The 144,179-nt window shown below is 43.7% G+C and overlaps 1 protein-coding gene across 4 annotated transcripts; it reads left to right on the forward strand.

Annotated features, from left to right (window-relative positions):
* Nucleotides 1-33,599: 33,599 nt before the first annotated feature.
* On the forward strand, nt 33,600-97,926 carry KDM5B (lysine demethylase 5B). 4 transcript variants are annotated; one of them, XM_075853493.1, is made up of 28 exons: nt 33,600-34,459; nt 48,514-48,591; nt 51,658-51,780; nt 51,900-52,070; nt 53,243-53,299; nt 54,530-54,649; nt 54,736-54,832; nt 55,054-55,139; nt 57,041-57,199; nt 64,404-64,523; nt 64,599-64,757; nt 64,843-65,024; nt 65,104-65,266; nt 65,713-65,832; nt 67,899-68,093; nt 69,955-70,136; nt 70,664-70,785; nt 79,772-79,922; nt 80,164-80,278; nt 80,385-80,737; nt 81,467-81,605; nt 81,688-81,867; nt 82,524-82,685; nt 82,764-83,243; nt 83,370-83,481; nt 94,762-94,964; nt 95,298-95,567; nt 96,976-97,926. In XM_075853493.1, the coding sequence occupies exons 1-28, from the start codon at nt 34,325-34,327 to the stop codon at nt 97,111-97,113; spliced, it is 4,572 nt and encodes a 1,523-aa protein (XP_075709608.1). In that variant the 5' UTR covers nt 33,600-34,324; the 3' UTR covers nt 97,114-97,926. The 4 variants fall into 4 exon arrangements, with proteins under 4 accessions (XP_075709608.1, XP_075709612.1, XP_075709611.1 ...); XM_075853496.1 differs by lacking the exon at nt 33,600-34,459 and adding an exon at nt 34,570-34,695; XM_075853495.1 differs by lacking the exon at nt 33,600-34,459 and adding an exon at nt 34,979-35,092.
* Nucleotides 97,927-144,179: the final 46,253 nt, after the last annotated feature.

Raw genomic sequence — 144,179 nt, forward strand, 5'->3', positions numbered from 1 at the left:
GTCCAAGCATGGATTACCTCACTTTTTGGGATTTCAGGATCATGCATTCTGGGAGGGTTTAGAGGCGACACAAATGAAACATTTGAGTACTGGAGATGGACACGCGTTATCAGCAAGGGAGATACAAGATACATTCCAGGTGCCAGAGAGGGATACATTTAGATGTGTACAGCTGCACCACGCTCTCAGGGCCCAATTCAGACACGCTCAGACTTTGATATCTTAGCTACCCCTTATAGGGGTGCTTCGAACACAAGGCCCGCGGGGCCTGATATCAGTAGTCTACACGTTCCTGCTGTCTCAAAGGTTAGCACATGCGGGATGTGCGGTGGAACTCAGATGGAAGGGGCTGATTCCGAACCTGACTGAGGAGGATTGGCTTGATGCAATGTCTTCACATCTTGAGGTTTCACCAGCGGCTAATAATAAAATGACGCAGCTATATATTATCCATAGATGTTATATAACTCCTACCAGGCTATTGCATATGGGCAGATCTTCCTCGGCTAGTTGTAAAAGATGCCAGCATGGTCGGGCAGACTTTGACCATATGGTGTGGCACTGCCCGGTAATAGCTAAATTCTGGAGAGGGGTCACAGACTTTCTCTCATCAGTAACAGGTAAACGAGTCCCCTGTGAGCCTGGGCTATGTTTGTTGGGTCTGCTCCCACCAAACTCCTGGACACACTATGAAGGTATATTTCTACGGGAGACCCTGTTCATGGCCAGGAAGGCTATTGCACTTCGTTGGATGGGAGATCTTCACCCAATGGTTCCACAATGGAAATCACTGCTCAACTCAGTAATACCTTACGCTAATCTAGTATACAAACATCGGGGATGTCCGTATAATTCCTGGAAGTGTGGGGTAGTTGGTGCTCATCGCCTCTTGCATCATTTAATGTAGGTGACCTCAGGTCCTCCCTAAACAGTCTTGGGGTTTAATTGAGTAAGCAGGGACGGGGTAGCGGGCCCCAACTGGGGGGGGGGAGGTTCGATAGGGGGTTGGACGAGATCAGTCCTGGATTGTACAAGTATTTATAACAGGGTTGTATATATTTGCATTGCTTTTGTTCCTATAAATGTAATGGTTATACTCAGTAACATACCGGAAAAGGATGTACCACATCTTATTCTCACTGTGTAACGGAGATCGATGTTGTTGTTTGTATGGTTATGTTACATTGAAATAATGGGTTTCTTGCATGTCACCCAAAATGTTATGTTTATCATACCATGTGCACTGTGTATTTTCAATAAAATGAGTTAAAAAAAAATAATTAAATTCAGCAAGAAAAATGAAATTTGCAAATTTCGCCTCCACTTTGCTTTAATTCCTGTGAAATGCCTAAAGGGTTAAAAAAAGCTTTCTAAATGCTGTTTTGAATACTTTGAGGGGTCTAGTTTTTAAAATGGGGTGTTTTATGGGGATTTCTAATACATAGGCCCCTTAAAGCCACTTCAGAACTCAACAGGTACCTTAAAAATAAGGCTTTTGAAATTTTCTTAAAAATTTTAGAAATTGCTGTTTATGTTCTAAGCCTTGTAACGTCCAAGAAAAATAAAATAATGTTCAAAAAATTATGCAAATCTAAAGTAGACTTATGGGAAATGTGAACTAGTAACTATTTTGGGTGGTATAACCATCTGTTTTACAAGCAGATGCATTTAAATTTAGAAAAATTATATTTTTTCTAAATTTTCTCTAAATTTAGCAATTTTTCACAAATAAACACTGAATAGATCGACCAAATTTTACCACTAACATAAAGCCCAATGTGTCACGAGAAAATAATCTCAGGATCGCTTGGATAGGTTTAAGCATTCCAACGTTATTACCATATAAAGTGAAATATGTCCGATTTAAAAAATGGGCTCTGAGCCTTAAGGTCCAAACTAGGCTGCGTCCTTAAGGGGTTAAGCAGCAAACCGTGAAAGGGTAGGAACACACAGGACAGATGGAAACCGCAGGGAATTCCGTCCAAATAACCGCACCAAATTGTGGTGCTGTTTTGTAGGCGGAGTGTCCGCTGCGGAAATACTGCAGGAAGAAAAATTATTTCTACTTATCACCTGGGTGTTGTCATGGCGACACGTCCCTCTGTTCTGAGCGTAGCCCGGCCTCCTGGGGTGACTCTAGTCCATGTGACCGCTGCAGTATTTGATTGGCTGCAGCAGTCACATAGGATGAAACGTCATCCCAGGAGGCCGGGCTACGCTCAGAACAGAGGGACATGTCGCTGTGACTACACCCAGAGTAAGTATAAGCTTTCTTTATTTTAAATTGTGGTGTAATCCCAGCGTTTCCAGCGCAAATGTCTCAGCAACTCTCGCCACAACTCTTTTTTTGCAGGTTTTACCGCCCTGGGACCCGCACCTATCTCCTGAACGGGACCCCCTAAACCCCCATTCAGCCGCTATGTGATGTGGCTGAATGAGGTGTTTTCCGGCCACAAAAAATGTTATATGGTCGTAAGTTACGTAAACAGCTCAGAGAGTTACGCTGTTTACGTAACTCAAGACCATATAACGTTTTTCACCTCATTCAGCAGCAACACACAGCGGCTGAACGGGGTTTAGGGGGCCCCGTTTTGGAGATAGGTGTGGGTCCCAGAGCATCTATCTGACATGACATATCCTGTGGATGTGTCATATGTCTCTCGTGGGAAAACCCCTTTAAGCCCTGCCTGTAATTTTATGATATACTGTAATACACTAGATCGCTGGTTCAAGTCCCCTAAGTGGACTAGTAAATTTTTTTTTTTTTTTTTAAGTGTTCAAAATAATTCAATTTTCCCCCGAAACCTATGTAAAAAAAAATAATAAAAATTAACGTATTGTCCTGTCAAAGAAAGTCCAAGCTGTTACAATATAACATTATTTAAAGGGTAACTAAACGTTCAACAAACTTCTGGCGTGTCACAGTGACATGTCAGAAGTTTTGAATTGTGGGGGTCCGAGCACTGAGACCCCCAACAATCACTAAAATGAAGAGGCAGAAGGGCTCGTGTGAGCCTCAGCCACTTCGTTTCTATTCTGCTTTTTCTGGAAATCGTTGTAGTTGTGTACGGACTCAGTAGAAATTCTATGAGCCCGTACTCTGCTACATCGATTTCCAGAAAAAGCCAAACAGAGACGAAGCGCTCCCATGAGCACTTCTGCTGATTTCGTTTTAGAGATTGGTGGGGGTCTCAGTGCTCGTACCCCCACCAATCAAAACTTCTGACATGTCACTATGACATGTCAGAAGTTTGTTGAAGGTTTAGTTACCCTTTAACCCAGGGGTCTCAAACTCGGCGGGTAAGTGGGCCACATATAAAAAAAATGGGAAGTTGACGGGCCGCATTACTTTCAAATTTATACAATACAAAATTATTGTTAATCAATTAGTTATTTGAACTACTATAACACTATATTACTATAATAATAATAATACTACATTACTATAATAATACCGCTAGGTTTAAAATTTGAGAGAATTCTCCACGTGCTTATTTCAACAATCCAGTTTTCCAGCTTAAGTGTCGTTAAATGTAGTCCGGCGGCTCAGTTGGCAGCATTTGGCAGACACACATGTGAAGATTGGGCAGCCCCTTTTTAGATAGTGCCACAGTGCCCTCTGTAGATAATGGCACAGTGCCCTCTGTAGATAATGGCACAGTGCCCTCTGTAGATAATGCCACAGTGCCCTCCGTAGATAATGCCACAGTGCCCCCCGTAGATGTTGCCACAGTGCCCCCCATAGATGTTGCCACAGTGCCCCCCGTAGATGTTGCCACAGTGCCCCCCGTAGATGTTGCCACAGTGCCCCCCGTAGATGTTGCCACAGTGCCCCCCGCAGATGCTGCCACAGTGCCCTCCGCAGATGCTGCCACAGTGCTCTCCGTAGATGCTGCCACAGTGCTCTCCGTAGATGCTGCCACAGTGCCCTCTGTAGATGCTGCCACAGTGCCCTCCGTAGATTCTGCCACAGTGCCCTCCGTAGATGTTGCCACAGTGCCCTCCGTAGATGCTGCCACAGTGCCCTCCGTAGATGTTGCCACAGTGCCCTCCGTAGATGCTGCCACAGTGCCCTCCGTAGATGCTGCCACAGTGCCCTCCGCAGATGCTGCCACAGTGCCCTCTGCAGATAATGCCAGACACACGCCAAGTAGATAGCTCCATCGGGGCTCCCTCTAGGACTGGAATCCCCAGCCAGAGCGTTGCCGACGCTTTGGCTGGGGATTCCTCTGCTGTTGGAGCCCCTGATGTCACTGTCCATACACAGTGATGTCAGGGGATCCTCCTGGACCGGAATGTGATATCAGGGGCAACCCCAGAGCTGGTGCCCCGGAGCAGAGCACTAGTATAGGCTCTGCGCCGGAACTCTGGGGAAGCCACTGACATCAGTGTCCATATATGGACCGTGATGTCAGGGGCTTGCCCAGAGCTCGAGTCCCGGAGCAGAGCCGCTTCTAGCACTCTGCCTTGGATTCCAGCTCTGCTCCTGACATCACTGTCCATATATGGACATGGATGTCAGGGGCAATCCCAGAGCTGGAGTCCCGGGCAGAGTGCTAGTAGGCTCTTCCTGGGACTCCAGCTGTGCTCCTGACATCACTGGGACTACTGCTCTGGGGAAGCCCCTGACTTCTAGGGTGTAAACCCAGTCCTTTCGTATGTCTGGAGATATTTGTACATACAATACATGAGGGAACATGCCATGCTTTGTTTTCCTGTCGATTTCATACGAAATACACTAGGAAATAATTAGAGTATGAAATTGGAGGGACAATAGGGGTCTCATTCACCTTTTAGGCCTCCTCCACACAGATTTTTTTTGGCAATTTAAACGGCATCCAACATGTATTTTTTAATGAGCGCCTCCAGCGGAGACAATACTTTCCATGTCTGCATTCCCCACCTAACCTTATACCATATTCTACGCTTCTTTTATGTATTTTGTACTTACATTTTTGAACTGCTGCCTTGTCTGTGCTATAAAAAAGCCCCCATCTTAGATTTCCCCAGCTTTCTCTTCCTCTCTGCTTTGCGATCAATTCCATGATGCTTCAGCACAGCATCACATGACCAGCTAAAGACCATAGCATTTCTGCATGCTAGGGGACACTGATTATCATTCTCTCTATAGTCTCTAAATAAGCTGAGACACCATAAGTATACAGCCCTGGGAGGCTGCACTATATTCTTCTACATGATACCTGTGTGACAGGAACCTGTCTAAGTATCAGTGGTAGCTGATGATCGAAGTTTGTGTCCCCCTCCTGTGCAAAACTAGTGTGGTAAAGGAACTGCTGAAGCCTGTGATGGGTGACACATAGATCTCCATAGACTCAAGTTGATAAAGCGTGTCACCGAGCCTGATTCACGCTGCTGCTAAGCAATCATCCCAGTCTGATATATAGCGATAGAGGCAGGAAGAAAAAAAAACAGGTGGGAGACTGACACATGGAATACCATAATGGTACTTAGTTACATCGTTAGTATGGTTGAAAAAAGACACATGTCCATCAACTTCAACCAAGGGATGGGAAAAGGGAAGGGAAACATTTCTACACATAGGAGCTGATATTTTTTTGTTCTAGGAAATTATCTAAGCCTTTTTAAAGCCATCTACTTACTGTCCCTGCTGTGACCAGCTCCTGTGGTAGACTATTCCATAGACTCACAGTAAAGAAGGCTTGTCGTCTCTGCAGGTTGAACCTTTTTTTTCTCCAGACGGAGGGAGTGCCCCCTTGTTTTTTGAGGGGGTTTTACATGAAACAGGATTTCACCATATTTTTGGTATGTGCCATTCATATATTTATATAAGTTAATCATGTCCCCCCTTAGTCGTCTTTTTTCAAGGCTAAATAGGTTTAGTTCTTTTAATCTTTCCTCATAACTTAGATTCTCCATGCCCCTTATTAGCTTCGTTGCTCTTCTTTGTATTTTTTCCAACTCCAGGGCCTCCTTTCTATGAACTGGAGCCCAGAACTGAACTGCATATTCTAGATGAGGCCTCACTAATGCTTTGTAAAGTGGTAATATTACATCCCTGTCCCGCGAGTTCATGCCTCTTTTAATACATGACAATATCTTGCTGGCCTTTGAAGCAGCTGATTGACATTGCATGCAGTTATTTAGTTTATGAGTTACAAGTACACCCAGATCCTTCTCAATAAGTGACTTTCCCAGTGTAGCTCCTTCTAAGGGTATGTTCACACGCTGAGTCAAAAACGTCTGAAAATACGGAGCTGATTTTCAGACGTTTTTTAAGCCACTCGCGATTTTCGCTGCGTTTTTTTTACGGACCTTTTTGGAGCTATTTTCAATAGAGTCTATGAAAAATGGCTCCAAAAACGTCCAAAGAAGTGACCTGCACTTTTTTTTCGCGGCCATTTTTTTTACTCGGCCGTTTTTCAAAAATGCTTCTGATTTTTCGGCCGTTTACGGCCCGAAAAACAGCCGAAAATAAGCTGTGTGAACATACCCTAAGACATATGATGCATGCAGATTGTTGGTACCCAGATGCATAATAGCTCAATAGCGAGCGCCGCATCTGAGTGGTTTTGGAGAGAAGGAGGGAGCTCCCTCACCCCACCGGCACCCTGAGTAAGATCGCAGGGTCTCGGTGGTTTCTATGGCAGCCGGGGTCCCTAATAAAGGTCCCCAGGTCTGCCACTAGTTATGCCTGCTAGGCCATGCCAGAGGCATGGCCTAGCACAGGGGTCTCAAGCACGCGGCCCGCGGGCCGCATGCGGCCCCTGGGGCTGTAATCTGCGGCCCGCGGGACACAGAGCCGCTAGTATTGGCTCTGCTCTGAGACTCTGGAATTCCCTGACATCGCTGTCCACATATGAACAGCGATGTCTGGGGCTTCCTCAGAGCCGGAGTCCCGGGCAGAGCGCTAGTACAGGCTCTGCTCCGGGACTCTGTGGAATTCCCTGACATCGCTGCCCATATATGGACAGTGTGTCAGGGTCTTGCCCAGAGCGGAGCAGAGCGCTGGTGTCGGCTCTGCTCCTGGACTCTGTGGAATTCCTGACATCGCTGTCCACATATGAACAGCGATGTCTGGGGCTTCCCCAGAGCCGGAGTCCCGAGCAGAACGCTGGGGTCGGCTCTGCTCCGGGACTCTGTGGAATTCCCTGACATATCTGCCCATATATGGACAGTGTGTCAGGGTCTTCCCCAGAGTGGAGTCCCGGGCAGAGCGCTATTATCGGCCCTGCTTCGGGACTCTGGGGAGCCTCTGACATCGCTGTCCATACATCGACAGTGATGTCAGGGGCTTCCCCAGAGCAGGAGTCCCAGTGATGTCAGGAGCACAGCTGGAGTCCCAGGAAGAGCCTACTAGCGCTCTGCCTGGGACTCCAGCTCTGGGGTTGCCCCTGACATCTCTGTCCATATATGGACAGTGATGTCAGGAGCAGAGCTGGAATCCCAGGCAGAGTGCCAGAAGCGGCTCTGCTCCGGGACTCCAGCTCTGGGCAAGCCCCTGACATCACTGTGGCAGCATCTGCAGAGGGCACTGTGGCAGCATCTACAGAGGGCACTGTGGCAGCATCTACAGAGGGCACTGTGGCAGAATGTACAGAGGGCACTGTGGCAGCCTCTACAGAGGGCACTGTGGCAGCCTCTACAGAGGGCACTGTGGCAGCCTCTACAGAGGGCACTGTGGCATTATCTACAAGTGGGTGTGTGGCAGTATCTGAAGAGGACACTGGCATTATCTAGGGGTGTGTTGCATTATCTACAGAGGGCACTGTGGCCTTATCTACAGAGGGCACTGTGGCCTTATCTACAGAGGGCACTGTGGCCTTATCTAGGGGTGTGTTGCATTATCTACAGAGGGCACTGTGGCCTTATCTACAGAGGGCACTGTGGCCTTATCTAGGGGTGTGTTGCATTATCTACAGAGGGCACTGCGGCAGCATACACAGAGGGCACTGCAGCAGCATCCACAGAGGGCACTGCGGCAGCATCCACAGAGGGCACTGCGGCAGCATCCACAGAGGGCACTGCGGCACTATCTAAAAAGGGGCTGCCCAATCTTGACATGTGTGCTAACTGAGCCGCCGGACTGCATTTAGCGACACTTAAACTGGAAAGCTGGATTGTTAAAATAAGCACGTGGAGAAATATCTCAAATTTTAAACCTAGCGCTATTATTATACTAATGTAGTATTATTATTCTAGTAATATAGTGTTATAGTAGTTCAAATAACTAATTGATTAACAATGATTTTGTATTGTATCAAATTTGAAAGTAATGCGGCCCGTCAACTTCACATTTTTTCTATATGCGGCCCACTTACCCGGCCGAGTTTGAGACCCCTGGCCTAGCAGATACCCGTCCGTTTTACACAAGCAAGTAAAAGTATTGCAGTGCATTATAAAAGCGATCGGACTAGTAAGAAAAAAGTTTAAAAAAGTTAATAAATAAATAAAGAAAAACCCACTTTTTTCTCCTACTTTATTAAACAAAACAAAAAAAGTTACACATATTTGGTATCGCCGCGTCCGTAACAACCGAAACTATAAAGTTATTACATTATTTAACCCGCACGGTAAACACCTAGTGTCATAGATAACTATGATGCTAGGAGCCCGGCTCCCTGCAGTGTGTTCGGTCCGGGAAATGCGGCTGACATGCGGACCGTATATCACGGACCGAACACGCTCATGTGAATTAGGCCTGAGGTTGGGTTTCCACAGTGCAGTTTTGCTGCAGATATTGCAGGCGTTTTTTTTTAAGCCAGGAACAGAACCTAAACAGAAGAAATATATAAAGAAAGGCCATATAGGTCTGCTCTCCTGGATTTAATTCTGGTTTCGGCTTGCAAAATCTGCAGCAAATCTGCATTGCGGGAACCCAGCCTTATACTTCTGACTTTGGCCACAAAAAACTGCCATGAAAACGACATGTGTGATAATAGCCTCATGAAAACCACAGGTAAAACGTTTCTTGCGTTTTTGAGTATCATGTTTCTTTTTAACCCCTTCACGCACCAGGACGTCCTAGTGCAGGGGGAGAAGTATTGAGCGTGCTCCATACGGTGCGGGTGTCAGCATTGTATCACAGCTGACACCCGGGACTAAAGGCCAGGAACAGCGACAGCTCATTGCCCCCCACCAGCAACGCGATAGGGGGCAGCGATAGTTGTCATGGCAGCTCAGGGGACTAATGAAGGCCCCCAGGTCTGCCTTCACTCTGCCTCTGTTAAGCCCTGCCTGTGTATTGCAGTGTACAGGGTGGGCCATTTACATGGATACACCTTAATAAAATGGGAATGGTTGGTTATATTCCTGTTTGTGGCACATTAGTATATGGGAGGGGGGAAACTTTTCAAGCTGGGTGTTGACCATGGCGGCCATTTTGAAGTCGGCCATTTTGTATCCAACTTTAGTTTTTTCAATGGGAATAGGGTCATGTGACACATCAAACTTATCGAGAATTTCACAAGAAAAACAATGGTGTGCTTGGTTTTAACGTTACTTTATTCTTTCATGAGTTATTTACAAGTTTCTGACCACTTATAAAATGTGTTCAAAGTGCTGCCCATTGTGTTGGATTGTCAATGCAACCGTCTTCTCCCACTCTTCACACACCCTGATAGCAAAACCGCAGAAGAAATGCTAGCACAGGCTTCCAGTATCCGTAGTTTCAGTTGCTGCACATCTCGTATCTTCACAGCATAGACAATTGCCTTCAGATAACCCCAAAGATAAAAGTCTAAGGGGATCAGATCGGGAGGCATTTCTTCTGCGGTGTTGCTATCAGTGTGTGAAGAGTGGGAGAAGGGGGTTGCATTGACAATCCAACACAATGGGCAGCACTTTGAACACATTTTATAAGTGGTCAGAAACTTGTAAATAACTCATGAAAGAATAAAGTAACGTTAAAACCAAGCACACCATTGATTTTCTTGTGAAATTCTCGATAAGTTTGATGTGTCACATGACCCTCTTCCCATTGAAAAAACTAAAGTTGGATATAAAATGGCCGACTTCAAAATGGCCGCCATGGTCAACACCGAGCTTGAAAAGTTTCCCCCCTCCCATATACTAATGTGCCACAAACAGGAAGTTAATATCACCAACCATTCCCATTTTATTTAGGTGTATCCATATAAATGGCCCACCCTGTATTTTACCAAACAATAGCTGGTTCAAGTCCCCTAGAGGGACTAATAGAATGTGTAAAAAAAATAAATAAATTAAATAAAGTTTTTAGTAGTGAAAAAAAAATGAAACAAAATTGGTAATCGCTGTGTCCGTAAAAGTCTGAACTATTACAATATAGTGTTATTTAATGCGCATGGTGAACGCCGTAAAAAATAAAATATTTAAAACTCTAAAATCGCTGTTTTTTGTTCAACTTAGCTTTAAAAAATTAAAAAATTAAAATAAGTGATCAAAAAGTTGTATGTACCAAAAAATGGTACTGATAAAACCTACAGCTCGTCCCACAACAAATAAGCCCTCAAACCGCTCAATCCACAGAAAAATAAAAAAGTTATGGCTCTCAGAATGTGGTGAAACAAAACAATTTTTTTAACGAAAAGTTTTTTTTTTTTTAAAAGTAGTAAATCCCTATATAAATTTGATATCACTGTAATCGCATTGAGCCACAGGATAAAGTTAAGCTGTCATTTTTACCGCATGGTAAAATCCGTAAAAAACGAAACCCCAAAAACAATGGAGGAGTTGCAGTTTTTTCCAATTTCAGCCCGCAAAGAATTTTTTCCCTGTTTCCCAGTACAATATATGTGTCGTGGAAATCCATCGCTCAAAATATATTAGACTGAAATTTATACGAGTCCCAACAGACTCTCAAGGCCAGACTCCATTAGTCAGAATCCTAATTAGGATATTTCACCGATATATATCGAGAGACGAGAAGAAAACACACAGACACGCTGAAATGTTCAAAATTCTCATCTGAAGGATTTATTACCAAACTCAAACTGTTAAACTGAAATTCAGAAGGGGTGTCGGCTTGAGGTAAACCAATCAGAGACAATGTAACAATATTTGTTAATCAGTAAAAAGCATACAATAAAATACATCATTATAATTCTTCACACATTATGTTTACAGGTTTCTTATCTCTCTTTTGGACAGAATGTCCTCGTGGAGATGGGGGGAGACCTTCCCTCACGCATACTTGCCATCCCCCCCATCTCACTCCCATCTCACTCCCTGTCCATCTTCTCATGGGACCCAAGGTCAAAGATAAAACATACGAAATCAACATTACTTGTATTAAAGGAACAATGACTTTTCTATTCACTACAAAAGAACCAAGATGGGAACTCCAGACAAGATGGCTGCTGCACGAAACTAAATCATTTAAACATTATCATCACTTTCACATAATACATATCTTAGTAATTCGGCATCCTGCTTGATAATTCACAATGTAATTTCATACAGAGAATATAAGCAAATAAATCATCCTTCACAAACCTCCCTTTTTCTCATATTAAATTACAGAAATTATATATATTATGATTATGAAACTCAAACAATATATCAATAGGGCCACAACTAATATGATGCCATCACCAATGTCCGGTTAGGGTGTGGGGTCCCACCAGTGTATTGACAAGTCATGTACATCATCGTCCTCTTCTTCTCCTGTCTTCTGATTAGAACACTTGATACTGCTGTTGGATTCACTCAGGTCTTTGGTCCTTACTTTGATCTTTGCTGATGTCATCAGGACTTGATTTGGTCTTTTTCATCTGTCAGACACCGTCTCTTTTAGTTTACGTCACCGGGCTATACACAACACCTCATGCTGTGAGCCTGGTGTGAGATCCCACGTAGGCGGATTAGTGGGGTGTTATTGTGACCCCACAAACCCTCCGCTCATCTGTCTTCTTATCTTGTCTGGGCGGCTGCTTGGAATTGTGACACTGCCGTCAGTTCATGACAAACGCGTTGTACTGGCTCCGGCTGCGCCTGCCGCACCTCAGTAATGGAGTTCATCGTATTAAAAATCTTTTAGTTCATGTTTACTGGCACTTTCTGGGGAACCCCAACCCTTGTCAATTGTTACTAATCTGGTGATAACATCTACGTACTATAAAAGTTGTTCTAAGTACATACAATAACAATGTCAGGCCCTTAAACTAAATCAAACAAACAAACACCTTTTATATAAGAAAAACTTCTCTGTTCCAATGGACAGGGCACCTAGAAGATGTGTAATTATTGGGTACATTTCATATGCACTTGGTGTCACGCTTTCCAGCAGGATTTGTACGTTGATCTGAGCTGATTGCCTGGAACATTTCCAGCTCACCAAAATATACACAGATTCCACATGTTTATCTGACAAATGTCACAAACCAATTTTTCTTACTCTAATTTGTATTGCATGGGGAGGCCTCTCAAGGTCTGTTCTCTTTGTGGGAGGCGGGTATGATAAGGTTGGCACCGGTCTACCAGGACTGTTCTGTAGGCAAATCAAACAGCTCTAACAGAATTTAGCAGCAACAGCTGTAAAGCCTGGGACATACCAATTAGATCTTACCAAATTGATCCTTGCAGTCTTGGGGCATATGTGAGGTCATACACCATCAATGCAAAAGCCATCAAGAGTGCCTTGGGTCTTACCGGTTCACGTTCCCTTATCCGTCCACATTCTGTTAGAATCTGGTTCTCACGCCTTCCGCTCCCAGTTGGACTCGTCCTATGGAGAACAAGCTTTTTCATTGTATAAACATTAATTGATCTTAATCAAATAATTAATTTGAAGAAAAACATTAACAAATAACATCTTTACATCAAACGTTCACATTGAGCAATAACTAGAAATGATACATGCAAACTCATTTTTCTTCTTTATATATATATATATATATATATATATATACACACACACACACACACACACAAACACTGCACAGAATTTTCCTTTCACAATAACAACGACAAAAAACAAATAACTAAAAATATTTTCAAATGGGAATATTCCACTTCTGTACCTTTTATCTGACGCATGACTCTAATAGTCCAATGCTAAGGCTGATCCAGAACTTTACATAAAACTTAACTTCAGTATTTAATATTCCCACAACACTTCTTAAATACAATTATTAAACAAACTAACTTTGGAATAACATCTGGAGAACTGCTGATATCGTATTGTACAAACATCAGGTCAATACTTGGGATAACACTATTCCCCTGTCACTTACACACAACGTCTGCAGTGGGGAAAATACAGGCCGGGCTTCAGCCCCCCCTGAGAACAGGTCTACACACACGAGCACCGCGTCATACACTTCTACCTTGGGTAGTTGTATGTTCTGCAGTCGCTGGGACTGTTAATCTGGCCGGGCTGCACTTTTCACAGGTACCTTTGCTGTTTTACCTATGTCATGCCATGTGCACATCATGCAGGCTGCTACAAACCTAGTGCTTGCATTATTGTATCCAGGGACAAGCCAATTTACTGACACCTGGCTGCATATACCCTTGTTGTCAGTTCTGTCTTCTCTTGCTCTCTCAATTGGCTTACCCAATGATCCAATAAAGTTCCTACTACCAATGGGCCCATAATTGTGGGCGATGCCAAAAGCGTACCTAGAGTCAGTGTAAATGTCGGCCGTCTTACCTTCTGCCAGGTTACAGCCTCAGCGAGCACCTCCAACTCCGCTCCTTGAGATGAACAAGAAGGTGAGAGTGGTTTCTGGGTAATTTACCTGGTGCCTCGTATCCTGTTCTACACATGCTGTATATGATAAAGTATGTCTACATTACAAATTTACATTGGAAACCCATGTCACATATAGATAGAACATTTCAAAAGGGTGGAGTTTTATTGTTCCACATTTATCTGATGATCCAGAACACTTGTAAATCCCACCCACCAGGTCCTGTAAATACCTGATTAATACAAAAACAAACAAAATATGTTACTGAAATCTGGCATAAAATAAACAATATTCAAACAATTTTTTTTTTGTTTTGCCTTCTCCCCATCTAAATCTGTAAAGACTCATCTGTGAGTGACGTCACCTCACCTCCTGTGTAAATTGGCTGGAGGGGGATCTGGAACCATCTACACAGAAAAACCTCAAAATATAAGTTACTGTCATACACATTTAATCTGGGTTACTCCTTGAAACTCATACACATTTTGTAGATCTCCTAGAACCAAATTCATTAATTCAAAACAAAATAAAACACAAAACAAAACTACCTGATCAGTCCCTTCAACATTCCCTCCTATTTGGACTCTGCGAAAGTAATGTAGCAGGGTTCAAAACTACATATTAACATAATAAGATTAGGCACTCTATCGGGGGAGCACTAGTTTAACCCCCTGTAATACACAACAGCCTGGAACAAAAAAAGATGACTTTCTCCTGACAAAAATACATTTTATCTTTAAAATGACCTGCAACCATTTACCTGTAAAACATCTCACATTTTTAAAAAATAACGTTTAGGCAGCACCATAGCACGTGCCTCATGTGTGAAAACAAAAACAAAACAATTGTAATTAGTTATTCAATAACACAGAAAATAATATATCTGGTAATATTAATTACTGCAAACCAATAAGCTATACATAAAAATAGGGAACAGAGGGGGCACATACATGTTCAAGACCCCGTGTCTCACAATATCTGTAGTTTAATACATTTGAATTAACATTAAAACATTCCAACATTAAATCTTATCACATTATAACACATTAATCTGCAGTATAGCTTTTATCTTTTTACAAACAGATCCAGCCGGCTGTAATATTTTTCTCACTTGGTGTAGTTACAGACGACTGCGCTGCGCGAAAATAAAACACGTTCCATAAAAAAAAGAAAAAAAAAGTAGAACTGATTTTAACCCCATACACAAAACACTAACATTTTTAGACATTACTGCTGTTAAAAATAGGAAACATACAATATAGTTCTGCTTTTATTGTGGCCATTAGTTTCAAACTTCAGACATGTTACATTACACACATCACACAGATGTCTCATCACATCACACATGTTACATTACACACATCACACAGATGTTTCATCACATCACACATGTTCACATTGCACTCCCCCCGTTCTGACCCACGTTAGTCACTGCAATGTACCTGGCTGCTCCATTTTCTTCACTCTTCCAATGAAAATTTACACCTGTATTTAAATTGTTCTTTCTCACATGCAAACATCCTTCTTACGGCTGCCAGCCTTTTCAACAATTTTTTTCAGTGTGTTATTTTGCCTTCACATACTTTATAATTAAAGCCCCAGCTCCTTTTGCTCATTCTAATGTTGGCCGGGACCAGTTCCCCAAAGCATCTTTGTCCAACTTCCTCCTGACCCCATGGTCGGAGAGCAGTAGGGTGATTTCCGGTAAATCCCCCACCTCCAGGCAAACAGGCCACGTTTGCCGACAGATATCTCAGACCAGTCTATCTCCTAGACTGTCTTACCAATACGATATCACAAGTCGTTCCTCCAGACATTCTAGCAGTAGGATCCTCTGATCCCTCACTGGATTGAACATCAAGAACAGACAAAATGCTGCCAATCAACAATTACAAGAGCAAATTCTTCAACACAATCGACATTCATGAAACTCCATTGATTCAAGCAGGAGTTGGTAACACTTCACTTATGCAGAACACTTGCTGCCGGGGTGTGTCTTTCAGTTCATAGAGCCCATGATGTAACATATATCCCAAACTCTTTCCTCTAGCACTTTGCAATGGTTTCACATGCAAATTATATTTGGTAACATATATATATTATCCTCCCCGCTCAGCCGTTCACTCTGTGGGTTGTAGTTTAGGGGGTTGTTATCTATGTTGGTGATAATTTCTTTACGGGCTATGGGTCTGAGCCAATACCAATGTCCTTCACTGTAATTACTACTACGACACAGGTGGCACCTGGGATAAGTGTCAGGGTCATTCAATGAATACAGGATGTTATATTACAACGGTATTCAATCCAGCGGTCTGATGTTATACTACTACAGACTTAATTACTTGGATGTTATTTTACATCAAAGTGTATATGCCGGATTATCATGTGCTAGAAATCAGTCTGTACTGATTCCCACCTTATGCCAGTCTGGCAATGCATACAACTGGTTTATGGAGCCTTACACACAATATCACTGGCTGGCAATGCGTTAGGAAAATATAAATGATTTTCTAATACAGTATTCAAAGTTTTCCCTATTGTACTGGGTAATGGTATTGAGTGCAAATTCAATATAGACACAATTGCTTCTCCTTGCACTGGATTCTACATTATCAGGACTTAACCATTGAAGCCCCTGTGGTACTACAGGATATTACTCACAACTATCTCACCTACAAACAGTCAGTACCTCCCAACTACAATCCCAGACAAACGGGTAACAGAACAACTATTAATCCTCAACAATTTTACACAACTAAATAACAAATGACGCTACAACAAAGCAGCAAGCAGAAGTTTTGTTTTTTCCTCACAGTCCAAAACAACTCTTTGCATTTCAAATACTTCACATGTGAGTTACGACTTCTCTCTGCCATGCGCTATGTCACTGCATTCCAAAGGCTTCTCACAATTTTTCCTGGTTAACTATGTATTTGCTGGTAAAAATTCTCTCATGTCTTTCATATCAACAGTTTAAGATCACGTACACACCTGCAATCCTTCATCACACAAAAAGCTTCAACATACCTTTTTGGATCCATCTTTCAACCCACTGACTAAGGAGTCTCGTCCATAGAAGTGACGTTCTGACAGCTGGATTCCAAGGCTTACGCAATACATGTGTGAATGGTGTAAGAATAAGCTCCTTACCTACCGCGGTTTTTTGTAATTCACAGATGCAAAGCCAGACCTCTCCAGTGACAGCTTATCAGACGTGCAATCTTCCTGGGTTTTATCGGCACCATTACTGTCGTGGAAATCCATCGCTCAAAATATATTAGACTGAAATTTATACGAGTCCCAACAGACTCTCAAGGCCAGACTCCATTAGTCAGAATCCTAATTAGGATATTTCACCGATATATATCGAGAGACGAGAAGAAAACACACAGACACGCTGAAATGTTCAAAATTCTCATCTGAAGGATTTATTACCAAACTCAAACTGTTAAACTGAAATTCAGAAGGGGTGTCGGCTTGAGGTAAACCAATCAGAGACAATGTAACAATATTTGTTATTCAGTAAAAAGCATACAATAAAATACATCATTATAATTCTTCACACATTATGTTTACAGGTTTCTTATCTCTCTTTTGGACAGAATGTCCTCGTGGAGATGGGGGGAGACCTTCCCTCACGCATACTTGCCATCCCCCCCATCTCACTCCCATCTCACTCCCTGTCCATCTTCTCATGGGACCCAAGGTCAAAGATAAAACATACGAAATCAACATTACTTGTATTAAAGGAACAATGACTTTTCTATTCACTACAAAAGAACCAAGATGGGAACTCCAGACAAGATGGCTGCTGCACGAAACTAAATCATTTAAACATTATCATCACTTTCACATAATACATATCTTAGTAATTCGGCATCCTGCTTGATAATTCACAATGTAATTTCATACAGAGAATATAAGCAAATAAATCATCCTTCACATATGGTATTTTAAATGGTACCAATAGAAACTACAGCGTTCCACCGCAAAAAAAACAGGCCCTAATACTACTCTATTGACGGAAAAATAAAGGAGTTATGACTCTTGGAAGGCGGGGAGTGAAAAACAAAAATCAAAAAATGTCTCTGACCTTAAAGGGATTGTGTCGCGAATTAAAACGTTTTTTTTTTAAAGGAAGTTACTTATTTTTATTATATTTTTTGGGGTATTTTTTTTTTGTTCTACTAGGTGTGAAGTACTAAGAATGAAATAATAATTTAACATGTTTTCCTATGTTGGTCACCAGAGGGAGCACTTCCAAGAATTACAGCAAGGTGAATCAGGCAAAGCAACCTGATTTACATCTTCTGTAAGGCTATGTTCACACAGAGTATTTTGACGAGTTTTTGGACGCGGAAACCGCGTCACAAAACTCGTCAAAAACGGCCCGAAAATGCCTGCCATTTATTTCAATGGGAGGCGTCGGCGTCTTTTTCCCGCGAGCAGTAAAACTGCCTCGCGGGAAAAAGAAGCGACATGCCCTATCTTCTGGCGTTTCCGCCTCTGACTTCAATGGGAGGCAGAGAAAGCGTATTTCGCGGTGTTTTATGCCCACGGCGCTCAATGGCCGCCGCGAAAAAAGGCGTGCAGGGAGAGGAAAATCTGCCTCAAACTTCCAAACTGAATTTTGAGGCAGATATTCCTCCTGCAAAATACTCCGTGTGAACATAGCCTAAATGTGGAAGAGAGACTCACCCCCCCCCCCCTCCCTATTTTTGGCTGCAAGCCAGGAAAAGGTGCCTTCAAATTGCTAAGCAGTGTCCTGCTCCCGTATTTGAAGAGATTGTACAAATGGTAGCTACAGGACACCCCAAAAGGCTAATGGTTTGTCCACACATGCTGCTGTCCTAAAAATACGCTGCACAAGTCAATTTCTGCTAGAAATTTTACGCAGCGTGTGGGTGAGATTTGTTAAAGGGTTATTCCCAAGTTGACTCAAAATTTTTTTTTTAGACATTCAAAGAACGAAATTGATTTGAAAACATTTGCTGTTAAAATTTCTTACAAATTAATTCCCTAAGTACCTTTTTTTACACTTGATAACTCAGCAAATGCTGGTTATCTTTTAAAAAAAGGGGCGTGAGCGGCTCGATGTCAATCAAGACGCTCTACTCTGCAGTGTGCGCGCTCCCGACGTTGCTAGATACTGTAGTTCTAGCAACATCGGGAGAATATTCGTCTCAAGCGGGCATGGTAAGCCTGGTTCAGACGAACTGACCCTGAATGTCAACAACACTACACTACACTACATTCACCCCGTTTCGGTAACCAACTTTTCCCTCCCCCACCCTGTCACTAAATGTAATTTTTGTAGCCGCAGCACCGATGCTGCATCAGCACCCGGTGAACAACTAAAAATATATTAACTTGGGAATAACCCTTTAAATCTCACCCACTTTGCTGCTACCGTTTTCTGCTGCGTATTTTCCATCCACAATTCCGGACAAAAAATATGCTGCAATTCCACCACGTGTGGACAAGCCCTAGGAATGATGAAAGTGAAGAGGGAAAGCCCCTGTGGTGAATGACTTTTCAGTTGACAGGTTCAAACGGCGTGTATTTGATGCGTTTTTTTGGCGCATTTTACGTGACGAGTATCACATCAAAAAACGCTTGATTACACTTCTCATTTACATAAATGGAAAAGCACACCGTTAGTACATACAACAAGCTTTTTTACACACTATTTTTAAAAAAACGCATTGTGTAAATAAAGAAGTGTCGAGTCAATTCTCCTGCACGTAAAACACGTCAAATGTTCCAATAGTCAATGGGAGTCCTAATTATGCACCAAAAAACGTGCAAAAAGCACACACAAATTGCATAAAAAAAACACGCGAAAAAAGTTTCAAATGCTTGATTAAGCTTCCCATTTACATCAATAGGAAAGCGAGGCGTTAGTTTTTTACGCAAGCGTTTTTAAAAAATGTGTTGCGTAAAAATAGCGTTTGATAATTTCTTTGGTGCATAAAATGCACCAAATGTTCCCAGAGTCAGTGGGAGTCCGAACTATGCGCCCAAAAACTTGCAAAAAGCGCACACACAAACCACAAAAATACCCCGCAAAAAAACAAAACAACTGAAGTGTGCATGGCCCCATAGATATTAATGGGTCAGTGTGCTATTCCTTAAAAAAAAACCGGATAGCAGACTGAAGCATTTCACTGAAGTTTTTTTGCAGGTTCTGCTGGACCTATTGGACTACGTTGTAGATTCGGTGGACTACTGCGATGATCTACATTTTTTTTTTTAAATAAAATGATTATTGAGGGTCTTGGGGGGGGGGGGGGAGTTTTTATTTCAATAAAAATATTTTCTTAGGTCTTTTTGTTAATACTTTATTAGCGCCTTAGTAATGGCAGTTGTCCGTTTGACAACGTCCATTACTAAGGTGGGGCTTAGTGTTAGGCCGGATTCACGAGAATGTGTTCGCTCCGTGATATACGCTCCGTGATATACGGTCCGTATGTCGGCCGCATTTCCCGGACCGAACACACTGCAGGGAGCTGGGCTCCTAGCATCACAGTTATCTATGACGCTAGGAGTCACTGCCTCGCTGCGGGACAGCTGTCCCGTACTGTAATCATATTTTCAGTACGGTACAGTAGTTCCACGGAGAGGCAGGGATACATCTGCATGGAGTTTGCCTCCCTGGTTTTACGTGGCTTTCATCCCACACTCCACAACAATACAAAAATCTCATGCCCAAAAACGCAGCTTAACGAGTCTCTGTCACCACATTATAAGTGCCCCATCTTGTACATGATGTGATTGGCCATGTAATGTAGATTACAGCAGTATTTATTATTTAGAGAAACAATAATTTTTGACGGAGTTATGACCTATATTAGCTTTATGCTAATGAGTTTCTTAATGAACAACTGGGCGTATTTTACTTTTTGACCAAGTGGGTGTTGTGGAGAGAAGTGTATGACGTTGACCAATCAGCGTCATTCACTTCTCTACATTCATTTACACAGCAGATAGAGTTCTTACTAGATCACTATGTGCAGCCACATACACACACATTAACGTTACTGCAGTGTCCTGACAATGAATGTACATTACCTCCAGCCAGGACAGGATGTGTATTCAGAATCCTGACACTTCTGTAGCGTTTCTGTGAGATTTACAGCAAGGCAAGCGTAATCTCGTGAGATTACGATGTAACCTGTCATTTAAAACGAGATTACACTTGCCTTGCTGTAAATCTCACAGAGACGCTACAGAAGTGTCAGGATTCTGAATAGACATCACGTCCTGGCTGGAGGTAATGTATATCCATTGTCATGACACTGCAGTAATGTTATAGTGTGTTTATGTGGCTGCACATGGCGATATAGCTATATCGCTATGTGCTGTATAAATGAATGGGGAGAAGTATATGATGCTGATTGGTCACCGATAGGTCAGCGTCATACACTCCTCTGTACAACGCCCACTTGGTCATATAGTAAAACACGCCCAGTTGTCCATTAAGAAAGTCATTAGCATAAAGCTAAAATAGGTCATAACTCCGTCAAAAATAATCGTTTTTCTAAATAAAAAACACTGTTGTAATCTACATTACAGCGCCGATCACATTATGTAGAAGATAGTCCACTTATAATGTGGTGACAGAGCCTCTTTAACCCCTTTAGGACGCAGCCTGTTTTGGCCTTGTCGCACAGACGATTTTTTAAAATCTGACATGTGTCACTTTATGTGGTAATAACTCGGGAATGCTTTTACCTATCCAAGCAATTCTGAGATTGTTTTCTCGTGACATATTGTACTTTATGACAGTGGAAAAATTTGGTCGATAAATTCAATATTTATTCATGAAAAAAAACAAAATTTAGAGAAAATTTGCAAAAACTTGCATTTTTCTAAATTTAAATGTATCTGCTTGTAAAGCAGATAGTAATACCACAAAATAGTCAATAGTTACCATTTTCCGTATGTGTATATTTGCATAGTTTTTTGAGCATACTTTTATTCTTCTAGGACGTTACAAGGCTTAGAACTTTATCAGCAATTTCTCACATTTTCAAGAAAATTTCAAAAGGCTATTTTTACAGGGACCAGTTTAGTTCTGAAGTGGTTTTGAGGGCCTTATATATTAGAAACCCCCGATAAGTCACCCCATTTTAAAAACTGCACCCCTCAAAGTATTCAAAACAGCATTCATAAAGTTTCTTAACCCTTTAGGCCTTTCACAGGAAATAAAGAAAAGTAGAGGGGAAATTTACAAATTTCTCTTTTTTTTTTTTTACGAAATTCATTTGTAATAAAAAAAATTGTGGAACACAGAAGGTTCTATCAGAGAAATACAACTTAATATTTATTGCCCAGGTCCTGCAGTTTTTAGGAATATCCCACATGTGGCCCTAGTGCCCTAATGGACCGAAACACGGCCTCAGAAGCAAAGGAGCACCTAGTGGATTTTGGGGCCTGCTTATTTTTAGATTATATTTTAGGCACCATGTCGGGTTTGAAGAGGTTTTGTGGTGCGAAAACAGTGGAAACTCCCCAAAAGTGACTCCATTTTGGAAACTAGACCCCTCAAGGAATTTATCTAGGGGTATAGTTAGCACTTTGACCCCACAGGTATTTTGCTATATTTATTGGAGTTAGTCTGTGAAAATGAAAATCCACTTTTTTTCCGAAAAAACATAGAAATTTTTAATATTTACAAGGAATAAAGAAGAAAATGCACCCCAACATTTGTAAACGCATTTTCTCCCGATTACGGAAATACCCCATATGTGGTAATAAACTGCTGTTTGGACCCACGGCAGCGCTCAGAATTGAAGGAGCGCCAATTGGATTTTGGAGCGCAGACTTTGCTGGATTGGTTTTTAGTGCCATGTCGCGATTGCAACGCCCTGGTGGGAACAAAACAGTGGAAACACCCCAAAAGTGACCCCATTTGGGAAACTACACCCCTCAAGGAATTTTTCTAGGGGTATAGTGAGCATTTATACCACACAGGTTTTTTGTAGAATTAGGCCGTGAAAATGAATATAAACATTTTTGTCCACTAAAATGTTGAATTTTTTCATTTTCACAAGGGGTAAAGGAGAAAAAGTCGCCCTAAATTTGTAACGCAATCTCTCCCGAGTATGACAATACCCCACATGTGGTAATAATTGATTATTTTCGGGTACATGCGTCTTTTTGATCACTTTTTATTCTATATTTTGGGAGGTGTGGTGACCAAAAAAATAGTGATTCTGGCATTGTTTTTAGTTTGGTTTTTTTGCGGCGTTCACCGTGCGGTAAAAATAACATTATAGTTTTACAGATTGGGTCGTTACGAACGCGGTGATACCAAATATGTGTACTGTTTTTTTTTTTTTAAAACATCATTTTTTTATTAACAGTTTTCACATTTTCTTATAAACATTTCACGCAAAGGTTGCGTCATAAGTGCTCAGCACTCAACTTTCATTAAATTAACATTGAATTAAACACAACATAACATAACATACAAATATGGCATAAGTGTCGATCTTCATATAAACAGAAAACATGACTTCCCCCATCCCCGACACGACTTAGGTCATCAATGAGTAGCTACGTTTCATTTATCCCCTGACTAGATCAAAGTTGCAGACCCCCTAAAGTGCCTGCCAAGAGCTGCGTATAATACCACGCTGTGTGCCGGAAAGGCGTAACAATTTCCACTACCTCGGCCGCTGTGCACTGCGATTCTATGAATATTTGCCATTTATCGAATAGCTTCTTGGTTCCCGTTTCCTTCCGGCTTTCCACCTCCACACTCTCAAGAACTAATAACTGCTTCAGGCGAGACACTATCAGGTCTAACCCCGGCGTGTCTGTTTCCAGCCATTTACTCAGGAGGCATCTCAAGGCCACCAGTAAAATCATGTGCACCAGCAGGGGAGGAGACCTCACCCTTCGAGCACCCTCTTCCTCCGGCGGTCGCGCCTGATGGAACAGCAGCGCTTGAGGCGTCATTGGGAGTTTCGTTTTCCAATGATCCGAAATATATTTGTGTACCATCACCCAAAATCGTTTAGTATGAACACACCCCCATATTCCATGCCACAAATTTGTCAGGGGGGTGTTGCATTTGGGACAACACGTAATGCGGTCGGGGAAGGATTGTGAAGGCAAAATATTAAAGCCATATATAGCCGAATGCATCAATTTAAAATAGGTTTCCCTCCAGTTCTCGTTTATAACACTCTTCCGTACCGTCTCCCAACCCCTCAATATGATCTCACCTATACCTGGATCTTGAGTCCATCGTTCCCAGACTTTGAATCTAACCATTGATTGCGGACGAACAAAACCATCCCCCAGTGCTCGATACAACCCTGAAATAGTCGCACGCACAGTCGTTGGACATATGACCTCATCTAGAGTGTGAGAGGTGGCTTCCTTATTCAAATCCCTGAGCCTAGAGGTGCAAAATGATCGTGCCTGTAGAATTTGTAAAAAATTAACCCTACCCTCTAGGGGTCTAAGTTTAGCGGTGATTTCCGCCCCGGTTAACCATCTCCTTTCCTCCATATGCATAAGATCTCCTGCGTTATTAATGCCTACAGTCCCCCAAGAGGCAAATCTATCTCCCTTGCCTACTCCCGGTAGAAATTCCGGGTGTCCGCCCAACGGCATATGTTTCGATAGCAGGTGAGGTAGGTCAAAGTGCTTATGTACCGCTTTCCAAGCTAGGACTGTATCTCTCAATACAATGGAGGTTTTGAGACGGCACGGAAGAGAAGCAACTCTACAATGTAGCAAAGCTTTCAGGTTCCAGGGTGAGGCACACTCCCCCTCCAGATCTAAGTTGGAATAATGGCTCGTTTCGTGAAGCCAATCCACTACATGGCGAAAGAGACATGCCACGTTATAGCCCCTGATATTCGGGAAGTTCAAACCCCCTTCTTGTTTGCCCATCATGAGCTTGGTGAGTGCAATGCGAGGCCTTTTTCCTGCCCATATAACTTTTGTGAATGAGGAAGTCAGTTTAGAGACATCCACATGTTTCAATAGGAGAGGGAGTGTTTGAAAGGGGTATAGCAATCTGGGGAAACTAACCATCTTGATCAGGTGGCATCTCCCCAGAAGGGATAAGGGCAATTGGCACCATCGGGTGAGTTCCGCTTGCATTTTTTTAAATAACGGGGGATAATTTAGGCCATACAGTATGTCTGGCAACTTCCCTATCTTGATGCCCAGATAAGTAATGCAGTGTTCAACCGGGGATATCCCACATCCCAAGGATTGCCAAAAGGTCTTAGGCAATGGTTTGCCCAACTCCAGCAGTTCGCTTTTGAGTTGACTTTATATCCCGAGCATTGCCCAAATTCCTGTAAAAAATGAAAAACCGGCATTAAATGCTCTTGAGGATTTGACATAAAAAGTATAACGTCATCAGCAAACAGGGCTAACTTAACTGCCAGTGATCCCACCTGAATACTTCTGAACATATCGGATTCCTCCAGGAATCTAGCCAAAGGTTCCAGTGCTAGATTGAATAACAGTGGCGACAGGGGACATCCCTGCCGGGTTCCTTTATGCAATTGAAAGGGATCCGACAGAAATCCTGAGGAATGAACGCGGGCCTGGGGATTATTGTAAACACCCTTCAAGAAGACCCGGAAGGCTCCCTGGACATTCATTTTGTCCAGCACCATCCCCAGCCATTCCCACTGTATGTTATCAAAAGCTTTCTCTGCGTCTAGCGCTAAGAGTGCCGGCCGGGTACCTGGCTGGGGATCGTGCCTGACTGTTTCTAGCACCGTCAACACCTTACGTAAATTAGTCACTGCTGCCCTGCCCTTTACAAAGCCTACTTGGGATTTTCCCACCAGTGTGGGTAGATACGTAGCCAGACGATTGGCCAAAACTTTTGTGAGTAATTTCTGGTCTTGGTCTATCAGTGATATAGGACGGTATGACCCCGGGTCAAGAGGATCCTTCCCCTTCTTGGGTAATACCTTTATATGCGCTATTTTGGCCTCTGCTGGGAGAGTACCGGTCCTTAGTAAAATATTATAGTATGCCACCAAGATACGGCTAATTTCTTCTCTCAGGGATTTAAAAAACTCTCCTGTAAATCCATCTGGACCCGGGGCCTTTCCGTTGGATAAGGTCTTAATGGTGCTCTGGATTTCTTCTAAGGTAATCTCTGCGCTCAAGTAGTCGTTCTGCTCCTGGGTGAGCCCTGGCAGCTTTACCTTCTCCAAGAATTCTTTACCTTTTTGGGGGTCTATGGGCGTGTCTGAGTAAAGGGCTTGATAGTATTTACTTAATATAGTGTTAATTTTTTTGGGGTCCGATGTAGGATTTCCGTTGGAGTCGTTAAGTGTTGAAATGTGTGACGGTGCAAACCTTCCCTTCGCTAGTCGCGCTAATAATTTGCCCGCTTTATTGCCGAAATGCATTAGCTCAGCATCAAATTGGGACCGATAAATACTTTCTCTTTTATCTAACCACTGATCAAATTGCCGCTTAGCTTCCCTCCATTTCTCCCCCAAAGATGTTGATGGAGAGTGTAGAAATGCTGTGTATGCACACCCTAATCGGTCACTCGCTGCCTTGTACCCTTCGGTAGTCTTGCGTTTAAGATTAGATATAAATTGCATAATTTTCCATCGTATTACCACTTTGGCTGTACGCCAATACAGTGACGGGTCCGAACGATGCGATGCATTATCCCCATCATATTCCGTTCATCATCCCTTTAGCTTCTGTAGAAAGCCCTCATCCTTTGCCAGAAAGGAGGGGAACCTCCAAATAAAATCCTTTCCCCTAGCTACTGTGTCGGCCAAAGTAATGGTAACCGGGGCATGGTCCGAAATAACAAGATCCTCAATCGCCGCTTCACGTAACCGTCGAGATAAGGCGTCATTAACTAGCAAATAATCAATACGCGACCATGACTGATTGACATGAGAAAAATGCGTGTATTCCCGCGCATCAGGGTGTAGACTCCTCCAAGCATCTGTTAGGGCAATGTGTCTTAAAAAGTCTGGCAAGATCTTATCTCTATTTCTCTGCGAACTAGTCCCTGCGCTCCTATCTTCCCTGGAGGACCTTACAGTGTTAAGGTCTCCTCCTAGAATTAAAAGCCTAGTACGATCCTGCTGGAGTTGGGCTTCCAAGCGACCAAAAAAACCTGTGTTGACCGCATTTGAGCCATACACATTATGAATACTGATAGTTTCCCCTGCATGTTCCACCACTAGATGGATCCAACGGCCCTCCTCATCACGCTCCTGGGACACCAGCGTAAAGGTAACATTTTTGTGTACCAAAATTATAACTCCCGCCTTACCATCCCTTGCCGGCGAGCCGAAAACCTGACCCACCTAGAATTTTTGCAAATACTTAAATTCTGTCTCGGTAAGGTGAGTTTCCTGTAATAGGGCAACATCTGGGTGTAATCGTTTCATGTGTTGCAAAAGTTTGGTCCGTTTCTGTGGGGACCTAAGCCCCTTAACGTTCCATGAGATTATTTCCATGTTATTGGGCAGTGCATAAGATGATGAGCTAAAATGTCTAAAAGTCGTGATAGGTTCGGGAAGTCAGATCCATCTTTTCCCAAAAGCCATGCGTAAACATTAAGAACGTAGCCAAAACCCGGCTTAGAAACCAAAACTAAACTCCATATCAAGGACCTCGGGCCATTATCTAAAAAAAACTAAAAATCACCTGCGGCAAGGGTCATCAGCCCCTTAATACCCATTGGCGTAAGAGACTTCACTTTTTTCTGTTGTGCCAAAACACAGCTTGGAACAGCGCGGTACAGATCTTGCTGAAAGAACGTCTGCGTTTTGCGACCTCCGTAGAATAGTCCTCGAAAAGCAGCACTTTCATGCCCATTATTTCCAAAGGACGCGATCTGCTGCCTTCATAAGTGCCACCTTATCATTGTAATCCAACAGCTTAAAGATTACTTGTCTGGGACGAAGCAAACTGTTGTCATCCGCTGCTGGGAGATTTCTGGGGTCCGGCCCCACCCTGTGTGCCCTCTCCATCCGGCAGGGACGTGGAAGACCTAAAGCTGCTGGCAATGTCCTCTCACATAGTCGCTGTAAATCAGAAGGGATCACCACTTCTTTCAGACCCACCAGTCGTAGGTTGCTCCTCCTGGAGCGGTTTTCCAGATCCTCCACCTTGTCCCCCAACTGCGTAGTAGCAGACAGCACCACTTTAAGTTTGGATTGCAGGCGCTCATTTTCATCCTCCAGCAGCGTCATACGCTGTTCTAATTCATCAGTCCTGGAAGTGACTTGTGCCAGCTCCGCATGCATGCGGTTCAGGGAGTCTTGCACCGTTTTTTCCAGTGCCTTTTGCAGGTCTGGCGCTATCTGCTTGGCCACTTCACGGGCCAGGGCTATATAATCAATAGGTGCAGGATGAGAAGAGGCTATGGGTTCTGCAGGGCTTGAAAGCTGGGACTGAGGCTGCTGCAGCTCATCATCCTGTGTGTATAGCAGGGGAGCAGTGGCGGGAAGCGCCGCCATCTTACCTCCCTTTTCCACGGCCGCGGCTGAGTCTTCCATGGCTGGCTTATGCGCACTTCTGAGGAGGTACCTGTCCATACAGGCACCACCGGGTATGTTCCTGTGTGCAGGGCTGATGGCTTCACAGCTGATTGTCGCCGCCAGAGCGACTGTTGCGGGCAAGCAGGCTAGACGGGAGCGGGAGCTCAGTCACTCGCGTCCTGCATCGCCAGCGCCGGAACCGGAAGTTGTGTACTGTTTTTTTAACGGTTTCATTTTTTCCCTATAATAAGAGACTTATAGGAACAAAAAATCTTTTATTTGTACACTTTTGTAAAACATTTTTATTAACTTTTTTTAAACTTTTCTCTTTACTTTTTACACTTTCTTTTTTTTACCTGCAGCTCTGATCGCTGCTAGAATACATTACACTACCTAGGTAGTGTAACGTATTCCAACTGTCAGTGTGACATCACAGTCACTCTGACAGTTAGGGTATGTGCACACGATAACGTATATTACGGCTGAAATTACGTTTTGCGAGGTGTCAATTACGGACGTAATTTGGAGCTGTTCTTCATTGGATTCAATGAAAAACGGCTCCAATTACGTCCCAAGAAGTGTCCTGCACTTCTTTGACAAGGCTGTTCTATGTAAAATAACAGGTTGTCGGCACAGTACATCGGCAAACCCATTGAAATGAATGGGCAGATGTTTGCCGACGTATTCAAGGCTTTTTTTCAGACGTATTTCGAGGCGTAAAACGCCTCCAATACGTCTGAAAATAGGTTGTGTGAACCCAGCCTTAGTCTACGAGGACCAGCCAGAGGCTGATCCTCATAGGCTTGCATACATGGCAGACCCGGAGGCCGTTGTCTGGCCCTTGGGTGCCATCACAAGCATCAGCAGCCCCCACAATTGCATGGGGGCTGCTGATGTGCTACAAACCCCCTACATGCGGAGATCGCAATCGAGCCCCGCATGTAACGGGTTAATTGCCTAAATCAGCGGCAATGAGCCGCTGATCGGCAACAGTGGAGTGTCAGCTGACCTCCCGGTTCCGGATGCACACTGTCACAGACACTGTCGCCGACAGTGTGCATCGCGAACGGCAGTGACGTCCTGTCACTCTGACAGGAAGTCTATCAGGAGGCTGGTCCTGATAGGCTTCCGTACATGGCAGACACGGAGGCCATTACTTGGCCTCCGATCGCCATGCTAGCCATCTGCAAACCTGACGATTTCATTGTGAGGTGTGCCGATGTGCTAGAAACCCCTTAATGTGGTGATTGCAATCGATCACCGCAATTAAGGGGTTAATTGCCAAAATCAGCGGAAATAAGCCGCTGATCGGCATACAGTGGAGTGTCGCCGACAGTGTGCACCGGGAACCACGCAGTAACTGTACGTCCCCGTGCGCTAAGACTCTGGCCACATGGACGTACAGTTGCGTCGTGGTGCGCCTAGGAGTTAAACATTAATAAATCAACCAGCGGTGCAGAATTTATATCCGCAGCGTGTCAATCTATACTGCGTTTTTGTTGCTTTTATGTTGCGGGTTTTCACCATTGAATTCAATGGGGATGAAAACCCCACAACAAAAAGCCAAGTGTTGCGACATTTGCGGTGGAATCGCAGCGATGCCACCGCAAAAATCGCAAGTAAGAAAAAAATTAATAAATCATACGTACCCAGAACTCCCTGCAGTCTGGCCTTCGGGCATGATGTTTCATGCCATGTGACCACTGCAGCAGTCACATGGCCTGCAAAGTTATCTTAGGAGGCTGGACTACGGACAGAAGAGAGAGTAAATACAAATGTTTTTGTTTTTTTCTATGCCGCTTTCCGCAGCGGAAATTCCAGTCGAAAAACTGCACGACAATGTGGTGCGGTTTCTCGGACGGAATGTGCTGCGTGTTCCAGGTCGGATACGCTGTACGGTTTTTACACATATAAAGTATGGATATTTAAAAATAGCTGGTGTGAATTACTCCATTGACTTTAGCTTCCTATTCAGGGCTGTTTCAATATTGAACTAACGGCCGTATGAGAGGCCAAAGGCTATGTTCACACCTTGGCTTTAAAGGGAATGTGTTGCCAGAAAAACATGTTTTGTTTTTTTTAATTAAACATTTAGTGTGTAGGTGATTAAACATTGTTCAAATTTTTTTTATTTTTTTCACGAGTCAGGAAATATTATAAATTAATTCTAATTTATAATATTTCCCATTGCTGGTCACTAGATGGAGCTATTCCCAAAATTGCAGCATTGCAAAATTGGGTAAAAAGCCCTCGCTCTAGTGAGCTCTCAGCATCCCCCCCTCCTTTATCCTGGCTAGTGCCGGGATAAACGAGGGGTTTGAATGGTCTAACCTCCTACACTGTGTGTCGCCATTTTTTGAGCTAACACACAGTGTAGAAGGTTTACATACAGTAGTAAACGTACACAAACACGAACATACATAGAAATCTCTTACCTGCTCCTGCCGCCGCGGCTCCCTCCGGCCCGTCCGCTCCGTCTGCTGCCGCTGGTCCAAGTGCACAAGTCCGGAAGCCGCGACCGGAAGTAGTAATCTTACTGTCCGGCCGCGACTTCCGGTCCACAGGAAAATGGCGCCGGACGGCGCGCATTTCAAATTGGACTGTGTGGGAGCGGCGCATGCGCAGTTCCCACACAGACGGCGTACATGTTAGTGGATGGAACGGGCCCCGTTCGCAGTCCCTATGGGACTGTGGCTGCCGTATTCCATGTCTGTATGTGTCGTTAATCGACACATACAGAAATGGAAAAAAAAATGGCAGCCCCCATAGGGAAGAAAAAGTGTAAAAATAAGAAAAAGTAAAACACAAACACACAAATAAATATAAACGTTTTTAATAAAGCACTAACATCTTTAACATATTAAAAAAAAAATTGTGATGACACTGTTCGTTTAAGTACCCCTGCACACGCTGCAGAAATAAAAAAGGCTGTTTCTGTAACAACCACAAAATCTGCAGCGTGTGCGGGGGGCCTAATAGGCCATTTATGGACTGTAGATTGAAAGAAAAATAAAAAATATTTGGGTCCGTTCACACGGCCGATTTTGCTTGGCGGTTCCCGCTGCGGAATTATTCCGGCTGTCGGCAGGAAGATTCCTCCCATTCACTTAAACTGGAGTTTTGGGCGGAATCCGCCTGAAGATCGGGCCGGACGCTTGTTTTTCCCACTAGCTGAAAAAAATCAGCTGAGGTGAAAGTGTCCGGCTCCAATTGAAATGAATCGGAGGCGGAATCCACTGCAAAAATTCTGCCGTGTCAACATACCCTTAGGCCTCATGCACATGGCCATAATCCGTGCTGTGCTCCCAAAGTAGGAAATGCTCCACAATTCCCATCACGGTTCTACAGCACGGACACCTTTCCGTAGCGAAAGGTGTCCGCGGCCAATAGAACCGTGCGGGTCCGTAATTGCGGACCATATTACGGTCCACAATTACTGAATTTTTTTTACGGTCGTGTGCATGAGGCCTAAATATCTGGCGGATCTCAAATACTGGCACTTTTTGAGTCAGAATGTCCAATACCTTGAAAGTGCAATTGCCCTCCTAGGTAAGTGCTTTGGGGAGAGGAACAGCTGTAGCTGCATATTTGTTTTCATGGTGTCCCTTGTAAGGAGCTGACCTTTAACCCGTTAGTGACCGGCCCATAGTCTTTTTACGTCGGTCACAAACTGGCCTTATTCCGATGCCATAGACTTTTTACGTCGCGGCATCAGAATAAGTAAATAGAGCAGGGAGTAGTCAAATCTCCCTGCTCTCAGCTGCCAGACGTGGCTGGGAGCGTCCCTGCTCTGCCGGGTCAGATCGATATTAGTATCGATCTCACCCGTTTAACCCCTCAGATGCGGTGCACAATAGCGTGCACCGCATCTGAGTGGTTTTGGAGAGAGCTCCCTCTCTCCCCCACCGACACCCGGCGATACGATCGCCGAGTGTCTGTGTCTCCGATGGCAGCCGGGGGCCTAATAAAGGCCCCCAGGTCTGCCTGTCATGAATGCCTGCTAGATCATGCCGCAGGCATGACCTAGCAGATGCCTGTCCGTTTTAAACGGACAGGCAGTAATACACTGCAATACAGAAGTATTGCAGTGTATTATAATAGAAATCGGAGGATCGCATAGTGAAGTCCCCTAGTGGGACTATTAAAAAAGTAAAAAAAAAGTTTCATAAAGTTAATTTAAAAAAAAAATTGAAAAAAATGAAAAACCCAGCTTTTCCCCTTACAAAATGCTTTACTATTAAAAAAACAAAATAAAGTAAAAAAGTTACACATATTTGGTATCGCCGCGTCCGTAACGACCCCGACTATAAATCTATTACATTATTTAACCCACACGGTGAATGCCGTAAAATATTTAAAAAAAAACTATGGAAAAATTGCTGTTTTCTGTGAATCCTGACTTTAAAAAAATGTGATCAAATGTGATCAAAAAGTCGCATCTACTCCAAAATATTACCAATAAAAACTACAAGTCTTCCCGCAAAAAAAAAGCCCTCATACAACCGCATCATCGGCGAAAAAATAAAAACGTTACGGCTCTTCAAATATGGAGACACAAAAACAAATAATTTTGAAAAAAAAAGCGTTTTTACTGTGTAAAAGTAGTAAAACATACAAAATCTATACAAATTTGGTATCGTTGCAATCGTAACAACCCGCTGAATAAAGTTATTGTGTTATTTATACCACACGGTAAACCGCGTAGATTTAAGACGCGAAAAAAGAGTGGCGAAATTTCAGTTTTTTTTCTATTTCCCCCCAAATAAAAGTTAATAAAAGTTAATCAATAAATAATATGTACCTCAAAATGGTGCTATTGAAAAATACAACTTGTCCCGCAAAAAACAAGACCTTATACAGCTATGTTGACGCAAAAATAAAAACGTTATAGCTCTTGGAATACGACGATGGAAAAACGTAAAAAATAGCTTGGGCATTAAGGTTTAAAATAGGCTGGTCATTAAGGGGTTAAACTTAGTGGACCTTCTCTACTTTTCCATCCCTTGTGTCCATAGCAGTGAGTTATGTTGGCTAGGTGCACCACCAACCACAGGGGCGGCATTAGCTTCTCCCCTCACATTCACAGGCTAATGTCACCCAGCGCTGCCGCTAGTCCTCCAGCACATAATAGAAGGCGGGTGCTGCGAGCCGTCTGACACGCCCAGTGCGAACCGGAGCTCCACTCCCCCCGGGACCACGTGACTAGCTGACAAGCTCAATGTAGACAATGAACTCCCAGATACAGCTAGTAAGAGACGCCTTGCTTCCAGCCTGACGTCTCCGACACCGCCGACCAATCCAGGGCCACAATAAGGCTCTTTAAAAAAATAAGTCCCGGCGATGGTGTGGCAGTCAGCTGTATACAAATCCATCCGCCCATGTAAACATAAGGAGTGGATCCCACAGTTGGAAGGCAGTTGGTCGAGGTGGAATAAGATCTGTCACTTGTGAACGGCTGGACCAATGGCCGCTTGGAGGAGGGCTCAGGCACCATTAGAACATACAATTAGCGTGGAGGCACCAATTAGTAGTAGTTCATGCGTTAATGACTGACATTGCTCTCATACACTGACCATGCTGAGAAATACATTTGTGCGAATAACCCTGGCGAATTCCACAGTACTAAGCACACACTGCGTTATCTTCATATATGGATGCTTTTAAAAATCAACATCCTCATGAATGATACACGTGACCAGACCACGCGATAAATTAAGACCCAAACTGACATTTATAACTTCCATTGTCGCCGCGGATGACGGCATTTATAGATTACATTTTTTAAGGAAGCGTGCGTAGAAAGCTGGCACGAAAACGTGAAACTGCCACTTTTATTAATGAAAGCATTAGATACGGACGGTAGCCCACCGTATGTAGCATACAGAGACCGTGCTATGTTCCCATTGATTAACGATAGAGACCCCTGTTGACGTGATCCGAGTACACACTGGGACTACTTGTCTTCTGCCACCCCTACTCCGCGGACGGACACATCTCTCCTCGTTGTGCTCGCTGCGGCCTCGCTCTCTCGTTCTCTGTGTCGGTTGATACGTCTTGCTCCGCCTCCCTCGTGGACGGTTCAGCCGGTATTACCGGGGGTCTCTGCTTCTCCGTGTGGGCTGTGGCTGGCGTCAGTTTTCCTGACCGGGTTTGTTTCCCGGTGAGATGGAGTTCGTGCCCCCGCCGGAGTGTCCGGTTTTCGAGCCCACCCGAGAGGAGTTTGCTGACCCCTATGCCTATATCAACAAAATACGACCGATTGCGGAGCGCACGGGCATCTGTAAGGTCCGGCCGCCGCCGGTGAGTATCGTGTACACGCGTGGAGTGGGGTCCATTCAGCTGGTACTGTTGACGTTTCATACCAGGACAGTGTCCTGCCCATCACTTCTATAATAGTGGAGTACACTGCCAGATGGCCCCACCGGTGGCGTTACATAAGCTACTGGAGACCCCTAAGGACCGTCGGGGGAGAAGATGAGATGTTGTCATGTTTTCCTCACACGAAGAACTGGACGCCCCCATATTACCGCTGCTGGGTATAATTTCGGGGTGCTGGTGTGTGATGAGCCCCTGGAACTGTGCGCTGGCATCCCCTTAGTACGCGGCGCTGAGGTGTTAACTCCCGGAAGTATATTCTCCTTTTATGACGAAATTTATACCTGGCCCGTTTAGTAGTCCTGTTCTTAGGGGGTAGAGACAGCTCGGGGGGGCCTACAGGAAGTATTCAATATGGCGCCCGAGACCCCAATCCTTTGTGTGTTCTGAGAGGGGGGGGTGGGGGTACCATAACATGACACCACAGAGGTTGACACGGCGTGACACCGCAGCACAATAACCTAAAACTAAGCTGCTTTTATGTTCCACATTAGTAATAGAAGTCGCCCCCCAAAAGTGCAGCCCTCCAGACACCAAGCGGGACAAAGACGGGCAAAAGTGTGTAAAATGGTGCCACACCGAGGCAGCAGATGGGTGGAAGACATGGTGGCTGTGACAATGCAGCAGTGGCCATTTCATGTGTGCAGCCACTAGTTCTTACATGGCTCTGCTGAACTCCACGGAGGTGGTGCATTGTCCAGCAAAGATGAGAGAAAGGATGATGGCTGGCGAGTGTGGCACAACTGATGTGGAAGCCCAGGGACCTCCAAGCATTGTGTGTGCACATGTCAAGGACACGTCCTGCCTGCATATCACATCACCTACTAGTTGTGCTAGGTGTCCTCTGGAAGCCATTAGAATACAGAGGCCATAGAGAAGGGCTCTTCCTCCTGCCCCCTACTTTTATTTTATTTTTTGGCTAGCAGCTTCTGGTTTGTGGTGTCCTAATTTCTTGTGATTTTTTTTTTCTCATGTCTCCTACTCCCTGATCATTGTGTTTTTATTCCTTCCCCTTGTTTGGTAATCCCATTATACAAGGATAGATCAAGATCACACCCTGCTGGTTAGCCATCTTTAAAACTTCTTCAAGCCCAGTAAACAGCTCCCTGACCCATTACCTGGCATGAAAATCTCACGTTACACATTGTCGTATCCTAGAAAGCGCTCTTTTTTTTTTTTTTTCTGTTTTGTTTTTTTGCTTGAATGAGTTTGACAGTTTATCCCCTATGAATACATATAGATCTCTATATATATGTGTGTATATATATATATGTATGTGTGTGTGTGTGTATATATATATATATATATATATATATATATATATATATATATATATATATATATATAGTGTGTGTTTGCTGTTGATACAATCATTTTCCGGTTATGGACATATTTAACTTGTGTGAATATTTGATGTATAAAGTTTGATCTTTTTTTGTGTAGATCTATTGCTTTGCCAGTAATCTTTCTCTCCTCGTTCCTTCTGCAATATGTTTTCGATGTCCTCAGCAGGCTGCTTGCTGCTCAGTTTTGGATTGATTCTTCTTTTTCCATCTGTTTGAGCTGATGTCTATATTTTGGGAGAATTCTTAAGAGTATAATATGGGTCTGATGGCAGGATTGCAGGTTCTGGGTGACTTTGGGGCTTTTGTGTGTGAGGTATAGCTAGAAGTGCCTCCTCAGCACAGGATTCCAGCAGCTCCATATTGTCATTGTGGTCTTTTATTAGTGAACTGCAGGATGTGGTAATCTGAGTGGTCAGACCTTGGCGTGCTTGTAGATGTAGGCCATCCATGCTTACTGACTGACTCTCCTCCATCTTTCTCATTCTGCACCGGCCACCATTTTACACAAGCTGGAAGCAGCAGAGATGCTGCATGAAAAGTTCCATATATACCATTCCCTTCATTTCACGTGTTGTGTAGGTACACTTTACTGTAACCATGACCTAGCCAACTTTTAGCTTTTACCTGACCTATTGGGCAGTATAGAAATGCTACAACAAATACGAGTAGAAATTGTAATATAAATGTAGAAAATGGATGCGACTCTTTCATATACGATCGACAAATGGCGTGTAGAAGAAAAAGAAACATCTGTGAATAAGATATATATATATATATATTTCTCTGAAATGTTAATTTTCAGCTAATTTAGTCATCTAGTTTAGCATTTTATAAGCCTTTTACCTTCTATTCAGTTTTTATAGCCATTTAATGTAAAGGTTTGCATAATGTCATTTACATATGCTACGTTACGATGACTTTCTATGGTCCGATTTCGCCTTTTCTGTTTCTGGAGCTCCCGTATACTATTTTGGAGCAAGCACAACATTTTTTCCATACAACTCCTCCCAACCGCGCCTATCCATAGGAGGACGGCCATTCCCTGTTGTAGTCATTTTGAGGGTCCACCAATGTAACTTTATCATGTATCTTGTAAAACTCTATAAAGGGGTTGTAACCTCTTTACAACCCAATTTTTACATGATGATCTGCTGGGCACAGCTTAAGTAAACCTGGCTGGTGTACCAACTGTGGCAGGAGAAAAATGGGGTACCACATCGTGCCCATTTGAATGACTGGGAGACCTTGTAATGTATGGTCGTGCTAAGGCCTCCAGAGCAGGAGTCCCTTTTTGCTGCGGTTCTTCACTGTTGCTGAAAGCAGGTTTTTTGTTTACCTAATGAAACGTCGAGGTCGCACTGTGGCTCCTGGGCGATGTTGTGCCACCATTGAGCCCTATCCTTAGTCATTGTAAGTATGGAAAATAGTACAACTGTCTTTAAGCTACAGTGTTGCAGCGCACGCACATTAGTTTACGCATCTTTGGCCAGACGACAAAGTGCTAAAACCTGGGATTGTGGCTACATTTTTTTTCGTATCCTGTATCAGAGATAGCAGTCAATGGGGGGATTATATTTACTGGAGTTTCAAACGCCATTCTTAAACTGATTTTACATCAGCGGGAAATGCAACAAATTAAGTGGTGCCCACCTCTTATTAAATCTGGCGCATCTTTGGCTGTCAGTGCGATAGAAGTGCAAATCTAAGCAAAATTGGCGCCATAACTTACGCCAGTTAATGGCGTAATCTTATTGACCCGCACAATAAAGTTAAAGGGGTTGTCCACTACCGAACAACTGATGACCTATCCACCAGATAGGTCATCAGTATATGATCAGTGCGGGTCCAAACACCCAGACCCCGCACCAATCAGCTACTCCGGCTTCCTGCGGACACTGGATGTTGTTGCACAGTATGCAGTGTATGGAGCCGAAAGCAGTTGGCCCCCGTACACTGCATGGTGGCCGTATTGCAGCTCTGCTCCTATTCACTTGATTCTGCGACCGGAGCCATCTGCTTCCGACGTGGATGTCTGGTGCGCTGCGGCAGCCGGATCAGCTGATTGGAGCGGGGTTCGGGTGTCGGACTCGCACAGATCATACACTGATGACAGGTGGATAGGTCATCAGTTGTCCGGTAGTGGACAAGCCCTTTGACATGCCATTTTTACTGCATGTCGAACGCTGTAAAAACAAAACCCCCAAGAGATTGAGGAATCGCTGTTTTTTTTTCCAATCCACCCCACAAAGCATTATTTTTCCCAGTTTCTTACTACATTATATAATACAATAAATGGTGCCGTCAAAATCTACAACTCATCCCGCAAAGCCCTCATACGGCTATATCTATGGGAAAATAAAAAAAAGTTATGGCCTGTGTATGGTGGGGGTCGGGGGGGGATCTAAAAAACGAAAGTGAAAACCTGAAAAATGGCTCTGGAGTGAAGCGGTTACGTGTGTTTATTGCATTGGGGAAAGACTGCATCCTGACAGGGACTTTAAGTGAAAGTTGTCGCCTGACTGCGCTACCGCAAGGCTATCGCATGTAAAAACAACGTGCAACCGGAAACCTGCTTTACCGAAAGTGAAACCACAAGTGCACCGCAAAGGTTCTATCTAGCCAGTTGGGAACTCGGACCTGCCAAACACTGTATCAACCATCCACTTTGCAAAGAGAGTTTATACGTCAGCTGTCTGTCTTGAGAGTTGAGCCTCGCAACAGCCTTATATTTTATCCATTGTTCCATTGAGATACCTGTCGATACTGAACACTCACAAACATAGTGTCATCTAAGGGTATGTTCACACGAGCTATTTCCGGCCGTTTTTAGGGCCATAAAATCAGAAGCAGAACGCCTCCAAACATCTGCCCATTGATTTCCCAACCAGACGTTTTTTTTTTTTATGCGGCCGTTTTGAAAAATGGCCGCGTTAAAAAAAAGCCAGCGAAAAAGTGCATGTCCCTTCTTGAGCCGTTTTTCATTCTCTACAAAAACCGCTCCAAAAACGGCCTTGAAAAACGCGAGTTGCTAAAAAAAAAACGGATGCAAATCTGGAGCGGTTTTCCCTCAAACAGCTCCGTATTTTCAGACGTTTTTGATTTTGTGTGCACATACCCTAACTGATACCGGATACAAAGAATTACAAATTTTAGCTCCATGTTAGCATTCTAAGGGCGGATTTACACGAGAGCGTGTGCGTTTTGCGGGCGCAAGAAACGTGGCGTGCTTTTCTGTTTACAATCATAGTTTTACTGCTGTTGCGCGCATCACGCGCGTCCCACGGCAGTGCTTCCGTGTGGTGCGCGTGATTTTCACCTACCCATTGACTTAAATGGGTGTGTGATGCGCGAACAGTGCAGAAATATAGGACATGTCGTGCGTTTCACACAGCGGACACACGCTGCGTGAAAATCAGACTGCACGGCCCCATAGGCTAACATAGGTCCATGTGACGCGTGTGAAAATCACGCGCGTTGCACGGACGTATTACACGTTCGTGTAAATCCTCCCTAAGGGTATGTTCACACGACCAAGTTTCAGACGTAATTTGGGCGTTTTACCCCCCGAATTACGTCTGAAAAAACGTCTCCTTTACACCGACAAACATCTGCCCATTACTTTCAATGGGTTTTTACGAAGTACTGTGCCGACGACCTGTCATTTGACGCGTCGCTGTCAAAAGACGGCGCATAAAAAAGATGGCTCGTCAAAAGAAATGCAGGACACTTCTTGGGACGTAATTGGAGCAGTTTTTCATTGACTCCATTGAAAAACAGCTCCAATTACTACCGTAATGGATGCCGCGAAAAACGCGAGTACATGCAATTACGTCTGAAATTCAGGAGCTGTTTTCGCCTGAAAACAGCTCCGTAATTTCAGACGTATTTTGCGCTGTCGTGTGAACATACCCTGAGGCTGCATGCACAATTCCGTTGGCCTTTGTACGGCCGCTAATGACGGAACCGTGAAACGTGGGCCGCACAAGGATGGCTTCCTTGTGCAGTCTGTTGTTTCAAAACCACATCAATGAAAAGGCCGAGACTATTCTGTCAAAACCTGACAGGAGTAGGACCTGTCCCATTTTTGACGGAACGGCCGCCTAGTTTCGTTAAAGCAACGGAAGTGTGCATGGCCCCATTGAAATGTGTCAGGGTGCTATCAGTTAAAAAAACTGATAGTACCCTGAAAAAAAAACTTTGAGTGGTCATGGGGCCTAAGGCCCTGTTCAGACTGAGTTTTTTTTTGCAGGCAGAAAAAAATCTGCCTCTGAGTTCCTTCAGAAAAAAACACCCAGAAATGAGTGGCGCAGGTTTTTCTGCCTCTCATTGATTTAAATGGGAGGTCAAAGGCAGAAACCGCGGCAAGAAAGGACTTTTTTTTTTCCCCCCCCATTACCGGCCAAAAGCCAGAGCAGCTGATCAGTGCAGGGTCCACCGATCATATACTGACTGTGTCTAGGTCATCAGGTGTCCGTGCATGGACAACCCCCATAAGATTATTAGCGCTGCAAGGACAATTGCTTGAGTTGTAACTTCTTTTTGTTATGGCAAAGGCATGCCTGTGTTACTATGCGTTAGAAGGAATCTAATGACATACTTTATTTAATCCCCGTAAGGCCCGTGGTGGACTTTGTAAGTCTTTTGGACATACGTTTTCTTTACTTTTTTTTTTTCATTTTTGATGTTTTATTTTGATACTGAATGTGTTTTATCTCAATCGTGTTTTGGAAAACCCTCATAACTTTTGAACGGCTCGAGGTAGAGGGTTGAAATTTGGTGGGATTTAATGGGGGTCATAAAATCTACCAGTTAATGCCCAAAAAAACAAAACGTAAATGGCATGGGGCAGGGGTCCTGTGGGGGCTCATTTTAAAGCTCTTTTCAATACAAAAATGACTTTGAGATGGGATTTTTTTTTTTCTCTGAGAACTTTAACGTTAAATATATCTTCATTATCGGCTACCGCCGGTGTTAGGGTATATTCACACTGTGTGTTCAGGCGTATTTCGGGGCGTTTACACCTCGAAAAACACCTGAAAAAACGGAAGCTGAACGCCTACAAACATCTGCCCATTGAAATCAATTGGAAAAACAGCATTTATTTAATATGGGGCGTCTTTTTACGCCTCTGTTTTAAAAAAACAGCATAAAAAGACGCTCAGAAAAAAGTAGCATGTCACTTCTTGAGGCGTTTTTTGGATCTGATTTTTTCTGATTTTCCATTGAATACTGAAAAACGCCTCAAAAAACGCCTGAAAAGAAGCCTCAAAAGAAGCTCCAAATTAAAAGACTCTTCAAAGAGTCTTTTTTAAAAGACAGCTTTTTTGCAGGAGGAAAATCTGCCTCAAAATTCCGTTTGAAATTTTGAGGCAGATTTGCCTCTGCCTGCACGCCGCGATTGAACGCAGCAAAATACGCTTTCTCTGCCTCCCATTGATGTCAATGGGAGGTCAGAGACGTAAACGGCTGAAGATAGGGTATGTCCCTTTTTCCCGCGAGCCGTTTTTTACACTCGCGGGAAAAAAACGCCTCCGCCTCCCATTGAAATCAATGGGAGGCATTTTCGCTTGTTTTTTGGTGAGTTTTCTGACGTGGTTTCCGCGTAAAAAAACTCTGTGTGAACTCTGCTTCAAAAACGCCTGAAAATCGGAGGCTGTTTTCCCTTGAAAACCGCTCTGTATTTTCAGACGTTTTTTGCTAATCGTGTGAACATACCCTTAGCATTACCCAAAATGTACCGCACGGGTTAGCGTGTGCGTGCGTGGGAATGTCACATCAAGGTGACTTTTAAATTGCGTATTATTACAATCGGCCTCGGCGATACAAAATGGACCTTGTCTATGATTGTAACATGATTTCATGTGTACACATTTCGGTAGTCGCTTGTGTAGACGCTAATTCGGAGAGTAATTTTCATTTTTCTACATTTCTACTGTCATATCACAAAATGCATTTGACTGAAACGGAAAGGATCACTTTATTGATGATGAGAGGGTATGGCGAAGAAAAAATAAGATCCTATAGAGACGTAGCGGCTTTATTCAATGCCACTTATCTCATCCGTTATCCAATTTCATTGTCAACTGTTAAAAGAACTGTTCATCGTTTCAAAATAACCGGTTCCATTAAAGACGCATCAAGATCCGGAAGACCCAAACATGCTAGTAATGATGAAAAAGCTTTAGATGTTCTGCTCACTGTACATGATAATCCTCATACATCTGTCTCGAGTGGAGCACAACAAGCGACTACCATTTAAGATTTTTCCCGTCCACCCCACTGCCCCAAGGGGGTGTTTTTGTGGGGGCGTTATTTGCAAGATTTTATGACCCCATTAAATCCCACCAAAATTCAACCCTCTACCTCGAGCCGTACAAAAGTTGAGGGTGTCCTGGAACTTTTGGTGGGCACTGTATGTATGTGTGTATATGTATTCTTGTCCCACAATCCAGGGCGCATAGAAAGCCAGTATTTTCATTTTTGTAAGTTTTATTGGGATGGGTCTACCCTTTACGGCTTCTTTAGTAACTGTCGGATGACTTTCTGCGACTTTAAATTTATGATTTGTGCACAATCTAAAAAAAAATTTCTACTTGATATTTTGTCACACAACTTCTCAATATATTCCTATGGAGTCAAACTATGACGACTATTATTTGTTGGCTTGCACAGTAGAAAGAATCGCACCACCGGCATATACAAGAGGGTCCAGGTGGTGGGATTGTGTAAGGCCTTATTCACACACTGCAGGTTTTCTTCAGATATTGCATGTATTTTTTAGGCAACTACCCTGAACAGAACCTAAAGAGAAGAAATATAAAGGAAGGGTTATAGATCTGCTTACTTGGATTCAATTCTGATTTTGGCTTAAAAACTGCAGTAAATCTGCACTGTGTGAACAAGGCCTAAGGGTGGGTTCACACTGCAAATTTTGTTGCAGAAATTTCTTAAAATCTCCTCTATTCAGCTGAATGGGGTTGGTTCTGCAACAAGCACATGGATTTCTGCAAGTTCCATTCGGATGAATGGAGCTGATTTTCAGTCGCAGAAATTTCTTCCACAAAATCTGCCGCGTGTGAATCCAAGGCATTGTTCAGAGTGTACATTTTGCATTCATTTTAGTCAAAATCAGAATTGGGTCGACGAGAGCCGATCTATAAGGCCTTCCTTTATACAGTTCTGCTGATTATGTTCAGTACCTGGTTTTGGCTTCAAAAATACATGCCAAATCTGCACTGTGTAAAGGCCTTGGGCCATATTTACAGGCATATCTGAAAATACAAGTATACTTGAAATACGCCTGCAAACAGCGTCCACTTGATTAAAATGTGAAATATGCTGTGTGCGTCAGGCGTATTATTACACTACTGATTTAAAAAAAACGTGACGTCACTTCTTGAAGTGTTTTTACAAGCCACTTTTTCAAAATCGACAAACAATTGAGTGAAAAATTGATTTGGTGTACGATCTAAAAGATTTTTAATTTTTAGAACAACCCCTTTAATACTCTTGAAATGGTGATGGTCCTGTATTTCTTAGGCTGGGTTCACACGACCTAGTTTCAGGCGTAATGGAGGCGTTTTACGCCTCGAATTGCGCATGAAAAAACGTCTCCAATACGTCGGCAAACATCTGCCCATACTTTCAATGGGTTTGCCGATGTACTGTGCCGACGACCTGTCATTTTACGCGTCGCTGTCAAAAGACGACGCGTGAAATTACAGCCTCGTCAAGAGAAGTGCAGGACACTTCTTGGGACGTTTTTGGAGCCGTTTTCTCATAGACTCTATTGAAAACGGCGCGAAAAACGCGAGTTGCTCAAAAAACGTATGAAAATCAGGTGCTGTTTTCCCTTGAAAACAGCTCCGTATTTTCAGACGTTTTTGGCTCATATTGTGAACGTACCCTTATCCACAACTGATAACAATCAACATTGCATGGCTGTCATTTTGTCAGCGTGTACTCAATAACAAAGTCCAGTTCACCATCCGTTCCGAAATGCCGTATCCAAAGAGACTACGTTTTGTCAGTTTTGCAAAAAAATAGCTACTGCAATAAATAGAAAAATGCCACTCTATAAGTAAAAGAAACCAATGGAAAGCTAGGCTAATTCTTTAACCTCTGATTGACTTATATAGGGTTATTTTTAAGCGAACTACTGTTAGTTTGTGCACACTATGCGTAGTGGGGCGGCTCGGAAGCACCCTATAACTATATTTACTTCAAAGTGAAAACGATACAAAAACTACATGATGATACATGTGATTATTACGGTTGCACCAAATTGGGTGTTCCGTTGTGAGCTCAAAAATGTTGCTGATCTGGTACATATTTCCTTAGTACTTGCCGCTAGGCTACATTCTAGCTCCACTCCTTTAGCATAGAGCTGTAATCTGTGACCACAGTTTAGCTGCAGTACCTATAGGGAGTCTGAGACACATCTACTGTCTTCTCATTGGTTCATGCTGACGCTCTGCCTCCTCAGATTGGCTTCTGTGTATAAATACCGGTCCATCACCGGATCACCAGGAAGACAGAGAGCTGATATCTATTTCAGCAAGGGCCAAATGATTGTAAAGTACAGACTACAAATCCATTAGGGAGAAAAAGATAATCCTGTAATTGATATATACTGAGGTAAAGGTGGAATCTGTAGAATGGCTTTACTGAATGTAAAAAGAATGGGGCACATTAACTAAGACTGGCATTGTTTTTCCCGCTGGCCATGCACCACCATTGGGGCGTAACAATTGTGGTTGCACTGGTGAACCCCATCCCTCTCTACATTTTCTCACATAAGTTTTTATTTTTTGTTTGGCCGTGGTTAGCCCTGTCCCATTTTCTAAGCTCCACCTCTTTTCTTTACAAAGAGAAAAAAAAAAAAGTGGTCACGAGAGCATATTAAAAGGCCCAAAAGTAAAAAAAAAAAAGATCTCTTATAAATTGCCCTATTGTGGTTGCAGTTTTCAATGCTCCTATTTTTCAGTCACATAGAGGTCCTTAAGGGTATGTTCACACGATAGCAGGCATTTACGGCTGAAATGACAGCCTGTTTTCAGAAGAAAACAGCTGTGTCGTTTCAGCCGTAATTGCTCCTCCTCGTAATATACGAGGCGTCTGTGACGCTCGTAAATCTTGAGCTGCTCTTCATTGAGTTCAATGAAGAACGGCTCAAATTACGTGGCAAAGAAGTGTCCTGCACTTCTTTGCCGAGGCAGTCAATTTACGCGTCGTCGTTTGACAGCTGTCAAACGACGACGCGTAAATTACAGGTCGTCTGCACAATCGGTCGGCAAACCCATTCAAATGAATGGGCAGATGTTTGCCGACGTATTGTAGCCCTATTTTCAGGCGTAAAACGAGGCATAATACGCCTCGTTTACGCCTGAAAATAGGTCGTGTGAACCCAGCCTTAGAAAAAAAAAAATAAGTTTTGAATAAATCTCATTTATTACGTTCCAACATCTGGCTGTTGTCATGAAAAAACGCAGCACAATACCATATGTGGATAAGCCCAAAGCCTTTTTTCCAGGCACTTTTCATGACCTAACCGTTTAACAGGCCCAATAATACCATATGGGTGACGGATAGGCATCCGTCACAGACTCTGTTTTACAGCCTCTCGCTTCAATGGGAGAATAGGCTTCAATACCTGTGAATCGCCGTTAAATGCGTGTCGAAGAGTCACAGTGAGCAAGTAGAAATGAAGAGGAAGCAGCGCTCGTACGAGCGCTGCACCCCCTTCAAACAGCTGATTGGTGGGGGTACCTGGAGCCTGACAGTTATTGATGGCTTATCCTGAGGATAGACCATCAATTTTTACTGGCTGGAAAACCCCTTTCACATATAAGTCGGCAGCTTTTCCCAGCGCATACATCAAAACGATTACCATAAATGCAGTGTTTAACGGGCCTTAGGCCAAGGCTCCAGAGAGTTTGTGCCTCTTTCCAATCGCAGTTCGATATCCTGCGTTGTCAATATTATTAGTCTATGGATGCACATGAAATTGCATCTACATGCGGGTTCAAATGCCTGCAATTAATGATGGCAAAGAAGCTGAAATTGTGTTTTCATGACCACCAAAGTCATTGTTCCGTTCCCCTCCGCCTCCCGTAGGCTAATATTAGCAGCTATAACATTCTATATCTAGGAGTCTGAGTATCTTCTGTTGGAATTGGTTTGTTTGGAAGACTAGGGAAACGTAATAACTGGACGGACATGTGTCCTCATTTATTGCACATAATCCAGACTGCAGCGCTGTGGACGGGAGATTGTAGTCTCGCCTTGTGGTGAGTGACACCACTGGGTATCTAGCAGGCATGTTGCTAGACAGCTGCATGGACCTATTCAGGAGCTTCCGGGCAGGTGCAGTACATGCAGAAATAAGTTTCAAGTTTTTTTTTTTAGGATGGGGCGTTTAAAGAGGCTCTGTCACCAGATTTTGCAACCCCTATCTGCTATTGCAGCAGATAGGCGCTGCAATGTAGATTACAGTAACGTTTTTATTTTTAAAAAACGAGCATTTTTGGCCAAGTTATGACCATTTTTGTAGTTATGCAAATGAGGCTTGCAAAAGTCCAAGTGGGTGTGTTTAAAAGTAAAAGTCCAAGTGGGCGTGTATTGTGTGCGTACATCGGGGCGTTTTTAATACTTTTACTAGCTGGGCGCTCTGAAGAGAAGTATCATCCACTTCTCTTCAGAACGCCCAGCTTCTGACAGTGCAGATCTGTGACGTCACTCACAGGTCCTGCATCGTGTCGGCCACATCGGCACCAGAGGCTACAGTTGATTCTGGGGTCAAAATGCTCACTACACTTTAAAAGAAGCATTGAGGGGTTACGTTTCCAAAATGGGATCACTTCTTTGTAGTTTGTTTTACTAATTGATCTCAAAGCCCTGCAAGTGAGGGCCAATTCTGCGAAAATCACCAAAATAGGCCTCAAATGCGCGTTGTGCTCTTTCACTCCTAAGCCCTGCCACATGTCCAGGCAAATGATAAATTCCTTGAAGGGTGTAGTTTCCATAATGGGGTCACTTCTCGCGTTTTCCACTTTACTCAGGTACCTAAAGGAGCTCTGCAAATGCAACATGGTGCATGAACACCAATCCAGCAAAATATGCGCTCTGAAAGCCAAATGGTGCTGCTTCCAATTTGAGCCCTGTCGTTTGTCCAAACAGCAGTGCAGGGCTAAACTTGGGAGAAATTGAGTAACAAATTGTGTGTTGTTTTTCTCCTATTTCCCGTTGTGTAAATAAAAAATTGGGAGCTAAAACGACATATTTTTGAAAACAAAATAATTTTTCATTTTCACTGCCTAATTCTAATAAAATCTATGAAACACCTGTGGGATCACTACTCCCCTAGATGAATGCCCTGAGAGGTTTCCAAAATTATGTAACTTTTAAGGGGTTTCCACTTTACTGGTACCTCAGGCGCTCTGCCAATGTGATGTGGCACCCAAAAAACAATCAAGCAAAGTCTGCATGTCAAATCTTGATACTGCCATCCTGAGCCCTACAGTCTCTCCAAACAGCAGTCTATGACCACATATGGGGTACTGCTGTACTCTGGAGAAATTGCTTTACAAGTATAGGGGTGTTTTTTCTCCTTTTATCCCTTGTGAATATGTAAAAATTCAGCATCTTAGTGGAAAAAATTTAGATTTTCATTTTCACAGCCTAATTCCAATAAATTCAGCAAAAAAAACGATGGGGTCAAAACGCTCACTATAGCCCTAGATAAATTCCTTGATGGGTGTAGTTTCCCAAATGGGGTTACTTTTGGGGGATTTCCAGTATTTTGGTCCCTCAGGGGCTTTGCAAATGCGACATGGTCCCAAAAACCAATCCAACAAAACTTGAACACCAAAAGCCAAATGTCCCTCTTTCCCTTGTGAGCTCTGCCGTGTTTCCAAACTTCTGTTTATGACCAAATTTTACCTCTAACATAAAGTCACATGTGTCACAAGAAAACAATCTCCGAATCGCTTGAAAAAATAAAAGCATACCAAAGTTATTACCACATAAAGTGACACGTCCGATTTGGAGAAATTGGCCTAGTCAATAAGGCCAAAACAACCATGTCCTTATAAGGGAACCTGTCACATTGAAAATGGAGTCCAATCTGTGGGCAGCACGTTATAGAACAGGGGGCGCTTAGCAGATTGATATTTTTGTAGCAAAAGATTCAGTGTAACTTTTATATATTCAATTAAACCTCTTCTTATTTTGGTCATAGTAATCCAGTGGGGGGACATAGGCAGTGATTTGACGGCCTTTTCCCTGTATGTACACTCATAGAGGGAAGGCTGTCAATCACTGAGATAGCTGTCCTTCACTAATTAGGACCGCCCAGTTGACTCCTAAGCCCAGAATAAGCAGAGGTTTAATGCATAAATTACAGGTTATACTGAATTGTTTGATACAAAAGTAAATATAAATCTGGTCCGTTTCTTTATAGAATGCTAGAAGCAGATTGGACTGCATTTTCAATGTTCCCTGTAAAACCGTGGATTGTGTTTGAGAATGCAGGGGGATTTGGTGTACGTACTGATGCAGGAAATGTATTTCTTGTCTGAATAAAGCTGAAAAAGTAAACTTGATTTAATGTATCCTTTTAATTGTTTTCTGTAGGACTGGCAACCTCCATTTGCTTGTGATGTTGATAAACTTCACTTCACGCCACGTATCCAAAGACTTAATGAACTTGAGGTAATGTAGTTGTTTTGTTTACCAGTTGTCTTCACTACTATATTCTCACTGGCATAATCAGTCCATTATTATCTTTCCTGTTTATGTGAGTATTCCACCAGTCACAAGTGATATCGCTAGGACATATCATCAGTTACTTATTAGTAGGTTCCTCATGATCATGAAGATGAAGGGGCCTCTTCAATGTTTGTTTTGCGCAGCGCTGCTCCCATCCAAAAAAACGTCATTCACCTCCAGTGTTCACAAAAAATTGCAGAGCAATACATTACAGGCAACGTAATGGCATGAAACCCTGGCTAGATGTTATATTCAGGGTGGAAGATACACCTTTCCGTTGGATCTATATGCGGGTGCGCCTCTTAATAAACTTGGCGCATTTTACTCCAGCGCTCTAGATATTAAGACTGGTGTATGAAACAGCAGTCTTAATGAATTCCTTCATTGGCTTTAAAAGGGGTTGTCCACCTTCTGACAATTGATGACCTATCCACCGGACAGGTCATCAGTATATCATCGGTGTGGGTCCAACACCCGGACCCTGCACCGATAAGCCGCTCCGGTGGCCTGCGGGCATCGGATGTTATAATGCTATGTACGGAGCCCGGAAGCAGTTGGCTCCGTACATAGCATAGCGGCTATGCTGCAGAACTGCAGGTCTGCTCCTATTCACTTCAGTAGGAGCAGAGCTGCATTACCGCTGTGTTTCCGGTATGTACGTCTGGTGCACGGAGGTACCGGACCAGCTGATCTGTGTGGTGTTCAGGTTTCGGACCCCCACAGATCATGTACTGATGACCTATCCGGTGGATGGGTCATCATTTGTCAGAAGCTGAAAAACCCCCTTAAGGCCCTGTTCACAAGGAAACCGCGCCGCAAAACTCGTCAAAAACCGCCCAAAAATGCCTCCCATTGATTTCAATGGAAGTTGGACGAGTTTTTTTTACCGAGAGTAAAAAAACGCGTCGCGGTAAAAAGAAGCGTGACCCATCTTGAGGCGGTTACCGCCTCCAAAACCCCATTTTAATCAGTCAGAAAGAGGAAAAAAACGCCTCGACGAGTGTTTTGACGGGTTTTTGTCAAACCACTTTCCAAAAAACGTCTGGAGCAGTTTTTGCAGGAGGCATTTTCCTCCTGCAAAAAACTCAGTGTGAACACAGCCTAAGGCTATGTTCACACGGGGTATTTTGGCGAGTTTTTTGACGCGGAAACCGCGTCGCAAAACTCGGCAAAAACGGCCCGAGAACGCCTCCCATTGATTTCAATGGGAGGCGTCGGCGTCTTTTTCCCGCGAGCAGTAAAACTGCCTCGTGGGAAAAAGAAGCGACATGCCCTATCTTCGGGCGCTTCCGCCTCTGACCTCCCATTGACTTCAATGGGAGGCAGGAGAAAGCGTATTTCTCGCTGTTTTATGCCCGCGGCGCTCAATGGCCGCGGGCGAAAAACGGCGCGATAATCGCCGCGAAAATCGGCGTGCAGGGAGAGGAATATCTGCCTCAAAGTTCCAAACGGAATTTTGAGGCAGATATTCCTCCCCCAAAATACTGTGAACATAGCCTTAGTGAATCTTCAGCAAAAATTGGCGTTTGACTGTCATTATGTTCACACGGAGTATTTTGCAGGAGGAATATCTGCCTCAAAATTCCGTTTGGAAGTTTGAGGCAGATTTTCCTCTCCCTGCACGGCGATTTTCCCGGAGTTTTTCGCCCGCGGCCATTGAGCGCCGCGGGCATAAAACACTGCGAAATACGCTTCCTCTGCCTCCCATTGAAGTCAATGGGAGGTCAGAGGCGGAAGCGCCCGAAGATAGGGCATGTCGCTTCTTTTTCCCAAGAGGCAGTTTTACTGCTCGCGGGAAAAAGACGCCGACGCCTCCCATTGAAATCAATGGGAGGCATTTTCGGGCCGTTTTGTGACGCGGTTTCCGCGTCATAAAACTCGTCAAAATACTCTGTGAACATAGCCTTATGGAGACTTTCAGACTCCATAATAAATATTTGGCCCTATTCTATATGCTTAGGCCATTGCATGACCGTTCAGGCCGCGACGTACGGGTGACCCAGATCTTCAAGCTGTTGTGGAGATCTGCATGTGTTATTTGCATTCGCATGAACCTGTCATGTTTCCTGACATATCTGTTTTAGTAAATACTTTTATTCCCCATAATGTAATGTTTCTGAAGTATCTGCTTTCTACAGTTTCTCTGTTATTCCTCCTAGAAATTCATGAATAAATTGACAGCTGAGTGTTACCTGTTAGGGGTGTATCCCTACAGTCTTTCACTGTCCATTCAGTGCTCACGGTGCCGATCAACGAGACAGCTTGTTTGCTCCTATCAAAAGGAGCTAGTATGGGGGGCGAGCGCTCGTTACTCCTAATCCCTCGTCCCCAAACATTTGTATCATCTCGGCTGCACGTCTCCCTGTTTGCTCGTTTATCTGCCGATCGTTTCCCTGTTTACACAGGACAATTATGAGGAACGAGTGTTCCGCGAAGGCTCGTTTGCCTGATAATTTGCCAGTGTAAAAGGCCTTTAGACTAAGTAGGTACACGCCCCTTTGACAATGTGAATGGTAACCTCTAGTTGTCAATTTATTAAGAAATTTAAACTAGGAATAAGAGTTACGGGACAATGCAGAGTTTTCACAAAAAGATGCTCCAGAATTGGGATTTTATGTGGAATATAAGTATTTTCTTAAACAGACATGTCAGTAGAGCTTTAACTCTCGCTTGACTGTGCTGTAGTGATGATGATGATTACTAGGGAAATGTTTTTATTTTAATTTTTTTTAAATCCTAGCATTTTCAAAGTTTTGATCTTAAAGTGAGAGGCCAAAGGGATTTTGTTAATTAGTTGAAAAATGAAGAGCAAGGCAGCACTTTCTATACAATTCTTTATTCTCCCCAAACAATGTTTGCGCTCTCACAGAGCGGTCTTGCTCTTCGTTTTCCTTCTGGTGACACCACAGCTGGACCAGGTCCTATACAGGCGTGCACCTAGATATAAGCTCAATTGTTGTCCTGTGCTGCTGACGTGTTTTCTATTTATTCATTTGTTGTCATCCTCAGGCTCAGACCAGGGTGAAGTTGAATTTCTTGGATCAAATTGCAAAGTTCTGGGAACTGCAGGGATGTACTCTTAAAATACCTCATGTTGAACGAAAAATACTGGATTTATTTCAGTTAAATAAGGTGGGAACATCAATGGCTGAAAACTTAGGTGGCTAATAGAGCAATATTTTTTTTTTTTTTACACTTGAGGTGCACCAAGCTCTTCAAGGGCTTTTATATATATATTTTTTTTACTGCAGTTGGTGGCTGAAGAAGGTGGTTTTGACTTGGTCTGCAGAGAGAGAAAATGGACTAAGATCGCTATGAAAATGGGCTTTTCAACAGGAAAAGCTATTGGGTCTCATATCCGAGGCCATTATGAACGTGTACTCTACCCCTACAACTTGTTCCAGTCTGGAGCTAGTTTACTGGTGAGCATCACGTTTTATTAGTATTTCGTCTTGCATTGTAGCGCACACCAAAAAGCATGTTTTCGATATATCTTTTCAACAGTGGGTCAAAAATTCTTCTTAATTTCCTATTTAGTCTTTTGTTTAGCTTAAATGTGTTAAAAAACCGTGTCGGTCACAGGATTCAGGTCTGTATTGATTTTTCTCAGTCCTGTCATTGTGGACACAAAACCCTGGGTACAGGCTGCTGCTAATAGGAGGTGTCATGCACAAATCTGTTAATTTCTGCAGTGTGCTGTTTTGGTTTTTTTATTTCTATGGGGCCATGAAAGCATCCCCCGGATTCTTGTTCATGACTAGCAAAACTCGGGACCGCACGCAGAAGCCATCCCATTCGAATCTGTTTTACGGATCCTTTTTTTTGCAAAGGATGTGTGCATGAGTACAAAAGTTTTAGCTCCCCCTACACAGGCTATGCTTCTGCAGACACTGAGCTAATCCGTTTAAGCTTAGTGTCCATAGGAGGCAGACTTCCGTGCTTCTGCAGATTTTCTGATTTTTATTATTTTAGTTTATCTTTCACAACTGGGTTAGACACACTGAATGTGTTAGGGCTGGTTCACATCAATGTTTGCTTTCCGTTCAGGGGTTTCGTTGGAGGTCGATTCCGCCGAAAAATCGGAAACCTGCCGGAACGGTGACAAACGGAAACCATTAGCAATGTTTCCGTCACCATTGATATCAATGGTGATGCAAACGGAAGCTAAGGTTTCCGTTTGACTTTCTGTTGAAGGGTTCACCCGACGGAAACCTCTGGCGGAACCCCTGAACAGAAAGCGAACGCTGATGTGAACCGGCCCTTATTCTGCTGGTACCGGTTTTGTGTTGTGTTTTTAAAAAAAAACAAACCTAGATAGAATATCATTTCACTGGAGGAAACTTCCTAATCCCCAGGGCAAGCACCTTTTAAATATAAGGGAAGCTGCCCAGGAATGGAGATGGCCGAAATGAATGGAAGATTGTTTTTCCCCTTTTTTCACAATGCACTCGCTAAAAAAATATAAATCCATAAATAGTGGAAAATCTAAGTGTTCTGATGGGTTAATATTTTATATTTTTTTGTTACTTGTTTGCTCAGCCAACTATCTTCTGGTATCATTTGGTGACATCATTTTCTGTTCTTTGCACATCAGGCTCCAGAGTCATGCGCTAAACTGCTTGGTTTCAATGATCTTATCAACTACGAAAAGGTATGGAATGTGTGAATTTGTTTCTTGTGTTGGTTTTATCTGAATGTTACCTTGAAAAATCTATTTAAACTATCTGCATATATATTTAATTTCATCTCTTTAGTGCATGTTAATAATGTGAGAAAATATCAATTTGATGCAGCAATAAGATATGTATTGGTAGCTGAAGAGATTTTTGTGCCTGTGTCTCTGAAAACACCTAATTCTCAGGTGCAGTGGCTCAGTTTTTGGACACTGGTCTTCATAGCAACCAGTAAGAACTCTCACTTCCTAACTTGAGTTGCAAAAATGAAAACTGGGCTCTTTGGCCCTGTTCACGTGGTGGAATTTTTGCGACGGAAAATGTTTTCAGCTAGCGGACAAAAGAAGCGTCCTGCCCGATCTTTCTACTGATGGCTGGAATAATTTTGCAGTGGGATCCGCCAAGCAAATTCCACTGTGTGAACATAGCCTTTGTTTCATGAGAACAAAAATAATCACTGAGCCCAATCTCTGTAATGGCAGTGTGTTCTGCGGTACAGTCTGACCTTGAAGGAGCACTGCCCCAAATTTTCTTTTTTCTGTGGCCCATTAAGAGAGGCACAATATGTAAATTATGGTGACGGTAATCTTACCGGTGGCTGTATTTGTGAGTTAGCCACTCCCTTCTGGTCCTCAGCTATGTCATGTGACCAGCAATAGAACTCTACAACGGACACGGTGTCATGTGTGGACAGGAAGTCCGTTTCTCTATTCATTACTGTCACAGCCTCGATGTGGGTCTTCTAGGATTGAATGGAGAAACTGACTTTCTGTCCACACATGAGACGCTGGGTCAGTTGGAGAGCATTGCTGGTCACATGACACAGCTGAGGACCAGAAGGGAATTGATAACTCACAAATACAGCCACCGGTAAGAAAATTACCTTCACCACAATTCACAATGTGTCTTCCAACGGGCCAGAGAATAAAAAAAACTTGTGTGACTGCTTCTTTAAAGAGGAGTTGTATGTTTAGTGTTCTAGCAGCAGGGGCTAAAGGCTGATGGGCTGCTTCCATGCTGATTTCTAGATATGGTACCCCAAAATTAATAGGACAGGCTCTGGATTGTCGAACAAGTAAATGAATTGTGGCTTAACTGGCAATCCCGTTTTATGCATCCGAAAGAAAAGTGATGTTAGTTTGTCATATAGGTCCAGTTATTAAACTTGTATACTTTTTTTAAGCATATGTATTTATTCTGATTTCTAGAAACCAACGTTTGTTCCTGATGTTAAAGACAAGGAGTACAAACCTCATGATATCCCACAGAGGCAGTCTGTCCAACCTTCAGAAAACTGTGCCCGAAGAGCTAAACGTATGCAAGCCGAAGTAGGTAGCCTTTCTTCCTCCACTTGACTGTAAAAGATAAAATAATGACTTCATGAATACTAAGAACGTGTTTGCTCCCCATGTAGGCTGTTAAGGTTAAAATTGAACCAGGAGAAGCATCAGAATTAAGACCTCGGACTTTACGCAGAAGGATGGGATCTACACCCTCTGTATGTGAAAATGGTAGGTAACCTTGTGGAAGCCTTTTACAGGCTTTTCCCAGATATCTGGAGAATGGATGTTTTGTAAACTAAGGCAGCTGTATTCATGCGGGATCTTGCTCCGCATCTATGGGCGTCTTGCTCAGCTATTTCTGTAGCTCTCCCTCAATAGGTTAGTTTTGCTGTACCATGTGTCATGGCTTACTGAAATGAATCCCGATATGTTTTTTATTTTTTTTGCAGATGAAAGTCCAATAACTATCAAACGAGAGCCAGTAGAACCAGTTATAGAGAAGCCAAAATCCAAATTAAAGAAAAGCCGAAGTCCAGTAAGCTAGAAATCATTCATATCATTTCTTTTGTTTTCTTTTTGAGAGTATGATGTAAATGTAAAGCTGTTTTACCTGCTGCTCTTTTTCCTATCAAACTGCATTTTGTTATGCGTAGTTTCATTACATTATAAAAGTTTTCTTCCTTGTCATTGAGTCTCCCTAAATTGATTACAGAAATATTATTTGTGTGCTCACAAAATTTAAAAAGTCACATTTTAATATCCTTTGATACAAACCGATCAGCCAAAACATTAAAACCACTAAGAGGTGGTTAAGTGAATAACCGGATCAAGTGAAGATTATGTCCCCCTAGGACATAAACTTCCCCTGACACAAATGAGATGGATAGATGGATGAAGATTATATCCCCCCTGTGTTCGGATATTCCAGTCAGTTGTGCAGCTTGTTTTTCAGAGGTTTCCAAACACCAGACATAAGTAATGTGTAGCCACTTTGTCCGAGAGATGTGCGACATTTCAAAGAAAGAGCCCTTTCTGATGGATACCCACGATGACGCACCGTTCTTGTAAATACATTACCAAGAATATCCATCAGAACATTGGGGATGAGCGATCCAATACAGAGGTTGATGGCCGTTTTCGCAGTCCAGATTGTTCGCAAGTAAATAGTGCAGTTTCATGAATTCAATGAGATCGGTGTTATTCGTACCAGGTGTAATAGGCTAGAGTGTCTTCTCAAAGAAATGTTGATCCACTTTAATTTGAGGGCAACAAAAAACTGCAATTAATGGGGGAGATTTATCTAGCTGTCGCATAGTAATAATGTCCTTTTGTTGCCGATAGCAACCAATCAGAGCTCGGCTATCATTTTACCTGAGCTCATTAATATATGAAAGCTGTGGGCAACAAAGGACATTCTTACTATAAGACCGCTTGATAAATCTCCACCAATGTCCCTGAGGAAGCAGGGGGACCTAATCTTCACTTGTTCAATCAGGGGGACCTAAACTTCACTAGATACGAATAACATTGATTTTCTCTCTACTATGGCACCTGTCAAGGGGTGAAATGTATTAGGCAGCAAGTGAACAGTCTGTTCTTGTAGTTGATGTGTTGGAGGTAGGAAAAATGGGCAAGCAAAAGGATCTGGGTGACTTTGACATTGGCTAAATTGTAATGGCTATGGTCAGAGTATCTACAAAAGGACAAGTCTTGTGGGGTGTTCATGGTATTCAGTGGTTAGCACCTACCAAAAGTGGTCCAAGGAAGGACAACCAGTGAACGGACAACAGGATCTTTAGCATCTTTGGCTCATTGACATGCATAGGGAACAATGGCTAGTCTATCTGGTCCAAAACCGCAGAAGAGCTACTGTAGCACAACTTGCTGAAAAAATTAATGCTGGCTCTAATAGAAAGGTGTCAGAACACCCAGTGCATCGCAGCTTGCCACGTTTAGTCAGGGCACGTAAGCATCAGAACTGGACCGTAGAGTGGTGAAAGAAGGTGGCCTGGGCTGATGAATCATGTTTTTTTTTCATATCAAGTGGACGCTTTTGCTTTGCTTTCCCGAGGATGAAAGTGCATCTTGGTGCCATATGGGAGGGAGGCAGTGTTCTGGGTAACCTTGGGTCCTAGTATTTAATGTTAGGCAGAATTGTTTTAATGTTATGGCTGATTGGGATATTTATATCTCTATCTTTCTATCTCTCTATCTCTATGTGTGTGTGTGTGTGTATATATATATATATATATATATATATATATATATATATAATCTCTATGTATAATAACTCGTCAGTTTTTAAAGATGGTCCAAATGCCCTACATTTTCTTGATTTTGTTGTTCTACATAATGCCGGTTTCATGTCAAATGGCTAAACCCTTCACTGGATAAAATGGGGGGAAACAAAATCTCAAACTCTTTACTTTTTTAAAGGTGGATTTATATGTTTGCCTTCTCTGTGGGAGTGGAAGTGATGAAGACCGTCTCCTATTATGTGATGGTTGTGATGACAGTTACCATACCTTCTGTCTCATTCCGCCACTGCATGATGTGCCCAAAGGAGATTGGAGATGCCCAAAATGTCTGGCACAGGTATCACCTCAGCCTTCTTAAAATGCTGAAAAGAAAATCACTTTTCTGTGATTTAATTTTAGGACACGCTTTGTTTAGCTTGTTATACGTTAGGATATATTAAGAAAGATTGTTTTTGGCAGAAACAAGCCAACGCCTGCTTAAAGTATAGCTAAACTTTCATAAAACTTTTGACATGTCAGAAGTTTTGATCGGTGGGGGCCTGGTTGCTGGGACCCCCCTCCAATCGCTAAAACAAAGTGTCAGAAGCACTGCACACTGTACACACTTTGTTTCTGAAAGCCAAATGAGTGGTGTATGGTCTCCGTAAACAGTCTGTTGTACACTTCTAGCTTGGCTTTCAAAGGAGAGCCGATCAGAAATCGTTTTAGCGATTGGAGGGCGTCTCTGCTCCGGAACCTCCACCGTTCAAAACTTCTGACATGTAACTATGACATGTCAAAAGTTTTAATAAAAGTTTTTAGTTACACTTCAAATTTTAAGGCATATAGCTCATCAAATAAAGTGACCGTGCAATCTGAACAACCCCTTTTTGTATGTCCTATTGGACATACATGATTTTTAGAGGGGTCGTCCCCTACTCAGGTTACTTTATTAGCGAGAGGGGAGAAAAGCTGCAAAGTGAAGCTCCTAGTCTCCGGGGCTCGACATGACCATTTAAAGGGGCACCATGTACTACTACATTTGTGTTGCCACCATCCGCTTTCCTTGTCGACAACCGTGGGTTGCTCAGGGTTTGAGCTGCCAGCCCTTGGCAAGCCAGTTGATTGGCAGTAGCTCTGTATTTAGCAAATGGGTTATTCTGATGGGACAACCTTATAATTGATACGATCTAAGCGTACTACTAATGTCCCTATCTCTACTTGATTTAACGTGTGAAGCCACGATCCATTTACTAATTATAGACTATTTAATATAGATTATTCTCTAGTATAAAGGTTTAACTTTTTTTTTTTTTATAATTTTCATTTAGCAATCTATGTGACAAATATTTTTGTTCTCACTATCTTTATAAAAATGTTTATATCTTGGTAATACTCATCTGTTTTCAAAGCTGGCACACAGGTCATTTATATTTAATTTTTTTAGTTGCACTAGTTAGCAGTAAGGTTGAAAAAAAGACACGTCCATCTAACTAGACTTACTATCCTGCAGTGTTGATAACCCCTATGAAGTAGAAGCCAATTTTTCTCATCTTTTTGTTTTTACATTTTGGTACTTGGACTAAGCTATATTATGAAATTGGTTGGCACAAAATCTTAAACTTAAAAATTTAATTTCCTTCAAAGGTGGACTTTCTATTTAAACCCTTGGCACAAAGCATTGTACATGTCCAATTCCACTAATAAGACAAAAAAAAAATCTCTCCCCCCCCCCCCTTTACAAATGCTTTATTATGGGGGGGGAGTAAACATAATAGGGATTGCTGCAACCACAATGACCAGTACTATAATATTAATGTTTTATGTATCCCGCACGGTGAATGGAGAAAAAAAATAATAGCAGAATTGCAAGGTTTTGTTAATAAGTTCAATGTACTTCAAAATACCTTCAATGAAAACTAAGACTCTAAATGCAAATAATCTTTCATAAAGCTTTCAGAAGTGGTGTTTATTGTGCAAAAGTAGTAATGCATAAAAAAATTGGTGCTGCCGTAATCGTAACGGCACAAAGAATAAAGCGAACCTGTCATTTCTAAAACAAAAATCTAAATCCTTAGTGGAATTGCCTTCTTTTTTATTTCCCCCTCAAAATTTTTTTACGTTTATCATTTGGGGACACAGCACTTTGGGTGTTGGCCCTTGCCACTAGGTAGTGTCTCCACCCACCCAGGCAGGCCATGCTAAATCTGTCTTTACATAGTGTCTATAAGAGGCAGACAGACATGACCTGTTTTTACGGCTGCAGTTTTTATATTCTTTCCTTTAGCTGCAGGGAGTTGTCAGCCTGTTCACAGCCTAGTTAACCCCCCTGTGGGTGCCGGGGAAACCAGGCAGCTTTCTAACTTCCCTCAGTGCTGGTGACCTAACCTAATTTTCTTCATCCGCAAGGGGGAATGCCAGTAACGCAGTTATAAGTGTGAGGTTACTCAAGAGGTGACCCTGCGAATACCTGAAGACCCCAGTGGGTGATTATGTAAGGAGCTTACTACCAAATTATAGTATAATTACCTACGAGAATCCTAATTTTTTTTCCCATATTCCAGCTTGATTACCTTTTTAAGGTACCATGCTTTTTCCTATCTTAGCATTTTTAGGAGGACGGGGGCCTCCTAACTTGGGATTGCTGTACTACCCTTCCCTGTGTTTTTTTTTAATTTTATTTGGGGCACTTTTACCTCTTCTATTTCTTTCGTCAGTTCGCCGCCCTCACTAAAAAAAATAAAAAAAAATTCTCCCAGATTTCCTGCGGGCCCCGGCTGGTTATGTGACTTCTCCAACCTATCAAGCGGATCAATTGTCAAATAGGCTGCCAGGACCGGGGGTGTCGTTCAGCAGGAGGGCCGTCTATTTGGAACGCAGGCTTTTCCACAGGGGGGGGTGTTTTATTCTTCCTGCGGCGTCTGTTCCTCACAGGTTGCAGGGGTAAGCGCTATTTCAGGACCATCTTCTGCTGCTGCTGCTGCACATCGTTCACAGGGGGCCGTTTTCGACTAAACAGTCTTCACTCTCCTAAACCTTTAGCCAGGCGATACACCACACAAGGGGTCCGGTAGGCCAGCCCTGGGCTGCCTTGTACGTTTTATCTCTGTCACAGCTCCCCAGGGGTGTTCCCTTCCCTGAGACATGGTTAATTGTCTGTTAATTTTCATTTTCTGCTGTTCTCCTCTATTGTGACATGTCCTCGTCTTGGGAGGATTTCGCCAGGCAGCAGAACTGGCAGGGACAGGTCCTGCTCCTCTTCAAGTTCCCTCCCAGAGTCCCCTGTTATACTTGTTGGATGCAGTTTCGCCATTGACGACTGTCGCCCTCCTCCCATGTATCCTTCGATTCGGAACCGAAGCAGGACTCTTAATTGGCAGTCGCTGATACACTCTGTCGGATACGCCCTTTATGTAAAGTATGACCCAATCACCTCTTCACAAGATGACTAACCCTTACAGCACCCACAGCGCTAAAGACTGTGTTTTTCGAAACTATAGCTAGTTTGTGGTGATTTTGCGTAAGGACTGAAGGTATCCTGACAGTTGTTTGCTTGTTTCCAAGCGATGTAATACGGTTTCCTTTTCCGGAAGAATTCTCCCCCTCTGGATCCACCATCCTGCTGTCAGATGCGGCATCGCTCAGTTACCCTCTTGACAAGAAAACTGGAATCCCAGACCAATTCCTCCTACATAGCTGCAGGTTCTGCTCTGCGCCCAGTCTCTGCATCCGCCTGGTGAGTAAGGCTTGCTCTATTTGGAGTAAACCGCTGCATCTGTATCCTGGAGTGTGCGCCGCAGCATTTTAGGTCATTCAAACTTCTAAAATTATTTTTGAAGCTTCACTGGAGTCAGCTCACTTCATTGCCCATGCATTGGCTAAGCTTTTTCCCATGCAGCGTTCAATGTAGCTAAAATCTTCTGCGGCTGACCGGTAATGCACCTTTTTTTTAAGTTTATTTTTTGCCCCAGTACTGTCTGCAGCCTTTTTTCTGATCGTGGAGGTTTTGGTCCTTTCCAAACTCCTCGTTCCAGAGGTCGTTATTTTCCCCAGAGGCCAGACAGGAGGACTGCTCGCCCCACCGAGCCAAGATGCCCTTCCTTCAAGCTCACACCAGAGTGTCAGCCTGGCCCTAGGCCCCAGAAGTCCTCCTCTGCCAAGACATCTTCGCAATGAAGGTGTTTTCCCACTCGCATTGGATGTTTGATTTGGGGGGCCAGCTGCTTTCCTTTTAAGGAAACAACGCCTGTGTTCAAGAAGTGGTTTAGACAGGTTACAAAATAGTGCTCTGCCCTTTCCGCAGGTGCTTCACCACGCACCAGATCGCGCCTCTGCTTTTTTTCCCAGACTGTTCACTCCTTTCTCTGGAAGAAGATAGTCGGCCCAGTTGAACAGGCAGAACCGTTTCAGGGATTCTACTCCTATCTCTGCTATCTTCCCAAGAAAGACGGTTCACTCCGTCCAATGCTGTATTTGCAGAGACTGAACTGTGTTTGTTTGCATTTAGAGGTTTGGCATGGAAACCCTGTAGTCGGTGGTAGGATGGTTGGAACAGGGAGAGTTCCTCTTGTCCAATGACATTCGCGATTTATAGCTCCATATTAGGCTCTCTTCAGTGCTTCCTTTGTTTTGCAATAGATTCTCATAATTTCCAAATAGTTGCCCTTTCCTTTGGGTGCTCCATGAGTCTTCTGCAAGGTCTTGGCAACTTTCATGGCACATATCCACAATAGGGTATTCGCTGTCATCCCTCGCCTGAACGATATCTTGGTGATGGCCCCTCCAGATAAGACAAGCTTCCCATGTCTGATCATGTTGATGCCATCGGCTGGATCATCACCAAGGCCACTATTGCGTGTTGGATACGGTCTGTGATCTCAGAAGCCCATCGTTCCTATTCTTTAAGTTACTAGCAATTCTACAATGACTGTTGGTGCCTTCTGGTCAGGCGTCCAGCTTCAGTTGCTCAGGTATGCAAGGCTTTGGTGCACACCTTCACCAAGTTCTACCAGATCCGTTCTATGGCCTCCTCTGATGCTAGTCGAGGTTGCAAGCTGCTATAGGCAGCTGCGCATTATTCCCAACCTTTTATGTACTGCTTTAGGACGTTCCATGGTGCGGTGTCCCTCAATAATCTAAATCAGAAAACGTTTTTCTTTTTTTGTTTTTTTTTACTAAGCGTAAAATCTTTCTCCCGTTGTATTCATTCGTGGACACAGATTCTACCCTCTATTGGTTTGTTCCAGGTCTGGTTTGTTCCAGGTTTTTTTTTTTTCTGGTCCCCCCCCCTCAAGTGGTTTGTCTTTTCTTACTACTTTCTGTATGAACTTCCGGGGCCAAGGTCTGTGGGAGGGGTATGGCTTGCCTGGGTGGAGCCAACACTTCTTCCTACCTAGTGACAACCGTTTAGTGGCAAGGGCCTATACCTATAGTGCTATGTCCTCCAGTAAATACTAGAAAAATATTTTATGGTTAATACAGGAATCCAATTTATTCAGTAATACATTATATGTACTCCAAAGTGGTGCCATTTTAAAAATTCTAGTTCTCCCCCAAAAACCAAACCCTCATACAGCTAAGTCAATGGAAAAATGTAAAGTTATGGCTCTCGTAACTCAGTGAAGAACGATACAAAAAAAGTAGCCGATAAAGGGGTATTCCCATCAAAGACATTTATTGCTTTTCCACAGAATATGCCATAACGGTCTGTATGGACATTTGCCAGAAGTTTCACCCACATCAGATGTAACTCATGATCTTTTTTTTTTTTTTACCTAGGCATGCAAGTATAACAAGGGGGCATACAATATGTCTAGAGTAAAGAAGCTTCCAGCATAGACGTCTATGAAACTCTTTGCCAGGGACTGTCGTTCCGGTTAATTTTTAAAAAGGGTCTGGTTACTATAAATATATACTAGGCTGTAACTGGAGTTACTAAAACAACCAAGGACGGCAAGCTCAGTTGTTCCTAGAATTCCCGAGCACCTCTGCACTAATTCTCCGCCTAGATGTGGTGGCCACCTCACCAGGCAGGACAGTGTTGGCGGACCCCGGTCCAGAATATAGATGTGGGACTTGTATCTATATAAGATGTTTTTGCATATCCTATGAACATACCACAAATGTCTAAGATAGGAATACCCAAAATAGCTGCGTCGTTAACCATATTTCTTTAACTCCTTATTGGAATAATCCCCAAAATGAATTCCCCTTCTCCAACAATCTAGTATATATTTGTAGTAATAGACCCCTTTGGAACTTTTAACAAATGAACTGTAACCACTTCCTCTGGCACAGCGTTCCATAGACCTCTATGCTGAAGGTGGGACCTTCTTTCTTCTAGATATGTTGTATGCCCCCTTGTTATATGTGCGTGCCTAGGTATAAATAGATTAGTTACCTGTACAGACATTTGCTATATTTATACACATTTAATAGTTCTCCCTCAAGTCTAAACCGTATTATTTCCAAATGAAGCCATAATTTGATAACCTATATCATATGGCAGACCACCCATTGCATTTATTGCTTTGGTTACCCACCTCTGAACGTTCTTAATATTGATGTCCTGGTCTTGTGCTGCTTCAGAAACCATAGTACCAACATGCAGCCTATTATAAAATATTCTGTTGATTTGAGCACTCTATTTTTGAGTACGCTATTTTTCTGTTGTAGAAAAGTATTACATCTTTTTGCATCCCGTAATCGCACTAAAACTTGATTTTTCTAGTCTATCGTCACTTCTCAAAATTTTAGCAGGACCCCCATCAGTCAGATTTATTCTTACGCCAAAAAATGGTGCAAATTGTAGCGCAAATCTACGACTGCTTTTCTAACTAAGACCAACCAAAATGCGCTGGATTTTAGGAGCCATGCGCCTCTTAATAAAATTCATACGTATTCATTGTACGTATACATATTCATTGTATAAGACTGTTTGTTTGAAATGCCAGTCCAAATAAATCTCCAATCTTGCTATCCGCAAGCAAAGTGATTGGGTATTTTTTATAAATTTTTTTATTTTTATTTTTTATAAATTTGCTAGCTGAATAAAAATCTATATAAAAAATAAAAGCATCTGCTCTGGCGGAGTCATGTCGCAGATTTCGTTGTATATTTAACATGGATCGCCACCTCATTCACATGTATGGAACTAGTTTTGAGCCGCAGAAATTTGCAACAAATCTGCCAGGTGTGAATATATTTGGGTAAATTCACACGCAGAAGGTTTGTTGCAGAAATTTCGGCGACTGTCCAATTAATCTGAAGGGGGCATGCAGCAATCCATGCACATGCTGCAGAAACCACCAAATTCTGATGTATGGAATGGGATTTTTCAGTTGCAAAATTTTCTGCAAGAAATCTGCCACATGTGAATTCACTCTTAAGGTTGCATTGTAGTGCTACATTTTTACCCAGCAATGTTTTAGTGCCTTTTTTTTGTTTTTGCAACTGCATATCATCCAAAGAAATTAACTTTAAATTCAATTTTAAAACGGTTTATCTTTTTGGTTTTGTTTTTAGATTTATTTCTTTCTAATTTTTTTAAATTTTTTATTCAGGAATGCAGTAAGCCACAAGAAGCATTTGGTTTCGAGCAAGCAGCTAGAGACTATACCCTACGTATGTTTGGAGAAATGGCTGATAATTTCAAGTCTGACTATTTTAATATGCCTGTGCATGTAAGTATATATGATGTGTTCTAGCATCCTATTCTTTTGAAGAGCAGAGTGTAGTTCTTCCCTTTAATTCATCAGATGGTGCCTACAGAGCTGGTAGAAAAAGAGTTTTGGCGTCTAGTCAGCACTATAGAGGAAGATGTAACTGTTGAGTATGGAGCGGATATTGCTTCAAAAGAATTTGGAAGTGGATTTCCTGTGCGCGATGGGAGGATCCGTGTAAAACAAGAAGATGAGGTAAATACCTTAGTTTGGAAATAACTGTAGAATGTAAAGTTATTGATTCGCTAATACTTATTTTTATTTATATTGTTATTCTTAGCAATATCTGGACTGTGGCTGGAATTTAAATAACATGCCCGTAATGGAGGCGTCCGTATTGGCCCATATAACTGCTGATATCTGTGGGATGAAGTTGCCCTGGCTTTATGTGGGCATGTGTTTCTCCTCTTTTTGTTGGCATATTGAGGATCATTGGAGTTATTCTATTAATTACTTACACTGGTAAGACTTTATCTGTGAACTCCTGAGTAATATACCAATTAACTGCTATGGGCTTAGTTTTACTTTGCTATTTTGTCAGGGGTGAACCCAAGACTTGGTATGGTGCTCCTGGATATGCTGCCGAACAACTGGAGGAGGTGATGAAGAAATTGGCTCCGGAGCTATTTATTGCTCAACCTGATCTCCTCCATCAGTTGGTTACCATCATGAATCCAAACACTCTGATGACTCATGGTGTGCCGGTATGTTTCCTAATGGTAGATCCATGCCTGGTGAAACCATTTAAATTAAAGGAAGACCCAGAAGAATTGTTCTAACATGACATGTCAGAAGATCACGTTACTGAGGGTTTGAGTGCACTGACCTCTGCTACGGGCAGTGGCACTCTACGTGCCTTTTGATTCTACTCCTAGATTTTTAGCACAGGAAATGGTAACAGACAGCAAAAACACTATTGCTTTCCAGGATGCTTTTCCTAAAATGTGGATTTGGCACTCCAGAGTGCTGTTGTCCTTTCAGATTACACAGGGCAGCAGTCTGGTTTCAGACTCGCCAATGTGATCTTCTAACGTGTTTGTTCTGGCTTGATTTTTCCATTTTAATATGTTTCTGTCTTGCTTTTTGGGTGTTAGATAACGTTGTATCTTTTGCTTCAAATTCTTGAAATTGCTTGTTTAATTGTTTACAGATCTATCGGACCAATCAGTGTGCTGGAGAATTTGTCATCACTTTTCCACGGGCATATCATAGTGGATTTAATCAAGGCTTCAACTTTGCAGAGGCTGTCAATTTTTGCACAGTGGACTGGGTATGAGCTAGTATGTAAATAATATGTAAAATGTCTATTGAAGCATATGTTCACCATTGCATACAATCTTAGTTAGTCTTATAGAATTAACTTACATAATGTTGACTGCGCGCAAATACATTGCATAACTTTTATCTTGACCTAATCCTACATTATAGCATGTATCACAGTCCTGAGATACATTTACAATTTGACAGTCTTCAGAGCTGAAATCTCAACGTATTCTAAGGCTCGGTGTCCACATAGAGCTTGCTTCGGGGGGGTTTGCATTCTGTACAGTGGTCTCACCTAGGATTATATAAGATTGCTTAAGCTGTTACGAGTGTGTCTGTTGACATTCTTTCTGGCTGTTCCTGAAAGCAGCCAGTCGGACTAGCAGTGGATTTCGCCGCAAACCTGAGGCAAAATCTGCATGGGTTACTTCTGGATTTTTATATCCGAATTGACATCACAATTGAAATCCTGCAGATTTGAAAATCCTTGCCTACTTGGTCTTTACATAACAACTGTTTGCTATGACTAGTGCCTAAATCTGCTATGAAGGACATTTTCTACTAAATGTTAATCTAGCATCTGCCACAAAATGTGTAGTATTTTTATTTATTTATTTTTTTACAAAATACAAACTATTTTAACCCCTTAGTGACCAGACCATTTTAGGCCTTAATGACCAAGCTAGTTTATTCGTCTTTCTATAGTCGCATTCAAAGAGCTATAACGGTTTTATTTTTTCATCTACATAGCTGTATGAGGACTTGTTTTTTGCGGGATTAGTTGTGCTTTTTAATAGCACCATTTTTGGGTACATATAATTTTTATATTAACTTTTATTAACCTTTTTGTGGGGGATTATAAAAAAAAAATGAAATTCCGCCATTGTTCTATGCGTTTTTAAATTGACGCCGTTCACTATGCGACGTAAATAACATGTTACCTTTATTCTATGGGTCGGTACGATTACGGCGATACCACATATGTGGAGGTTTTTTTTATGTTTTACGACTTTTGCACAATAAAAACACTTTTGAACTAAAATTATTTGTTTTTGCATCGTCGCTTTCCAAGAGCCGTAATTTTTTTATTTTTCCATCAATGTAGTGATTTTTTGGGCTTGTTTTCTGCGGGACAAGACGTAGTTTTGGGGTACTGTTTTGGTACTGTTTTGGGGTACATGGGACTTATTGATTCATTTTTATTATGACTTTTTTGGGGGGCAATGGAAAAAAATTGCAATTTCGCCATAGTTTTTTTCTTTTATGGTGTTCACTTTGTGGTTTAAATTACATATTAACTTTATTAATGGAGTCATTACGGTCGCGGCGATACCACATATGTGTACTTTTTTTTTTTTTTTAACACTTTTACTAAATAAAACCACTTTTTATGGAAAAAAATGGTTTTATTTTTTTTACTGTACTTTATTAATAATCTTTATTTCACTTTGATGACTTATTTTATTAGTCCCACTAGGGGACTTTACTGTGCGATGTACTGTGCGATGTTCCGATCGCTGCTATAATGCTCTGGTATACTTCGTATACCAGAGCATTATTGCCTGTCAGTGTAAATCTGACAGGCAATCTGTTAGGACGTGCCTCCGGCGCGTCCTAACAGGCATATGTCCAGGGCAGACCTGGGGGCTTTTATCAGTCCCCCGGCTGCCATGACACCCCATCGGAGACCCGCGATTGCATTCGCGGGCCGCCGATGGGTGACAGAGGGAGCGCACTCCCTCTGTAAACAAAGTTAAATGCCGCGGTCGCTATTGGCGGCATTTAACGGGTTAAACGGCCGCGATCGAAGTAAACTTCGATCGCGGGCGTTGGAGCAGGAGCTCAGCTGTCATCAGACAGCAGAGCCCCGGCTCCTGCCTGCACGGGAGACCCATGCAGGACTTAGTCTAGGCTGATGTGAAAAGGCGTCAGCCTAGCCTAAAGCCCATTAGTGAATCACGTAAAAAGGCGTATTAGTGGTCACTAAGGGGTTAAACCAAATTCTAAATGGTTCCTTTTTAAACCACAAACTTTGGTCCACATACACGCTAAACGCTTGTCATTTCCTCTCAGCTACCTCTTGGGCGCCAGTGTGTAGAACATTATCGAGCCTTAAACAGATACTGTGTATTCTCTCATGATGAGATGATCTGCAAGATGGCCTGTAAAGCAGAAGAATTGGATGTTGTTCTGGCTTCCTCTGTACAGAAAGATCTAGCTTTTATGATTGATGAGGAGAAAACTCTTCGAGAAGCTGTCCGAAAGATGGTATGTACTTTGGCGAGATTCGTAATTTATCACAAGCATTTTCTTTTTAAGATTTAAGCATACAGTTTATAATCCATACATATTTTTATTTTGCGGTAATATTTGTTCTTGTTGAACTGCCTCAGATGGCAAATTTGCTTCTTTTACCATTCTTATGGATCATTGAATAAAGAGAGAACTTTATCTGAAAATAAATCAGAGGAGAGATGAATCATGGGAATTGTAGTCCTTCACAAGGTTTCCCCTCATAAAAACTCCTGCAGCACAGAGCTGGGCAACCTAATGAAAAATAAAAATAACTGCTTCTAATCTATGGTTGCATCATCTGCTTACCATTTAGATGCTTAAGCTACATTCACATGACCGTGAAAAACGGCTATGTGCAGAACAATGAACTTCTATGGGTGTATTCATACGGCCGTTCTTTTAACTGCCCGTGAAAACTGGCCGTCAAAAAATAGGGCGTCCTATTTTTGGCCATTTTCACGGCCAGACGGCTCCCATAGAACTCAATGTAATGGCCGGTAAAAACCTCATCCTGGCTGAGGACTCCTGCCTTGGGAAAGCCCTTGATGTCACTGTCCATATATGTAGAAGCACCCATATATGGACAGTGAAGTCAAGGGGTTACTCCTGAAGCGGAATACCCGGCCAGAGCACTACCGATGCTCTGCCAGGGGATTCCGCTCTTAGAGGAAGCCCCTGATGTCACTTTCCATGTATGGACAGAGACGTCAGGGGCTCAGGCAGAGGGATTCCGCTCCTACACTGAGCTAAAGTAGCGCAATCTACAGGGGAGGAGGTTTGTGGTGCGATCTACAGTGGGGGTGCTATCCACAGTTGCGTAGCGCTATCTATATGGGCACTGTGGCACTATATAGGGGTGTGGCACTGGGGGCTCTGGCACTTTGTATGTGGGCACTGTTACTTTATATGTTGGCACTGTGGCACGATCTACAATGGACACTGTCACTTTATATGTGGGCACTTTGGTACTCTGGGCACTGTGACACTTTATATGTGGGCACTGGCCCTATGTGGGCATGATCTACAGTGTGCACTGTGTCAAGATCTAGAAGGACATTGCGGCACTATCTACATGGGCACTGTGTTTTTTTTTCAGGAGGTTGGGACAAAAAAAAACCCTGACAAATGAAATCCATCCTTTTTTTAACGGCCATGAAATACGGACAGATGGACTGGAAATGGATGAAACATGTAGACACGCTGATACAAAATTACCATGAAAAACTGACCGTTGATCAGTTGTTAATGACCATTTTTTTCACTGTCGTGTGAATGTAGCCTAAGGCCCTGTTCACATAGTTTTTTTTGGCACGTTTTTTTGATGCGGAAATCGTGCCAAAAAACGGCCGAAAACGCTTTCTATTGATTTCAATGGGGGACAAAGCGACATGACTTATTGAGGCGTTTTCCGCCTCAAAAACTCCATTGAAATTAAAAGGAGACGGAAAAAAAAAAGCTTTTTTGACTTTTTATTTTTGGGGGGGGCGCTTGTGGTTTTCTCCTTTGCCTGTTGAAGAGAGAGGTAAAAAAAAAAAGCACGGCAAAAAACTTGTGTGGTGCAAAAGATCGATCTGATTTTTCCAGGCAGAGTTTTCTGCCTGCAAAAAAACTCTGTGAACTAGGCCTAGTAGGTAGCTTTCCTTGTGTTTTTTTATAAGCTCGAAAAAAAACCTTTTCTGTCAATTTAGCTGGCAGTTCTTTGACTGTTCTGTATACGTCACAAAAAAGTCACTGGGCATCGCATTAGCTACTATATGTTACTGATGGTTGTAAATAGAGGCACATTTTATTACTATGTTACCAAAATGTAATGAACATTCTTTATTTTCTCTAGGGGGTTATGGAGTCTGAAAAGATTGACCTTGAAATACTAGCCGATGATGAACGGCAATGTGTGAAGTGTAAAACCACCTGCTTTACATCTGCAGTATATTGTCCCTGTAGTCCTGGAATTCTTGTATGTCTGCACCATGTTGATGCTTTGTGCTCATGTCCTATGTACAACTATAAGCTAGGGTAAGACAGGACCTCTTTACTGTACACTTTTGCCAAAATTGTTTAGTCAGCCATTATATGCCAGTAGCCTTTTTCTTATTTTGCACAGCTGTGTGTTGTGTAAGGCCTCATTCAGATGACCGTAAGGGTTTTTACTGTCCGCAAATACACATCCGTAGCAGCGTGCAATTGTGGAAGTGCCCATAGACTTCAAGGGGCAAATCCGTGCCGCAATTGCGGACAAGACTAGGACATGTTAAATATTTTGCAAATCATTTCTACTGCCCGGACACGCATATGTAGAAAAAACGGAATGGTGTCCGTGCCCAATATAAATGAATGGGTCTGCATTTTCATCCAGAATTACGGATGAAAACTACGGTCGTGTGCATGAGGCCTAAAATTTATTGATCTAGTTATGCTGATTTTGTTCGTTGAAATTCTATTATAAGATTTTATTTAAAAAAATATATATATTTTTTTTTTCAGAACAAAAAAACATTTTGTAAGGTCATGTTTTTACAGTCTGATTCTTGCTTCTGTAACAGGTTTCGTTACACCCTGGATGATTTGTATCCCATGATGAATGCTGTGAAATTGCGTGCAGAATCCTATGATAACTGGGCTTCTGAGGTTATTGATGCTCTGAAAACGTCAGGCAATAAAAAAGGTGTGTGTATTAATTACCATCTTGTGTTTTGTTTGTTTTTTCGCCTTAGTAGGGCTCTACAAGCCAAATGCACATTTCACAATTTTTTGCAGCTTGTCTGTACATGTGGTATGGTTGGCCTAGCCTCCATAAGCATATTTACATTTTTTAGATTTACTTCTGTCTTCTCATCCCATCCGCTACCTTCAAGGCATTACTTTAATTTCTGTCATGAATTTCTACTCTAGATAAAAGACCGATACAATGGGGGATTTTTACTAAAGTAAAGTAAAAACATTCAAAGAGTGGCAAAAATTTGCACCAATAGCGTATACTAAATTTATTGTGTTTTTATTTGTTCACCCCTTTATATCCGTTTTGCATGTACTTCCAAGAGTTTCTGAAACTGTCCGAAGGAAGGATTGTTGCTTTTTTAATTGTTTAACGCATACATGGTAACCAGTTCACATCAATAAATGTGGAGCAATATGCCTGACTGTTTAGACAGCGCAGCTTAGACTTTTGACATCCTGCATAATTAACCCCTTGTAGACGCAGCCATTTTTCAGATTTTAATTTTCGTCTTTTCCTCCCCACCTTCCAAAAGCCATGTTTTTTTTTTGTTTTTTTTTCTTGAACTAGCGGCATGAGGGCTTGTTTTTTGTGGGACAAGTTGTAGTTTTTCACAGCTTAATTTAAAGAGGCTCTGTCACCACATTATAAGTGCCCTATCTCCTACATAATCTGATCGGCGCTGTAATGTAGACAAACTATAATTTTTGAGCAAGTTATGAGCAATTTTAGATTTATTCTAATTCGTTTCTTAATGCCCAACTGGGCATTTTTTAACTTTTGACCAAGTTGGTGTTGTAAAGAGAAGTGCTGTCACATACACCCACATTAACTTTACTGAAGTGTCTCGAGAGTGAATAGACATTGCCTCCAGCCAGGACGCAATGTCTATTCACACTCCCGACACAAGTTTTTGTGGGACTTACAAATCACAGCCTGATCTCGCGAGATCACGCTGTGTTGTGATTAAGTCCCACACAAAACTTTACCGAAGAGTCGGGAGTGTGAATTGACATCACGTCCTGGCTGGAGGCAATGTCTAGTCACTCTCGAGACACTTCAGTAAAGTTAATGTGGGTGTATGTGACAGCACAGCGTGATCTTGCAAGATCACACTGTGCTGAGCACAAATGGATATGAATGGAGAGAAGTGTATGACGCTGATTGGTCAGCATCATACACTTCTCTTTACAACGCCCACTTGGTCAAAAGTTAAAAAAAACGCCCAGTTGGGCATTAAGAAAGTAATTAGCATAAATCTAAAATTGCTCATAACTTGCTCAAAATTAAAACCACTGTAGTTATCTACATTACAGCGCCGATCAGATTTTGTAGGAGATGGGGCATTTATGATGTGGTGACAGAGCCTCTTTAATGTGCCATATAATGTACTGTGAAACTGAAAAAAATATTTGTGGAATGGGAATAAACAGCAATTCCACCTTTTTTGTTTCGTATTTTTGATGTATATAGTGTGGTAAAAACGACATGTTCGCTACGGGTCGATACGATTACAGTACAGCCAGGTAGTCCACGCCATACTTTCCCTTGGCGTCTGTCACGTATAGTTAGGTGACATGTCCCAAAGGATTTAAACTGCTCATCTAAAAGCCGTGTTTTTTTTTTTTTTTGTTCTTCGACATAGCTACATGTTGTTTTTTTGCAGGGCGAGTTATTGTTTTTAACTGCACCATTAATGTACTGGGTAACTGGAAAAAAATGATCTGTGGGATGGAATGGGAATGGGTTTTGTTTTTTTTAAATGGCACTGGGAAGGAAAAACTACATGTTAACTTTTATTTTGGGTGGACAGGATTACAGCGATACCAAATTTTATATATTTTTTTTAAATGATTTTACAAAACCAAACTTGGTTGAGGGCTTTTTTGCAAGGCAAGCTGTAGTTTTAATTGGTGCCATTATGAGGTACATGATTCCCCATTGATGTCGATGGGGGGGAGGAATCTTCCTGCTATCGGCAGGAGTAGTTCCGTGGCGGATTTTGTGACGGGACCCGCCACGCAAAACTTGTTGTGTGAACTAGCCCTCAGCCTTATAAGTTTGCTAGCAGTTTTTCAAATATTCAACAAAATTTTCAAAACCTATATTTTTTTAGGCACCACAGTTTTGAAGTGGATTTGAGGGGTCTATATATTAAAAAAACCCTCATAAGTCACCCCATTTTAAATACTGCTCCCCTCAATGTATTCAAAACAGCATTTAGGAAGTTTGTGTTAACCCTTTAGGTGTTTTACAGGAATTGATGCAAAGTGGAGCTAAAATGTACAAATAAATATTTTTTTTTTGGACAGATTTTCAATTTAATTTATTTCAGTAACATAGCAGGTGTTAACAGAAAAACACAACTCCATGCTTATTACACAGATTTAGCATTTTTTACAAATTTCCCACATGTGGCTCTAATGTGCTACTGGACTCAAACACAATTCTCTGAAATTAAATGGCACCTAGTGGATTTTGGGTCCCCTTCATTTTTTTTTTTAATTAGGATGTTTTACAGGCATCATTTCATGTTTGAAAAGGCCTTGAGATGCCGAAACATTAGATACACCCCAAAAAATACCAAATTTAGGAAAGTACGCCCCTCAAGGAATGTATCTAGGGGTGTAGTGAGCATTTTGACCCCACAAGTTTTTCATCTAATTTATTATAATTTGGCCACAAAAATGTAAAAACGTATTTTTTTTCCAATTACATTTTGACCCCACAGGTGTTTCAGTGAGTGAATATTAGGATTGGACTGTAAAAATGGCTATAATTTTTGCCTATAATATATTCTAGCTCAAATGGTTAGTTTTCGCAAGGACTATAGGAGAAAAAGTACCCCATTGTTTGTAGAGCATTTTCTCCTGAGTACAGCAATTTACCCATATGTGGTCATAAACTCGTGTTTGGGCACACGGCTGGGCTCAGAAGGGAAGGAGTGCCATTTGGCTTTTGCAGCGCAGATTTTGCTGAATTGGTTTCCTGGGACCATGTCACATTTGCAAAGCCACTGAAGTACCAGTACAGTAGAAATTCCCAGGTGTTCTCTCATTTTGGAGACTACCCCTCAGAGAATCAAATTAGGGGTGTAGTGAGCATTTTGTCCCCTCAGGTGGTTTTATAGATTTTATTATAATTGGGTTGTGAAAATGAAAAAAATAATTTTTCCAATTCATAAAATATGTAGTTTTTAGTTCATAATTTTCACAAGGAATACAGGAGAAAATGCACCCACATTTGTTACACATTTTAGTAAGGAGATTCCTTATATATGGTTGTAAACTGCTGTTTGGGAACTGAAGATTTTACAAAATAGTTTTTTGACGCCATGTTGCATTGCGCTGAGGTACCAATACATTGAAAACTCCCAAGAACTGGCCTCATTTGGGAAACTAACCTCCTTTTAGGAATTTATCTTGAGGTGTAGTGAGCATTTCAACAGAAATTGGTACACAGTGGATATTGCAGATTGAAAATTACCATTTTTCTACAGATATGCTATTTTAGTGCTCAATATGTTGTGCCCAGCTGGTACCACTGGGGAGACACACCCAATAAATTGTTTAACGGGTCCTCCGGAGTACAGTAATACCCCATATGTGGTCATGAACTGCTGTTTGGGCACACTGCCAGGCTCTAAAGGACCGCAATTTGGCTTTTGGAGCTCAGATTTTGCTTTGTAGTAGTTTTGTTTAGGGCTTTACTGGTATTTCAGTTTATAACGTGGGGGCGTATGTAAGTTTAGTGGAGTACATCCAGGTATAATAATGGGGTAAATACATAATCGAATTATCCATGGATATTGACGTACGCTTTGAGCCAAACCTTTATGCACAGGCGAGTTTTTTTGGGGGCAGGTGTCGCACTTCTAAAGGGTGCCCGTGGTGTTGTACAAATTAGCTGCACTCCGGTATTGCTTAATCTTTGACTTCTTAACTAGCCCCATATGCAGCACAAGACCCTAATGTCATAGTCTTCCCTGCATCTATGCGGTCTGCATTTTTACTAAAACTTTTTTTCACCTTTTTTTATTTTTTACTTGCACTCACTAGGGAACTGGAAGGCTTGATCTACTCATCCCCTGTACAATACACTGCACTACTAATTTGGTTCAGTGTGTTGTAACTGTCTCTTTTTTTTCTTTAACCGACCGTCTATTAAATTCTATTAGCCCCCTCCCTCTGTCAACCACTTAAATGCCGCGGTCGCTATTCACTGCACCATTTAAGGGATTAAACGGCAGTGATCGGAAATAACTGTGATCTCCGCCGTTGCAGCGGGAGGTTGGCTGTATATTACAGCTGGCACCCGCTGCAGATGGCACGGGCACAGCTCGTGTGCCTGCATCATCTGCAGTGCATAACTATACGGTCATTTTCGTTAAGGCATGGTTAAAATTGGCGTACAGTTACGCTCGTATGCGGGAAGGGGTTAATATTTTTGTCCTTTTTAAGATACCTTAAGTTTTGTTTTTTTATTAGTGCCCACTAGAGGACTTGAACAAGCGGTCGTTGTATTGCTTGCATAATATACGTACACCTTTTTCAATGGAATTTTTGTTTTTTTTGTTTTTAATCAACGTGTGTATACATAGAAGCTGTATCGTTCTCTCTCAGCCAATTCCGTCAGTTCAGATGAACTTGCGGCTTGGCTGAGTGGGAGTCCTGCTTTTCTGACACACAGGATTCACCTAATATCGATCACATTTAAAGTGTAACTAAATTTTCATAATGACATGTCAGAAGTTTAGATTGCTGGGGGTCCGAGCACTGTCCAATCGCTAAAACAAAGCGAAGGAAGCGCTCACTGCTTCGTTTCTGTTCAAATTTTCTCGGAAAGCCGATCAGAAACCAAGCCGCTCACTCGAGCGCATCTGCTGCTTAGTTTTAGCGATCGGTGGGGTTCTCAGTGTCCAGACCGCCCACCGATCAAAACTTCTGACCTGTCACAATGACGTGTCAGAAGTTTTGTGAAAGTTTAGTTACCCTTTAAAGGGGTTATCCAGTCCCTAAAAAAAGTATGTCCTGTCTTCACGATAGGCCATCAATAGCTGATGGGTCGGAGTCCCACTCCCGGGACCCCAGCCAATCTGCTGTTTAGAAGGGGAAGCAGCACTCATACAATTTTAGCTGTATTCTGTGTGTACTTTCTGGGCTAAGGGAGAACGATACAGCTTCTGTATCATAAAACATTTTTTAGTAAGGCATTAAAAGAAAAAAAAAAAGATTAAATACAAAACACAATGAATGGAAAATTTGTGTTTTTTTTCTTTTTTTTTTTAAATGATTATAGGTGTACATAGCCTTTTAATATTGCTTAATAGGAGCACAAAAATGGCAGACTATGGGACCTTCATTAGGCCCCAGGCTGCCATGACCACCATCGGCACCAAGCGATCTCGTCGCGGACCGCCAATGGTCTATCTGAGGGCGGCCACCCTCTCTTTCCAACAGATTAGATGCTGCGGTCGCTATTCATCGCGGCATCTAAGTAGTTAAACAGCTGGGATCAGAATTCTCTCCGATTCCAGCCGTTAGTGAGGATAGGTCATCAGTAGATTATTGGAGGGGGTCTGATGCCCGGACCCTGCTCCATCAGTTTTTCCAGCTGCCTCCTGCCACCGGAAGTTATGCAGTGGTTGGTGCTCCGTACACTGTATAGCAGTAATGTTGGGTTACTGCAGTTCTGCTCCTAGTCACTTGAATAGGAGCAGAGCTGCAGTTCGGCCGCTATACAGTGTACGGGTGCCATCTGCTTCCTGCTCTGACCACTGCACTGCTTCCAGAGGCAGCTGATACAGCTGATCTGTACCCCACCCCCCCGTATGAAAAACCGCCACATGCCCGGACAACCCCTCTTCAAAGGGGTTTTCCCAACTCGGACACTAGTGGAGAGGGGGGCCACGCGTGCGGCTCTCTCAATTCTGTTCAATTTGAGTCAAGGAAACAACTGAGCAAGTGCTCCTCAGCTTATTCTGTAACTCCTATACAACAGAATACAGAGCCGTTCACACGCACTTTCCCTTCCCCACTAGTCCTCTTCTGGAATCTGCAGCTTGTGGCCGTCACAGAAGGTGAAACAGGAATCTGGTGACCGTCGTTACAGTTATAGGTGTGGGCAGGGCCAGCATCCGCACCCGGGCAAGTGGTGGGGCCCACTACCCTTGGGGGATCACTCGGCCGCCGGGTGCTGTCGCTGCCGTCATCACTGTCCATATATGGACAGAAGTCAGGTGGAGAGGAGTCGTCCCAGGCAGAGCGCTAGCGGGAGGAGGGGGCAGTGTGGCGCTATCTACAGAGGGCACTAAATTTATGGGGGTAGAAACTGGGGACCTTCCTTATGGGGCATAAACAGGGCCTAACATTTATATGGGGGCAAAAAGTGACATTTACTGCCGCCGTGAGTTCCCCGCAAAGGGCCCTACTAAGTCTGTGTCGCCCAAGGGCCCACATGAACCTGGAGCCAGCCCTGGGGGTGGATTATAGGGCTGGTATCTGCATCTAACATACATTTATGGCATATTCTGTGGTTATGGCATTAATGTTTAAATTGTGAATATCCCTTTAATACCTTCCTGCCGCAGCCATTTTTCTGATTTTTCAATTTCATTTTTCTATTCACCACTTTCCAAAAGCCATAACTTTTTTTTTTTTTTTCCATTGATTTAAGCGGCATCAGGGCGTATTTTTTGTGGGATGAGCTGTCGTTTTTAACGGTGCCATTTTATTCAATTTTTTTGTGGGAGTAGAGGTAATTTAAAAAATGGATTCTGGCGGTTTAATTTTTATGGCATACACCGTGCGGGGTAAAATTTATATATTGTAGTAGTTCAGACTTTTACGGACGTGGTGATACCAATTAGTTTGGGGTTTCTTTACAATGTTTTTTAGGGGAAAATGGGAAAAGGTGTTTGTTTTTTTTTGTGTCTTTTTTTAAATGTAATATTTTTACTTTTTTTTTACATAAAACAACTTTTATTTAACTGATTTTTACTTTTTTTTTTTTTATTAGTCTCCCTAGGGGACTTGAACCAGCGATAGTTGGATTGCTTGCACTATATACTGCAATACTAATGTATTGCATTGTATCGTTATTCTGACAGGCTTTTATTAAGCCCTTAATAGGGGCTTAAAGATGGCAAACGTGGGGGCCTTCATTAGGGCCACAGGCTGCCATAGCAACCATCGGCACCCTGCGATCACATTGTCGGTAGGGGGGGCGCGATGAGCTGTTAGAGGGGGTCGACCCCCCCCCCCCCTTTTTCTAAGAGTCAAATGTTGCGGCCGCGGCATTTAACGGGTTAAACTAGCGAGATTGCGCTTTAGCGTGATCATTGTATCACAAGCAGGAAGTGTCGGCTGTAACCTACAGCCGACACCCACAATGTATTGAGCGGGTTCAGCGCTTGAGCCCGCTCCATACTTTCCCTGCCCGGCTATGGTGTAGGTCAGAGTTTCCTAACATTTTTGAATTTGAGGCACCCCTGGAAAAAAAAAATTTCCTCCGGGCACACCTACCCAAAAAAACAAGCACTACACTCATAGGGTACGTTCACACAGTGTTTTTTTTGTAAGGCAGAAAAAATGTGCCTCAAAGTTCCTTCAGGAATTTTGAGGCAGATTTTGAATTGACAATGTTATTTGCCGTTTTTTGTTGCGGGTTTTTTTTTTTTTTTTTTTTGCATGCTTAAAAAGCACTCCAAACGAGCGCCGCAGATTTTTTTCTGCCTCCTATTAATTTCAATTGGAGGTCATGGTCTGCAAGTGGTTTTCATCTATCAGCCCCGCACTCACAGTAAAATGACCATCAGCCCAACACTCAGATGCCCCCTTGTAGGTAGCGCCACTCAGCCCCCTTCCTGTAGGTAGTGACATCTTCCTGTGGCTGGGGATTCCGCTCCTGGATGAAGTGCTTGATGTCTCTGTCCATGTATGGCCAGTAACATCAGGGGCAACTCCTGAAATAGAATCCCCGTCCACAGCGTTGCCGGCGACTCCACTCCAGGAGAAGTCCCTGACGGCTTTCCATTTATGGATAGTGACATTAGGGGTGTCTCCTGGAGCCGAATCACTGGCCTCCGCGCCGGCAATGCTGTAGACGGGGATTGCACTTTAGCAGTTTCCCCTGATGTCGCTGTCCATATATGGACAGGGACATCAAGCGCACAATCCAGGAACGAAATTCCCAGCAACAGGGGGATTCTGGTACTTCAGGGGGATTCTGGTACTTCAGGGGGATTCTGGTACTTCAGGGGGATTCTGGTACTTCAGGGGGATTCTGGTACTTCAGGGGGATTCTGGTACTTCAGGGGGATTCTGCTACTTCAGGGGGATTCTGGTACTTCAGGGGGATTCTGGTACTTCAGGGGGATTCTGGTACTTCAGGGGGATTCTGCTACTTCAGGGGGATTCTGGTACTTCAGGGGGATTCTGCTACTTCAGCGGGATTCTGCTACTTCAGCGGGATTCTGCTACTTCAGCGAGCTTTGCACCGTGTGGAGGAGGAGAGAACGCACATATAGGTCATACTACGGGAAGGGGTTAATCAACCAGTTTGAGTGGTAGAATGAATCATGGCTAGAAAAATGTCAATACCTGTTTTTCTATGAAGAATCCTTAGCACTTTCATGAATGTGCCCTTATTTTAAGGTACTGATGTGTTAGTCGTGGGACCTTTCATAGCTTTTGTAAGAAACCTGGAGGTAAATTATGACACCTGTACTTTTTTGTATTGATGTCTTTATTCATTTCTCTGTTAAGTCGTGTTGCTCAGGAAAGCACAGTGCTATAAAGTCAATTCCAAGACCCGGCTTCCCGCAATTCAAGCGAACAGCCGTCTGAATGGGGCCTTATACATATAACAGGGCTTGTGATTTTACAATGTACTCTTGTGTACTTACCTTGCTTCGCCTTCTCTTGTCACTATGTAGGGCTCTCATGCCTTCTACAGCTTGTAGAGGAATCCGAGTCAAAGAAATTTCCAGATAATGACCTCCTGCGACACCTACGAACTGTAGTACAAGATGCAGAAAAGTGTGGTGCACTGGCACAGCAACTGCTGAACGGAAAACGTCATACCAGGTAATCAAAATGTAGTTTTCCTTTAGGGCCAGTCAATTGAGTGTCTTACAATATGTGAAGAATATGCTATTACAAATCTCAGTAGTGTGCCTAAATTAGATTTTCCAGACTGTGGCACTGTTGCATTGGTGTTTACAATGAGAATTCACAAGCCGCTGTTCTGTAACAGATTAACTGTAAATGACTATTTACCTCTTGTACTTTATTAATGAGATTGGTTTCCATTTTATGCAAATTGTAGATTTCGGTCAGGTGGTGGAAAGTCTCAGAATCAGCTTACTGTTGTAGAACTTAGGTCATTTGTGAAACAACTTCATTTATTGCCATGTAGCATCAGCCAGACTCCTCAACTCAAGGTAAACCAATCCAGAAGATTTCCTCTGTTGTAGCCTCATTACATTTTTTGTTTTGTTTTACGATTTTCTTTACCATTAATTTTACATTTTATCTTTTGATTTCAAGGACTTGTTGAGTCGTGTGGAAGAATTTCAGGCACGGAGCCAGAAGCTCTTAGCAGCAGAGATGCCACAAGCTAATGAACTGCAGCAACTTCTTGATTCCAGTTTTCAATTTGATTTGGAATTACCCTTAGGAAGTCTTCGAGAGCGTCTCGAACAGGCGCGTTGGTTAGAAGAACAGCAGCTAGCATGCCAGGATCCAGGGACACTCACACTAGATGTCATGAGACGACTTATAGACTTGGGTGTAGGACTGACGCCTCATACAACTGTGGAGAAAGCAATGGCGAAACTTCAGGAATTGCTGACCATGTGTGAACATTGGGATGACAAATGCAAAGATCTTCTTAAAGCAAGGTCCAGTACCAACCTCCTTATGTACATTGCACCAAAGTGTGTGTGCTTGTGTGTATTTTTATGTAAGAGTTTGTACAAATCCTGATTTACAGCTTACATTCAATCATTTGACATTATGCCTGTTAAGAGGTGCTGATTATTTTTATTTTTTTAGCATTGTACATTTGAGTGTGGTGACTGCTTCCATCTTAGTTGTGCACTGCTGATCTCTTCCACAGGCTGTTTTTAGTTGATGCAGAAGGAACCAGGTTCCTACCTATATTGAGCAATTTATTTTTTTAGTCTCTTAGAGAGGGGAGTCTCCTTTTGTACAGGTATCTTAGTGTAGTGACTCATCTTAATGAGGTCACCTTGTCATGGTGGGTGTAAAAATAGATGTATTGCGCTTTAAAATAGTTCAGATTTTCAATGTTTGTATTAATATTAGCGCCCGCAGTATTTTGCTGCATTTTGTGCGTTTGGTGTATACATAACGCTTCCCAGAATGTAAATGGCCTCTCTGATCAGACATTGAGCCAGAAAGAAATGTTAATAGGATGGAATACATAGGATATAACTTTGGACCAATGCAAGAGTAGTAATCCAATGTATTTACAAAGTTACTCAGCTTTGTGAAGATGAACTCAATATAACATTTGTAAACTGTAAAGTGGTGTTTAAAGGTGGAGATAAACTTTAAGAAAGAAGTAGTGCTAATTCTTCTCTTGATTGTCCTTTTTGTTTTCATAGACCTCGACATGATCTTGACACTTTGACAGCAGCACTGCGGGAAGTGGAGAACGTCCCAGCATACCTTCCAAGTGTAGAGTCTCTGAAGGATGCAGTGCAGAGAGCACAGGAATGGTTACAGAAGGTTGAGACTTTGCAGGTTAGGCTTGTTATTGATCTCAAATATAGAGGTGATAATGTTAAGGGCAATACTAGTAATAATCTATTGTGATTACTTTCAGACTGGTCCCAGAGTTCCTGTACTTGACACACTGGTGGAGCTTGTGAGTCACGGGCGAGCAATTCCAGTTCACCTTGGTCCACTGCCAAGACTTGAAGCACTTGTTGGTGAGGTCCATGCCTGGGCTGAATGCGCCACAAGCACTTTTTTAACCCCTAACTCTCCATATACTTTGCTAGAGGTAATTGCAGACACTAGTTAAAATGAAATCTCCCCCCTGTTATAATTTACAGTGCAAATGAGGTTCTCAGTTGTCCTTAAGTACTTCTGCTTGTAGGTGGTCTTCTGCGCATTTTTCTTTCTTTTCTCACAATACAGAACTGCCATGTGTTTCTTTTATCATGATCACAACCATAAAATATCTAGATATCCTGAGTAAGAGCTCTTTAGGCAGCATATACCAAGAATCGCTAAACTGGAGCTTGCAATTAAAGGGGTTGTCCACTACCGGACAACTGATGACCTATCCAGCGGATAGGTCATCAGTATGAGATTGTGGGAGTCCGACACCTGGACCCCGCACCGGACATCCATGCCGGAAGCAGATGGCTCTGGTCACTGGTCACGGAATAGCTGCAGAACTCAGCTATGCAATGTACGGAGCCAACTGCTTCCGGCTCCGTACATTGCATACTGTACAATGACATCCGGTGCCTGCAGACAGCCGGAGCAGCTGATCAGTGCGGGGTACGGGTGTCGGAACCGCACCGATGATATACTGATGATCTATCCGGTAGATAGGTCATCAGTTGTCCGGTAGTGGACAACGCCTTTAAGGACTAAAACTACCAGGACATAAAGATCTATTTATTGTAATCCCTTTTGTATATCTCACAGGTTCTCTGCCCTCGATGTGATGTAGGCTCTTCTAGCTTAAAAAGGAAGATGAGAAAGATAAAAGAGCTACCAGCTTTAGGAGGAAAGAAGAAATATTCCAAGCCAGATGGACTACTAGATTTAGAGAAAGCTCTTACTGAGAGTAAAGACACAGCTACTGCTGTAAGTATCATTTTATTGTTTTGTTTCTCAGATATTTTAGCAAATTTGAAGTAACTTTTTTTTTTTGTGCCCTTACAGATGGCAACTCTTGGTGAGGCCAGACTGCGTGAGATGGAGTCTTTACACAGTATGCGGGTCTCTAATGAAAACAGAATTTTGTTGAGAGAAGAGCAGAGTGACTGGAAAGTTTGTGTTTGTCAGGGTGCACCCATGGCTCCCATGATTCAGTGTGAGCTATGCCGTGCTTGCTTCCACGCTGGCTGTATTAACGCTCCAAAGCAGGGATCCCTTGTTTGGCTGTGCCCACAGTGCCATCGCTCAAAAAAACCACCTCTGGAAAAAATCCTTCCTCTTTTGGCATCTCTACAACGCTTGCGTGTTCGACTGCCAGAGGGTGATGCATTACGCTATCTTATAGAGAGGACAGTCAGTTGGCAGCATCGGGCACAGCATATGTTGTCTTCTGGAGATCTGAAGCTTGCACAGGAGCGAGTCAGTTCAAGTCAACTATACAACAGATGGCAAGCAACAACTGGGCAACTGACAGATACTTGCAATGTAAGTTAGTTTTCAAGGACATAGTTTACACCTATTGAATTTTCACCGTATCTTGACTGACTTTGTGAATTTGAGTTGTTATGCAGATAACACAGACCTTTTAATCTAGAATGCATTGTTCTGCAGGTATCGCAAAGTGTTGGGGCCACATCCTTCTCTCTGTCCCATGAATGGGATAATAGGACCACCTACGTCCAGTCTCCATTTTCTCCTGGACGCAACTGCATCCCACTGAACAGTAAGTCTCATGTCCTTAATAAAGATGCTTAATGTATTATGGAAGTTTAACTTTATCTGTATACCATGGCTGTATGTATGACCTATATGAACTCTGCACATCTTGAACTTTTATGTTTTGGTGGTAATGTGCATATAAGGCTCTGCGTGGATCAGATTTTTAGCCACAAACATTAATTTGTAGGTATTTTTTTTATGAAACCGTTCGCTTTGATGCAAAATTTCTTGAAGACACCCAGAAGTATACAGTGCTGGGTGGTGTTTTCACTGCGCGCCAGGTGTCTACTTCTAGAGAAGAGGTTTCACCATCAACCATGTAACTAAATAAAGTAGAGGATGTGCCATTGTCATAATTGGTTTACAGTCCACCAATTTCCCCAAGTCTCTTTCAGTGGCAGTTTTACTGAGTGTATTACTATTTAGAGGATCTGTCACCTCTACTCTCCCCTTGATCTAGAAATTCTGGGGCATCTTTTCCTAGAACCCTGAATTGTGCCATTCTGCTGTTATTCCTCCTAGAAATATATAAATAAATTTATAACTGGGCTTTACCATCCCCATGTCAATTCATAGATTTGTAGGACGAATAACAAAATGTAGAGTTCAAAGAAAATATGTTCCAGAATTGTTGTTTCATAGGGAATAGAATTATTTGCTAAAGCAGACGTGTCTGCAGAGTTACATATATAGTTACATAGTTAGTACGGTTGAAAAAAGACACATGTCCATCAAGTTCAACCAAGGGAAGGGAAAAGGGAAGGATTAAAACAAAATTTCTACACATTGACTTAGGAGCTGATATTTTTTCGTTCTAGGAAATGATCTAAGCCTTTTTTAAAGCCATCTACTGTCCCTGCTGTGACCAGCTCCTGCAGTAGACTATTCCATAGATTCACAGTTCTCACAGTAAAGAAGGCTTGTCGCCTCTGCAGGTTGAACCTTGTTTTCTCCAGACAGAGGGAGTTCCCCTTTTGTTTTTTTAGGGGTTTTACGTGGAACAGGATTTCACCATATTTTTTCTACGTGCCATTCATATATAAACATAAGTTAATCATGTCTCCCGTTAGTCGTCTCTATTCAAGGCTAAATAGGTTTAATTCTTTTAATCTTTCCTCATAACTTAGATTCTGCATGCCCATTATTAGCGTCGTTGCTCTTCTTTGTATTTTTTCCAACTCCAGGGCATCCTTTCTATGAACTGGAGCCCAGAACTGAACTGCATTTTCTAGATGAGACCTCACTAATGCTTTGTAAAGTGGTAATATTACATCCCTGTCCCGCGAGTCCATGCCTCTTTTTTTAATACACGACATTATCTTACTGGCCTTTGAAGCAGCTGATTGACTTTGCATGCTGTTATTTAGTTTATGATTTACAAGTACACCCAACTCCTCCTCAACTAGTGACTCCCCCAGTGTAGCTCCCCCCTAGGACATATGATGCATGCAGGTTGTTGGTACCCAGATGCATAACTTTACATTTATCTACGTTAAACCTCATTTGCCAAGTGGACGCCCAAACACTTGTGTGTCCAAATCAGCTTGTATTTTATGAATATCTTCTATAGACTGAACAATACTACATAGCTTGGTGTTATCTGCAAAAATAGAAACCGTGCTATTAATCCCATCTTCTATGTCATTAATAAAGAAGTTGAATAATAGTGGTCCCAGCACTGAACCCTGGGGTACACCACTTATAACCGGGGACCACTCAGAGTAGGAATCATTGACCACAACTCTCTGGATACGGTCCTTGAGCCAATTCTCAATCCAATTACAAACTATACTTTCTAAACCTATAGTCCTTAATTTACCCATTTACCCATTAGGCGTCTATGGGGGACAGTGTCAAATGCCTTTGCAAAGTCCAAAACCACTATATCCACAGCAGCCCCTCTGTCTAGGCTTCTGCTCACCTCTTCATAAAAACAGATCAGGTTAGTTTGACAGCTTCTGTCCTTAGTAAAACCGTGCTGGCTGTCACTTATGCTATTTTTTGTCACATAATCCTGTATATAGTCCCTCAATAGCCACTCAAGCATTTTCCCACAATCTTCAGCTAACTGGTCTATAATTACCCGTGGAAGACCTAGAGCTCTTCTTGAAAATAAGCACCACATTTGCGTCAGTCCCTTGGCACCATACAGTCACTGGGGAATCTCTAAGTATTCTCAAGAGGGGGACAGAAATAACTGAACTAAGCTCTTTAAGATCTCTAGGGTGTAACCCATCTGGTCCCTGGGCCTTGTGCACATTTTGTTTAGCTTGGACCATATCTTCATTTAGCCAATTCTGTATATTAACTGATATATTAAAAGGTCTGGCTACATCAGCTGCTCTTTCTTCTGTTGTATATACAGCGCTAAAGAACCCATTTAGTAACTCTGCCTTCTCTTGATCCCCTGTGACCAACTCCCCATTACCACTATTTAGGGGTCCTACATGTTCAGACCTTGGCTTTTTTGCATTTATATACTTGAATTTTTTGGGGATTTGTTTTACTATCCTTGGCCACCTGCTTTTCATTTTGTATTTTTGCTGATTTTATTACTTTTTTTGCAGATTGTATTAAAGAGAACCTTTCACCTCCCCATACGTGTGCAGCATGTAATGGGAAGGGCTTCACAAACCCTGGGGCACTTTAAAACATTTTTTACCTCCCTCTGTTATTTAGATATCGGTGCCGTTATATTTGGCGCCCGATATTTAAATAACCCCCTGAACAGTCAACAGGGCGTGTACTGGCAAGGGGGTGTGTTACTATGGCTGTGACACTGTCCAATCAGATATGGACATTGCCACAGCAAGAGCGAGCAGAGAAAGTGCACGCTCTCTCTTTTCAGCTTTGAAGATCTGCCATGTGGGGTTTAATTTTAGTCGTGTATACTTGTTACCTATAGGAATAAATTTTGCACTATAATTATACTAAGTAATTTCCCATTTTATCATTTGTACCATTATTTGACATTAGTTTTCAGTCTATGTCCTGAATTGCAGCCCTCATCCTGGGGAAATTGGCCTTCTTAACCCCTTCCCGCCGGATCACGTATATAAACGTCATTAAAATCGGTGTCTTACCGCATTTTGACGTTACTGTACGTCATGGAGATGAAGCTGGCTCAGGAGCTGAGCCAGCGACATCACCACCGGGTGACAGCTGTATGTTACAGCTAGCCTCCGATCCGACCGATTAACCCCTCACATGCTGCGTTCAATAGAGATCGCAGCATGTGAGGAGTTTATAGCCACCGGCACCCCAGCAACGTGATCGCTGGGTTGCCGGTGGCTGCAAAGGCGATCGGAGGGCTAATGCTTACCTCCCGATCAGCCTGTAACGGAATCCTCCTATGCCCCGTCGTCGGCGGGGCCCAGGAGGCTTCCGGTACTATCGGCAAGATGGCGCCGGCTCAGCTTCCGGCTCAGAAGCTGAGCCGGCGTCATCAGCAGTGGGTGTCCGCTGTATGTTACAGCGGACACCCCGATCTATCGCCAGGAACCGGAGCTAGCTCCGATTCCTGGCATTAACCCCTTCGATGCAGCGATCCATTGTGATCGCTGCATCCTAGAGGTTTGTGGAAAATCGGCAGCCTTGCCATGCGATGGCAAGGCTGGCGACTGCTACCATGGCAACAGGAGCCCTAACAATGGACTCCTGTCTGCCATTACGTAAGCTGATTAGGCCCCGCCCAGAGGCGGAGCCTGATCGGCTTGCTGTCAGTGAACAACTGACAGTTCCAATACATTGCACTACATAGGTAGTGCAATGTATTAGAACATCAAACAAACAGTTGGACATTCAAGTGGGACTAAAGAAAAGTGTAAAAATAAAAGTTGGAAAACATACAATAAAAGTTTCAAATAATAACACAAAACACAATCGCCCTTTTTCCCTTATCAAGTCATTTATTATTGAAAAAAATAATAAAGCCATACATATTTGGTATCGCAGCGACCGTAACGACCTGAACTATAAAAATATTATGTTATTTATCCAGCGCAGTGAACGCCGTAAAAAAAAAAACTCAAAAACACTGCCATAATTACTGTTTTTTTGGTTACTGTCTTCCAAAAATTGAAATAAAAAGTGATCAAAAAGTCGCATGTATCCAAAAATGGTACCGATAAAATCTATACCTCGTCTCGCAAAAAACAAGCCCTCACACAGCTCCATCGATGAAAAAATGTAAAAGTTATGGCTCTCACAACTTGGCGACAGAAAAAATACATTCTCTTTCCAAAAGTAATTTTATTGTGCAAAAAGTTCTATAAATTTGGTATCGCCGGAATCGTACTGATCCGCAGAATAAAGGTAACATGTAGTTTATAACGTACGGTGAACGGTGTATATAAAAAAAAAAGTGGCACAAGCTGGTCACGACATATTTGACACTGAATTGGCATATCTAGGGAAACATTTTAATTTGTACCTTCCGCAGCGCAATCATTTATGGAAAAGACACGTGGGGTGAAAATGCTCACTACACCTCTTAATAAATGCCTTGATGGGTGCAGTTTCCAAAATGGGGTCACTTCTCAGGGGTTTCTTTTATTATTTCACATCAAAGCCTCTGCAATTGTGAACCAATACTTTATAAGTCGCCAAATTAGGCCTCAATTTTACATGGTACTCTTTCACTCCTGAGCCCTGTCGAATGTCCAGGCAAAAGATTAGGGCCACATGTAGGGTGATTCTAAAACAGGGAAACACCGCATAATAATTGAGAGCTGTCTTGTTATGGTGGCACAAGCCGGGCACCACATATTGGCGTATCTTAGGAAAAATTCCCATTTTCATTCTCCCACATCGTGTGCACACAAATTTCTGCAAATCACCTGTGGGGTTAACATGCTCACTACACCCCTAGGTGAATACCTTGAGGGTGTTGTTTCCAAAATGGGGTCACTTCTGGGGGGGATCCACTGTTTTGGTCCCACAGGGACTTTGCAAATGCAACATAGCGACCAGAAACCAAATGCAGCAAAATCTGTACACCAAAAGCAAATGGCGCTCCTTCCCTTCTGAGCCCTGCCGTGTGCCCAAACAGCATTTTACGACCACGTGTGGGGTATTGCCGTACTCCAGAGAAGTTGCTTTACAAGCGTTGGGGTTGTTTTTTTCCTTTATTTGTTGAGAAAATTAAAAATTTGGAGCTAAAGCTACGTCTTATTGAAGAAAAAGGATTTTTTTTATTTTCACTGCCCAATTCTAATAAAATCTATGAAACACCTGTGGGGGCAAAATGCTCACTACACCCCTAGATGGATTACTCAAGGGGTGTAGTTTTCTCAATGGAGTCACTTTTTGGGCGTTTTCACTGTTTTGGTACCTCAGGGGCTTTGCAAATGCGACATGGCCTGCGCAAACCATTCCTGCTAAATTTGAGCTCCAAAAGCCAAATGGCGCTCTTTCCCTTCTAAGCTCCGCCGTGTGTCCAAACATCCGTTTATAACCTCATGTGGGGTATTGTTTTACTTGGGAGAAATTGCTTTACAAATGTGGTGGTGCTTTTTCTCCTTTAGTCCTCGTGGAAATTAGAAAAAATTAGCTAAACCTACATAATCTTTGAAAGAATGACGATTTTTATTTTCACGGCCTACTTCCAATAATTTCTGCAAAAAACCTGCGGGGTCAAAATGCTCACTATACCCCTAGATAATTTCCTCAAGAAGTGTAGTTTCCAAAATGGGGTCACTTTTGGTGGATTTCCACTGTTTTGGCACCGAAAGAGCCCTTGAAACCTGACATGGTGCCTAAAATATTTTCTAATAAAAAGGAGGCCCAAAATCCACTAGGTGCGCCTTTGATTCGGAGGCCGGTGGTTCAGTCCATTACCACACTAGGGCCACATGTGGGATATTTCTAAAAACGGCAGAATCTGGGCAATAAATATTGAGTTGCGTTTCTCTGGTAAAAACTTCTGTGTTACAAAAAAAATAGAATAAAAATGAATTTCTGCAAAAAAAAATGAAATTTGAACATTTCACCTCTACGTTGCTTTAATTCCTGTGAAACGTTTAAAGGGTTAAGAAACTTTCTAAATGCTGTTTTGAATACTTTGAGGGGTGAAGATTTTAAAATGGGGTGACTTTTTGGTGGTTTCTAATATATAAGGCCCTAAAAGCCGCTTCACAACTGAACTGGCCCCTGTAAAAATAGCCTTTTGAAATTTTCTTGAAAATGTGAGAAATTGCTGCTAAAGTTCTAAGCCTTGTGACGTCATAGAAAAATAAAAGGACGTTCAAAAAATGATGCCAATCTAAAATAGACATATGGGGGATGTTAATTAGCAACAATTTTGTGTGGTATAACTGCCTGTCTTACAAGCAGATACATTTACATTTAGAAAAATGCTCATTTTTGCCATTTTTCACCAAATTTTGGTGTTTTTCACTGGTAAATATTGAATTTATCGACCACATTTTTCCACTATCATAAAGTCCAATGTGTCACGAGAAAACAATCTCAGAATCGCTTTGATAGGTAAAAGCGTTCCGGAGTTATTACCACATAAAGTGAAATATGTCAGATTTGAAAAAATGGGTCTGGTCCTGAAGGCCAAAATGAGCTTGGTCCTGAAGGGGTTAAAATGAAGTGTTTTTGCCCTCCCAGCCTGTGTTTGTTTTTTACAGTATAGGTAAAATATAACTCTATTGTGATCACTGTTGAGGTTTTCACGAACATTGACGTTCCCAACAAGCTCTGCATTATTAGAAATGACCAGATCCAACAGAGCGTCACCTCTAATCGGGTCTTGTACAAACTGGCCCATAAAATTTTCCTGCAACAAGTTGAGAAAATTTCTCCCCTTCGCAGTTGAAGCCGAACCATGACGCCAATTAATATCCCGGTAATTAAAATCTCCCATTATCACTACAGTACCAGCCTGTGCTGTCCGCTCCATCTGTTTATATAGCTGACCTTCCATCTCCTCCTACCCCCGTTTGTAATTCCACCCACAAGGTTTCAACCTCCTCACACTCTTCACTCTCTATTGTCTCTTTCACACTCCCCTTCGTATCCCTTCTCACATACAGACATACACCACCACCTTTCCCTATTTGCCCTGTCTTTCCGAAACAGTGTAAAACCCTGTAGATTTACAGCCCAGTCATGTGAAGAGTCTAGCCATGTTTCAGCAACACCAACTATATATGTTCCTCCAGTACCAAGGCCTCTAGCTTCACCATTTTACTTGCTAAACTTTTGGCATTTGTGAACATACGCTTTAACTTGCATTTCAAATTGCCACGTTTCATATCAGAAATCTAATTATTTTGGCATTGATGTTTTGTAACCGGTCCTTCAATACATAATTGTAGAATTTATTTCTTCGGCCCAGGTGCATAACCTTAAATTTATTTACATTAAACTTAATTTACCATTTCCCTGCTGACGCACCCCAGCTTCCCCAAATCCCTCTGAGAAAATATTTTCCTCCCCTGTGGCGATTTACAGAGCTTAGGGCCTGTTCACATCAGCGTTGGCTTTCCGTTCCGGGTTTCCGTCGGGTGAACCCCGCAACGGAAAGTCAAACTGAAACCATAGCTTCCGTTTCCGTCACCATTGGTATGAATGGTGACGGAAACATTGCTAATGGTTTCCGTTCGTCGTCATTCCGGCAGATTTCCGTTTTAATGACGGAATGAATAGTGCAGTCGACTGACGCAAACTTACGTTCATCCTGTCAAAACGATGGAACACTTGCACAACGGACACAAACTGAAACCATTGGCACCGGATCCGTCACCATTGAAATCAATGGTGATGGAAACGGAAACCTATGGTTCGTGTCAGGTCTCCGTTCCGACAGAAAGCCCCGTGGAAACGTAGCCCTGACGCAGATGTGAACATAGCCTTACTTTCAGCTATTTGGTATAGGTATGGGGGTGTATATATTTTTTATAATTAGGTCTGCAAAGGAGCTGTAAACACACAACTTGATACTTCTCGTTCATTACATTGTATGACACAGGAGCTGTGGGTTTAGGCTGCTGACACTAAAGACAAAAGTTAGCTTCTCTTATGCAGGCTATACCCAGCCTACAGGAACTGAGCTATTTAGTCTTAGATTAGTGTCAGTAGAATCTCTGAGACAAGGGAACAGTGCTTAGGAAGTCACACTGTCTCCCCTCGCTTGCCGTCAACCCGGAATGTTATTGGGAACAGGCCAGTGCTGGCTACCCTGTTGCCCACTGAGGAATAAAAAGGTTTAAAAATGAGTAGTTACTCTGAGACCCTCTGTGGCGCTGTTCCTCAGGGAAAATGCAAAGGCTCTTTTGTCTTAATGTATAAGCTTTATTGCATAAAAAGTAATTGCACTGCACAAGATTACGCGTTTCAAGCCCGAACCAGGCTCTTCATCAGATACAAACACTGTTGCCCACTAAAGCACCACCTAGGTCAGTGCTTATAGCTGCTTACCGCCCCCACCCCCCGAGCGAGGCACGTTGCAGTGTGGTGACCAGTGAGTTTTCCCCAGGAACAAGGTTTCAAATGCGGCAACACCTCACCTCACAGACTGACTCAAAGCCCGATTCAGACCGTCTAGCTAAGACCAAGGATATAGTAGACCGCCCCATTTCGGCGTGGAGGACACGTGGGTCAGAAGTGGTTGCCACCGGCTGCAAGATAGTTTTTCTTATTTTCACCTGACCATAGTTTGTCCTGTGCTCACCCTTTCTCGCCGAAGGTTTCGTGAAAGCTCTTTGCGGACTGTTGGATCTAGGCGTCATTGTTCCGGTTTCTCACTAAGAGATTCACAGGATTCTTTTCAAACCTTTTCGTTGTCCCCAATGATCCTGGACTTGAAACACAACAAGCACAACGTATCACTCGGTCATATTCTCTATAAAAATAAAAAAAAGTCTGACATTTGGGAGGCACACCTGCACATTACTATTCTCCCCCTCCCCCACCCCTGTCACCAACGTTTCTTACACTTTGTGCTCCAAACTACTTATTTCCAGCTGTTGCTCTCCCCTTTGGTTTGGCCACGGCTCCTCGGGTCTTCACCAAGGTCATGGCACTTCTTCCATCCAGGGAAGTTGTGGATGTCCCCATCAAGGCTTGTTCCAGACCTTGAGTAGCTCAGGATTACTTTAGAGAATCTCGTCTGTTTCGGCTGGATCATTGACCGGCATTAATCTTCTTTTTGAAGATGGTATTTGACACGTGGTCGCACGTGTAGTTATCCCGGTGGATAAGAGGATGGCAGTCCTGACTAAGTTTGCTTAGATTTCTGACCACCCTTCCTCTTGATTTTTGCATAAGTGTCCTGGAGAAAAATTGTAGCTGCCATGGAAGCAGTAGCATTTGCTCGGTTTCACTCCAGACCTCTCCAGATAGGAATCCTTGCCAGATGCGACAAATCGCCTACCACACTTTTTCTGCATAGTCTCATTCTTCTCTCCACTCGGGTTCATCAGACTGCTGTGGTGGTTTCATTCTGCCCTGATTTTCCTGGGTTAATTTTTTTTCTTCCAGTTCACTGATTCATTATGATGACAGATGGGATGAGGAGGGCTATTTCTCCACCATAAAGTGCTGCTGCACACAGTGGGGACCCATCTGTTTATGAACCATCTAAAACTCAGCACTCCTAAAGCACCAGGGCGGCAGCCACAACAGTTCTGCCATGCAGGAAGTGGTCCTGATTCTCTCATGGGTGGAGCGCCATATGCCAGTCATCGCCGGTGCCCGGAGAGGACAATTAGATTGCAGACTTTCTCTGTCTGTAACCGGTCCACTCAGGAGAGAGATCTCTCCACCCCAATGAGTTCTCTCAGATTTTTCATTGAGGCATACCAGATGTCGATCTCATGGCATCCTGCCATCACAAGGTTCCCTTGATTGTTTCCAGTACCCAGGAACATCTTGCAGTCGCAATGGGCGCTCTGGTGTTCCCGTGGACTACCTTTATTCTCCTATTCATCTCTTTGCTTTCTTCTGCCTCGAATACTCAAGAAGGAGGAAGGAGTTTCGGTCATCCTCATCCAGATTGTCCCAGGCGTCTGGTATGCAGACGTCTCAAACTTTCCCTGGCATCTTCCAGGGTCTCCTCAGGCACCTAAATTTATAGTCGCTGAGTTTAATGGCATGGCGGCTGAAGCCGCTGTCTTAAAAACCAGAGGGTTTTCAGATCAGGTCATCCAAACTATGATCAGGGCTCGGAAGCCGGCTTCGTCCCACATTTACTACTGTACTTAGCCTCTTTTCGGTTGTGTGAAGATAACACAAGATTCCCAGATGACCTGCTTCTCAGGCCGTACCTATCGTTTTTTCCTTAAAGTGTAGCTAAATGTTCGACAAACTTCTGACATGTCATAGTGACATGTCAGAAGTTTGTATTGGTGGAGATCCAAGCACGGAGACCGCCAACAATCGCTAGAACGAAGCAGCTGAAGTGTTCGTCTTAGCCAATGTATCAGAGTATGGGCTCATAGACTTTTTCTATTGAGTCCGTACACCGATTCCTTTCTTTTCCGGAAAAAGCCGAACAGACATGAAGCAGCTGATCGCTCACTCGAGTGCTTTTGCTGCTTCGTTCTAGCGATTGGTAGGGGTCTCTGTGCTCGGACCCCCACCAATACAAACTTCTGACATGTCACTATGACATGTCAGAAGTTTGTCGTACATTTAGCTACACTATGGCCTGGATGTGGGGCTGGCTCTTAATTTACTTTAAGTCCCAGGTCAAGACCTGTATTTAAGGGGTCACGCATACAGGTCCCCAACGTCCTTTTGGGACCTAAACTTGGCATTGTATATCAATCAGTATTCCCATTTCGCGCCTTTAGGGACATCTGACTAAATATTCTGTCTTGGTAGTTGTCCTTCTGTTTGTGGTGACTTCCATCAGGCAGGTTGCAGAGTTTGTACCGTTTTCTTGTTCCTCTCCATTTTTGATCCTTCACCAGGACAAGGTGGTACTCTTCCAGTCCCTTTTTTTTTTTTCTTTCCCATATTCATCTCCCCCATTAACCTTAATGAAGAGATTGTGCTTCTGGCTTCATAAAAATCTGACCATTCTGCTTTAAAGGATTAACTTGAAAAGCAATAAATGCCATTGAGGATTTATGGGGCTGAAGTGGGAACTATGTTAATTTACTATATGCAACTCCCTCATATGGATTCTGTTGATTTCAAGGTGAGCGATTTTTATTATCTAGAGTCAACATAGAAAGATGGTATATTCTATCTCAAGTTTATTCTGCTGTCTACTAGTAACTTTTTTTTAATTTTATTTTTTTCCCCCCTTTTTTCTTTGTTTTTGATTCAGGTTTAAGTGCTGAATTGGACGAGTTACTTATGGAAGCTCAGCTTCTGCAAGTCTCACTTCCTGAAGTATATGAACTTTATCAGGCTCTTCTGAGCCAGCCAAACACATTGGATGCTGAGCAAAGCATAACCCCGGCTGGCACTGGGAGAGAGAAGGCCCCCTGTAAGCAGCAGGGGGCAGAATGGAGCATAACACGTTCTGAGGTAAAAGGATTTTAAAATACAAACTTGACTACAAGTCCACAATCTACTTCTCCATCAATATAAATTGTTTGCTAAATCGTCTCATAACTAAGTACACAGCTGAAGAGTGCCTAATGTCTTGAGAACCTTAACCCCTGTTAGTATGACTTGAGTGGGAGATTGTGGTTAGCTGCAGGATTAATTTATTTTTATTTATATATATATATATATATATATATATATTATATATATTTTTATAGAAGTGCAAAGCACCTACCTCTAATAGTGTCTACCTAAATACTAATGTCCTCAATAGTACTGTGGTAGCATTCTTCTTTCTTTCCTTGTTTCCAGGCTGTATCCTGCTTAATTAAGAAGGAAAGGACTGAATGCACAGACAAAAAGTTAAAAAGACGTCACGACGGTACAGATGGTAGAATGAAGAAAGCATCTGCTCCACGTAAAAAGAGAGTGAAATGTTTGCACTCCAAAGACCTGTGCAGCAGAGAGCAACGTCTAGAAATCCGGGATAGTGACTCCCTATGTTCTTTTACTTCTGAATCCGAAGATGACGACAATGCAGTTTGTCCAGCAGACCAGTGCATGGAGCCTGAAGGGGATGAGGTAAGGGATGGAGCATTTTGTTTTCTCTCAATTGTGACTGTTTTCTTTTCTTTTTTTTTTCTTTCTTTAATCTCCGCTTGTTTACCAGTAAATAGAAACTTCTTGAGGCTGAAAGTCCAGCCTGCTCACGTGGTGGTGCACCGTTCATTGGAAGAGAGAGCTCTGAAACACTTAGAAATTTAGTGCTCTAGTCCTTTTAAGTGGCAATTTCACTACGTGGCAGGTGTCAGCTTTGCAGAAACTTGTTTTGGTTTTTTGTTCTGTATAAATCCTGTTTTATTTCTGTATATCAGAAGTGTGAACCTTTAACTTTCTATTCCATCCACAAGGTCAATAAAAGAGAAGTCTTAGTATTTGCTGATGACACAAAACTAGGTAAAAAACCTAACTAAACCAAGAGTGCAATGCACGGAGGCTATATTGCTTCTTTGCATGAAACTGTACAGTCTCCTTCAGTAGCCATTTGTACGGAGATATTCTCCCCTAGAAGCAATGTACCGCTGCATATAAAGCATACGATGGAACATAAAACAATAATATCTTCTGCCTGATTTTGTACGGAATCCAACAGGAAAAAAAACGGAATAAAACAAGTAGCATACAGAGTAGAAGCCCCATACACCTTTATGAGGGCCCCAGTATGGTTCTGTACAAAACGGAGCCATAATATAGCAGTGTGCGTGCCCTACAGCTCGCTTGACTATAACTACATACCATAGAGGTGTATAGAGCAGCAGCGTGATTGCGCAACCACTGCTCCCAACCACTGTTCCAGCAGTTGGACCTCCACTGATGTATCATTTTTATAACTATTAAGGTTCTGTTCACATCGCCCTCTGTGTTCCGCTGAGGGGTTCCTTAGGAGGTTTCCGTCTGGTTAACCCCTCAACGGAAAGGCAAACAGAATCCTCAGCTTCCGTTTCCCTCACCATTGATATCAATGGGGACGGAAACCTAGCGAATGGTTTCAGTCTGTCACTGTTGTGACAGTGTTCCGTCATTTTGACGGAATCAATAGCGCAGTCGACTGCTATTGGTTCCGTCAAGAGCAACGAAACACTGTCACAACAGTGACAGACTGAAACCATTCGCTAGGTTTCCGTCACCGTTGAGATCAATGGTGAGGGAAACAGAAGCTTAGGTTTCCGTTGAGGGGTTAACCAGACGGAAACCTTCAACGGAAGGGCAACGGTGATGTGAACAGGCCCTAACACCTAGAACACCTCTTTTAACATCATGCAATACTGCATTATGATGGAAAAATCTAGTAGTTTCTGTTAAAATGGTGTGCTGTACACGATTACCACAATTTTGAGATGTCAAGAAAGTGACTTGTCCTATATTGAGTAACCTAATTCAATAATGAGCTTTCTTCACTTATGGAGTTGTATTCTCTCTTCTGTTGTAGGTGGACTGGGTACAATGTGATGGAAGTTGTAATCGTTGGTTTCACCAGGTCTGCGTTGGTGTTTCTGCAGAAACAGCTGAGAAAGAGGATTATGTGTGCACTCACTGCAATGAAACCATTGTGGCTTCACTGAATTAATGCGGATCCCCCCCCCCCCTCCCGCCCTGCCTCAGTGAATCAAGACTGTACTCCCCTACCCAAGTTCTGTGTGGGATTCATGAGAACAATACTCACAGGAGCTTTAGGATTCTTTAACTTTCCTTTAGACACATGCCTGGTTTCCTTTCAAAATCCGGCTCCCTATGGTGCTTCTCAGACCCTATAAATCTATTGCTCCTTCCCGAGAACTCCGACTTCACTGAAAGATGAATGGTTTTGTATGATTTCCTCAACTCTTGTAGCTGTTAAAAGTTACAGATCAGCTGGTTCTCCAGCACAATTAATTTGTTATAGATTGTTTGTTTGGTATTTGAAGAGAAGCTTTTGTCCCTTTCGTACCTCATAGTTAGGGATTCCTGGTCAGTGAAGTATACAAGGGAGTCTGGATTAATTCGTTCACTTGGGGTGAGGTTCCAAGATTTGAAGTTTCAGTTCCATTTAAGAGCATACAGTTTCTGTGTTTTTTTTCTTTTTGTGTAGGAAAGTTTTCCTGAGCAATAACTTTGGTTTTGTTTCTTTTCTTAAATTCCAAAAAACTGAAATCAGATGCTGAACCTTATGCTCGAAAATAAAAGCCCTTTCCAAATGAGGGTATTGTACAGAAATGTTGGGTGAGTAGGTGCTTAGGGCAGCCAGAGTGTTAGACATAGCAAACTGAGCTGTACGTCAGCTTCCCTAAAATCCCTATTAATTATTATTTCTTGTTTGTTTGTTTTTGGCTTTTCTTGTAGCTTGTATTAAATTTTGCAGTTTATATTGTGGAATAAACATCCTTGGTTACAACCGAAAAAACTCTCTTTTTATTATACTTCGTTTTTAGGCTATGTTCACACGCTAAAGTAAAAACGGAAGCAGCCCATGGTTTTCAGCCATTACTAAAGGATCAAACGTTTTTTTTCTAGCAATTTTTCTATTTACACAATGAAAAACTGCTCCAAAGAAACCGCCCCGTCTGAACGAAATGCCGCTTTTCCCATTGAAATCAATAGGCAGCTGTTTGGAGGCATTAGACTTCAGTTTTTTCAGGCGTTTTTCGAGACGTTTACGCCCAGAAAAAACGCTTAAACACTGCGTGTGACCATTCCCTTACTGTGACAGGGATGAGTGATTTATTGGAGGCAAGCTTCATATGAAATTGGTTTATCATCACTGAGCATTGACAAACTTTTTACCTATAGGCTAACTTATGTGAACACTATGTTAACAGTGCTGATATTACAACTATATACAATTTTTCTTTAAATTCTTGATGTTTTGAACACTGTTTTCATATTTATAAACGCCCAATGTATTCTGTGGGTTTTTGTTTTTTAAAAATGTTAAAATACAGATTCACAGATCTAGATTAACTTTTTTTGCAGTCCCGTATTAAAGCCAAAGCTAGGAGATTGCCACCTTGTACTATCCTTTCCTCTCTCATTCCTTATTAGTCTCTTGTATGCTCTGAAGGGGCCAAGCCTTACACAGGATCCTTAAGGCATTTTTACATGGGCCAATTATCGGGCAAATTCTCTTTCATAAAACGCTCATTGCCGATAATTTCCCTGTGTAAACCGGGCAGTAATCTGCAGATGAACGAGCATATAGCCTCTCCATTTCCTTCTGCAGTATAGCAGAATTTCTCAGGGGAGATCATGGATTTGAGTAAGAAAAAAAATAAAAAATACAAACACTCTGATCTGCTGAAGTTAATTTTTTTGTTTCACATCTATTTCACTGCACCTCATTGAAGGTAAAGAAGCCCAGCTTAACGCTTGTAGTTACGAGTGTGTTAGGAGCCTATTCACATTAACTTTCTCCTACCGTCAGAGCTTGCAGTGCAGTGACGGGAAGCGCTATATTCAAGCTCGTGATTTTTTTAAATTGGTGCCTGATGTCCCTTCCCCTAGCCCAACTTCTTATCACTATTATTGTAAATAGGGACTCCCCTCTGACGGACGTTTCTCTAATAGCTTAGGGATTCCCTAAGGTCCTCCCTTATTTTTTCCCCCTCTGTTTCCTTATTGTCGGGTGGCATGTATCAGATTAGTCACTTAAGATATATCAGAGCATCCACATATAGAAAGTGGAGGAGTAGGCCCCTGAAGGGTGTTGGTTATATGGTCAGACAGTAGGATGCTTCAGTTGTGGCCACTGCAAAGCGTGTAAATATGTCCAAATGATCAGATTCAAATTAAAATACTAGACTTTATTAATTGTAGCTCAAAATGTATCCGCTAAGGCAACCTGTAGTTGCCCTTGTGATTATGTGGGCAAAACAATTGGAATACTTGAACATATTAGGGACATTACAAATAAACCAGTTACTGGGCTATGGCGGGGACCACAATTGTTTGAAATTCACAGCACTTAAAAATGCTTAGGGGGGGGGGGGGGTGCAATATAGAGTTGTACTTCATAAAGAGTTGATGGATCTTTTCAATTTAAAAAGGAAAAAGAAAGGCACCTGAGGAACTAAATGAATGACTTGATTTTACCAGTTTTTTTTGTAATGACAATTTCACATTCTTGAAGTTTTTATATGATGGAAGCAGAAAAAATGGGCAAGCGTAAGCTTCTGAGCAGCTTTGTCAAGGGTCGAACTGTGATTTCTGGACAATTGGACCAGAGCATCTCCAAAATAACAGGATTTGTGGGGTGTTTTCAGTATGCAGTAGCTAGTACATACCAAAAGTAGTCCTAGGAAGGACAACCGGTAAATGGACGACTGGGTCATAGGTGCCTGTCTGGTCCGATACCAACGAAGAGCTACTGTAATACAAATTTCTGAAAAAGATAATGCTGGCTATAAGGAATCACATTTTCTTTTACATTATGTGGATATGGGCAGAGGGCAAGCTGTCTGAGGCAGTGTAATGCTCTGGGAAGCCTTGTGTTTTTGTGTTCGTTTGGATGTTACTTTGACATGTACCAGCTACCTAAACATTGTAACAGGCCAAGTATACTCCTCATGGCAATGAAAATCTTTAATGGTAATTACTTCTTTCAGCAGAATAATGCATCCCTGCCACGTTGCAAAAATAGTGTTGATTTTACCTCCAAATTCCCCAGATCTTAATTTGATCATGCATTTGTGCTGGAAAAACATGTCCAATCAAGGGAGGCCCCCACCTCGCAACTTCCAGGATATAAACTTTCAAAAATTGCAGATTTTAATTTTTTTCTTTAAGGAATAGTCTGCAAACTACAAATTTGTATATTGAATGTCAAACTAAGGATTGCAGTACAATAAAGTAAATGTACAAAATGTAAAGCAGTTGGCCTGTGATATTTACAAGCACAATAACGTATTCTATCAAATTAGACAGTATAATAATAGTGTAGCTTTCCTCTTTTTGTTTAAAAGGAAATTGCTTGCCAACGTGGGATCAACCGGGTACAAAAAGTAGGGAAAATGTATATAGCACGATTAAAAGAGAATCAGTCAGCAGGTTTATGCCGGAGACCCTGAATCCAGCCACGTATAGATAACTTAGTAATCACTATATTTATTTTATTAAGAAATCCCTGTTGATCTCCTGCAGTGTGAGCCGCGCCGAGTCCTCTAAAATGATGGGCTCGCTCTCAAGAGTTCTCTGCTCATATGAGCTGTTGAGCCCCGCCTATTCGCCACTGATTGGCTTCTTTCTCCTCAATCAGTGGTGGGTGGGCAAGGCGAGCTGCAGCTCACAAAGGCGAGCTGCTGAAGAAAAAGATTTTTACAAAAACGACAAAACGCTAAAAAGTGAGTAATTCAGCGTTAGAATCAGGATCTCTGGCACTACTTTATACTTCCCTCAGGGCAGCAAAAACGTGGTGACAGATTATCTTTAACAAAGGATTAGGAAGACATAAATAGCATACTTTGGTAGTATGAACATTGTGACAAAAAAGATATTCGATTTTAAGGGTCGCTCATCCCTGAGACTGTAGCATGACTATCCTAGCAAACATCTCGGGCACTTTGCCGAGGTTGATCTGCCCATTAGTTGAGAAGGCATTTAACCTGTATTAACAAGCATGATAAGGAGGAGGACCAGGGCTATCAAGTAGGCCACCATAGTCCTCTGTGGCCATGTCCAATACATCACTCCATGTCCGATTTACGTTTCTGTAGGCCTTTTCTCTTCGAGGGGCATAATTGCGTGTCCGTTGAGTGGTTTAACCAGGCCAGAAGTTTGAGCTAGACCTTCTAGAAGGGACCAATAGAGAGGGACGGTCAAACCATCAAATTACGCCCTTAAATGGACACTAGCACTTTAAACAAATTCTGCTAATCAAATAGTATACCTGATGGGGGCGTGGCTAAGCGCGCAACAGGAGCGGTCGCATAATCTGAGAGCTCCGCCGTGAACCCGCGCCAACGTTATCCTGCAAGCTATCCTACAGCTTCTAAACACTATAAACATACCTTCCAGAAGATCAAGGCGGTTGAAGGCGACTACCGGAGCAAGAATGAGCCCCACCAGAGGTCAGTCGGCCGCGGAGAAGCTGCAAGGCTTTTCAAGAGGTGAGGGGCAAGATGGCGGACACACTCCTCAGCCTCAGCGCTCTAAAGGAGGGGGGGAAGCTTCAGGCAGCCAGGGCACAGCCACAGCGGAAGCCCCGGAGCCCACACTGTCAGAAATGACAACCCAGCTGCTATCCGCTAATGCAGCCTGTAAAACCTCACTTAGGGTATGTGCACACACACTAATTACGTCCGTAATTGACGGACGTATTTCGGCCGGAAGTCCCGGACCGAACTCAGTGCAGGGAGCCGGGCTCCTAGCATCATAGTTATGTACGATGCTAGGAGTCCCTGCCTCTCTGCAGGACAACTGTCCCGTACTGTAATCATGTTTTCAGTACGGGACAGTTGTCCTGCAGCGAGGCAGGGACTCCTAGCATCGTACATAACTATGATGCTAGGAGCCCGGCTCCCTGCACTGAGTTCGGTCCGGTACTTGCGGCCGAAATACGTCCGTCAATTACGGACGTAATTAGTGTGTGTGCACATACCCTTACCGGGAAGCTGGAGGAAGTGAAGATAAACATTGGGCTTATCAGGCAGGACATGCAGGCCATGAGGGAGCGAGTAACCCATGTGGAAGACAGAGTATCTGGGGTGGAGGACAGGACAGCATCCTTGCCGGGTGCAATCGCTGATCTGGAATCGGCGGCAGAATTGTGGAAACAAAAGACTGACTATATGGAAAACAGGCTTAGGCGCAACAACATCAGGATAATTGGCATGCCAGAGCGAGTAGAAGGTCAGTACCCTGGTGATTTTGTCCTGCAATGGCTCAAAGACCTACTTCCCAGAGACTTCCGGTTCCGGCGCTGACATGTGAGGAGGGTGCAGAGAACGCTCCGTGCTAGACTGACCTAAATAAATCGACTAACACAGCATCCACGACCGAAATCCGGTATTAAATCTTACCTCAGCTCCGGCATCAGTCTGAGGGGAAGAGCGGAGCAGCCAGGTGATAAATAAATCCGGTGTTCGGAGGAAACAGACGGAAGCGCAGCATCAGCCCGGCGCTCCCGCGTGATCACTCCCGACATCGCCAGACGGAACAAGACAGTCGGAGGCATCTTCCTCGCCATATGTAGAGGTACAGCATCAGGGAGCGAACACAGGGGAAAATTCACGCCACGCAAGCCAGTCCATAACGGCTCTGAGGAAAGAGGAGGAGACGAGGCACCCACTGGAAAAAGTCGGGCGCCATTTTGCAGCATGGCCGGGGGCATGACGCAGCGGTATTAGAGAATAAGGCAGACGGCTGAATAATCGATCAGTGTCGGGGGAGTCAGAAGGAATACCGGTGATAGCCCCAGTGAAAACACTCTCAACACGGTCAGACAGAGGCAAGTGAAAAGCAGATTATAACAGGAGCTAAAAGAAGGGAAAGCAGTGACCAGCAAAAGAAAATAATCATACTGTGTATAGACAGTTACACATAAGCGCTGCTGAAAGGTGCATAGAGATTGACTGTGGGGAGACAGAAGCCATTTTAGGATACAATCCCGCCTCCCAAGAAGCCTCTTTTGGTTATTGTGACCAGGTCAAGAGATAGAGTGCGTGCAAGTACCTCGGGGAACGAGATGCCGCCAGTAACCCGCAAAGATAAACAGCCCACAGGACATTCATCCTCAGAACACGAGGATCAATTATCGGATGATGATGGGATGGGAACAGCTTCTGGCGCGGCAATGACACCAGTGATCGATTACAAAAAATTGGCCAGGGAAGTGGCTAAGCGTATAACGCCGGATATACAGGACACGCTAGCAAATACGATAGCGGCCTCATTGCAACAATTTCAAAGCGAGCTCACTCAGCATGGGGCACGGTTGGATGAAGTGGAACAACGTATCTCAATGCTTGAAGACGAAGCCGCAGACACGCACGGGACACTTCAGGAGCTGATGGAAGAGAAGCAGAGGATGGCCCTCAAAATAGACGACTTGGAGAACAGGTCACGGAGAAACAATTTACGCATAGTAGGTCTTCCAGAAAACATACCGGTTGCACAGCTGAAACGAATATGCGAGTATGACTTGCCAAAAATGCTGAACATGAACGGGCCGTGCAAGGTTGAAAGAGCACATCGAGTGGGGCCAGAACGACAACAGCAGCAGTCACAGGCAGGAGCTGGAAAGAGAGCCAGACAAGTCATAGTAAGATATCTGGACTATTCTGACAAAGAAGCCCTACTAAGAGCCTATAAAATGCGGCAGGGACCGGCGAAGCTAAATGGAGTACCAATCATGATATTTGGGGATTATTCAGCTGAGGTGTCCAAAAAGCGCAAACAATTCAGCAAGATATGTACCGCTTTTTATAACAAGGGATTGAAATTCCAACTCCAATATCCGGCGATATTGAAAGTTACAACGCCAAGCGGAACCTTGCAGATCTACACCGATCATCGAGAAGCTGAAGAAGTTTTCAAGGACTTGTTGCAGGAGGATCTATCGCTGAAGGGGACAAGGTCAACGTCAGAGAAGGAGATGCCAGCACAAGTCCAAACCCCGTCAATGAAAAGTCAACCACCAAGGGAAAAAAGAATGACGCAGACTCCACGAGTAGTGAAATAAAACACCAGGACTATAATTTGATGAGACTTTGGAGACTGGCCTGTTTAAGTGAAACGGGTAGAAGATGGGTGAGCATGACAGATGGCTCATCTGAATATTCACAAATATGAAGGACGTCGGGGGTGGGATTGACTCCTGGGGGATGTGATATGTAATGTTGTTATTTGGTCGGAGGATAGAATCTATTTGGTTAGGAAAGCGGGAGAAAGCACTATGTTAGAAAAAAGTGAAGTTTTGAAAATAATGGGTGCGGGAAGGCAAGGGACCCTTGGGGATAGAAGGGAAAGTTATGGGATTGTTAAAAGTTTTGGTTTTACATCAAAGGACAGAAGATTAATAATATACAAAGCAGCCACAAGGGAGCTAATTAGTAGTAAAATTATCAACACAATTTGCAGGTTTTGGTTGATTATAGGAGTGGGATTAAGAGATATGCATGGTCAACATAGCTCAATGTTGTTAGTTGTTTTATGAGAATAATAACATGGAACGTTAAAGGATTGCTGTCCCCCCATAAGAGAGCCATGGTATTGAGACATTTGCATTCACTAAAAGTTGATATAGCTCTGCTTCAAGAAACGCATCTGGAAGATAAGGATTTTTTCCGTATGAGAAAGTGGTGGGTAGGAGAAGTCTATGGGTCAGCTGCAGTTAAAAAAAAAAATGGAGTGATGATCCTAATACATAAAAATTTAACATCCACAACACGCTCACAGTATGCAGACAAGGAGGGACGCATAGTACAGCTCTTACTGGACACACCGGCGGGGGAAATAAGTATATATGACATATACGCCCCCAATACAAGCAACCGTGCGTTCTTCCAAGAACTGCAGGATAAGATTCTGGCGGACACAAATGTACTGAAAATAGTGGGGGGGGATTTTAACTCGGTAATGGATCCGGCTGAAGACAGGCAACGAAATCCCCTCGCACAATCTCTTGCAACAGACGACATCCTGCCGAACTTTACACAGGCCACAATGCTGGGGGATAGCTGGAGGCATATGAATCCAGATGGTAGAGAGTACACTTACTTTTCGTCACAACATAAATCATGGTCCAGATTGGACTATATTTTTTTGAGCTCACACTTGATACAGAGATTGGAGCAGGTGGACATAAAAAATATGGTCATCTCAGATCATGCTCCAATGAGCATAATGCTGACTGACACATACCCTAAAGGGGGGGATTTCATTTGGAGATTTCCGACAGTGCTAGCAAATGAGGAAGGATTCCAAGAGCTATTGAGAGGTTGGTGGTTAGAATATGACGGGGACAACGCGACACACAGAACAGAATATGCATTATACTGGGAAACAGCGAAGGCGGTACTGAGAGGGAGGATCATGGCTTATGCTGCATTCAAAAAGAAGCAAACGTTTCAGAAATACAAGGAATACAGTGATGGTCTAAGGGGGGCATATTCCAGCTTTCAGACAGACCCGAAGCCAGACAAACAGAGACAGTGGGTAGAAGCCAAGAGATTGTTCGAGGAGTGGCTAGACAAAAAGGAGAAATATGGCAGATCAATTTACGAGGCGGAGCTTTTTAGGTTTGGAAATAAGGCAGGGAGGCTGCTAGCAGGATTATCAAGGGGTTTTCGGCCGCGCTCACATATCACAAAGTTAAAAGATCATACTGAGCAGATGCACACGGATCCTAGGAAAATAAACGACATTTTGAAATCCTATTATCAGACATTATATAAAGAAGGACAGACGACAAACACTACACAAGGAGACCAGTTGCTTGATAGGTTAGATATGCCAACTTTGAGCACAGATCAATTAGACAATCTTAATACGCCAATTACTATGGAAGAGCTACAAATGGCAATTAAGGGATTACCAAGAGGTAAAGCTCCGGGACCAGATGGATACCCGGCAGAGTTCTACAAAATAATGATAGAACAAATAACACCAACATTATTATCCTATTTTAACTCGTTGATGCAGGGAACCCACATACCAGCAGCGGCAAATATGGCGTACATAAAGGTATTACCCAAAACAGGAAAAGATCTTTCGCAACCGGGTTCGTACAGACCCATATCACTAATAAACCAGGACCTTAAATTAATATCAAAGATAATGGCAAATAGATTGGCGGTCTTGATGCCTCAGTTGGTGGGAACATCACAAGTGGGCTTTATCAAGGGTAGAGCTGCAGTCACTAACATCAGAAAGGTCCTGGGAGTGATGGATGAGATTAAAACTAGGCCATTGTCATGTGACCAATCAGCTCTGGTGGTCATAGATGCAGAAAAAGCCTTTGACAATGTTGAATGGCGATGGCTAAACATGGTCCTGGACAAGTTTAATGTAAAAGGGAACTTCAGACAGTATCTGAGAGCATTGTATACGGAACCTACTGCAGCAGTCTGCACGCCGGGATTCAGGTCATCGACATTCGCATTACAGAAGGGAACGCGACAGGGATGCCCCTTATCGCCGTTGCTGTTTGATCTGGCGCTGGAACCCCTTATCAAGATCTTAGAAGGTGATGAGTTATATTCGGGGATACACATAGGAGATAAGGAAGTGAAGTCAGCAGTATTTGCAGATGATATTCTTCTGTTTATGTCAAAACCCAATCTACACTTACAGAAGGTCTTTGACCTGATTAGGCATTATGGTTCTTTTGCGGGGCTTAGGATTAATCCGGCAAAGTGCGAGTTGCTGAGATTATCACAACATAATCATAGGGAAAACATAGAAATTCAAAAAACAGGTATCAAGGTAGCGACATCACACATAACATACCTAGGGATTAAGATAGGGCAAACGGCAGAAACTCTGTATAAACTTAATTACAAACCGCTTTTCCAGAAAATAACTAATGAACTTATTAGATGGGCAAATTTGCCCCTTTCGCTATTTGGTAGATGTCATCTGGTTAAGATGATATCTTTTGCAAGAATGCTGTATCCACTCCAGACATTGCCCATTTTATTGAAACATAAGGATGTGAAGGACTTTAATACTAAAATATCGAAGTTTATTTGGGCAAATAAAAGACCCAGAATCGCAATGGCTAAATTACAAGGCTATCACTGGCAAGGCGGGATAAATATACCACACTTAAGGGGATACAATATAGCCAGCTTATTTAGACATGTGGCGGACTGGCTGCAGCATTCTAGTCACTATTCAAATTACGAGTTGGATAAGGCACTGGCGGGACCTCATGATCTCGTCTCTTTACTACATACTAGACTAACATCGCTTCCTAGACATGTAAAGGGATCAGTGCTACTGAGAGATACTATAATGTGCTGGAAGGAGGTGAGGAAAAAGATGGGGCTGTCATATCAGTTATCCAAATATCTACCACTATGGTCACACATAGAATTTCCAGCGGGGCAATCGAGTTCTCTATTCACAGCATGGAAACAAAGGGGAATTGAGACAGTAGGCAATGTACTTCATGCTACGGAGGCCAGATTATATACATTACCGGAATTAGTAGAGAAATTTGGAATTTCCCCGAGCCATTTCCTTCAGTATTTACAAGTTAAATCGTTCTGCACAAAACTGGTAAGGAATTTGGAATCAGAAATTACAAATAATGCATTTGATGAGGTGATTGGAGATGAGACACATAGGACGTCACTGTCGATGCTTTACAAAACCATAAGAGAATTGTACATCCGAGTAGCTCCGAGAGACCAGTTTGCATACTGGAGACGCACCTTGAACATGCAAGACGTTAAAAGTCCTCTTTTGGAGGGCTGGAAGGTAGTGAGGAAATGTGTGGTGAATGAGGTGTGGAGAGAATCACACTTTAAATTAATGCATGCAGCAATTTATGCTTTCAATATTCCAGCAACGATAGCTAATACCAGCAGAATACATGCTTGTCCAAAATGTAGTCAATTGAATACTGATTTATACCATGGCATATGGTCATGCCCAGAGATACAAAAATTTTGGAGGAAAGTTTTAGATTATGTTCAGCTACTATGGAACAGAGAGATACCAACAGACCCTATGTTGTTGCTCTTTCACTATAAGGCTGTAGCTAGTGCAGAAGTAACAGAGATTCAGATGCATATTCCCCCACTGATGCATATAATATTTCTTGTAGCCAAAAGATGCCTGCTAAAAGGATGGATTGAAAGCAATATCCCCTCAATACACCATGTAACTCAGCAAATGAGAGTCTGTATGTATTCAGATAAAGTAGAAACGACAAAACATAAGAAACAAAGAACCTCAGGTTTTTTCAAACGATGGAGGCCATTTATAGAACAGTTGCCTGCAAGAGAGATAGGGGAACTGATGGAGAACTTCAGATATACTTCTTGGTATCTTACAGAAGATATTAAAGGTACTCTGGGAAGCTTGAAAGTGCATTGATGGAAGGGAATGAATAGAGGAAAGGAGAGGATGAAAGACCGGGGGAAGATAGTGGACAAGGAAGGGGCTTAAGTGAGGGCCAAGACAGTAGGGCGTTGAGTTCAAAGAGACAGGGATATAATAAAGGATAAGCTTACTAAGGGACAAGGTCTTTGATGTGCTCAAGAAAGGGAGACAGAATATAATAAAATGATGTTAACCCAAGGAACGACAAGACCTCAAATATTGCACTGTGTACGCTCCTGCGTGAGTTAAAGAAGACATCTGTCTGAATGTAAATAAAATGTTGTGTTGGAAGTGTATTATGATTGTATGAAAACCAATAAAAATGTTTTTCAAAAAAAAAGACCTACTTCCCGACGCGCCATTTTCACAAGCTTTGGCGGTTGAAAGAGCCCACAGAGTACCGGGGAGACCACCACCCCCCGGGGCACCCCCTAGACCGCAGCTCGCACGCCTGCTAAACTGCAACGACCGGGACACGATTTTGCGCCTGACACGTCGACTGCCGGAGATCACTTACAATGGGGCAAAAGTCTCCATATTCCCTGACTTCTCTGCTGACCTGCAAAAGCGGCGTGCAGCGTTTCTGGCCGTAAAGAGGCGCCTGAGAGATCTGGGCATTCCATACTCCATGTCATATCCAGCTCGGCTACGGATTGTGGATGGAGAGAGATCCATATTTTTCAATTCCCCGCAAGAGGCTGATGACTGGGTGAGAAGTAAACGCCCAGCGCTACGACACTAATCCTATTGAATAACACAGATGGCGACTTATGCAAGGCGGACTGATGATGTTGAACTATTCTGAATCACTGGACTTGCAAAACAGCTCGTAGGATTTCAGGACCACTCCATCCTGACGGTGATTCGGCTTAGGTCGGACAGAGATCGGTTGGCCCCCCTGCCTGGCCAATGTGCCTTTTTACGCCGGCTAATATGCGGGCTGACACACCTAATGAGGCTTCCGCACGTATCCTTAAAGATGGAAGCTTGAACAGTTGTGGTTTGGCGCGGGGTTTACCCCCGTATAATTAAATGCCATGTTTCTGGGCATGCGCCGGCAATGTAACGTGCATCTTCATGCATTGTCGGTATTGTTATACTGTTTACAATTGGTTTTTCTTGGTTATAAGTTGGAAAGTGCCGTGGATGCGGGTAGATATAATACTACTAATGTACAAATGCAACCGCATAAGAGATGCATTGATTTCCATCCGCCTCTGGGAGAGGCGGGAATGTCACTGTATATCAGGTATTGTGGATTTCTCCTGCATATGGATGTCGCATTGTATGAATGTCTTCTTTAACTGGAATGTGAGGGGTATGGGCAGCTTGCAGAAGCGTGTTATATTGTACAGTCACATTTGCAAAGTTAATCCTCACATATTGTGCCTTCAGGAGACTCGCTTAACACCAGCTAAAATGAGAACAGTGATCCGGCCATGGGTTCAGTGGTCTGGCCACTCTTTATCGTACTTCGTACTCGAGAGGTGTCTCCATTCTGGTACACAAATCTGTGATATGGGAGGCCATTCATACCAAAGCTGATAGTGAGGGCAGATATGTATTTGTGTATGCTCTCATAGAAAATGTTACCTATGTTTTACTGGGCATGTAAATTCCTCCACATGCATCTATGCAAATTTTACATCTGGCGGCCACCTTTTGCTGCAACATATCCGGCCGCTAAAGTGTTGGGAATGGGAGATTTCAATATGCTTGTAAACTGCAGCCTTGATAGATTTAGTGCTTCCTCTGGGAGGGATCAGGTACCGCCCGCCATATCTGTATTGGGCTTATTGTTTGACGAGATAGGATGGACGGACCTCTACCGAGATAAACACCCGACAACTAAAGTGTATTCCTGCCACTCCCTATCCCGCATAGATTATATGGTGGGAAATTCTTTCATTGTGCCCTTGGTTGAGTCTGTCTCTTATAAGTCCAGAGCGGTGTCTGATCACTCTCCTATTAATCTTCCCGGTCCTTCCATACCTAGGAGTTGGAAAATACACCCCTTTTGGCTGACCCTGATAGGCCCTCAGGATAGGATCCCAGATCAACTGCAGGTATTTAATATGGAACATAGCATATTTGAGAATTCCAGTATTGCATGGGACACCTTGAAAGCTTACCTCAGAGGATGTCTTAGATCCATGTTTTCCTATATAAAAAAAGACTCTTCCAGGATTGAGTCAGAGCTAGAGAAGCAATGCAAAACCTTAGAGGGTAAATTCATCGCTGATCCCACTGACACAAATAAAGATCTTTGGCTGCAAACAGGACGGAAGTACCTGTTGTTGCTTCAAGAAAAGGCAAATAGAAAGATATTTTTTGCGAAACAATCATATTTTGAAATGGGTAACCAATCTAGTAAGCTCTTGGCACACTTAATCCACCAAAACTCTAAAAGCCTAGCTATTCTCAAAATTCATGGTAGATCTGGGGAAAGCTTGACCGATTCCCAGGGAATTGCTGAGACGTTTGTACAGTTTTACAAGGAGCTATATACCTCTCAATCCAGGTACGATTTGTCAGAATTTATGGTCTATATGGATGGTATAACGTTCCCAACATTGAGTATAGAAGGTAGAACAGCTCTAGAGGCGGATGTGACGGAGGAGGAGATATGGGAAGCCTTGGAGGACATGTCAAAAGGGAAGGCATCGGGTCCAGATAGGGTCCCTATAGAGGTATATCACAAATACTCAGACTATCTCATCCCCTCACTACGCGCTATGTTTTCTTATGCACTTGATAAGGGGCAGCTACCTGATAGCATGTATGACGCCACTATCATTGTTCTGTTAAAGCCGGATAAAGACCCTATGGAATGTGGCTCCTACCACCCGATTTCGCTATTAAATAGCGACTACAAGATACTCACCAAAATCCTAGCGAATAGGCTTAATAAAGTAATTTCCCAAGTCATGAATACACATGACCATCCAGCCTGGACGTCATGTGTATTCAGAATCCTGACACTTCTGAATCTTTTCTGTGAGCTTCCAGCAACGGATACGAAATCTCGCGAGATTACGAGGTAAACGAGATTTCGTTTCCCTTGCTGTAAATCTCACAGAAAAGATTCAGAAGTGTCAGGATTCTGAATACACATGACGTCCAGGCTGGATGGTCATGTGTATTCATTATCAGGACACTGGATTAATGTTAATCAAGCAGAATCGCTGTGCATGTGGCTGCAGATCATGTTCTAGTAAGAACGCGATTCTGCTGTCTAAATGAATGGAGAGGAGTGCATGATGCCGATTGGTCAGCGTCATACACTCCCCTGTACAACGCCCACTTGGTCGAAAGTAAAAATACGCCCACTTGGGCATTAAGAAACTCATTAGCATAAACCAAAATCGCTCCTAACGTTGTGAAAATAGATCGTTTTTTTAAATGAAAAGCATTACGGTCACCTACATTATAGCGCCCATCTCCTTATGTTGGAGATAGGGCACTTATAATGTGGTGACAGAGTTTCTTTAAGTTATATAAGGAATAATAAGTCTTCAAAAACAGACTTTAAAAGGTATGGATCGTCCATCATGGAGCCCCTAGAATCTTAAATATGTACAATAGGGGGTAAGGTGCTGCCTTCTCTAGCAAAGTAGGCCAGCAGATGATTATTTGTGCTACCTTGGTCCAATATATGCTGACTGGTATATAGAAGTTTTGCTTTTTTGTATACTAAAAGTAGCAATTGTATTTTTTTTATTAATTTGGTTGAAAGGGTTGTCCAGTTTTTACTTATTTGTAAAATAGTAAATCATACAGTTTTGTATTATACATGTATTAGAAATTCTGCTCCCATACATTTCTTATAGTGCATGAGGCTCCTGTCAGAGTAGAATGGTATATCCCACAGATTAGGCCTGTGTATCTCATTCACAGACTATTCTGAATAGGACTTAAATGAGTTTTCCCATGAGACATTTATGCCATATCCACAGGATATGCCATAAATGTCCGATCTCCAGAACTGGGCCCCTTAAACCTTGTTCAGCCACTCTGTGTTGCGGCTGAATGAGGTGAATTCTGACCGTAAAAGTTTTTATATGGTCGTGAGTTACATAAACGGCATAAATCGCTGAACTGCTCTCTTTTCGTAACTCCCATAGTAGTGAATGGCAATTACGGAAGCAGCGTAGCATGCGAGCTACGCTGTTTCCGTAACTTCCACTCCGTTCTATGGGACTTCCGGAAACAACTTCACCTCATTAAGGCCTCAAGCACACTTCGGTGAAATGCTTCAGCGTGCTATCTGTGTTTTTTTTGTTTTTTTTTTTTAACGGATAGCACACTGACCAATTCATTTCTATGGGGCCATGTACACTTCCTTTATCTTAATGGTTCCGCGCGTCCTTTCCGTGAAAAATAGAACAGGTCCTACTCCTGTCCGTTTTTCAGGGATCAGTCTCTGCCTATTTATTTGGTCCTTTAAAAACAGCAGACCGGACACAGAAAAAGGTCCGTGTTTTGCAGGCCGTACAAATAACAGGTGTGTGCTTGAGGCCTAAGGCACCTGCATTACACAGCTGATTCCTGTAATTCACTTACACATACCTTAACCCGTATAGACCTATGTTTTGGATGCACAGAATGTCTTCCATTGGTTAGTGATGCGTCTTACTTCCCCTAGGGGCATATCAGACCATTCCCCACTTCAACTGTCAATCAGCTGCAATGTCAATCAGCTGCTTCAAACTCCAGCAAGATATTTTTGTGTATTAAAAGAGGCATGGACTCGCGGGACAGGGATATAATATTACCACTTTACAAAGCATTAGTGAGGCCTCATCTAGAATATGCAGATCAGTTCTGGGCTCCAGTTCATAGAAAGGATGCCCTGGAGTTGGAAAAAATACAAAGAAGAGCAACTAAACTAATAAGGGGCATGGAGAATCTAAGATATGAGGAAAGATTAAAAGAATTAAACCTATTTAGCCTTGAAAAGAGACGACTAAGGGGAGACCTGATTAACCTATATGAGTAGCGCATACAAAAAATAGGGTAATCCTGTTCCATGTAAACCCCCCCCCCCCCAAAAAAAAAACAACAAACAAGGTGGCACTCCCTCCGTCTGGAGAAAAAAAAGGTTTAATCTGCAGAGACGACAAGCCTTCTTTACTGAGAGAACTGTGGAATAGCCTACCGCAGGAGCTGGTCACGGCAGGGACCGTTGATGGCTGTAAAAAACAGGCTTCGGTAATTTCCTAGAATTAAAAAGTATCAGCTCCTATGTTAATGCGAGCGACCGACTGTGTGTGTCCGACAGAGTGAGATCCTGCATATCCATGACTGACACCATGTTAAAGGGGTTTTCCCATGAGAGACATTTATGCCATATCCACAGGATGTCATAAATGTCAAATAGGTGCGGGTCCCACATCTATCTCCAGAACGCCGTCGTATATGGACAGTGATGGTAGGGGTTCCTCCTGGAGAGGAATCCCTGGCCAGAGTGTTGCCAGGGATTCCGCTCCTGGAGAAGCCCCTGGCGTCACTATCAATCTATGGACAGTGATGTAAGGCGCTCCTCCTGGAGCGGAATCCCCGGTCACAGTGTGACACTTTATATGGGCACTGTGGCACAATGTGGGCACTCACACTTTTATATGTGGGCACAGGCTCCATCTATGTGGGCACTATCTACAGGGGCATTTGTGTGGGCATTATTCTGTATGGGGGCATTATACTGTATGAAGGCAGCTATAGGGCCATTATGCTGTGTGTGGCAGCTATGGGGCATTATGTTGATTGGGGACAGATATGGGGCATTATGTATGGGGCATCTTTGTTGGCATTATACTGCATGGGGGCATCTGTGTTGACTTTATACTGTATGGGTGAATCTATGGGGCCATCAGGGGCGGTGGTGGTGGTGGCCAGGGTAATACTAAGCCCTGCCTTCGTAATGGACACTGTCAATTAGCCAGCAGCCGTTACTATTTTATTGAAATGAAAAACCCCCACACATTCCTCATTAATCATTTTATTGAAAATGAAAAAAGGCGTCATCGAAGTAGTTCTCGAATCCGACGTAGTCCAACAACCGAACCTGTAAAAAAAAAAACATTAGTTACACATGTGGTAGGCTTAGAAACAGCACCCATGTGTGACGGGCCCTGTATCGAAGCCTACCACATGGTAGGCTTAGATACAGGGCCCCAGCAGACAGTAACACTATACTTGCCCTCCTCTTCGGCTCGGTATGCAGCAGAGATCCTTACCTCATCCAGCATTGCGATGTTGTGCGCAGCACACAGCGTCGTGATGTTTGCGGCGCACAGTCGTGACACGAGAAGACGTCCGGACCTCCGCTGCGCTCCGGAATGAGGGTAAGTATACTTTCAGTTACTATATTAACATGGGCCCGTGTAGTTTATTACATAGGCCATAAACAGTTTCTATAGTAACTGTTTATAGACGTGGTGCAATCCTAATTGCGACCGCTGATACCCCTATAGCTAGGCCATTATGCGGCAGTCGCACAGGGGGTCTGGGGCACCGGGCCAAAGAGCCCCAAAAACCCGGTGCTAGCGACACTACTGGAGGGGAATTATACTTTATGGGGCATTATACTCTGCAGGGCAGCTATTTGGCATTATACCGTGTGTGGGGAAGCTATTTAGTATCTTAATGTGGGGGGGGCACCTATAGTGGCATTATTCTGTGTTTGGGTTCTATGGGAGCATGATACTTTGTGGGCTGAACAGGGTGAGTGTGGGCAGGGAATTGGGTAGGATTAGAGGTGTGGCTTAAAAGGGAAAAAAATTGCAGCTACACGCGCCGTATCGGTTATCCCTCTTTACGATACTTGAAAGTTGGGATGCTCATAAGGAAGCAAAGTAGCAGCGTACAAATATGAACACCGACGGAGAATGATGTGGCTGGGCTGTAAGGCCCCATGCACGCGAACGTATTCTTTCCCATCCGTAAATACTTGTGTAAATACGGGTCCTTTGTCACCAGTATTTACGGACCCGTGCCCGTAAATACGGGTCCGTTGTTACCTGTATTTATGGACTCGTTTTCTCTGCTATATTGCACTAATGGGCAGCCCCTTCTCTCTATCAGTGCTAGAGAGATGGGGCAGCCCTTTCGGGCAGTTTCCTCAGCGGAAGGCAGCAATTGAAACCAAAAGAAGTTCATACGTAACCCGGTCGTTGTCTTGGTGACGGGCCCCTCCTTTGACATCCAGTCCGACCTCCCTGGATGACGCCGCAGTCCATGTGACCACTGCAGCCTGTGATTGGCTGCAGTGGTCACATGGGCTGAAAAGTTATCCCAGGAGGCCGGACTGGAGGAAGAAGCAGGGAGTTCTGGGTAAGTATTAACTTTTTTTTTGTTACGGGTTTTTGAAGTTAACATTAGACATCTATATTGTGAGTGCCGCGCATGGTACTCACTGTCCAGCGGTAGTCACTGTCCTGGGTGCTGAAAGAGTTACTGCCGATCATTGTAACACCCCTTCTCTCTATCCCGCACTGATCGTTTAACTCTTTCAGCACCCTGGACAGTGACTATACCCTGACGTCGCCTAGCAACGCTCCTGTAATTACTGGTGCACACACGTAGCCACCCGTAATTACGGGAGCCCCATAGACTTCTATGGGCCTGTCCATGCCGTAATTACGGCCTGAAATAGGACATGTCCTATATTTTTCAACGGCCCGGGCACCTTCCCGTAAGCAAACGGGAAGGTACCCGTGGCCAATAGAAGTCTGGGCCCGTAATTACGGGCGTTTTTACGTTCGTGTGCATGGGGCCTTAGTGTATGTGCACACGCTAACTGCATTTACATCTGAAATGACGGAGCTGTTTTCAGGAGAAAACAGCTCCGTCATTTCAGACGTAATTGCTCGTACTCGCATTTTGCAAGGCGTCTTTGACGGACGTAATTGTGAGCTGTTCTTCATTGGAATCAATGAAAAACGGCTCAAATTACGTCCAATGAAGTGTCCTGCACTTCTTTGACGAGGCTGTTATTTTACGCGTCGTCTTTAACAGCTGTCAAACGACGACGTGTAAATTACAGGTCGTCGGCACAGTACGTCGGCAAACCCATTCAAATGAATGGGCAGATGTTTGCCGACGTATTGGAGCCGTATTTTAAGGCGTAAGTCGAGGCATAATACGCCTCGTTTACGCCTGAAAATAGGTCGTGTGAACCCAGCCTAAGAGTTTTAACTTCCAGCTTGTCAGTCGTGGCTGTGTAATGTACTTTGACCTGTGATAATTGACTAATGCTCATATTGAGTGTGGGACCCCGACAACCAACTCGTGCATCAAAACCAATTCTGCATATTTCTCCACAGCATAGGCTGCAGCAGCCACGGCTTTGAGACAATCATGCATTTCCCTAGCAACAGCGTCCAGCTGAGAGCTGTAGTAGGCAAGTGGACTGTTTGCGTCATTATGTCGTTGTGTGACTACAGCCTGGGCATGGCCCTGTACCTTATGATACAAACGGTCAAAGGGTATGTTATTATTTGGTAGTCCAAGCACAGGGGCAGATAAAAGCGCTTGCTTCAGCTGATCAAACGCTGTGTGCATCTCGTCACTGTGTTCTAAAGGTTCAAACACTATGTCTTTAGTCAGAGCCTACAACGGAGTTGCATACAAAGAAAAACTGTGAATCCAGTGTCTAGAGCAGAGGTCTCAAGCACGCGGGCCGCATGCGGCGCCTGAGGCTGTCATCTGCGGCCTGCGGGACACAGAGCCACTAGTATCGACTCTGCTCTGGTACTCTGAAATCCCTGACATCGCTGTCCATGAATGGGCACGCGATGTCAGGGTCTTCCGCAGAGCGGAGTCCCAAGCAGAGCGCTAGCATAGGCTCTGTTCCGGGACTCTGTGGAAATCCCCCCACATCGCTGTCCACATATGGACAGTTTTGTCAGGGTCTTCCCCAGAGCGAAGTCCCAGGCAGAGCGCTAGCATAGGCTCTGCTCCGGGACTCTGTGGAAATCCCCCACATCGCTGTCCATATATGGACAGTTTTTGTCAGGGTCTTCCCCAGAGCGGAGTCCCGGGTAGAGCGGTAGTATCGGCTCTGCTCCGGGACTCTGTGGAATTCCCTGACATCGCTGTCCATATATGGACAGGTTTTTGTCAGTGTCTTCCACAGAGCGGAGTCCTGGGCAGAGATGCTAGCATAGGCTCTACTCCGGGACTCTGTGGAATACCCTGACATCGCTGTCCATGAATAGACACGCGATGTCTGGGGCTTCCCCAGAGCCTGAGTCCCGGGCAGAACGCTAGTATAGGTTCTGCTCCAGGACTCTGTGGAATTCCCTGACATCGCTGTCCATATATGGAACGCTTTGTCAGGGTCTTCCCCAGAGCGGAGTCTCGGGCAGAATGCTAGCATAGGCTCTGCTCCGGGACTCTAGAATCCCCTGACATCGCTGTCCACATATGGACAGCGATGTCTAGGGATTCCCCAGAACTAAACAGCGATGTTAGAAGAACAGCTAGAGTCCCAGTAGTAGCGCTAGTAGACTCCAGCTCTGGGGTTGCCCCTGACATCCCTCTCCATATATGGACACTGATGTCAGTTGCTTCCCCAGAGTTCCAGAGTAGAGCCTATATTAGTGCTCCACTCTGGGACACTGGCTCTGGGGTTGCCCCTGACATCATATTCTGGTCCAGGAGGATCCCCTCACGTCACTGTGTATGAACAGTGACATCAGGGGCTCCTCCAGCAGAGCAATCCCTGGCCAAAGCGTCGGCAACACTCTGGCTGGGGATTCCACTCCTAGAGGGAGCCCCAATGGAGCTATCTACAAGGGGTGTCTGTGACACGATCTACAAGGGGTGTCTGTGGCACTATCTACAAGGGGTGTCTGTGGCACTATCTACAAGGGGTGTCTGTGGCACTATCTACAAGGGGTGTCTGTGGCACTATCTACAAGGGGTGTCTGTGGCACTATCTACAAGGGGTGTCTGTGGCACTATCTACAAGGGGTGTCTGTGGCACTATCTGCAGAGGGCGCTGTGGCATTACCTGCAGAGGGCGCTGTGGCATTACCTGCAGAGGGCGCTGTGGCATTACCTGCAGAGGGCGCTGTGGCATTACCTGCAGAGGACGCTGTGGCATTATCTACAGAGGGTCTGCCTAATTTTGACATTTGTGTGCCTGCCAAATGCTGCCAACTTGGCTTCTGGACTGCATTTAGCGACACTTAAACTGTAAAAGTGGATTGTTGAAATAAGCATGTGGAGAAATCTCGCAAATTTTCCGGTAAGTTTAAACCTAGCGCTATTAATGTAGTATTGTTATAGTAATGTAGTATTATAGTAACATAGAGTTATAGTAGTTCAAATAACTAATTAACAATAATTTTGTAATGTATCAAATTTGAAAGTAATGCGGCCCGTCAACTTCACATTTTTTCTATATGTGGCCCACTTACCCGGCCGAGTTTGAGACCCCTGGTCTAGAGCATCCCACCATTCCCAGAAATGTTTTCATCTGTTTTTTATTTTGTGGGATTTTAAATTGTTTTATTGCATTAGCTCCGGGAGTAGATATATGTACCCAGGGGCATAACTAGGAAAGACTGGGCCCATAGCAAACTTTTGATTGGGCCCCCCCCCTCCCCTGGGTGTCACACAACACCCTCCCCTTGTAGATAGTGCCTTTTTTACAGCCCCCTGTAGATAACGCCATACAGACCCCCTGTAGATAGCACCATACAGCCCCCCTGTAGGTAGCGCCCTACAGCCCCCCTGTAGGTAGCGCCATACTGCCCCCCTGTAGGTAGCGCCATACAGCCCCCCCTGGTAGGTAACGCTATACAGCCCCCCTGTAGGTAACTCTATACAGCCCCCCTGTAGGTAACTATACAGCCCCCTGTGGGTAAATCTATACAGCCCCCCTGTAGGTAACGCTATACAGCCCCCCTGTAGGTAACGCTATACAGCCCCCCTGTAGGTAACGCCATACAGCCCCCCTGTAGGTAACGCCATACAGCCCCCCTGTAGGTAACGCCAGGCAACCCCCCTGTAGGTAACGCCATACAGCCCCCTGTAGGTAACGCCATACAGCCCCCTGTAGGTAACGCCATACAGCCCCCTGTAGGTAACGCCATACAGCCCCCCTGTGGGTAGCGCCATACAGCCCCCCCTGTAGGTAGCGCCATACAGCCCCCTCCTGTAGGTAGCGCCATATAGCCCCCCCTCTGGTAGGTAACGCTATACAGCCCACCTGGTAGGTAACGCTATACAGCCCCCCTGGTAGGTAACGCCATACAGCCTCCCTGGTAGGTAACGCCATACAGCCCCCCTGTAGGTAACGCCATACAGCCCCCCTGTAGGTAACGCCATACAGCCCCCCTGTAGGTAACGCCATACAGCCCCCCTGTAGGTAACGCGATACAGCCCCCCTGTAGGTAACGCGATACAGCCTCCTTGTAGGTAACGCCATACAGCCCCCCTGTAGGTAACGCCATACAGCCCCCCTGTAGGTAACGCCATACAGCCCCCCTGTAGGTAACGCCATACAGCCCCCCTGTAGGTAACGCCATACAGCCCCCCTGTAGGTAACGCCATACAGCCCCCCTGTAGGTAACGCCATGCAGCCCCCCTGTAGGTAACGCCATGCAGCCCCCCTGTAGGTAACGCCATGCAGCCCCCCTGTAGGTAACGCCATGCAGCCCCCCTGTAGGTAACGCCATGCAGCCCCCCTGTAGGTAACGCCAGGCAACCCCCCTGTAGGTAACGCCATACAGCCCCCTGTAGGTAACGCCATACAGCCCCCTGTAGGTAACGCCATACAGCCCCCTGTGGGTAGCGCCATACAGCCCCCCTGTGGGTAGCGCCATACAGCCCCCCCTGTAGGTAGCGCCATACAGCCCCCTCCTGTAGGTAGCGCCATATAGCCCCCCCTCTGGTAGGTAACGCTATACAGCCCCCCTGGTAGGTAACGCTATACAGCCCCCCTGGTAGGTAACGATACAGCCCCCCTGTAGGTAACGCCATACAGCCCCCCTGTAGGTAACGCCAGGCAGCCCCCCTGTAGGTAACGCCAGGCAACCCCCCTGTAGGTAACGCCATACAGCCCCCTGTAGGTAACGCCATACAGCCCCCTGTAGGTAACGCCATACAGCCCCCTGTAGGTAACGCCATACAGCCCCCCTGTGGGTAGCGCCATACAGCCCCCCTGTAGGTAGCGCCATACAGCCCCCTCCTGTAGGTAGCGCCATATAGCCCCCCCCCTGGTAGGTAACGCTATACAGCCCCCCTGGTAGGTAACGCTATACAGCCCCCCTGGTAGGTAACGCTATACAGCCCCCCTGGTAGGTAACGCTATACAGCCCTCCTGGTAGGTAACGATACAGCCCCCCTGTAGGTAACTATACAGTCCCCCTGTAGGTAACTATACAGCCCCCCTGTAGGTAACTATACAGCCCCCCTGTAGGTAACTATACAGCCCCCCTGTAGGTAACTATACAGCCCCCCTGTAGGTAACTATACAGCCCCCCTGTAAGTAACTATACAGCCCCCCTGTAGGTAACTATACAGCCCCCCCTGTAGGTAACTATACAGCCCCCCCTGTAGGTAACTATACAGCCCCCCCTGTAGGTAACTATACAGCCCCCCCTGTAGGTAACGCCATGCAGCCCCCCCTGTAGGTAACGCCAGGCAACCCCCCTGTAGGTAACGCCAGGCAACCCCCCTGTAGGTAACGCCATACAGCCCCCTGTAGGTAACGCCATACAGCCCCCTGTAGGTAGCGCCATACAGCCCCCTGTGGGTAACGCCATACAGCCCCCTGTGGGTAACGCCATACAGCCCCCTGTGGGTAACGCCATACAGCCCCCCTGTGGGTAACGCCATACAGCCCCCCTGTGGGTAGCGCCATACAGCCCCCCTGTAGGTAGCGCCATACAGCCCCCTCCTTTAGGTAGCGTCATATAGCCCCCCCTGGTAGGTAACGCTATACAGCCCCCCTGGTAGGTAACGCTATACAGCCCCCCTGGTAGGTAGCGTCATATAGCCCCCCCTGGTAGGTAACGCTATACAGCCCCCCTGGTAGGTAACGCTATACAGCCCCCCTGTAGGTAACGATACAGCCCCCCTGTAGGTAACGATACAGCCCCCCTGTAGGTAACGATACAGCCCCCCTGTAGGTAACGATACAGCCCCCCTGTAGGTAACGATACAGCCCCCCTGTAGGTAACGATACAGCCCCCCTGTAGGTAACGATACAGCCCCCCTGTAGGTAACGATACAGCCCCCCTGTAGGTAACGATACAGCCCCCCTGTAGGTAACTATACAGCCCCCCTGTAGGTAACTATACAGCCCCCCTGTAGGTAACTATACAGCCCCCCTGTAGGTAACTATACAGCCCCCCTGTAGGTAACTATACAGCCCCCCTGTAGGTAACTATACAGCCCCCTGTAGGTAACTATACAGCCCCCCAGTAAGTAATTATACAGCCCCCCTGTAGGTAACTATACAGCCCCCCCTGTAGGTAACTATACAGCCCCCCCTGTAGGTAACTATACAGCCCCCCCTGTAGGTAACTATACAGCCCCCCCTGTAGGTAACTATACAGCCCCCCCTGTAGTTAACGCTATACAGCCCCCCCTGTAGGTAACGCTATACAGCCCCCCCCTGTAGGTAACGCTATACAGCCCCCCCCTGTAGGTAACGCTATACAGCCCCCCTGTAGGTAACGCTATACAGCCCCCCTGTAGGTAACGCTATACAGCCCCCCTGTAGGTAACGCTATACAGCCCCCCCTGTAGCTAACGCTATACAGCCCCCCCTGTAGCTAACGCTATACAGCCCCCCCTGTAGCTAACGCTATACAGCCCCCCCTGTAGCTAACGCTATACAGCCCCCCCTGTAGCTAACGCTATACAGCCCCCCCTGTAGCTAACGCTATACAGCCCCCCCTGTAGCTAACGCTATACAGCCCCCCCTGTAGCTAACGCTATACAGCCCCCCCTGTAGCTAACGCTATACAGCCCCCCCTGTAGCTAACGCTATACAGCCCCCCCTGTAGCTAACGCTATACAGCCCCCCCTGTAGCTAACGCTATACAGCCCCCCCTGTAGCTAACGCTATACAGCCCCCCCTGTAGCTAACGCTATACAGCCCCCCCTGTAGCTAACGCTATACAGCCCCCCCTGTAGCTAACGCTATACAGCCCCCCCTGTAGCTAACGCTATACAGCCCCCCTGTAGCTAACGCTATACAGCCCCCCCTGTAGCTAACGCTATACAGCCCCCCCTGTAGCTAACGCTATACAGCCCCCCCTGTAGCTAACGCTATACAGCCCCCCCTGTAGCTAACGCTATACAGCCCCCCCTGTAGCTAACGCTATACAGCCCCCCCTGTAGCTAACGCTATACAGCCCCCCCTGTAGCTAACGCTATACAGCCCCCCGTGTAGCTAACGCTATACAGCCCCCCCTGTAGCTAACGCTATACAGCCCCCCCTGTAGCTAACGCTATACAGCCCCCCCTGTAGCTAACGCTATACAGCCCCCCCTGTAGCTAACGCTATACAGCCCCCCCTGTAGCTAACGCTATACAGCCCCCCCTGTAGCTAACGCTATACAGCCCCCCCTGTAGCTAACGCTATACAGCCCCCCCTGTAGCTAACGCTATACAGCCCCCCCTGTAGCTAACGCTATACAGCCCCCCCTGTAGCTAACGCTATACAGCCCCCCCTGTAGCTAACGCTATACAGCCCCCCCTGTAGCTAACGCTATACAGCCCCCCCTGTAGCTAACGCTATACAGCCCCCCCTGTAGCTAACGCTATACAGCCCCCCCTGTAGCTAACGCTATACAGCCCCCCCTGTAGCTAACGCTATACAGCCCCCCCTGTAGCTAACGCTATACAGCCCCCCCTGTAGCTAACGCTATACAGCCCCCCCTGTAGCTAACGCTATACAGCCCCCCCTGTAGCTAACGCTATACAGCCCCCCCTGTAGCTAACGCTATACAGCCCCCCTGTAGCTAACGCTATACAGCCCCCCCTGTAGCTAACGCTATACAGCCCCCCCTGTAGCTAACGCTATACAGCCCCCCCTGTAGCTAACGCTATACAGCCCCCCCTGTAGCTAACGCTATACAGCCCCCCCTGTAGCTAACGCTATACAGCCCCCCCTGTAGCTAACGCTATACAGCCCCCCCTGTAGCTAACGCTATACAGCCCCCCCTGTAGCTAACGCTATACAGCCCCCCCTGTAGCTAACGCTATACAGCCCCCCCTGTAGCTAACGCTATACAGCCCCCCCTGTAGCTAACGCTATACAGCCCCCCTGTAGCTAACGCTATACAGCCCCCCCTGTAGCTAACGCTATACAGCCCCCCCTGTAGCTAACGCTATACAGCCCCCCCTGTAGCTAACGCTATACAGCCCCCCCTGTAGCTAACGCTATACAGCCCCCCCTGTAGCTAACGCTATACAGCCCCCCCTGTAGCTAACGCTATACAGCCCCCCCTGTAGCTAACGCTATACAGCCCCCCCTGTAGCTAACGCTATACAGCCCCCCCTGTAGCTAACGCTATACAGCCCCCCCTGTAGCTAACGCTATACAGCCCCCCCTGTAGCTAACGCTATACAGCCCCCCCTGTAGCTAACGCCATACAGCCCCCCCTGTAGGTAACGCCATACAGCCCCTCCTGTAGGTAACGCCATACAGCCCCCCCTGTAGGTAACGCCATACAGCCCCCCCTGTAGGTAACGCCATACAGCCCCCCCTGTAGGTAACGCCATACAGCCCCCCCTGTAGGTAACGCCATACAGCCCCCCCTGTAGGTAACGCCATACAGCCCCCCCTGTAGGTAACGCCATACAGCCCCCCCTGTAGGTAACGCCATACAGCCCCTCCTGTAGGTAACGCCATACAGCCCCTCCTGTAGGTAACGCCACACAGCCCCCCCTGTAGGTAGCGCCACACAGCCTCCCATGTAGGTAACGCCATGCAGCCCCAACCCCCCAAAAAAATCCGACCTATAGTGTGCTCTACAAAAGACATGTATACCCTATCCACAGGATAGGGGATACATGTGTGATCGCTGGCAGACCGGGGGACCGAAAGTCCCCCGAAGTTCTCCATGACTAACTTCTGACTTCCGGAGTCTGCACAGCTCAATAAAAAGGAAAGGAGCGCTGGTCATGCATGCGCACAAGCGCGACCAGCGCTCCATTTATTTCTACGGAGCTGCCGACAGAGACCCCGTAAGTCCGAGGTTTTTCATGGAGAACAACAGGGGACTTTCGGTCCCCCGTTCTCTCCTGTGGATAGGGGATACATGTCTTTTGTAAGAACAACCCCTTTAATGGCAGAGCGGGGAGATACCTCCCTGCTCTGCCGTAGTGTTCAGTGGCGTTGTGCTGTAGCAGCCATAGCGGCAGCTAGCGGAGCCTCCGGCTATGGTGGGGGCCCGTGCCGGTGGGCGACACGGGCCCCCTCATGCTGCGGGCCCCGTAGCAGCTGCTACGGCTGCTACAGCGGTAGTTACCCCACTGTATGTACCCCTATGTTAGGCAATGCCCAAAGTACGGCACCTTGGCCTGACATAACGGGATTTTGGTCTTTGCTGCTGTGTGTCCATTCTCTGCCAAAAAGTGTAAAAGAGTTTGCGTCCTGAAGACCAATCTTTTTAGAAGGTGAGCAGAGCAAAAGGTCATCTACATATTGAAGCAATATAGATCCTTCAAGCAGATGAAGATCAGCAAGGTTATTGCTTAGAGTTTGACTGAAAATTATGGGAGAGTTTAGAAAACCCTGAGGTAGACGAGTCCATGTGTACTGCTGTCCTCTGTACATAAATGCAAACAGATATTGTGAATCAGGGTGTATGGGGATGGAGAAAAATGCAGAACAAAAATCAATGAGCAAAAATGATTACTGTGCATCAATATAGCTGTTGGATTAGGGACTACTGGGTGCAGAGGAACCCCTACTTCATTAATAGTTCTCAGATCCTGAACCATTCTCCATGCTTCACTCTTGCCATGCTTCTTAATGGGGTAAGGACTATTACAAGGACTATTGGATTTCTTAAGGATGCCTTGCTTCAACAATGAGTCTACGGACAATTCTTATCTCTGCCTCTTTCAGAGGATTTTGGGGCTTTCTGGGCAGAACACTGCGGTTTCAGTGAAATTTGCACTGGCTGATATTGACTTATTGTACCTACTCCAGTGGACCAGTGGAATTAAAGTTCCATAAATGGGTCGGTATAATTTGTATCCTGGCCTCTACTGCAGGATCTATATTGAGAGTAAGGGTATGTTCACACGCAGTGTTTTCAGGTGTATTTCAAGGCGTTTACGCCTCTCAAACTCGCCTGAAAAAACGGAAGCTGAAAGCCTACAAACACCATTTTGTTCATACGGGGTGTCTTTTTACGCCGCTGTTTTAAAAAACGGAGCGTAAAAAAACGCTCTGTAAAAAGAAGTGCATGTCACTTCTTGAGGCGTTTTTTTGGAGCTGATTTTCCATTGAACACTATGAAAAACACCTCAAAAAAATGCCTTAAAGAAGCCTGAAAAGAAGCTTCATTTTCAGCTTCAAAAACGTCTGAAAATCAGAGGCTGTTTTCTATGAAAACCGCTCCGTATTTTCAGATGTTTTTTGTTAGAGGCTCTGTCACCACTATATAAGTGCCCAATCTTGTACATAATGTGATTGGCGCTGTAATGTAGATTACAGCAGTGTTTATTTAGAAAAACAATAAATTTTGACGGAGTTATGACCTATTTTAGCTTTATTTTAATGACTTTCTTAATAGACAACTGGTCGTGTTTTACTTTTTACCAACTGGGCGTTGTGGAGAGAAGTGTATTACGCTGACCAATCAGCATCATATACTTCTCTCCATTAATTTACACAGCACTTAGTGATCTAGCTAGATCACTATTTGCAGCCATTTACTCACACAGTAACGTTACTCAAGTGTCCTGACAGTGAATAGACATCACTACCAACCATGACGTGATGTCTATTCAGAATCCTGACACTTCGGTAACGTTTGTGTGAGATTTATAGCAAGGCAAGTGTAATCTCGCGAGATTACGCTGTAAACTGTCATTTAAAACGAGATTATGCTTGCCTTGCTGTAAATCTCACACAAACGTTACCGAAGTGTCAGGATTCTGAATAGACATCACGTCCTGGCAGGTAGTGATGTCTATTCACTGTCAGGACCCTTCAGTAACGTTAATATGTGAGTAAGTGGCTGCACATAGTGATCTAGCTAGATCACTATGTGTTGTGTAAATGAATGGAGAGAAGTGTATGAAGCTGATTGATCAGTGTCATACACTTCTCTCAACAACGCCCACTTGGTCAAAAAGTAAAATACACCCGGTTGTTCATTAAGAAAGTCATTAGCATAAAGCTAATATAGGTCATAACTCCATCAAAAATTATCGTTTTTCTAAATAAAAAACACTGCTGTAATCTACATTACAGCGCCGATCACATTATGTACAAGATAGGGCACTTATAATGTGGCGACAGAGCCTCTTTAAGCGTGTGAACATACCCTCACTGTGGAGTAAGATATAACAGATTAACCGTATCCTCCTTGTTTTCTAATGGTACCTGGAGATGTACGCCATCTGGTGTACAGTAAATTATACATCCCAATTTACACAGCAAGTCCCGACCCAGTAGCGTTATCGGGGCATTTGCTGACCACAACAAAAAAAGTTCAGTAGTTATGGGACCTACCGAAATTGTTGTGTGGTTAGAAATGGCAAGATATTTTGGATTTTCTGTTACTCCCACTGTTTTCACGTTCTGATCATATAAGGAAAGAATTTCATTATTGATTAGAGATACAGACGGGCGTAACTACCGCAGTAGCAGCTGCTAGGGGCTCATAGTGTCAGAGGGGCCCGGGGCGCCTGGCACACTATGTCCTGACATTGTATATAGTAGAGGCGTGTAGTTGGAAGGGCGCTGAAAGCCACTGACTTTCAGGTAAATACAAGTAAATAGAGGATGTGCAGCATTCCTTAGATTGTATGCAGCGCATCCTCCATAGTCCTTGAACGATCTCCTCCCCTCTCTGCACTGTGTACAGCAACAGCTGAAGCTTCCTCCAGCGGTCCGGGTTGGAGAAGGAGGAGGAGGCAGGCTCAGGAGTCACAGCAGTCTTAAAGGACCAGTGTCACGAAAAAATTATTTTTTATATCCATTTGCTTTTAGTGTTTTATTAAAAAAAAAAATATTTATTTGTGTGTTTGTCTTTTACTTTTTTTTATTTTTTCACTTTATCTTGTCCATGGGGGCTGCCATTTTTTTTTTCCCATCTCTGTATCATACAGACATGGAATACGGCACATACAGTCCCATAGTGAATGCGAACGGGGCCCGTTCCATCCACTATGCTGTACGCCGTCTGTGTGCGAACGGCGCATGCGCCGCTCCCACACAGTCCAAATTGAAGGTCTTCGGCCAAGCGACGTCCGGCGCCATTTTCTTGTGGACCGGAAGCCACGGCCGGACAGTAAGATTACTACTTCCGGTCGCGGCTTCCGGACTTGTGCACTTGGAGCGGAGGGTTCAGACTGAGCGGACGGATCGGAGGGAGCGGCGGCGGCAGGAGCAGGTAAGTTAGGTCTGTGTATTTACGTGTTTTACTGTGTGTTTACTACTGTATGTAAACCTACTACACTGTGTGTTAGCTCAAAAAATGGCGGCACACAGTGTAGGAGGTTTGACCGTTCAATCCCTTCGTTTCTCCCGGCACTAGCCAGGATAAAGGAGGGGGGATTCTGAGAGCTCACTAGTGCGAGTGAGTTTTCTCAAATTTTGCAGCATAAAGCAATGTGGTTGCTTTACCACATGCCAATACTGCAATTTTGGGAATTGCTACATCTAGTGACCAGCACTGGGAAATGTTATAAATTAGAATCTAATTTATAATATTTCCTGACTCGTGAAAAAATTAGAACAATGTTTAATCACCAATACACTAACTGTTTAACTAAAAAAAAAATAATAATTTTCTAGCAACACATTCCCTTTAAGAGATAAACAGCACGTCCGGACAAGAGGAAACTTTGTCTTTCCTGATTGTCCTTGGCAGCACAACACATATGGGTTTTAGTCCCCTAGGTACAATTAACCCCTTCAAGACACAGCCTGTTTTGGCCTTCAGGACACAGCCAATTTTTTCAAATCTGACATGTTTCACTTTATGTGGTAATAACTCCGGAATGCTTTTACCTATCCAAGCGATTCTGAGATTTTTTTCTCGTGACACATTGGACTTTATGTTACTGGCAAAATTTGCTCGATACATTAAGTATTTAATTGTGAAAAACACCAAAATGTAGCGAAAAATTGCAAAAATTTGCATTTTTCTAAATTTATATGCATCAGCTTGTAAGACAGATGGTAATACCACACAAAATTGTTGCTAATTAACATCCCCCATATGTCTACTTTAGATTGGCATCGTTTTTTGAACATCCTTTTATTTTTCTATGACATCACAAGGCTTAGAACTTTAGCAGCAATTTCTCACATTTTCAAGAAAATTTCAAAAGGCTATTTTTACAGGGGCCAGTTCAGATGTGAAGTGGATTTTAGGGCCTTATATATTAGAAACCCTCTAAGTCACCCCATTTTAAAAACTTCACCCCTCAAAGTATTCAAAACAGCATTTAGAAAGTTTCTTAACCCTTTAGATGTTTCACAGGAATTAAGGCAAAGTAGATGTGAAATGTTCAAATTTCTTTTTTTTTTTGCAGAAATTCATTTTTCATCTATTTTTTTTGTAACACAGAAAGTTTTACCAGAGAAACACAACTCAATATCTATTGCCCAGATTCTGCAGTTTTTAGAAATACCCCACATGTGGCCCTAGTGCGGTAATGGACTGAAGCACCGGCCTCAGAAGCAAAGGAGCACCTAGAGGATTTTGGGGCCTCCTTTTTATTAGAAAATATTTTAGGCTCCATGTCAGGTCTGAAAGGCTCTTGCGGCACCAAAACAATGGAAATCCCCCAAAAGTGACACCATTTTGGAAACTATACCCCTTGAGGAAATTATCTAGGGGTATAGTGAGCATTTTGACCCCGCAGGTTTTTTGCAGAAATTATTGGAAGTAGGCCGTGAAAATGAAAATCTACATTCTTTCAAAGAAAATGTAGGTTTAGCTAATTTTTTCTAATTTCCACAAGGACTAAAAGGAGAAAATGCACCACTACTTTTGTAAAGCAATTTCTCCCGAGTAAAACAATACCCCACATGTGGTCATAAACGGCTTTTTGGACACACGGCGGAGCTTAGAAGGGAAAGAGCGCCATTTGGCTTTTGGAGCTCAAATTTAGCAGGAATGGTTTGCGGAGACCACGTCGCATTTGCAAAGCCCCTAAGAGACCAAAACAGTGAAAACACCCAAAAAGTGACTCCATTTAGGAAACTACACCCCTTGAAGAATCCATCTAGGGGTGTAGTGAGCATTTTGAACCCACAGGGGTTTCATAGATTTTATTAGAATTGGGCAGTGAAGATAAAAAAAATCCTTTTTTTCCAATAAGACGTAGCTTTAGCTCAACATTTTTCATTTTCTCAACAAGGAATAAAAGAACCCCAACATTTGTAAAGCAACTTCTCTGGAGTACGGCAATACCCCATTTGTGGTTATAAACTGCTGTTTGGGCACACGGCAAGGATCAGAAGAGAAGGAGTGCCATTTGGCTTTTGGAGCACAGATTTTGCTGGATTGGTTTCTTGACACCATGTCACTTTTGCAAAGCTCCTAAGGTACCAGTACGCCCCAAAAGTGACTCGATTCACGAAACTACACCCCTTGAGGAATCCATCTAGGGGTGTAGTGAGCATTTTGACCCCGCAGGTGTTTCATAGATTTTATTCGAATTGGGCAGTGAAAATAAAAAAAATCCTTTTTCTTCAATAAGACGTAGTTTTAGCTGAAAATGTTTCATATTCTCAACAAATAAATGTAAAAGAGTACCCCAGCACTTGTAAAGCAACTTTTCCTGTGTATGACAATACCACATATGTGGTCATAAACTGCTGTTTAGGCACAGAGTAGGGCACAGAAGGGAAGGAGCGCCATTTGGATTTTGGAGTACAGATTTTGCTGGATTGGTTTCTGGGCGCTATGTCGCATTTGCAAAGTCCCTGTGGGACCAAAACACTGGATCCCCCCCAGAAGTGACCCCATTTTGGAAACTACACCCCTCAAGGTATTCACCTAGGGGTGTAGTGAGCATATTAACCCCACAGGTGATTGGCAGAAATTGGTGTGCACGTGATATTGCAGAGTGAAAATGTTTTTTCAATAGATATGCCAATATGTGGCGCCCAGCTTGTGCCACTGGAGACACAAAAATTGTTAAAAGGGTTCTCCCGGGTATGGCGATGCCATATATGTGGAAGTAAACTGCTGTTTGGGCACACTGTAGGGTTCAGAAGGGAGGTAGAGCCATTTGGCTTTTGGAGCGTGGATTTTGCTTGTAGTAGTTTTGTTTGGAGTCTTACTGGTGTTTCCGTTTATAATGTGGGGGCACATGTAAGGCGGGCGGAGTATATAAGGGGCATAGTCAGGTGGTATAGTGGGGTAAAAAAAACAATAAAATAATCCATAGATGTGTGTTATGCTGTGACACAATCCTTTCTGCACAAGCCGGTGTCGCACTAATAAATGGTCTTTACTTATCCCCCTTTTGGTCCGCACTCCGCACCTTTGAAGTTTGGGGAATTTTGCTGGGAAAGTGTTGTCCTGGTATAATACGGGCACCGTCGCTTCCAGCAGATATGTTTGGGCCCTCCCCTTCCTGGATCCCTAATTTTAGGGGCCTTGATAATTCGCCACTTGAAACAGAAGAAATGTTCCCCTCGGGCCGGCACAACTGCATATTTTTATTTCCTGGCTTATTGGTGCCTTGACTAAGTTTATTTTTTCATTGACGTAGTGGTATGAGGGCTGGTTTTTTTTGTGTGACGAGCTGTAGTTTTTATTGGTACCATTTTGGGGTACGCGCGACTTTTTGATCACTTGTTATCCTTTTTTTTGGGAGGCAAGGTGACCAAAAAACAGCAATTCTGGCATATTTTTTTAGTTCTTTTTATACAGCGTTTGCCACGTGTTATAAATTACATGTTACCTTTATTCTGCGGGTCAGTCCGATTCCGGTGATACCTAATTTATAGCACTTTTTATGTTTTACAACTTTTTGCACAATAAAATAACTTTTGTAAAGAGAATGGAGTTTTTCTGTTGCCAAGTTGTGAGAGCCATAACGGTTTTAAATTTTTCGTAGACAGAGCTGTATGAGGGCTTGTTTTTAGCGAGACGAGTTATAGTTTTTATAGGTACCATTTTTAGGTACATGCGACTTTTTGATCACTTTTTATTTCAATTTTCGGAAGACAAAGTGACCAAAAAATAGCAATTATGTCAGTATTTTTTAGTTATTTTTTTTACGGCGTTCACTGTGCGGAAGTTCAGGTCGTTACGGTCGCAGCGATACCAAATATGTATGGCTTTATTATTTTTTTCAATAATAAATGACTTGATAAGGGAAAAAGGGCAATTGTGTTTTGTGTTATTATTTGAAACTTTTATTGTATTTTTTACAACTTTTATTTTTACTTTTTTGACACTTTTTTTGACACTTTTCTTTAGTCCCACTAGGGGACTTGAAGGTCCAACTGTTTGTTTGATGTTCTAATACATTGCACTACCTATGTAGTGCAATGTATTAGAACTGTCAGTTGTTCACTGACAGCAAGCCGATCAGGCTCCGCCTCTGGGCGGGGCCTAATCAGCTTACGTAATGGCAGACAGGAGTCCATTGTTAGGCATCCTGTTGCCATGGTAGCAGTCGCCAGCCTTGTCATCGCGTGGCAAGGCTGCCGATTTGCTACAAACCTCTAGGATGCAGCGATCACAATGGATCGCTGCATCGAAGGGGTTAATGCCAGGAATCGGAGCTAGCTCCGGTTCCTGGCGATAGATCGGGGTGTCCGCTGTAACATACAGCGGATACCCACTGCTGATGACGCCGGCTCAGCTTCTGAGCCGGAAGCTGAGCCGGCGCCATCTTGCCGATGGTACCGGAAGCCTCCTGGGCCCCGCCGACGACGGGGCATAGGAGGATTCCGTTGCTGGCGGACCGGGAGGTAAGCATTAGCCCTCCGATCGCCTTTGCAGCCACCGGCAACCCAGCGATCACGTTGCTGGGGCGCCGGTGGCTATAAACTCCTCACATGTTGCGATCGCTATTCAACGCAGCATGTGAGGGGTTAATCGGTCGGATCGGAGGCTAGCTCCGGTCCTGGCCGATACCTCAGGGTGCCAGCTGTAACATACAGCTGTCACCCGGCGGTGATGTCGCTGGCTCAGCTCCTGAGCCAGCTTCATCTCCATGACGTACAGTTACGTCGAGATGCGGGAACAGTCCATCTCCCATGACGTAACTGTACGTGATTTTGCGGGAAGGGGTTAAGCAGACAAAGGTTAATTAGCAATAAGAATTAAGCAATTAAGGACTTCCCCTATAAGTATACTGTAACGGTAACCGGGCCCCAGCGTATTTTTTCTTTTTCTCTAGGATCAGTTCGGAGAAAGTTCCCTATCCTACCACTGAGGAAAATATTTATTCCGGGCTGTATACACGGCTGCGTCTCTATCCCTTAGTCACGAAAGTGTACCAAGATGGCAGACATCTTCTTGTTACATGGCGACGGGGCACCTTACCTTATCCTGGTAACGGTAGCAGGGGAGGACCCTCTGTTGGAGCATCCCCCATTCTTCTAGGTCCAAGGTGGATTTTCGTACCGACCGGCCGCGCTCTCCCAGTACCCGGAAGTGCTGCTCGGCGTTAGAGGCATGGATGGGGGCGGAAGTGATGTCAGCTTGGCCCCGCCCCCCTGATGTGACGCACTGACGCAGCGGGCTCAATGCCTGCATCTCGTTTGAAAGATTGCACGCTCTGCCTCTGGACAGCCCTCTGCTTGCTAAGGTCAGTACGGCCGCTTACATTGATGGATCCTGATGTGTCTCTATTCTGATGGCTATGCACATTTCCTATCATGCGTTTGTTTATGCCTCTTCTATAAATGTCTGCCAGAAGAGAAGGTAGGATAAGGACCCAAAAATCCAGGCACAGGCTTTGCAGGGAATGCCTCCAGCCTCTGCCTGTTGACACTGTGTCAGATCTGTGTGTATCATGCTCCACCCCAGTCGCCTCCCCTCCCAGGGAGGATTCTAGGGGATTTATGCAATGGTTCAAACAACAGTTATCTGTAGTTTTTGAAGATCTCAAAATATCACACCATGCTAAAAAGGCCAGACGCTCTTCCTCTCCACCTCCTCAATACCAGGAGGTTTCCTAGGAGGTTCAGATTCAGAGGTGGTCTCTGACTCCCCAGACTCTGACAACCCTGAAGAATGTTATATCCTGAGTAAGGATAAGCTTCATGATCTCCTCAGAGCGGTGAAGGATACATTGGAGACGGGGAAAGAGGTTGAGCATAAACCTAAAAAGGACAGACTGTTCTATTTTCCAATTACCAAGGGGAAAAATTTTCCCAGCCATCCTGTCCTAACGGAATGGATGAAACGGGATTGGGATAAGCCTGAGAGGAAGTCAGAACTGGGCTCTCGGTTTAAAAACCTCTACAGGCTGGATAAAACTGTCTCCAAAGAATTGGGAGAATGTACCAAAGGTGGATTTGCCAGTGGTTAAATTGGCAAAGAAAGACGTTTTTCCATCCGATGAATCAGCCCTGCTGAATGACCCTATGGACCGCAAAGCAGATTCACTTCTGAAGAATGAGTATACCTCAGCAGTGGGCTCGTGCAAAGCCTCCTTCTCTTTAATAATGGTGGCTAGGGCACTCCGTGTCTGGTTAAGCCACCTATCAAGGGATCTAGAGGATGGAGTCCCAAGGGCAGAAATTCTCCAGTCCCTCCCAGTAATGAAGTCCGCTTCGGAGTTCTTCTGTGACTCCCAGCTGGATAACATCAGATGTGCATCTAGGGCCTTGTCCCTGTCGAATGCGGCCAGGAGGGCTCATTGGCTTAAATTATGGTCAGGGGATAATCTCTCCAAAAATTATTTTTGTGGCCTCCCTTTCCAGCCAGAATCTCTGTTTGGACCCTAACTAACGGATATCTTGAATTCCTTAGGGGAAGGCAAAGGGGCTAGGTTTCCTGAACCTAAAAGGAAGGATACCAGGCGTTACTTTTGGGATCAGAGAAGAAGGTCCCCAAAGTTCAATAGAAGGTTTCCAGACCGTTAGCGCACATTTAAAATGAAGCGGGAAAACCCTTCCTTCTTTCGGAAGAAAAACCCAAACAGTTTATGGCGCCGAGCCAGTCCTACAAGTAGGAGCAAGGCTTCAGAGATTCTCCTCTCGGTGGTCGAGGACATCATCCGACGACTGGGAGATGGGTACCATCAGGAGAGGATAGTTGAAATCTCCCCCCAGACCACTTTGTCCTCAACAGGCATCACAATCCGATAGTCCATCAGCTTCTACAGGTCTTTCTCCAGAAAGCAGCCGTGGACGATGTTCCAGTCTCAGAAAGAGGGCAAGGAGTTTACTCTATGCCCAAATCAGACGGCAGTTGGAGACTGGTAATAGACCTGACCTTCCTCAATCAATATCTGATGAGAAGAACTTTTAAGATGGAGACTATCTGGTCGGTGATGAACCTTCTGGAAAGGAACGATGTTCTGGCAACAATCGACCTTACGAACGCACACTTGCATGTCCCTATTCTGGCCGCGACAAAAAGTTCCTCCAACTGGCGGAAGGGCGGAATACAGCACTTCCAGTTTACCTGCCTACCCTTCGGGATTTCGACGGCACCCCGTGTGTTCACGAAGATCGTGGTGGTCCTAACAGCAGAGCTGAGGCTGAAAGGGATATGTGTGGTCCCTTACTTGAACGACTTGCTAATAAAAGCGCTGTCAAAATCCCTTCTCCAAGAGCATCTTCAAATCACATTTGGAGTTTCTTCATTTTCACGGGTTCCTGGTGAACTTCAGAAAGTCACAGCTCTCGCCATCACAGAATCTGAATTTCTTAGGATTCATGGTGAATTCCCGGTCGATGACAGTCAAGTTGTCTCCAGAGAGGATTACTGCAATTCGGGGTTCAATAGAACGCCTTATTTGCCATCCGAATATATCGGTTCGAGGAGCCATGAAAATCCTAGGTCTAATGACCTTATCCATAGATGCGGTCCCCTGGGCCAAAGCCCACATGAGATCATTACAGCTCGACATCCTCAGAAAAATTTCAGAAATCTGGATGCTCTCTTCAAAGTCTCCAACTTCACCCTTCAAGACCTCAACTGGTGGTTAATCCCGGACACTCTCCGGTCCAGCAAATCCCTTGTTCCCCCACCACAGAAAGTCCTAACAATGGATGCCTTCTTCTGGGGCTGGGGTGTCCATGTAGATCACCTACGGGTTTAGAACAGATGTAGTCAGAAGGAAGTGTCACTATCCTCCAACATGAAGGAACTCAGAGCAGTGAGATTGTCGCTAAAGTCATATCAATATCATCTGGGAAATACCCAGATCCTGGTCCAGTCGGACAACCTTGCAACTGTTTTCTATATAAACAAGCAAGGAGGAACTAGAAGTGCCTCAATGTCGGCCGAATGCAGGCGACTTATGAGTTGGGCAGAACAACATTCGTTAGGAATTTCAGCAGTTCACATAAAGGGCTCCTTGAACCATGCTGCAGATTTCCTCAACCGCAATATCCTCCATCCGGGGGAGTGAAGTCTCAACCCTCAGGTTTTCAGCAGCTTAGCTGCCACATGGGGAATGCCAGACTTGGATGTGATGGCATCGGAAGATAACAACAAAGTCCTCGGCTTCTGTTCCCTATACCACACCCAGTATGCAGTAGCATTGGATGGCCTGTCTGTCAGTTGGAGAGAAAAATTAATCAACTTCCCCCTAATACACAGAGTATTGAGAAAAGTTTGGGACGAAAAAGCGGAAGCCATTGCAATCCTGCCATTTTGGCCCCGCAGAGCCTGGTTCTCCCTAGCCTTGTCTCTCTCGAAAGGCAGGTTCCTGAAACTACCGGTGTCCCAGAAAGGGGTGTATCATCCGAACCCTCACAGTCTACATCTCACGGCCTAGAGACTGACCGGGAGAATCTGACAGAAATGGGGCTCTCATCTGAAGTTAATGCCTTTGCTGTCAGCGAGACGCCCCTCAACGGTTAAAGTACACAACAGAGTTTGGACCCTGTTTACCTCCTGGTGCTCTAAGAATTCGGCAAACACAGTTTCTCTGAATACTATCATGCAATTTATATATAATACCCTTAAGGTGCAGTTCATGGCAATCAATGCCCAATTTCAAAATCGTTTCTCCAACCAACAGTTGGTGAAGACCTTCTTCAAGGCTTTAAGAAACTTTAGCCCAGTCTCTCAGGTACCCTCTCCTTCCTGGGACCTTTCAACCTCTAACAAAGCCACCGTTTGAACCCATGCAGGAGTCGTCCATCATATTTCTCTCCTTCAAGGCCTTCTTCCTGGTGGCAATCACGTCGGCCAGGCGCATAAGCGAGCTTCAGGCCCTCTCCTTCAAAGAACCCTATTTGAGAGACCTGGGGGATTGTCTTCTACTACGTACCATGCCTGGGTTCTTGCCTAAAGTTCCTTCCTTTAGGAATATAAATTAAGAGATATTCATGCCAGTTCTTTTCTCTCATCCCCAAGGTGAAGATCACAAAAATTGGCATACACTGGACGTGAGAAGAGCAGTTCTCCCCTATATTCAAAGGACAAAGGCTTTTAGGAAAGCAGAAAATCAGTAAAGCCACCCTAGCCAGGTGGATTAGGTCAACTATTGAAAAATGCTATCATCTCCGTGACCTTCAATCTCCTCTGCAGATCAGGGCACATTCTACACGCTCTACAGCTACCTTATGGGCAGAAGTCGGGCATATTCCCCTGGATCAAATCTGCAGAGCTGCTATGTGGGCATCCACATCAACCTTTGTCAAGCACTACAGGCTCGACTCACTGGCATCAGAGGGTTCTCTATTTGGCAAAAGAGTGCTTGAAATGGCGTCTGCTATCCCGCCCATATAGCGATTGCTTGGCAAGTCCCATATGTGTTGTGCTGCCAAGGACGATCAGGAAAGTGAAAATTTACTTACCGAAATTTTTGTGTCCTGGAGTCTGTAGGCAACACAATCTTCCCTCCCTGGCAGAACTTATGGCTATTGCTTCGTAAAAATACGCTGGGGCCCGGTTACCGGTACATACTTATAGGGGAAATCCTTAATTGCTTAATGCTTATTGCTAATTAACCTGTGTCTGCTTAATAGTACCTAGGGGACTAAAACCCATATGTGTTGTGCTGCCTACGGACTCCAGGAAATACAAATTTTGGTGAGTAAATTTTTGTTTTTCTGTGCCGTCCCTCTCCTCCGTGATTTCTGCAGCTGGTTATCAGCTACTTTTTTCTATCTATGCTCCTGACCCATTTCACGGGTGTCCTGGGGTGGGGGAAGTGTTAAAGGATCTTTCATAAAAGGTTAGGTCATATATGAGTCTGTATAAGTGCACATGTAATTGTGTGTGTATATATATATATATATATATATATATATACTACCGTTCAAAAGTTTAGGGTCACTTAGAAATTTCCTTATTTTTTCAATGAAGATAACATTAAATTAATCAGAAATACACTCTATACATTGTTAATGTGCTAAATGACTATTCTAGCTGCAAACGTCTGTTTTTTAATGCAATATCTACATAGGTGTATAGAGGCCCATTTCCAGCAAACATCACTCCAGTGTTCTAATCGTACATTGTGTTTGCTGTGTTAGAAGGCTAATGGATGATTAGAAAACACTTGAGAACCCTTGTGCAATTATGTTAGCACCGCTGTAAACAGTTTTGCTGTTTAGAGGAGCTATAAAACTGACCTTACTTTGAGCTAGTTGAGAATCTGGAGCATTACATTTGTAGGTTCGATTAAACTCTCCAAATGGCTAGAAAAAGAGAGCTTTCATGTGAAACTCGACAGTCTATTCTTGTTCTTAGAAATGAAGGCTATTCCATGCGAGAAATTGCCAAGAAACTGAAGATTTCCTTCAAAGGACAGCACAAACAGGCTCTAACCAGAGTAGAAAGAGAAGTGGGAGGCCCCGCTGCACAACTGAGCAACAAGACAATTACATTAGTCTCTAGTTTGAGAAATAGACGCCTCACAGGTCCTCAACTGGCAGCTTCATTAAATAGTACCCGCAAAACGCCAGTGTCAACGTCTACAGTAAAGAGGCGACTCCGGGATGCTGGCCTTCAGGGCAGAGTGGCAAAGAAAAAGCCATATCTGAGACTGGCTAATAAAAGGAAAAGATTAATATGGGCAAAAGCACACAGACATTGGACAGAGGAAGATTGGAAAAAAGTGTTATGGACAGACGAATCGAAGTTTGAGGTGTTTGGATCACACAGAAGAACATTTGTGAGACGCAGAACAACTGAAAAGATGCTGGAAGAGTGCCTGACGCCATCTGTCAAGCATAGTGGAGGTAATGTGATGGTCTGGGGTTGCTTTGGTGCTGGTAAAGTGGGAGATTTGTACAAGGTAAAAGAGATTTTGAATAAGGAAGGCTATCACTCCATTTTGCAACGCCATACCCTGTGGACAGCACTTGATTGGAGCCAATTTCATCCTACAACAGGACAATGACCCAAAGCACACCTCCAAATTATGCAAGAACTATTTAGGGAAGAAGCAGGCAGCTGGTATTCTATCTGTAATGGAGTGGCCAGCGCAGTCACCAGATCTCAACCCCATAGAGCTGTTGTGGGAGCAGCTTGACCGTATGGTACCCAAGAAGTGCCCATCAAGCCAATCCAACTTGTGGGAGGGGCTTCTGGAAGCAAGGGGGGAAATTTCTACCGATTACCTCAGCAAATTAACAGCTAGAATGCCAAAGGTCTGCAATGCTGTAATTGCTGCAAATGGAGCATTCCAAGACCAAAGCAAAGTTTGAAGGAGAAAATTATTATTTCAAATAAAAATCATTATTTCTAACCTGGTCAATGTCTTGACTATATTTTCTAGTCATTTTGCAACTCACTTGATAAATATAAGTGTGAGTTTTCATGGAAAACACAAAATTGTCTGGGTGACCCCAAACTTTTGAACGGTAGTGTGTGTGTGTATGTATATATATATATATATATATATATATATATATATATATATATATATATATATATATATTTATATATATTTATTTTGGGTGTGTATATACACACACACATATATATATATATACAGTGAAGGAAATAAGTATTTGATCCCTTGCTGATTTTGTAAGTTTGCCCACTGTCATGAACAGTCTAGAATTTTTAGGCTAGGTTAATTTTACCAGTGAGAGATAGATTATATATATAAAAAAAAAAAAAAAGAAAATCACATAGTCAAAATTATATATATTTATTTGCATTGTGCACAGAGAAAAAAGTATTTGATCCCCTACCAACCATTAAGAGTTTAGCCTCCTCCAGACAAGTTACACGCTCCAAATCAACTTGGTGCCTGCATTAAAGACAGCTGTCTTAAATGGTCACCTGTATAAAAGACTCCTGGCTACAGACTCAATTAATCAGTCTGACTCTAACCTCTACAACATGGGCAAGACCAAAGAGCTTTCTAAGGATGTCAGGGACAAGATCATAGACCTGCACAAGGCTGGAATGGGCTACAAAACCATAAGTAAGACGCTGGGTGAGAAGGAGACAACTGTTGGTGCAATAGTAAGAAAATGGAAGACATACAAAATGACTGTCAATCGACATCGATCTGGGGCTCCATGCAAAATCTCACCTCGTGGGGTATCCTTGATCCTGAGGAAGGTGAGAGCTCAGCCGAAAACTACACGGGGGGAACTTGTTAATGATCTCAAGGCAGCTGGGACCACAGTCACCAAGAAAACCATTGGTAACACATTACGCCGTAATTGATTAAAATTCTGCAGTGCCCGCAAGGTCCCCCTGCTCATGAAGGCACATGTACAGGCCCGTCTGAAGTTTGCAAATGAACATCTTGATGATTCTGAGAGTGATTGGGAGAAGGTGCTGTGGTCAGATGAGACTAAAATTTAGCTCTTTGGCATTAACTCAACTCGCCGTGTTTGGAGGAAGAAAAATGCTGCCTATGACCCAAAGAACACCGTCCCCACTGTCAAGCATGGTGGTGGAAACATTATGTTTTGGGGGTGTTTCTCTGCTAAGGGCACAGGACTACTTCACCGCATCAATTGGAGAATGGATGGAGCCATGTACCGTCAAATCCTGAGTGACAACCTCCTTCCCTCCACCAGGACATTAAAAATGGCTCGTGGCTGGGTCTTCCAGCATGACAATGACCCAAAACATACAGCCAAGGCAACAAAGGAGTGGCTCAAAAAGAAGCACATTAAGATCATGGAGTGGCCTAGCCAGTCTCCAGACCTTAATCCCATCGAAAACTTATGGAGGGAGCTGAAGATCCGAGTTGCCAAGCGACAGCCTCGAAATCTTAATAATTTACAGATGATCTGCAAAGAGGAGTGGGCCAAAATTCCATCTAACGTGTGCAAACCTCATCATCAACTACAAAAAAAGTCTGACTGCTGTGCTTGCCAACAAGGGTTTTGCCACCAAGTATTAAGTCTTGTTTGCCAAAGGGATCAAATACTTATTTCTCTGTTCACAATGCAAATAAATATATATAATTTTGACTATGTGATTTTTTTTATTTTTTTTTAATATAATCTATCTCTCACTGGTAAAATTAACCTAGCCTAAAAATTCTAGACTGTTCATGTCTTTGACAGTGGGAAAACTTACAAAATCAGCAAGGGATCAAATACTTATTTCCTTCACTGTATGTGTGTGTGTTTGTGAATATGAGTATGTATATTTGTTATTTATATATGTATGATACTGCAATTGTAATGAGAATTGCATATATATATATATATATATATATATATATATATATATATATATATATATATATATATATTAATGTATTTTATTTTTTATGTTATTGTGCATATATATTCCCCAGCCCAGAAAAGATTAGAGGGGACCTCCAATGTTGCTATGTTCCTGGCATTCTTTAAATGTAAACATTTTTGGCAGTTCCAGCAGTATTGCTACAACCATATGATGGTCAATATTGTAGATATGCTTTAGTGCGTCATACGGTTGCCTTGTCAACAGTACTGCCCGATCTGCCATCTGAATCTTCCATTGTCAGGTATAAACTTCTAGTGGGGAACGAGAACACCAGCAACATTGGAGGTACCCAGTGGCTTAACTACTGCTGTAGCATCCATAGCGGCTGCTACTGGGCTCACAACATGAGGGGGCCCATGCCACCTGGCCCGACACAAAACATTATGTGCTGGGCTGCGTGGCACGGGCCCCCTCATTCCCGGGGCCCCTGGCAACTGCCACGTTTAATTGTATCTGCGTTCTTAGGACGAGGATACAATTGAACGCTATTGCAGAGCAGGGAGATAGCTCCCTGCTCTGCCGTTTACTAGGCTACAGGCCATGTTAGGCCCACAGCCTATAAGGATCCCTGTGCAGGCCAGCATTGTGTCGTGATTATTAAGCCGGCCTATGCAAGGGTCCCATCCTGCTGAGGCTCCATTCGTCGCGGGAACAGGGCTGAGCATATGCTTTTTTTATTTGTTTGGGGTGGCACTATCCAAGTGGGGGCTCCTTGGGCTATCTACAAGGGGGGCTGTGTGGCACTATCTACAGTGGTGTGTCCAGGTGCTTTAAGTTTCGGTCAGTTTTTTTTCAGATATTAGGACTATGAAAGAACATAATTACGTGATAACAGATGTTATAATATCAGTGATAAACTGTTTGTTACAATTTTTGTAACCCTGTAACTAAAGGTTAATAAGAATACACTAGTGGGCTAGCTGTATTTTTACATTGCACACAAAACTATCTTTGTCGCGGGGGGGACGGGCGGGCGGGATTTGAAGATGTGAGGTGGGGGGGTGTTTGTTGTTTGTTGTGGGGGAGGGGGAGGGGAGGCTGGGGCCCAGTCAAAAGTTTGCTATGGGGCCCAGTCTTTCCTAGTTACGCCCCTGGATATAGAGGCTCCTGAACCAGCAGGGACAGGTACATTATATTCTGCGATATTACAATTCAGTATAGATTCCTGCGGATGTGAAAGAGATTGAGAAAACATAAAATCCTCTTTCTGCATTTCGTTTAGTCACTTATCAGCTTCTAACTCATTACAGATATTATTTATTGTTTCTTGGGCTTTCTACAGTATCTGGCTATGTGACCTTGGATGTTGCAATTGTGACACCTGACGTCTTTCCTTCTCTCAACCGGGTCACTACTGTTCCCATCATTAACTTTTTGTAAGATTGTCTCTTTCGCTTCAATTTTTAATTGCATCAGTTTTTCTGTCTGTTTTTGATTTTCAAAATTTTTCTCATGTTCATACAACACCGCCAATATGTCTGGCAGCTGTCTAACTTTCCAATCAGGCATACCAGTCAAAAATCGAGCAAATCTAGTTCTAAGAGCAGAGCCTAACCCTTTCCTGTCCCATGACGAAACTGTACGTCATGGAGTGGGGGGGGGATGAAGTTTGGAGCGCTGAGCCCGCTCTATACGCTGCAGGTGTCAGCTGTGTATCACAGCTGACACCCTGTTCTAATGGCCAGGAACAGAGATCGCTTTTTTTCCAGGCCATTTAACAAGTTAAATCCTGCGCTCAATAGCGACTGCGGCATTTAAACCGTTAAGAGGGGGTGGCCCCCTCCGACAGCCCAGCCATCATCGAAGTAGTCCAACAATCGAACCTGTAAAAAAAAAAGCACAAACACAAAAAAAATCCCCATAAGTACCCACATGCGGTAGGCTTAGATACAGGGCCCATGTGTAATACTGTCTTTTGGACCCTGTATCTAGGCCTATCACAAGGTAGGCTTACAGAGCCCCAGCAGACAGTAATGTTATACTCACCCTCCTCTTCCTCTCCAGGCGCAGTGGAGGTCCTGACGCCATCCGACGTTGTGTGCGAAGCGCAGAGTCCTGATGTCAAAGACGTCAGGACCTCCACTGCGCTCGGGAACGAGCAGGGTAAGTATACTGTTACTATAGTAACAGGGGCCCATGTCGTTTATGATATAGGCCTCAGTTACTATAGTAACTTTTAATAGATGTGGTGGGGGGGGGGGGGGGCGGGCCTCCAGGCTTTGGGGCCCGGTTGCAATCCCGGTAGCTACGCCATTGGTTATGGTCGCTGTAAGAGCATCTCCTCTAATATCTTACATTCATAATATGATTTCTGTTCTACATCACTCTTACAATACGGAGCAATAGTTTTCAACAATTTAGTATCTAGAGTACCCTCCTTAGGTAGACCTGGAAGCACAGTTCACTACTTGTTCCACATTTTGTATACATTTTTACCATTCTTACATTATTACCATGATTATTATAACCATAGGACTTCCTTCTGGATATGCCACACACTGTTTCCCCTGCAGTGGGGTTTTACCATAACCCCAAATTTCACTATAATCTACGTAGGTCTCAAACCACAGGGACA

This window comes from Rhinoderma darwinii, chromosome 2 (assembly GCF_050947455.1).
Source record: "Rhinoderma darwinii isolate aRhiDar2 chromosome 2, aRhiDar2.hap1, whole genome shotgun sequence".
Taxonomy (NCBI): domain Eukaryota; kingdom Metazoa; phylum Chordata; class Amphibia; order Anura; family Rhinodermatidae; genus Rhinoderma; species Rhinoderma darwinii.

What these genes read in the sequence shown, in the direction of transcription:
- KDM5B (XM_075853493.1), top strand. Translation starts at nt 34,325, where the DNA reads ATGGAGTTCGTGCCCCCGCCGGAGTGTCCGGTTTTCGAGCCCACCCGA. An exon ending in GTAAGGTCCGGCCGCCGCCG is followed by an intron (nt 34,460 to 48,513) that starts GTGAGTATCGTG and finishes TGTTTTCTGTAG; the next exon opens with GACTGGCAACCTCCATTTGC. An exon ending in ATTTTAATATGCCTGTGCAT is followed by an intron (nt 64,524 to 64,598) that starts GTAAGTATATAT and finishes TTAATTCATCAG; the next exon opens with ATGGTGCCTACAGAGCTGGT.